The 121,896-nt window shown below is 41.6% G+C and overlaps 2 protein-coding genes across 3 annotated transcripts; one reads left to right on the forward strand and one right to left on the reverse strand.

The window, feature by feature from the left end:
• The first annotated feature begins 26,414 nt into the window (after nt 1-26,414).
• GYG2 (glycogenin 2) lies at nt 26,415-57,330 on the forward strand. 2 transcript variants are annotated; one of them, XM_073354157.1, is made up of 10 exons: nt 26,415-26,737; nt 37,700-37,804; nt 38,403-38,541; nt 40,339-40,513; nt 42,001-42,163; nt 45,075-45,201; nt 46,223-46,445; nt 47,916-48,053; nt 49,789-49,899; nt 52,450-57,330. In XM_073354157.1, the coding sequence occupies exons 3-10, from the start codon at nt 38,486-38,488 to the stop codon at nt 52,609-52,611; spliced, it is 1,155 nt and encodes a 384-aa protein (XP_073210258.1). In that variant the 5' UTR covers nt 26,415-26,737; nt 37,700-37,804; nt 38,403-38,485; the 3' UTR covers nt 52,612-57,330. The 2 variants fall into 2 exon arrangements, with proteins under 2 accessions (XP_073210258.1, XP_073210251.1); XM_073354150.1 differs by lacking the exon at nt 37,700-37,804.
• Nucleotides 57,331-66,278: 8,948 nt separating this feature from the next.
• LOC140898931 (arylsulfatase H-like) lies at nt 66,279-121,680 on the reverse strand. Its single transcript, XM_073313951.1, is given in 13 exon segments — nt 66,279-66,664; nt 79,317-79,421; nt 79,424-79,437; nt 80,693-80,855; nt 97,210-97,344; nt 101,241-101,377; nt 103,742-104,165; nt 105,872-105,994; nt 106,213-106,334; nt 107,957-108,091; nt 109,430-109,487; nt 120,281-120,490; nt 121,080-121,680. Coding segments are annotated over 13 exon segments (2,580 nt in total). The 5' UTR covers nt 121,663-121,680; the 3' UTR covers nt 66,279-66,293.
• Nucleotides 121,681-121,896: the final 216 nt, after the last annotated feature.

Below are 121,896 nucleotides of genomic sequence, written 5' to 3' on the forward strand. Positions count from 1 at the left end.
CACTTCCTTTTTGGTTGGTGGGTGTTGCCCCAGGCCCAAACAGTTAGCTAGTATTCAAGGTCTTGCCAGACTGTTTCTGTTAGGAGGAGAAATGGATGATAGAGTCAAGTATTTCATTGGTAAATAATCTTGTTTATTTACAAAAAATGTACACAAAGTCCTCTTTCTCTGAACACAATAGGAACAAACAGGAGGCAGTTTCCTTGTTCAGAAATCCAAGCCTGCTTCCCAGCCAGTCCTGTGCTTCAAGGAGCTCTGTCTCTGTGTCTTCTCCAGGCCATGCTATAGTGCTTCTCAGGCTTTCTGCTGGATTTCTGGTCCTGTCCACATTGGACGCGCACACACAGTTCCACCAATCAGTGCCTTAGCCTGTGTATTTGCAGTCAGTCCCAGGGAAACCCCTCTTATTTTCCCTGAGTTAGTTCTTGTTCATGTCATCCCATGCGGTGCTGGACTGATGGCTTGAATTGTTTCAGCTGTCTTACTCTATAAAAGTGTTTTAATTGCTTCATCCATTTAGCATGAATGAAAGATGGCTAGCACACCCGTGAGATTCAGCCAGGTGTGTAACTGCCCATTGATCAAAGACACACTTGCTGGCGGCCACTAGTACCCTCCAGCACAACAGTAGCATTGTTTTATACAGCCCATTTTCTCAGGCCTGGTCTACACCTTATGTTGACCTAGCTATACTGGTCAGGGATATGAAATATTCACACCCCTGCGAGACCTAGTTAAGCCAGCCTAAAGCCTAGTATAGATGCTGCTAGGTTGACTGAAGAATGCTTCCATCAACTTAACTACTGCCTCTCGAGGGGGTGGCTTTACATTACTACTACAATGGGGAAAAAAATCCTTCATTGCTATAGTAAGTGTCTACACTACAGCAGTGCGGCTGCAGCTGTCGTGTTGGTAGTGTAGATGTAGCTTCAGTAGCATGAAATAGAGAAGACATAAGCCTTGATCCTCTGCTGTTCTGCTCCTTCTGTAGTAATTTACTCCAGCAGAGAGTGAGGACTAGTCTACACTGAAAATTTACATCAGCATAGCTCCATCTCTCTGGGGTATGAAAAATCCATGCACCTGAGCAACATAGCTAGGCTGATCTAACCACCAGTGTAGACAGTGCTAGGTTGATGGAAGAATTCTTTTATTGACCTAGCTACAACCTGACAGGAAGGTAGATTACCTACAGTGATGAGAGAACCCCTCCCTAGCCATCTGTGCTGCTGTAGCATTTTAAATGTAGACATAGCCTGAGGGTAAAATGCCACCATGGTGCATTCTGATTTGGTAGCGTTATATGCCTACTTTGGACAGATATAAATGACTACACCCAGATAGGCTATTCCTTACCTGTATGACATCAAAAGGCCAGAACTGAAGTTGCACCATAGAACTTTATCCAGAGAATATAAAGAAAAGCTCTCGTTTTGTACACTATTTAAAAAAGCTGTTGCTGAAATTGTACTTACTTCCTGCTGGATCAAAATGATCTCTTTTGCAACAGTGCTGAGCTTACTTGAAGTTGTGGTATAAGTCTGGCTTGGCATTAGCTGAAGAGGTATATTACTCAACCATCCTACCTATCCCACAGCCAAAAATAATGTATATATTTTTCTATAGATTTCTTTGATGCATAGGCTATATTTAAAACATGTTAGTTCTTGTCTCACTCTTCTGTTTTCTTCAGACACAGATAGGATAAGGTCATATTTGCTCAAAGACCAGAGCTGCTTCAGTAGTAATATACCAATATGATTATCTGGCATATCCAGTTGTTTAGTGATTCTTTCAAGGCAAACTGTGGTAGCAATCCCTACTAGCAATTACTATTTCTTCACACCCTCCTTAAAAGCAGATGCCATAAAAATACTTGTTGATGGTAGTTTCTCATCTTAAGGCTTGATCCAAAGCATACCACACAGACACAGGAGATGGCTGTTATCTCGCCTGTCCTATTAGGCTCCCTTACTTGGTAGTTTTCAGTTATTTTTTTATTGTAAGTAATTTTTTCCATCCAAAACACTAGCAAAAGTACAGTAGTTCAAACTGATGCATTTTAATTGGTGTATCGGTGCTCTGCTCTTGACGGCAAAGAACTGATCTTAATTGATGTTTCCAAGGCACGCGAATTTTAAGTGCTACGTGAATTAATTTTGATAATTCGCCTTATTGGGGGGAAGCACAACACAATTTAGTTAGAATAGCCTTACCAGGAAATATAAACCATAGTAGCTTTACAACAAAAAAATCGCATTGACATTCTTCTCAAACTGTCCACTCTAGGCCTCCAATCCAGCAATCACTTATGTACATGCATAACTTCACTTATATGAGTAGTTTCAGAGTAACAGCCGTGTTAGTCTGTATTCGCAAAAAGAAAAGGAGGACTTGTGGCACCTTAGAGACTAACCAATTTATTTGAGCATAAGCTTTCGTGAGCTACAGCTCACTTCATCGGATGCATACCGTGGAAACTGCAGCAGACTTTATATATACACAGAGAATATGAAACAATACCTCCTCCCACCCCACTGTCCTGCTGGTAATAGCTTATCTAAAGTGATCATCAGGTGGGTCATTTCCAGCACAAATCCAAGTTTTCTCACCCTCCACCCCCCCACACAAATTCACTCTCCTGCTGGTAATAGCCCATCCAAAGTGACAACTCTTTACACAATGTGCATGACAATCAAGTTGGGCTATTTCCTGCACAAATCCAGGTTTTCTCACATCCCCCCCACCCCCATACGCACACAAACTCACTCTCCTGCTGGTAATAGCTCATCCAAACTGACCACTCTCCAAGTTTAAATCCACTTTGGATGGGCTATCACCAGCAGGAGAGTGAATTTGTGTGGGGGGGTGGAGGGTGAGAAAACCTGGATTTGTGCTGGAAATGGCCCACCTGATGATCACTTTAGATAAGCTATTACCAGCAGGACAGTGGGGTGGGAGGAGGTATTGTTTCATATTCTCTGTGTATATATAAAGTCTGCTGCAGTTTCCACGGTATGCATCCGATGAAGTGAGCTGTAGCTCACGAAAGCTTATGCTCAAATAAATTGGTTAGTCTCTAAGGTGCCACAAGTACTCCTTTTCTTTATATGAGTAGTGTTATTTAAGTGAATAGAATAACTCACTTGAATAAAATTATGCGGTATATAAGTTTTTGCTTGATCAAGACCTATTTTCCTCAAGGTATAACTATTTCTAGAAGTTGGTTTCAGAGGTAAAGCATTTTTAAAAAGTCCTTATCTGTCTTTTGAAAGAAGCAGCTTAACCAGTATTTTCCTTCATATTTTAGTCTGTCTCCATCCTCATCACAAGTCACTCAGTACTCTTTCTTCCTGGATCTTTGCCAGTTTCATAGCATTTTATGTTTGTGTAACTAACAGCTTCACAGGCAGGAACAAAAGAGTCCATCCACATGATATGCTCAGGAAATCCTTTTTTAAATATTTGCTAGTTCTGCTGCTTTTCCCTTGGGAGGAATAATAAGATTTTATCTCCCTCATACAGACTATCAGTTGCCTTTTTCTGCTTATCTGTAAAATCTTAACCCAGTCTGGGCATGAGTAAGTGGTCTCAAGTTTCAGAGTAGCAGCCATGTTAGGCTGTATCTGCAAAAAGAACAGAAGTACTTGTGGCATGTTAGAGACTAGCAAATTTATTTGAGCATAAGCTTTCGTGAGCTACAGCTCACTTCATTGGATGCATGCCATGGAAAAAACAGTGGGGAGATTTTATATACACAGAGAACATGAAACAATGGGTGTTACCATACACACTTTAACAAGAGTGATCAGGTAAGGTGAGCTATTACCAGAAGGAGAGCGGGGGGGAAGAGGGGGAGAGACCTTTTGAAGTGATAATCAAGGTGGGCCATTTCCAGCAGTTGACAAGAACGTGTGAGGAATGGTGGGGGTGGGGAATAAACGTGGGGAAATAGTTTTACTTTGTGTAATGACACATCCACTCCCAGCCTTTATTCAAGCGTAAATTAATTGTATCCAGTTTACAAATTAATTCCAATTCAGCAGTCTCTTGTTGGAGTCTGTTTTTGAAGTTTTTTTGTTGAAGAATTGCCACTTTTAGGTCAGCTTGGGAGCTGGGATCAGCTGAATCTGTGGACACAGCAGGTAAACAAACCGGCCTGGCGCGCCAGGGGGCTTACCCTAGTGGGCTGCGTGCCAAAGGTTGCTGATCCCTGACCTAGAGGATCACAGAATTATAAGTAATAGCCTACATGGATTTGTCAAGAACAAATCATGCCAAGCCAACCTAATTTCCTTCTTTGACAGGGTTACTAGCCTAGAGAATAGGGGAGAAGAAGTAGACATGATATATCTTGATTTTTATATGGCTTTTGACATAGTCCCACATGACTTTCTCATAAACAAACTAGGGAAATGTGGTCTAGATGAAATTACTACAAGGTGATTGCAAAACTGGTAAACAGACCATGCTCAGTAGTAATCAATAGTTTGTTGCCAAACTGAGGACGGGGGTATCCTGTGGCTTCCCACAAGGGTTAGTTCTGGGTTTGGTACTATTCAGTATTTTCATTAATGATGCAGATAATGGAATAGGGAGTATGCTTCTAAAACTTGCAGATGGAACCAGGCTGGGAAGGGTTGAAGTACTTTGGAGGACTGGATTAGAATTCAAAATGACCTTGACAAATTAGAGAATTGGTCTCAATTCAACAGGATAAAATGAAATAAAGACACATGTCAAATATTTCCCTTAGGAAGGAAAAATCAAATGCACAACTGCAAAATGCAGAATAATTGACTAGTTGTTAGTACTGCTGAAAAGAATCTAGGGATTCTAGTGGATCACAAATTGAACATGAGTCAATAATGTAATGCAGTTGTGAAAAAAGGCTAATATCATGATGGGGTATATTAAAAGGAGTGTTATATGCAAGACATGGGAGGTAATTGTCCTGCTCTACTTGGCACTGGTGCGGCCTCACCAAGAGTACTCTTTCAGAGTAGCAGCTGTGTTAGTCTGTATTCGCAAAAAAAGAAAAGGAGGACTTGTGGCACCTTAGAGACTAACCAATTTATTTGAGTATAAGCTTTCTACTTTATGCATCCAATGAAGTGAGCTGTAGCTCATGAAAGCTTATGCTCAAATAAATTGGTTAGTCTCTAAGGTTCCACTAGTACTCCTTTTCTTTTCAAGAGTACTGTCTCTCTTTAGGAAAGATGTGGACAAATTGGAGAGTATCCAGAGAAGAGCATTACAAACGATAAAAGGTTTAGAAAGGTTAAAAAAACTGGCTATGTTTAGTCTTCAGAAAAGAAGATGTGGGGAGGGGAGAGAATAACCTGATAACAGTCTTCAAAATCTGTTAAGGGCTGTTTTAAAGAGGACAGTGATCAGTTGTTCTGCAGGTCTACTGGAGGTAGGACAAGAAGTAATGGGCTCAATCTTCAGCAAGGGAGATTTAGGTTCAATATTAGGAAAAACTTTCTAACTATAGCTCTGGAATAGGCTTGCAAGGGATATTGTGAAATCCCCATCATTGGAAGTTTTTAAGAACAGGTTTCACAAACACCTGTCAGGGATGGTCTAGGTTTACTTGGTCCTGCCTGAGTACAGGGGGCTCAACTTGATGACTTGTCAAGGTTCCTGACAGCCCCACAGTTCTATGAAATTATGATGACTCTGATCTTTATCCAAGCAGCCAACTGTCCCGTTAAAGTTGGTGGATCTTTTGGACACAAGGTAAATCAAATTGGGCAACTAAATTAAACAATTGGTAAAAATATTGTTCTCTACACAAGGCTAGATTTGCAAATAATGGATATGAGCAAATCATTTTGTGGTCACCTGACTTAGGTACACAAATCCCTACTGTGCTTGAACTTCAAGTTCTTGGTGCGTGAACAACCATAACTAGTGCATATACATTGGTGGATTTGCATATCTAAAGTGGATGCCATCTGAATATTTTGGTCTAATTTATTTTCATTATATGACTCTTAGTCAGTGGTTGAGTTTGTTTAAGTCAGTCTGAGTCTTTGGAACAGTTCTATCTGCAAGTCTGAACAAGGATCACTGTGAGAATGTAGTTAAATAGGTGCAATGTCAAAGCCAGGGGAAACGGTCAGTAGAGACTTTCACAACAAAAATATGTATGGAAGCTTGTAAGAAAAATCACAGCAATTTCTAGGACAGAGCAACCATACTAAGCACAAATCTATAGCATTAGGCTTCCATAACTGAAGCAAGTGGGGTGAGTGGAGCTGTCTGGATATTACTGAAGGTAGAATTTGGCCCTAATTTCCCAATTGTCTACCTAGAAGATTAATATCTGCAAGTATAAAATGTAATTTTTATTAAACTTGAACTTAAAACTACTAGTATATTGTCAATTTGCTTTATAAAAGTAAATCCTATTTTAATTTTGAGTGCATGCCTAGCAATCTGACCTGAAAGGATGTGTTTTATTTGCTAAGGCTACAGGGGCAGACTAAAGCTAGTGATTTAGGCCCAATGTACATTTTCGAGTTTTGCCAGCAAAGCTGTATCAGTTAGGAACGTGAAAAAATTGTATGCCTGACCAACATATCTGTGCTGGCAAAAGTCTTAGAATAGATGCAGCTATACTAGGAAAAAGGCCTTTCGTTGAATAGTTTATTTTGTTCAGGAAACTGGTAATAACCATACCAGCAAAAGAACTCTGGCAGAAAGGGGAACTGAGCCAGGGTCTCCCACGTTCCATGTACGTGCTCTAATCACTAGGATAAAAGTTTATAAGGTATGGACCACCTCCTCCGGCCAGGTTTTGAATGGTGCCCTATCCAGTAGGTGCCCTCTGAACACACCTACCAGACTGGGTTTTGCACACAAGTTAGGTGTTCATCCACCTGTCTTCCCCCGTCCATGGGTCAGTCATGGGACTTAGGCAGGAGATAGGCATCCGGATGCCTAGATTGTGGTTTCAGAGCAAATGCTTGGAGGCAGAAACATAGGCACCTAAGGAACTTTTACCCTGAAAACTTAGGCACTGAGTGAGTTTGTGAGGTGACCTAGGGCAAATTATTTCTCTCCCTGTGCCTCAATTTCTCCATCTGTAAAATGGGGATAACGATACTCCCTTAGTAAAGCATTTGGCAGGAGTTGCGTGGACTGCAGTAGAGCCTAAAATTGGGATTTAGGCACCTAAATACCTTTGTGGGTTGAGGTTTTTGAGCATCTCTCAGAGACCATAAAAACTAGGGGTCAAAACAGAAGGTTTATACAGGCAAAACACTACGGACAATCCATCTTAGGTTTATGTTTTGCTGCTACTGCTGTTAAAGTTTATAATAAAGAAAAACTCCAGGAAGGGCATGTTTGGACCAGATCCAGTTTCTATATCGTGTGTGAGGAGCAAGAGGAGGAAAATGCTACCAGTTTACACTATGCTTAAGTGTGTGTGTGTGTGTGTGTGTGTGTTTGTGTGTGTGTGTATGTATGGGGTAACCCCTGCTTTTATTATGGATAGTAAAACAAACAGATTCCCCATACTCTCACACCTACTCCTTGCCATCATAAACTTTCATGGTAATTGCAGACTAAGGGGAATATTTTTGTGTGAGACCTTTGTTAAAATATTGGCAGCCCATGACTGAAAAACCTTAGGTCTTATTGCTTAGGACGAGAAACCTAAGAACCCATTGATTTCAGTCGGGGTTAGATCAGTCCCTAAGGCAGGGGAGGTAATAGTTGGATGGTGTGTAATGTTCTAAAATATCCAGCCAATTAAATAAGTGAAAATATTACTCAAGTTATGTTAACTGGATGGTCTGGTTTTGTGACCTACTTTCCCCTTCGTAGTATAGGTTTTCAGAAACAACACACTGTTGGACAAGGGTAGTCGTGTTTTATAGCTCATTCTTTGGAATTCCAACCATATATTATCATTCCTGTCAGAGTGTGTAGCTATGTAATTAAGTCCTTGAAACATGCACTTCAATTAAAGTATAATATAAGAATAAAAATGTTTTAAACTTGTATGCGTGATCCCTCTCATTTGAGGATCTCAGTATTTTACCAATATTTATTAAGTCTTCTAACAGCTTTGTGAGTTACAGAAGTGTCACTCTCCTATTATAGGAGGCAGTGTTGCCTATTCCTGGCTCTGCCATTGGTTTGTGGGGTGACCTTGGGCAAATTATTTCCCTCCCTGTGTCTCAATTTCTCCATCTGTAAAATGGGGATAATGATACTCCCTTAGTAAAGCATTTGGGCACCTACTGATGAAAAGTGCTATATAAGATCTAGGCATTATTATCCCCTTTATACAGACTGATAAACAGACAAAAATCAAGTGACTTGCCCAAGGTCACACTCACAAAGTCAGTGGCAGAGCTGAGAATAAAAACCATAATTTTGACTCCCAGAAACTTTTTTTTTTCACTTTGTGCCAGCTGTTCTTGTGTTCAGTCTACACAGATATTAAGGAGTGAATGAAGACAAACAGTGCTACATTCTGCACGAAAGTCAATGGCTGCTTATTTCATAAAGAGGTGATTTACAAAAGCTTTTCAGTTAAAACAAAAAACGCCAACCACAACAACACAAAGGAAATCCCAAATCACTAACAGATCAGTAGACTCAGTTACAAGCTGTTAGGATACAATATTTTAAATCTTTCCCAGCTTTATTTTCCTGCCAAGTCCTCATGTCAGGATGGTGTTTTTTCTCTTGTAACAATTAATGACATCACTAAGACCTAAAACAGAGCAGGAAGATGTTGTTTTTCTTTCAGATATTTCAGGGTGCAGTGGAGAGCAAATGGGTGTAGATAACAAACACACTTTGACAGTTGTAAATGCTGCCATATGTCAGAGGAAGAAGTTAAACTGTGCAGATTTAATTTACAAGTGATTTCAAGGCAGGTGTGTCAGTAAAACTTTTAACCAGATCTGTAAAGTTAAGCTGTTAAAACACTAATGAATTTATTAAAACCACTTTTTCTGATTGTGGTATAACATGCCACTGGTGACACTGATTCACCCAGAGTTGTTGGCAGGGGCTATCAAACCTGGGACCTCTGATCCTCTACTCCAGGAGCAAAAAGACACATCTCATTTAACCAAGCTTGTAGCAGACTTCTCAATCATTAGCTGGCCTAGCCACCACTCGGGGGAGACAGAGTGCCACTCTGAGAAAACAGTTTGAAAGAACAGTACTGTGCAAAATCTTGTTTCTGTTTCTTTGGACACACTGTGGACTTCTGGCTGCTGTACTTGCCTTCCATAACGAGCAAAGCAGGCTCTTCAAAGGGATTTGACATATTGATTGAATCTGGGGTGGTATTATGGGCCAAATCCTTCCAGTTCTATTGGAATGAGTATCCCCTTTGAATTCAATGGGCTAATTTGTGTGATCACACAAAGGCCCCCCTGACAGAGTGGAGCTCATGAATAGCTTCCTCTGGCATGTACCCCTTTACTGGACTTTCCACCACCAGGTGCCTGCATCCTATGCCCTGCCAGCAGAGCTCTGGTGGTGAATCACACACATAATAGTTAACACAACACTAACCGAAATAGGTATAAAATGTTCCTACACACACACATTAATGTGTCGTTTCTTTTGGTAGGTCAAGGTGATTTTGATTTATCTGATGCTCTTGATCATCCAGGTAAGTAAAATTGCCCCAAAAAAGGGGGGGGGAGGGGTTGGGTTGCCCTATTGTGTTTAATATTATTGCTACATCTTTAATACATTTTCCATTTTATGGGAACTGGACCACAACATAAATTAGTTCAATTTAAAGGACATGCATAAAAGTCAATGGAAATGCCGGATTTAGCACTTTTGATGATCAGGCTTTTTAGAAAAACTTGCTTAAGTTCAGGTTCTATTTTAAAAGAATTTTGGCCATAAGACCTTGGCACTTAATTTGTGGTCTAAGGGATGCTTAAGTTTTCTTTATCTAGAATATTTATCAAGATTTACAGATGCCTCCCTTTGATGTATTGAAAAGTGTTTCAGTTTGTATTGATTTTATGGTCTCACTGTGTCTCATAGGGGAAACAATTACTAAGAAGCCTCCACCGGCTACTAAAAGGCCAGTGTTTGGTGAGTAATAAATTTAAATTGGGAAATGGTTCATGACAATGATCTCAGATTTGTAGTTTCTACAAGATTCATTGTGATGTGTGCCAAGTGCAGGATCTGAGATCAAGGTTGTGCGATAACTAAGTATCAAGTATAGGTTAAAAATAAGTATTAAAGGAAATCTCTTGGACATTTACCACATAATAAGAGTTCCTTAATGGGTATAATATAGCTCAAGACAGTGACTGGACAACACTGAAGTTGTATTGCCTTATAATTGGTAATCTCTTACCTGCCCTGGAATCCCCAAGGAACATACAAATAGACAACTGTAGCTTTTGTTTGCCTTACAAAACATTTGTGCAGGGGAAAAGGCAAGTCCACAACAAATGACTTTTGAAAAATATTATTAGTATTGAAGACTAAAGTCTCATATGCATGGGACTTTTTAAAATTTGATGGACCCCCTCTTCTGGCATTCACTTGTTAGCGTGACTTTTAATAGTGCTACAACAGGCTATGCCAATGAAGAGAAATGAGCTGTCAATGGTAAAGGAGGACTAGAAAGGTTTAAAGCCATAAACCCTGGAGGAGATTGGATGTGACAAACTAATTTTAAAAGGGCAAACCAATTTTCTCATTCTCTCCGTTTAAAAATACTTTTTATTTGATTATGATACACTGAAAGAAAATTTAAGTTCTAAAATGAAGCATTCAGGAATCAGGAAATGGATAAGATTGCCATGCAATCTTAATTTAGCTCCCTTCTGACCATGCATTATGGTAGAGTCTTTCACTACACAATCAGTTTCCCCCCCACAGGAATCCTATCTCATTCAGTGCATAAGTTGGACATTGTTCTATGTATATGGCAGCTGTTAAATATTTGTATCATCACAATCCAGTGAATGGCTTCATGTTTTATACATTGCACAGTGTCCCAGCCCCCACATTGCATGAGGCCAAAAGTCCTTTCTTACCTCTGTCTCTTACACCATACACGGAACACGTAATATAGCACATGGAGCAGGACCCCTCATAAAAATCTAAATAGATCTATTCTCCCACTTTCCCTGCTTCATTACACTATGTCTATAGTGAATCGGGTGGGATTCTTCAAGATTAAGGAGCCCCTTCCTTATGTACCTCTACGTATTATTCAGAAGGAGTCACTGTCCTTTTAGAGCTCCGCCTCATTGCATACTCCCCCTCAAAGACCATATTTCACGCAGACCTGCAGACTCTAAATAAAATTCCACTCAACCTTTTTGTCCATGTGTAACTGCAATAGAAGTTGAGAGATTGTCTACTGAATGGAAAATTCCACTCAACTCGCATGCACACATGTGCAGTACCAATGGAATGTTGCCAGATCATTAGTCTATTGTATAACAAAAAACAATGCACATGCATGCAGCATGTTTTAAAATCTTTATAACTTGTCCAAAGCAAAAGTGATTTTCACCAGATCCCAGAAAGGCATATGAGCTACTTGGGGACTCTGTCCTCTGATTAAAGGTTCCCCCACTCCCGCACTATATTCCTACTCAAAGTAACTGGACAGTTTTTGCTCAAACATTCCAAAAACGTGCTTCTGGGCTGAGAACAAATGTGTCTAGTGTTTGCCCAAAAGGTAAAGGTTATTAAAATATCGACATCTTTATTGCTAATAGATGATCATCTAAAACCTCACCCACGTCCTCCTCACGAGCCGCAGCCGGGAAGCTATGGACGTGATGGTGGTAAGAATATTTTTGTGCATTAAAAATAATTGAGGCTGCAACTGGTTAATTTTGGTTTGCATTTTTTGTTGTACATTGTGCTATGATAATGAACATATTTATTTTTATTAGATGCTTATGGGATCAGTATGTTTATTTCTGATTTTTTAAATTTATTTTTCAACATATAAAATGTAGCTTGTGTATCTATTATAGATATGCTGGTCTGGACACCACATTGCACTGAGTTTTTTATTTACAGCACGGATTCAACCTCTTTGTTGTTTTATAAAGAATTTGGTGCAGGGTCCTGAATTTACAGCTCATAAATTCTGGATAAAGACAAAATTTTATAAGTATCTTCACGTAAATTTGTGAATTACTTTGAGTGAAAATCAATTTAAAATGAACTATTTAAAACGTGTCCCAGGATGTCTCACCTTTTTGTTCCTAATTAAAACACCACAGCTTTAAAAAAATGAGCTTTCCCCTTATTCATCGTCACTGTTACTTTCTCCGTCGTCCTGCTTGATGAGCAATATTTTGAAGATTGAATGGCTAGTCTGGAATCTAAACTTTTATTTTAAAAGATAAATGCTTTGCGCCTTTGTGGCTGTGAAGAAAAATTTGGAACTGTAAACTGAAATGCAGCTCACCCCTATATCCCAGCTGCCTTGAAATTTTGCTAGCAAGGCATTGGAGAATGATGCGGGCAATAATCCTTCTTTCCATGTAATGTGGTGGAGCTAAATGTCTAAAAATACTGAGTCACCTTCTGTGAGATGCTAAAGCACTTGCAGATGACCTGGGCCAACGTATTTCCACTTGTCTGAAACAATCGCTTTACATTTCCTATTTAAAAGTAACATTTCACTCCTTCCCCAAAGTGCCTTCTGTTTACTCTCTTCTTTGTCTTCTTTTAGATAAAGACCTTTATTTAAGAGATGCCCCTGGTGGTGGTACTCTCTAAAAGTTTTGTAGTATGTTAGACTACTTTTTATTAGGCTTTCACATTTCAGAAAATAATTCCCCCAGCATCATATTTCAGATGGTTAGACTACTAGAAATTGGAGACTGAAAACACTATTAAACCCTGGGTGAAATGATCAGAAGTACCTGAAGTCCCATTTTCTAGAGTGATACAGGTGTTTGGACTCCTAAGCACCTAATTGCTTTTGAAAACAGGATTTAGGATTGTAAATCACAGGCACATTTTAAAATATCAGCCCTTATCTTTACATGTTTATAAATATGTGCCCATTTAGTCATCTCTTAGCCAAACTCTTATTCTTTTCTCATAAATCAATCCCTTCATTCCTCCTATTACATCTGTAACTGTATTCAGTTTGTTTACATCTTCCTAGAAGTTAGGAGCCTGGAGCTGTGTGCAGTTAATCCAGCTGTGGTCTCATGAGTCTCAGTTCAGTAAGGTACTTAAGGATATTTGTAACTTCAAGCATAAGAGTAGTCCCAAATGCATGGGGACTAGTCACATACTTCTAATTACACACGTGCTTACACACCTTGTTGAATCGGGGCTATACGGAGAGATTATTACTTCCCAGTTCTGTTATACCAGGGATCAGCAACCTTTGGAACGTGGCCCGTCAGTGAAATCCGCTGGCGGGTCGGGATGGTTTGTTTACCTGCCGCGTCCGCAGGTTCGGCCGATCGCAGCTCCCACTGGCCATGGTTCGCTGTTCCAAGCCAATGGGGGCTGCGGGAAGTAGTGTGGGCCGAGGGATGTGCTGGCCGCCGCTTCCCGCAGCCCCCATTGGCCTGGAACAGCGAACTGCGGCCAGTGGGAGCTGTGATTGGCCGAACCTGTGGACGCTGCAGGTAAACAAACTGTCCCAGCCTGCCAGTGGATTTCCCTGACAGGCCACGTGCCAAAGGTTGACGATCCTTGTGTTATACTATGCCTTTGCATTTGCAGGCCAAAATTGCAATGGCTTGTTTGACTATCATATCACACACATTTCAAAATCAGGCATAATATACTATCCTCTCTCATCCCTACATCTTTCAGCATTTCCAGGTTTCTCACTTCCATTTGATACCTGTTTCCTCAGATGTTAGTCTATATTTTTCAAAATTGAAACTTATTTTGTCCCGTCCTCCACATATTTACTTTATTTAATCTTTTTAGGCCATTTTTTATTATTATTTTTTGCTCATAGTGGTGTTTGCAGCTCCTTCAAATTATTATTATTATTGGTTAATTTTATTAATGTGTTGCCTTAATATCTCTTTTAGATAAATAAGATACCTAATTCAATTCACTACAGTTTATTATTTTTCTTTACTTTTGGTTCCTTCAGCCAATTTTCCATCCACATTTTGGTCTCTGGTTCCTGCATGATACCCATAATATCCCACAATCCTTCCCTGATGTCAGTATCTGATGTGTTCATAATGGTGGAGCTGGCTTAAGAAACACAAAATATTTTTCTCAAAAATTGTCGTGGGTTCTTTTTTTTCTTCTTATTTTCACTGAAGATGGAAATTTTTTGACGAACATTTTGTAGTCAGTAGAAATTCTCTGGTGCCAAGAAAATCAGGGTCAGGATGTTTGGCCCTGCTTGCAATGGTTTTACCTACCGAGGAGGACATTTTCTGAATCTATTGGAAGAAAAATCAACAATGGACTATAAAAAAATCCCAAAGTTTTACACTTCTTGTTTACTTTTTTATGCACTTTTGAAACTTTGGCCTTCATTCTGCCAAAGTCAGATTCAGGACTCACATAATTTGTCAGACCACTCTGTTTATTAGCAAAGCGCTTTGCCAATGCACCCATGTGATTGTGAGCCTCCTGCAGATGCTCAAGCTAACTTATTTATACAGATAAGCCAAAGCCAATTTAACATAGGAGACAAAAGGAAGCAGAAACTGACAAATATACATACATATCTTATTTGCATACTAACGTTTACCAATCTCCTAGCTCAGTAGGAGCCCTAAGTTAATTAGTTTGAGGACCCATTGTCTCACAATCCTTAATGTTTCTCTTCCTGACAACTATATTTCAACAAACCCTTCAAGTAGCATTTCTTTAATGAATTATAATTTCATGCATCCGATGCATACGATGAAGTGAGCTGTAGCTCACGAAAGCTCATGCTCAAATAAATTGGTTATTCTCTAAGGTGCCACAAGTACTCCTTTTCTTTTTATAATATCGATATAATTCATTCTACTTTCACTCTTCCTTCTAACAAATTTATGATCAATAGAGGACTACCCAAAACCTCAGCCATATCCACCTGCTCACCTGCAACCAGGAAGGTATAGCAATTCTGTTAAGAATATTTTCTCCTAAGAATGTTAGATCCAAAAATTATTTCGGTCAGATTTTTATTTTGTTTGCTGGATGCACTCTGATGGTGCACTTATTTATTAACCACTGTAGGGAACTTTTGGTTTGCTACGTGCTTGTTTGTTCCTTTTTGATCAACCTTCCAGGTCTACTTTTTGAAAAAGGTTACTGGGTCTTTGTGTCTATTCAACAAAGTATATCTAGCCTGAAAAATTTACAAGATATTGGATCCTAAAATCATGTTGATAATCATCTTGTTTTCCCTTCAACTCCTGTTGACAAATTTAGCTGCACCTATCCTGGGAATGGATAGGAACCAAAAATTTTCTATTGACATGACTGGAATTCTAGCCTTCAAATAGATTCTAATGGTTGACCTTGAGGTGAAAGACAGAAAGTGGGCTCTATGCCCAAAAGGTCTGTCTCCACTTAAGGCTCCTGGGGGAATAATCCTCTCCTAGGACACCAAGAATAAACAGGTCATGGTAGTGTAAGGGAGGGGGAAAAGATGAAATTCCAGATAAATTTGAATAATGAATAACACTTTTATCTTACAGACCGCTTCAGTGACTTAGATCTCAATGATGGGAAACCTCTACCCCCAAGGCCTGCAGGTACTGTATGCCAGTTCTGTTGAATATTTCACAACCTTGGACATATAGTCACACAGCTGCCTGTTTTTGCTTTAGACTTGCATCTAGCTGGTATAGGGCCAGATTCTTCTCCTCTTACACATATTGAGCAATCTCTTGCTCCACAAACAGTGCTAAAAGATGTCGAGTGGTCAGTCCTCAAGAGAGAAATCACTTTAATCCACTTAAGCAGGGTGGATTTTATTTAAATCACTAGTCAGGAAGACTCAATTTAATCATTGTTTTCTACATAAAAGTGCATTCTTGTTGGTTGTTTTAACAATACATATTCTTCACAACTCAGAGATAGATGTAGGTTTCATTTTTAGAAGGTACACACTATACATTTTTAAACAGTGATTTATTTTGAAAGCTTTTCAGGTTAGTTTTACAGCTATATCAGAAAATGAATGATTGGTTATTTAATTTACCAAAGGCAATTGAAGCAAATATTTATGAAGTCATTGGGAGGTGAACTATCTCCAATTCAACAGGTTAATCATTAATATTTGGAGAATATTCCTGCCATGCTGTATTAAGAGGAAAACATCACCAGACAGACATTTAAATTGTTTTATTTAACTAAAACAACAATGTTAAGTATTCTGGATTTTTTTCTTCAACAGCAAACATATAATATTTTAACAAAACAAGCATATGTCCCTCGCATCTCACATTTATCTCCAGACTTATTCTCCTTGTCCAGATCTATTCCACCCCCAACAATCTTCTATTCATTGAACTTTTTGAAACTTTGCACTTTTAGAGAGAGGTAAGGGATTGACTCTGTGTACACAAATTTGCAGAGGGACAATAGAATTGAGGTCTGTTATTTTTCACCTCTCTATATTATTTATTTATTTAAAAACATTTTTGCTGTTGACAAGTATGTTACCTCTGGAGACACAAATCCACAGTTTGAGAACTGCAAAACTAAGCATCTCTGATGGTATCTTCTTGACTGAGCACTGAGTCCCATTGGGTAGATAGAAAGATTAACCTAAATAATCTATACAGAAGCCTGTGTAACCCCAGAAGACTGGGTCCTTAATCCATGAACTATTGGAACTCATTTACAAAACTTTTCTTAAACATTACATGAATATATTGTCTCATACTATAGAATTAGAATTTATAATCCCTATTCCATAATGAGATACCTTTGAGCTATAATGTATCTTAATTAAAACTATCTTTTTCTTAAAAAACATTTTATAAAAAATCTGATTTAAATAAAAAAAAATCGATTTTTTTTATTTAAAAAAAACACATTGATTTGTATCCACCCTGCGCTTAAGTGCTTTGCTGGGTTAGACAAGGTCTTCTGCACCTTGCAGGATTGGGCACATAGTCTGGTTGAATTCAGTGGGACTATTTACAGATTAAGGGGCTATTCAGAGAGTGTAAAGGTGGAAGCATTGGGCCTATAGTGAGTTAGTGAATGGCTCCCCGGGTGGTTGTCTGCCAGTGGAGAATAGCCAGAGTGTTGCAGTGCTCTGGCTACTCCCCTGTCTCACACCCCACGCTGGCAGCTGTCTTTTATTTGAAATTTACAACATTTTTTATGAAGTTGGGTAAGCAGTTTCAGCCCCATTTTATTGGGTGGGGGGTGATTAGTATTATCATTCTGAGGAAATTAAGACAGTGACACGATGTGCCTCCAAAAAGTTAAGGTCCAAATCAGGATTAGAACCCCCATTTCCTTATTCCCACTCCCCAGTTCTAACCAAATACCATTTTGCAGGCTGCCTCTGCATGGAATTTGTTGTTGTTTCGCTCTGTGTTAGCTGTGAGTTTTCTCCAAAAGGTTTCTTCCAACAATGAAGTTATTTCCTCTTTTCCAGGAGAAAAGGAGAGTAATGTCAATCATGGTGGAAACACTGGTCAGTAAATACATATATACATATTACCTTATGGTATATTTAGGACAGTTGTAACAATGCTGGTTCTGGTGGGACCCAACTGAGAGTCCAAATTCAGTGCTTAAAGCAGGGCAGTTACAGCCCAAGGCTGGGGTTTCTGTGCACACCAAGGCAAACCAAACCAGCCAAACAGTGAAAACTTCAGTTTTACCCCACTGGCTAACCATAAGTCACACAAGCAATTCCCTTAGACACTCCAGTTTCCCAGTATCACCACCAGTGCCACTCGTTATGGGGACAAATGGTTATGAAAACCAATACCCCAGTAAAAGAAGAAAGCTTCTCCCGATCCCAAAGGACCAAGCCCCAGAACCAGGCCAATATACAAATCAGATCTTACCCAAAAATCACGCTGTTGCCAATCTGTTAGAATCTAAAATCTAAAGGTTTATTCATAAAAGGAAAAAGATATAGATGAGAGCTAGAATTGATTAAATGGAATCAATTACATACAGTAATGGTAAAGTTCTTGGTTCAGGCTTGTAGCAGTGATGGAATAAACTGCAGGTTCAAATCAAGTCTCTGGAGTACATCCACAGCTGGGATGGGTCATTCAGTCCTTTGTTCAAAGCTTCAGTTTGTAGCAAAGTCCCTTCAGAGCAGTGGTTCCCAAACTTTAACAGGCTGCAAACCCCTTTCACTAAATTGTGAAATCTTGTGAACCCCCTCCTAAAAATGAATATTTCCAGGGATTTAAGTTTAAATTTCCTCCACACTCCACACTCCACACTCCATGGGGCTCCTGCTGCTGGACCCCGTTGACCGCCCCAGTCAGCTGAGCTCCACTGAGCTTGGGATGCAGGTCCCGCTGATCGCCGGGGCTTGGGCTGCCAGCCCAAACTGCCCAGCCCTGCTCTCCCTAGGGCTCAGGCTGCCAGCCCCGCGTAGAGCGCTGGGGTTCGGGCTGCCAGCTCCTCTGCTCACAGGGGCAGGGCTCGGGCTGCCAGCCCCAACTGCCCTGCCCTGCTCTCCGTGGGGCTCGGGCTGTCTGTCCTGCAACTGGGTCCCACCTGCTATCTCCAATGCCCAGGGTCCTCTGACCGCCATTAGTGAAATTTTTCTGGCGAACCCCCTGTAATGTTCTACGAACCCCCAGGGTTTCGCAAACCCCAGTTTGGGAATCACTGCTCCAGAGATACGAAGCAGGATTGAAGACAAGATGGAGATGAGTCATCAGCCTTTTGTAGTCTTTTCCAGGTGTAAGAACACCTCTTTGTTCTTACTGTGGAAAATTACAATACAGCGAAATGGAGTTTAGAGTCACATGGGCAAGTTCCTGCATACTTTGCTGAGTCACAAGGTGTATCTGCCTTCTCTCAATGGGTCAACTGTATAGCTGATGGTCCTTAATGGGCCATCAAGCAGGCTAGGCAGAGCTGACACCAACTTGTCTGGGGTGTCACCCAGAAGCATAGCATAAGTTTGAAATACAGACAGTATAGAGCCAATATTCATAACTTCAACTACAAAAATGATACACATATACAGATAGCATAATCATAACCAGCAAACCACAACCTTGTCTTAGACATGTCATTTGACGCCCTTTATACAAGATTTGGTGCTGCTACAGGACCTTGGTTGCAACAATGATCTATATGTTCCCAGTTCATGTCAATAACCTCACAACAGTCTTAGCTGAACCAAAAGAGTTTTAAAACATATATAAAACATATGTGTAGATAAGTCACTATTTTCTTGTCTGTAGTAATAATATGGTTTCTGGTCCTTATATTTTTTTTAAAAAATGTTTTATTTCATGCTGCAAATGAAATTCAAAAGTTGTATGAACCCTTTCTCATGTCAAACTGTGTTTGCAACGATTTACTTTATGTACTGTAAAATAAGGATGCTCTTTTGTTGCTTCTGAAGAAAATATATTTTTTCTGTCAATAGATTCTGGAGTAGTTGCTGGAGTTACGTCACCTGTGATTTCTGTGCTTGTGCTGTTAGTTGTTGGAACAGTTGCTGGTTACACAGCTTACAAGAAGAAGCAACTCTGTTTTAAAGCTAATGGTACGATTTACACTAGCTTTTTTGTTCTCTTTTTGGAACAGTGGCAGATCTTGATTGAAACAGCACTTTCTTATTTCTTGTAATATAAATTAAAACCATCTTGTACATTCTTATAGGTCTTGCAAATATTTAAGTGGAGTAAAATGAATTCTTTAAACCAGGTGCACTATATTTTATTATCCAAACTCAAAGACTGAAACAGATATATATCAGTCTTTGAGTTTGCAATACCTATAATGTTTCAAGTAGTAATTGCAACTTCATTGTTCATCTTTATTTTTTGTATTGCAGTTGCGCAATCAATATGCTATGTGCTTCCCAGAGTGGAAGACACTGTCTCTGCCCTGAAGAGTGTAGGGTCTTGAATATGAACTTATATTTAAAATATTTTTATTCCCAGACACAAACTTAATGAAATTGAAACTAAGGTTGAAAATTCATGCATGTGATGGTCAGTCAGTCAGATGCTGCCTGATAAGAACTGCGAATATAATAATGAATTAAATATTTAGGCGGGATATTCAAAAGTGCTCACAGCTGTCCTAACTTGGCTTCCATTGAAGTCAATGGGAGTTTTACTACTGACTTCCGTGAGGGCAGATTTTGCTTTTGAAAAAATCCCAATCTTAGCGTTGTTAACAGTTAGCATGCATACTCTTTTCAGATATTTGAAGTAAACCATTGAAATGATCAAATTCCTAGGTCCCCGGTGTCAGATAGTGTGATGGTGGGTGGGAGTGGAAGTTGCACTGGTACAAGGCAGCTGCAACTTTTCCTGCAGCAAGGCGGGGGGTGGGGCTATATAGGAGGGCATGGCCGACCCCAAAGAGGGGCATGATTATAGCATCAATGCATCCCCTGAACAGTCTCTGCCATCAAAGATCCGATAGAACCCACAGCAGGAGCAGTTAGAGAGGACAAGGGTTATCTGTCCTTCCATAGGGGCAGGGAGGAGCTATAGTAAAGGATAGAGATGCATTGATCTGAATAAGCACCCATATCAAAATTTTTAAATTTTCTTTACAATCTTCCATTTTAGGTGGGACAACTGTGTAAGCTGGCAAAAGAGGAACTGCCCAGTGATTATGAATATTTTCTGCACAACACTGGACTGCTTATTGTTAAGATGTACTTAAGTAATATATGAATGGATAATATAGTACAATCTGATGCATATTATACATGTGAATGTATATTTTGGTTCAAATGATAACTCCGTGATAATTCCTCAGTTATGTGCTATAATATTTTGCTAAGGTTAAAGGTTTGTGTCTGAGCATTGGGATCACAGAATATTCAGTGTTTTTTCTAGGCCTATTTTTTTTTTTTTTATAAATAGGTTAATATATTAGGTGATGAGAAAAAAGGAACTTCTGTATTATATTGGTGTTCTCTTGTACATTTGTATTTTTTGTAAAGTTTGAGGCAAATACTTGAAGTTTGGAAAAAAGTTTGTAAAGATTTTACTTTATTTTATACTTGATATCTGAATTCTGCTGAATAGAAAAATCTATAGTTGGAAAAGCATTTTCATCCTTCATTTTTCAAAAAATGACAAGGGAGATGTACGGTGCACTGCAAAACCACCGACAGAAAGGAAGCCCCAAACCATATGTGAGGGGCACACATTGATTTTTAAGAAAATGTGTTTAGCTCTACTTAAGTTCTGCAAATCTTGCTTGAACTCTGCTTCTTTTCTATGAAATTTCTTAATATAGAAAGGGCCAGTTCCAGAATCCATTAGAGTCAGTGGGTGCCCTCGCATTGTCTTTAATGGGCTGAATCAGCCCCATAGGTACTGGTTTTCAGGTAATTTGAAGACCCTGTAATAGAAACTAAATTGCAGTAGTTCTTTAAATCAGTCATCATAATCACTACATTACTGGCCTTTTTACAAAAACAGTCAGAATTTTCTTGTGGAGGAAGGAATCAATTTGATTCGGGGAAGGATAGCTCAGTGGTTTGAGCATTGGTCTGCTAAACCCAGGCGTATGAGTTCAATCCTTGAGGGGACCATTTGGGGATTGGTCCTGCTTTGAGCAGGGGGTTGGACTAGAAGACCTCCTGAGGTCCCTCCCAACCCTGATATTCGATGATTCTATGATGCAGATTACAGCTGTAGAATGCAAGGAGAATTTAAGGAGAGTGCTTGTGGGTAGGAAACATGATGCTTTGAATTCTAAGCCCCATCTTGAGTCACATATAACCAATCTGTCAAATTTGATCTTTTTGATGTATGTTGTACTTATGATTTTAATCATGTAGTCTCTATTCATCTCTAAACTGAGTGTTTTGACCTTTATTTTACAAATGAACTATGTTGTGCTTTCAATTACACATTAATGGGGGTAAGCCTGAAGAAGTGCAATCTGTGCTTGTTTAGTAAGAGGAAAGGAATAATTTAATGAAGAAATGAGCATGAAATTTTGTTTATAAAGGTGATGAAAAGAAGAGGTAATCTGAAAAGAGAGAGCTCTTTCCACAAAAACACACACACACGGGTGACCAGATGTCCCGATATTAGGGGCTGTCTTATATATACAACTATACCCCTCTTCTCCCCTATCCCCCCAAAGTGTCCTGATTCTTTACACTTGCTATCTGGTCACTCTCTCTCTCTCTCTCCCCCACCCCTCTCCACAACCCCCCTGAAAGATAGTTTATATCCACTGCAATCCTCTCAGTAAGTGAGGAAAGGAATTATTAAGGGAAGGACATTTTACTCATGTCAGGTGTTTTGAGCCTGTAATTTTGTGTATTCTCTTAATTCACTTCAAATATGAAGATGTTTTGACAACACACAAAGCAAATAACCTCTTTACAACTCTTTCACCTTTACATCGCAGGTGAGGTAAATTCTCTTTAACTTGATTTTAAGGAGACAAGATATTCCTTGAAAGGTGTCAGACTACCACGTTGATGGTTGAAGCTGCTCGACACATGCTGCATTAGAGCACAGACAGATTTGACCTGTTGAAGTATTAAGAGATTTCTGAAACAGGTGGTGCAACAGGTGAGCATCCAAATAATATATAACTCAGCACATCTAGAAGAAAATTGTTGTATCTTTTTCAGTTGTTTAATATTAAAAGATGTTTATTTCTGTTCTGTCCAGTGTAAACTTTCAATAAATACTTCCTTTGTTTTATCTAGGATGAATTGGTGTTGGTTGTTACTTTCTAGGAGACAACGATGGCTGATGCTTCTGAACAAAATAGATCTGTCATGTTAAAGGAGGCAGGGAACTATTCATGATACTTCATCTTTAAGGGTATTGGGGAGAAAGAGAGGGCTGCAGTCTTTCTTCAGGAGCATACGTGCCAACATTTCCCAGGGCCGGTGGGTGCTCAACCACCACCCCGCCCCCGGCCTGGACCCGACTCTACCCCTGCCCAGCCCCCTCCTGCCCCTGCCCCATCCCAACTCCACCCCCTCCCTGCCCCTATTGGACTCCTTCCCCAAATCCCGGCACCGCCTCTTCCCCGAGCGCACCGCGTTCCCACTCCTCCCCCTCCTTCCCAGCACTTGCGGCCGTGAAACAGCTGTTTCGCGGCGGCAAGTGCTGGTTGCTAGGGGGAGAAGCAGGAATGCAATGTGCTCGGGGGAGGAGGCAGAGCGGAGGCGGAGGTGAGTTGGAGCGGGGGTCTTGGCTGTCTGTGGGTGCAGAGAACCCACCAATTTTTCCCCCTGGGTGCTCCAGCCTATGTTGGCCCCTATGGTCAGGAGTAGTGCCAGAGAAGGGCCTCTGTATATCCTTAAGGGCACACAAGGACTAAACGGTGTTATGGTGTTGTCATAAATATAAAGGGAAGGGTAACCACCTTTCTGTATACAGTGCTATAAAATCCCTCCTGGCCAGAGGCAACAGCCTATTACCTGTAAAGGGTTAAGAAGCTCAGCTCACCTGGCTGGCACCTGACCCAAAGAACCAATAAGGGAACACGATACTTTCAAATCTTGGGGGGGGGGAGGGGAGTCTTTTGTTTGTGCTCTTTGTTTACGTTTTGTTCTCTCTTGGGACTGAGAGAGGCCAGACAGAAACCCATCTTCTCCAACCCATCCTAATCCAAGTCTCCAAAATTGGAACCACTATAGGTAAGCCAGGCAAGGCGGATTAGTTTATCTTTTGTTTTATGTGAATTTTCCCTGTGTTAAGAGGGAAGTTTATTCCTGTTTTCTGTAACTTTAAGGTTTTGCCCAGAGGGGGATCCTCTGTGTTTTGAATCTGAATACCCTGTAAAGTATTTTCCATCCTGATTTTACAGAGGTGATTCTTTTACCTTTTCTTTAATTAAAATTCTTCTTTTAAGAACCTGATTGATTTTTCATTGTTCTTAAGATCCAAGGGTTTGGGTCTGTGTTCACCTGTACAAATTGGTGAGGATTATTATCAAGCCTTCCCCAGGAAAGGGGGTGTAGGGGGGGATATTTTGCTTGGGGGGATATTTTGGGGAAAGATGTCTCCAAGTGGTCTCTTTCCCTGTTCTTTGTTTAAAACGCTTGGTGGTGGCAGCATACTGTTCAACGTCAAGGCAAAGTTTGTACCTTGGGGAAGTTTTTAACCAAAGCTGGTAAGAATAAGCTTAGGGGGTCTTTCATGCAGGTCCCCACATCTGTACCCTAGAGTTCAGAGTGGGGAAGGAACCCTGACAGGGGTGAACCACTGTTACACCCTACTTTTCATTTGTTTACAGTTTAAAAAAACAACAAGATAAACACATTCCTATGGAGTGGAAACTTCCCATGTTTATTTTCTCAACCAAAAGGTGGATTTTATTTTTGCAAGTTTATGCAAAATTGACTCAGCCACTTGATTTGGCTAAGCAAGAAAAACAATGTTTTAAAAAAATTCTCAGTAGTCTAATTGCATACACATAGTGGATGGTGGTCTTTTTTTTTTTTTTTTGGCTGCTATTGCTATAGTTTGCTATTGCCTGGTGATGTTTTGTTTTGTTTTTGGGTTTGGGCAGCTTTTAATTTATGAGAGTAGGAAAAGAAGACAGTCACTTGATCTGATCACAGGACTCAGAGGCAGGACTGCTAGACTGTATTCTTGGCTCTGCTACTGACTTACTGTGTGATCTTGGGTAAGCTTCTTTACTTCACTTTTCCTACGTGTGCAATGGGGATGATCAAAACTACCTTGCAGAGGTATTGTGAGGCATAATTGAATGTTTGTTAAGCACTTTGCGATCCTTGGATAAAACATGCTATGTACATTCAAAATGTTACTGTGGCCAAATATTAACTTGCATTTGGCTGTAAGGGATATAATAAATTCAGATTTCAGAGTAGCAGACGTCTTAGTCTGTATTCGCAAAAAGAAGAGGAATGCTTGTGGCACCTTAGAGACTAACAAATTTATTTGAGCATAAGCTTTCGTGAGTTACACGAAAGCTTATGCTCAGATAAATTTGTTAGTCTCTAAGGTGCCACAAGCACTCCTTTTCTTAATAGATTCAGAGAACCCCCAAAACAGAATTACACAGGAGTAAAACAGGAGTAATGCAGTAGTGAATCTCTGTCTTCTTGGTTACTACAAGTTGGATTAGATTCTATGTGAGCCACCAGGCTCTTTAATGGTGTTTTTTCTTTAAATCAAAACTCTATCTAAAACTTATCCTAAGATGAAAGAAAAAAAAAGACTCTTCTAAGGGGTGCATGTTGTGAACCCTTTCCTGGCTTTTTTTTGAGCATGCATGTGCATGTGTCAACCTATATGTGCGGACTCATGGGCTGATGATATGAAGTACCTCCCCTGAAGAGCAAGCCGAGGAACGTAGTAGCAAAGGTAGCTTTTGTTCAATTTTTGTACCACCTGAATTCTCAGCCAGTGTGGTCCCAAATAAGCAATAGCAGCCTCGGGGATGATGACTATGCTGCCTACAATCCTTCCCAAGTCATCCTACAGTCCAGAATAGCCCCAACAAAGCTCTCTGGCTATACTTGCTCCAGATCACTCACCACCAGTTTTGCCCTGATAAGATGCTGAGCAAGGGCATCACCCATCAAAGAGAGGTTATGTGAGCTTGACAAGTCTGGAAATTATTATTTGTATTGCGGCAGCACCGAGTAGCGTGGACCAAGACCTATTGTGCTAGGTACTGTACCAACACAGAACAGAGAGATGGTCCCTGCCCCAAAGCGCTTTCATTTAAGTCCCTGAACATGGCTTCAGGAACCTAATTTAAGGCACCCGGGCCTGGAAACGTGTGTGTGTCTTCTTTCTTGCCTGCTTTGTCTCCACAAACAATAACACCCCTCTCCTCCTCCACCTCCACCCAACAATGTCGAGATGGGGGAGGGGATTTCATGGCTTTTCCTCCCCAGAACCCTTCTGCCCCAGGCAGTGGGAGACAGAGTGGGGCTGAGACTGTAAAGGTCTCCGGGAAACACACAAGCCAAATGCTTTGGAGCCAGGTTAAATGGCCACAGACTGGGTCCCCCCCCGCACCAGCAGAGTGTGTGTGTGGAGGGGGGGGTGTCCCTGGAGCACGCCGGAGCAGGAGGCGGGAGCTCCCCTGGAGCGGGCACAGTCCCGCTGGCGCCCCAGAGGTTACCTGAGTGCAGGCGGACGGCGCTGGGGGGGCGGAGGCAGCCCCGCTGCCCAGCAAATGGCTGCGCGAGGGCAAAGCGGGAGGACTCGCGCGGGCCCCCGCCCCTCATAAAGGCATCTGGGCCGGGCCGGGCCGGGCGCGGGCTGCACCCGAGGCTTTGTCCGTGCACTGGGTTGGGAGGCGGCGGCGGCAGACGCGACCCCCGGCCAATGCAGTCGGTCCGGGCGCGTGTCTCGCAGGCACGCTAGAGCCTCCGGAGGGTCAGGCTTTGTTCCCTGCTAATGACCGCGCTGCTGCGGGGGGCTGAAGGGAGCGTGACTTTGTAATTCCCTTCCTGGGTCTCCAGCCGCGGGGAAGAGGCTAATTACCAGCCGGGGATTTGTCAGCTCAGCCCAGGCCTGCTGGGCGCCCGGGAGACGGGCTGGGGTTGTTGCTGCCACTGCCCTTATCCCACACACCAGCAATAATAGCCCAGCCTTCTGGCTTGAAAGGATGGCTGGTGAGTAGGTTTTCTTTCTCTCTTACTGGAGATCATGTTAATTAAGTAGGCTTTATTTGATTTTTAAGCCCCTTGTCTTGAATAGAGTACACCAGGTGTGGTAGAGCTGTGTAGGAGTACGATAGGGTTCCCCCTCCGCCCCCCTTTGGGTTTAGGGTGCATACGGATTTCCCAGTGTTTTTCTTGATAAAGACAATGTCATTTAGTGTATGTAGTGTTTGTTCACAATGGAATAATACTGTGCTGTAATTAGTAGGCCTGGATTAGGATTTGAACCATCTGGCTGGTAGGAGCTAAGCTCATTTATCTATTACATATGCAAATATAAAGCCCTTGACCTGGCTTATCATTGGAGATTTCAGATGTTCGCAAGGTTACGTTTGGTTTAAAAGTATACTTATGGACTTTCTTGATGTGGGTGAAGAAAAGCTCTCTGTTTTATGCTGCTAATAGTGACCCAGGTATTGTTTATGAATAACCCTCAGTTTAAGAAAAGCCTAGTGGTAGTTTGTTGTAATACAGGACATTTGGTTGGGTTTGATTTTCCTGCCTGCTTATTGCCCAGGATCATTTCCTAATTTGTACCAGGACTTTGCCAAAGCTGAGCCCTGGCACCTCTAGGCTTGGCAGTTCATCTTCTTCCCTGCCCCTTCCCCCCACCCCGCCACCTCTGGGCTTGCTGCATCAGTTATGAATGTGAAAAGATTGCTTGAGAGCCATCCCCTTTTTCATTACAAATTTAAGCATTGCCCAGGATTACTGTGGTATAGAAGTTGTGGGGGAAAAGGTTCCTCACATTGCTTAAAACTGACTCCTCTGACCAATTAAGGAGTATCACTGAGGGCTTGAAGAAAATTCCACTTGGTTCTGGACCACAAAGATAGTGGCCGTGGTTTGGAATTTTGAGTGTTGGGAATGATACATGGTAGGAATCCATAAATTAGAAAAGAAACCATTTTAGGCATCCTTATTTGTCAAGATTAAAAGTTATGCAGATGTCTTATTGAGTTGATTTTGGTAGCATGCTGAACTGTGATTTGTGGAAATCTAATGATGCATTGCATGGGCTCTTCTTACCTATCCCTCCAAAGTCAGAATTTCCAGCAGCTCCAGGGCCAAATTTAATAACTGATTTTTTTTAACTGATATGTTAAAATCCTGGGACTAATATGGATTGCAGTGAAATTATGGTTAACAGAGTGTCAAAACCATTTTCTCATGTTATTTATTTGGCTTTCACCATGATTATTGATTATATTAAAAATCATGAATTCTAAGCTGATATGTGATTAGACCATACCTCGCTTCTCAGTTGAAAATAAATACAATTCAATAGAAGTTACATGGTTTGAGATGCAATTACTACTGTTCCCTTGAAGGAACTATGCAAAGCATAACAATGTTGAATAATTTAAAAAAAAACCCCGAATAACTATATGGATTTCCCTCATGGTAAAATTTGATCCTTCTCTGATCAGACTGACCAGCGTGTCCAAGTTAGAGTTCAGGAGAGAGTCTGTTCAGTCATTGGACAATGTTAGGTCCTGATCCTGCCAACACTTGCCTAACTGTGTAACATTAAGCAGGTGATTGTTTGCAGTGTTGTAGCTGAAGAAGAGTTCTGTCTAAGCTCAAAAGCTTGTCTGTTTCGCCAATGGAAGTTGGTCCAGTAAAAAGGGATGAATCACCTGCTTAAAGTTAAGCAGTTAAATAAGTGTTTGCAGGTGTCAAACCTTAGTGGTTATTCTTAAGAACATAATCTGAGAATGGCCATACTGAATCAGACCAATTATCTATCTAGCCCAGTATCCTGTCTTCCAACAGTGGCCAATGCCAGGTGCTTTAGAAGGAATGAACAGAACGGGGCAATTATTGAGTGCTCCATCCCCTGTTGTCCAGTCTCAGCTTCTGGGGATGTCCAGAGCATGGGGTTGCACCCCTGACCATCTTGGTTAATAGCCATTGATTGAGCTATCCTCCATGAACTTACCTAATTCTTTTTGAACCCGGTTATGTGTTTGGCCTTCACAACATCCCCTGGCAGCAAGTTCCACAGGTTTCCTGTGTGTTGTGTGAAGAAGTACTTCCTTATGTTTGTTTTAAACCTCCTGCCTATCAATTTCATCAGTAAACCCTAGTTCTTGTGTTGTGTGAAGGGTAAATAACACTTCCCTATTCACTTTCTCCATACTGTTCATGATTTTATAGACCTCTGTAATATCCGTCTTAGCTGTTTCCTTTTCAAAACTGAACAGTTCCTCTTTTTAATCTTGCATTATAGGGGAGCTGTTCCATATCCCTAATAATTGTTGTTTGCCTGTCTCTGCTCCTTTTCCAATTCTAATATATCTTTCCTGAGATGACACATCCAAAACTGCACACAGTATTCAAGGTGTGTGCACACCATGGATTTATATAGTAGAATTATGATGTTTACTGTCTTATTGGTCCCTCTCCTTATGGTTCTTAACATTGTTAGCTTTTTTTGACTGCTGCTGCATGTCGAGTGGATGTTTCCAGAGAACTACCCACAATGACTCTAAGATCTTTCTTGAGTGGTAACAGCTAATTTAGACCCCATCTTTTTGTATGTATGGTTAGGATTATTTTTTCCAGATCACTTTGCACTTATTAATGTGGTGGGCTTCTTTGGTATTTTTCCCCCTATGGGTGTTAAATTTAATTATAGGTTTCAGAGTAACAGCCGTGTTAGTCTGTATTCGCAAAAAAAAAAAGGAGTACTTGTGGCACCTTAGAGACTAACCAATGCTCAAATAAATTGGTTAGTCTCTAAGGTGCCACAAGTACTCCTTTTTTTTTTGTAAATTTAATTATGGTTGGTATAACTGAGCGTTTCAACTATGTTCATCTCTTTGCCTAGATCCTGTATTCCACTTAGTTAATTCTTGATTTAGTCTTCTCTACTTATGAGTTCCAGGACAAGTTGCTCCCTGAAGCAGTCATTTAATGTGTTCAAAAATGTTATCTCTGCACCCTTCCTGAGGTGACATACCCAGTAAATATTAGGATAGTTGAAATCCCCCATTACTGTTGTGTTTTCTGCCTTTGTAGCCCTTCTAATCTCCCTGAGCATTTCACAGTCACCATTGCTATCCTGGTCAGTTGGTTGGTAATATATTCCTACTGCTAGACTCTTACTGTTGAAGCATGGAATTTCTATCCATATAGAGATTCCATAGTACAGTTTGCTTTATTTAAAATGTTTACCTTCTTTGACTCTAGGCTTTCTTTCACATGTAGTGCCATTCCCGCACCAGTGCAACCTATCTATCATTCCTATATATTTTGTACCCTGTTATTACCATGTCCCATTGATTATCCTCATTTCCATGATGCCTATTATAGCAATATCCTCACTTAATGCTAGTTCACCCATGTTAGTATTTAGACTTCTAGCCTGTGTATAATAAGCACTTGTACATTTGTCAATATTTAGTTGCTTGCCTTCATGTGTTCTATTTAAATGTGATTCTTTTATGTTTGACTATTTCTCGCTAGCTCCTACCTGTACTTTATCAACTACGTTCCTATCCCTTTATTAGGATATAGATTTCCTCCTTTAATAAGTTCATCCCTAATGGATGTATCCACCTGAACCATGTGCTCTTCCACACCTGTTCATTTTCCCTCAGCCCTTAGTTTAAAAAGTTCTCTGCAGTGAGATTCCATTTTGGTTTAAGTGGATCCCATCTTTTCTGTATCAGCTCCTCCATTCCAAAAAGGTTCTTCCGTTCCTAATAAACCTAAAACCCTCCTACTTACAGCATTGTTTCAGCCACCCATTGAGACCCTGCAGTTCTGTTTGTCTTCCTGGCCCTGCATGTAGAACTGGAAGCAGTTCAGAGAATGCTATCATGTAGGTCCTGGACTTTAATCTCTTCTGTAGCAGCCTAAATTTGGGCTCCAGGATCTCTCCTACCTTTCTCTGTTACTAGTACCTTCATGTACCACCAGTTCCGTCCCAGCACTGCACATAAATCTGTCTTAGATGACTCATGAGATCTGCAAGCTTTGCACCCAGCAGGCAATTTACAAGTTCTCCTGATCATCACAGACCCAGCTATAGGTTTCTAATAACCAAATCCCCCATTACTATTACCTGGCTCTTCCTAGAAACTGGAGTTGCCTCCCCAGGAGGAGTAACCTCAGTGTGAGCGAATATCCGGACATCATCTGGAAGCAGGGTCCCAACTATGGGATTGTGTCTCTACAGTCCAACTTGATGTTCTTTTTCCCTGAGACTTTCATCCATCTTTATTGTATCCCTGAAAGTCTCCACTATGTACATCTGTTTCCCTTAGCTCCTCCAGTTCAAACACTGTGGCCTCAAGAGCCTGTAATATTTTCCTGAAGGCCATGAACTGCTTGCGCCATATGCATACTTATACCACCTGCCCACAAGGAAGGTAACCATACATGCTGCATTCAGTGCAATACATAGGATAGTACCCACTCTGCTACTGGACTTCTGCCTGCATTATTTTTACTCTTGTAGGGATTTTGGTTGGGTGTGTTTTGTTTTTGGTTGTTGTGTTGTGGTGCTGGTGGTTTTTTTGTTTGTTTGTGGTTTTTTTTTTTTTTTGAGGAGGGGGGAGTTTTGTGAGTTTTGGAGTATTGGCCTAGGTTTAGGGAATCATAGAATATCAGAGTTGGAAGGGACTACTACTGAGCCATTCGGTCCCTAGTCTGTAGCGGTGCATGGGATTCTTCTGTCCTAAGTGCAGGACTCTGCACTTGTCCTTGTTGAACCTCATCAGATTTCTTTTGGCCCAATCCTCTAATTTGCCTAGGGCCCTCTGTATCCTATCCCTACCCTCCAGCACATCTACCTCTCCTCCCAGTTTAGTGTCATCTGCAAACTTGCTGAGGGTGCAATCCACACCACCCTCCAGATCATTAATGAAGATATTGAACAAAACCGGCCCCAAGACCGACCCTTGGGGCACTCCACTTGATACCAGCTGCCAACTAGACATGGAGCTATTGATCACTACCCGTTGAGCCCGACAATCTAGCTAACTTTCTATCCACCTTTATAGTCCATTCATCCAGCCCATACTTCTTTAACTTGCTGCAAGAATACTGTGGGAGACCGTGTCTAAAGCTTTGCTAAAGTCAAGGAACAACACGTCCACCGCTTTCCCCTCATCCACAGAGCCAGTTATCTCATCATAGAAGGCAATTAGATTAGTGAGGCATGACTTGCCCTTGGTGAATCCATGCTGACTGTTCCTGATCACTTTCCTCTCCTCTGAGTGCTTCAGAATTGATTCCTTGAGGACCTGCTCCATGATTTTCCCAGGGACTGAGGTGAGGCTCACTGGCCTGTAGTAATATGATTACAGCAGGGTTTTGCAAAAATGAAGGTTGCAGCAAGCTTTTACAAAATGAAGTGAGCATTTTAAAATGGACTTTGGGTCAAGTTAAAATGGAGTTTGTTACAATATAGACAAGTATAATGAATGACAAACAGTGAGCAGAAGTTACAATGTTGAAACAGGTTTCAGAGTAGCAGCCGTGCGCAAAAAGAAAAGGAGTACTTGTGGCACCTTAGAGACTAACCAATTTATTTGAGCATAAGCTTTCGTGAGCTACAGCTGTTTTTATTTGAGTATAAGCTCACGAAAGCTTATGCTCAAATAAATTGGTTAGTCTCTAAGGTGCCACAAGTACTCCTTTTCTTTTTGCGAATACAAACAGTGTAAGTTTCTGCGATTTAAGCAGCAATTGGATTGAAAGTGAAACTCAATTAGCCAGTTATTGGGGTAACTGGTTTTATGAATGAATGTTGTTTCATTCATAAAACTTTGCTTATGAAGTTATATTAATAAAGCGAACCATTAAAAACAATTTCATTGATCAGCTCTACATGAGTATCCCAGGATGATATCATTATTATTTGTATTGAAGTAGTGTTTAGGAACCCCAGTCATGACTTCTTGGCCTGACTGTACTAGGCACTGTGCAAGCATAAAGGAAAGAAGTGGTTCCTGCTCTACTGCCTATGTATGAGACAAGAGACAACGGGTAGGTGCAGCAAACCAGTGATGAAGCACAAAGTAACAAGAAGACAATACTGGTCAAAATGAAAAGCAGTAGTACAGTGCACCAAGTGTTTAAATGTGGTCCAGTTTTTGTAAGCATCACAGCAGAGTTTCCCAGGCCTATTAATTATTGCTTCCATTGTGAAGCTCAACATGGTCTACACCTCTGAGGAAACAGTGCCACCTCTTTATGTTGGCTTTATCTGAGAAGGGATGATGTAGGAGGCTGAGTGGTTGCTGATCCTCAGAAGAGGCTGTAGCAGAAGTTACAAGGAAACAAAATATCTCTAGATTGCAATGAATGGGCAAAATGGATAGAACACAAGTAAGAACATTGATCTAGGGAAATTCAGGATGAGTAGTTTGATATGAGTACCTTCCTTACTTGCTCTCTGGTTATGAGCTGGTGCAAGAGGAGCACCAGCCTAGGAAGACCCATGAGGAGCTGGAGAACTTCTGAATGGGTCAGGACACCTGCAGAGAGATAATAGCAGAGCTTGACCCTGTGATACTGTGGAAGTACGCTTGGATGCGAGCTGTAGTGTACAGGTACAATTTACTAGCACATATTTGGAGTAGGCTAGTTGACAATTTGACCTGTTGTTCTAGAAGTATCTGTACAGCAATAAATGAAGACTGGCAGAGGAGTGTGTTTGCCATTAAAATATCCAAGAAGCAACAGGTGAGTTTGAATGCAACTAGGCCTTCTCCCAACTTTGTGGTGCTGTTGATGGAATGCCCTAGTCCTTTCTCTGCCCACCACAGCCAGCACAGAAATATGTTAGCCAAAAATGCAGCTACTCTAGAAGCCAGCACTTAGACATGTACCTTGGCTGGCTGAACAAAGTGCATGATTCATGAAATTCTAAGCACAATCTGGCAATTCATTCCCACCATGCCACTCTCAAGTTCATGCCTGCTAATTTTTGACCACAGAAAAGAGCACCATCTTGATTGCCCTGTTGCTCCAGATTCTGAACAGGGCCCTGCATGGGCTTACAGGTCTATGAAAGATTTTTTTTTTCTTGAGTTGGTTTTGTGGGAAGCAAAAGCCTTGGGTAAGTAGCACAAGAACTTGGTGATCTTGCAGAACTATATTGTTACCAGGTCCCACACAGTATTACCATGACCTCTCCAATACTTCAGTTCATTTTAACTGTATTTAAAATGATCATCTATCCTGGTACAGAATTTATAAGTCATTCTCTGAAGTTGTCTAAATGGACAGGAAACATTCTTTGGTTTGTTTCAGCATGCTTTTCTTCAGGTAATGTGGTAAATTTTGATTAAAACCAATGAACAAATGTTGGCCATTGTTTGTTTATTTCGTATCCATAGAACACTTTTTTTTGCATCTCCTCACTTTGACCTTGTACATACAGTTAGTTTTCTTTTGCTTTTCCAGATAAAGTTTCTTACAATATGTACATCTGTATATTTATCTGATGACATGGAGTTACATTAAAACTGAAGCTGACTGTAAATCTTGTCTCTATCTCATTTGACCTAACTCCAAGTATATTATCTTTTAGGATTCCACAGCTTGAAAACCATTATTTAGTGTGAACATGCTTTGTTTGTGCTTTACTTTATAGAAAAGCCTATGTTTAGTTGAATGCACAGTTCTTTAAAAATATTTCATTATCATTACAATGTATAATGGTAGAACACTTCAAAATACCCAATTAAAGTGAATCATACATGCCATCAGCCCTGGATTCCAAAACTGAAGGCCAAACTCTGCTTGCTTTGCTATCCTGACAAGTCCATAGGAGTCAATGAGTGAAACATGGTTCCATTGAATGTAACGGCAAAACTGACTTCATTTGGACCAGGAGGATTTTACTCAATAAGACTACGTGCATGGGTAAATATGCAGAAACTGGCTCTTAATTTTAAAGATAATAATTGAATACAGTTTGAAAGGCCTTATGTTATAAAAAAAGTCATGTTAATTATAAGTGAATACAAATTTCTAAATTAGAAGACTATCAAGCTGTGTTTCCTGTATGAAAAGCATCTTGCTACGTTGAAGAATTTCTTGTTTCTTTTATTTTTAAACCTGTTACCCCATATGGACCATTCATAGATTAGTGATGCTCAAATGTGACTTTTATAGTAGAAACTGTTTCTTGTTTGCATCAACAATATTCTAAAGTGGTACGATTTTAATTGGTAATTTAATTGCTTCTGTAGCTATATACTATATTTAAATAGTCATAACAGATGTGCTCTATAATAAATTATCCAAAAAAAAATAGGCCTCTTATTTGAGAAGTGTCAATGTTAGAGATGTTACCGTTTATAATGTAGTTCGGGGGTTCTCCAACTTCATTGCACCGCGACCCCTTTTTGACAACAAAAATTACTACTTGATCCCAGGAGGGGGAACCGAAGCCTGAGTCCTCCCAAGCCCCACTGCCCCAGGTAGGGGAAGGGGGCAAAGCTGAAGTCCAAGGGCTTCAGCCCCAGGTAGGGGGTCTGCAACCTGAGCCCTGCTGCCCAGGGCTGAAGCCCTCAGGCTTTGACTTCGGCCTTGAGCAGTGGGGCTTGGGCTTTAGCCCTGGGTCCCAGCAAGTCTAAGCCAGCCCTGGTGATCCCATTGAAAGTGGGTCGTGACTTACTTTGGGATCCTGATCCACAGTTTTTGAGAACCGCTGATGTAGCTGATTCCATTGTAGCTCTTATTACAATTCTGGTTTGGAATATACAGAGCATGAAAATGTCTGGAGTATAATAACTTGCCATCCCAACTTGCTGAGTTATTTGATGAGTAACTCATCTGTTTTTAGATGCATTGTGTAAATATTTAGGTCTGGTAACTAGTAGCATTTTAAAAAGCCATAAGAAAATTATATATTTTAGCTTTGTTTCTTATTTTAAATAGTATTTTAATATTTAAACTCCCACTCGTTTCAGGGTTAGTTTCTATGTTAATATAAGTACATTTCAGTTTGGTTTTAGTTCCTCCCAGTATTTGTTTTGATGTATATATTTTTGGTCAACAGTGCTCTTGGCATATATTTACTATAATATAAGAAATGTCTCCATCTTTTTTCCTTTTGAAAGCTTCACTTGTTACTCATTGCTAAAGCAGCCTTCTCAGCCATTACTGCTTTTGTTTTTTTTATAAATGCCCGACCTATTTGAGAGTCATCTTTACTTAGTGATTTTTCCAAAAAATCTTTACAAGAGTAAAATCAGAGAAGATTAGGGTTGGAAGAGACCTCAGGAGGTCATGTAGTCCAACTCCCTGCTCAAATCAGGACCAACCCCAACTAAATCATCCCAGCCAGGGCTTTCTCAAGCCGGGCCTTAAAAACCTCTAAGGATGGAGATTCCACCACCTCCTTAGGTAACCCATTCCAGTGCTTCTCCACCCTCCTAGTGAAATAGTTTTTCCTAATATCCAACCTAGACCTCCCCCACTGCAACTTGAGACCATTGTTCCCTGTTCTGTCATCTGCCACCACTGGGAACAGCCTAGCTCCATCCTCTTTGGAATCCCCCTTTAGGTAGTTGAAGGCTGCTATCAAATCCCCCCTCACTCTTCTCTTCTACAGACTAAATAAGCCCAGTTCTTTCAGCTTCTCCTCGTAAGACCTGTTCTCCAGCCCCCTAATCGTTTTTGTTGCCCTCCACTGGACTCTCTCCAATTTGTCCACATCCTTTCTGTAGTGGGGGGACCAAAACTGGACACACTACTACAGATGTGGCCTCACCAGTGCTGAATAGAGGGAAATAATCTCGTCCCTCAATCTGCTGACAATGATCCTACTAATACAGCCCAATATGCCGTTGTCCTTCTTGGCAACAAGGACACACTATTGACTCATATCCAGTTTCTCATCCACTATAATCCACAGGTCCTTTTCGACAGAGCTGCTGCTTAGCCAGTTTAGTTTAGGTTTCGACTAAACTCATGTCTAGTCGGTCCCCAGCCTGTAGCAGGGACTACAAGTGGCGGTAGCTATGTCCGGTGGGAGAGTGTCTCTTGCCAACAGCACTGGCCACACTGGTGCTTCTGTTGGTGTAACTTACATCTCTCCAGAGGGGTGTTTTTTTAATCACACCCCTGAGTGACATAAGTTATACCGACAAATGTGCTAGTGTAGAAATAGCCCTATACGGAGAAAATAGTCCTCTGCCAACTTCTGTTTGTTTAGCAATTTTCAGTACACCTATCAGTTTTAGTTTTAAAGTGTTACATCTTTAGATTATCTTGCTGAAATTGGACAGAAATAATACATTCATTTAATTAAAAAATAAACACACTTTGATATCAAAACCTTTTTTACCATTTAATTAGTATGTATGTACTATGTTCCTCTGGAACAGTTTGCTTCACCCAGTGATGCTGGTTTTGCCCAGAACTGTTGATAATAGTACCATGCTTCAGAGAAATTCCCCTTGAGACAATCTCCTTGATAAAATCTTATGCTATTGCCGGTATAATTTGCTTCTGCATAATTTCCAGCACTTTTAAGTAGTGGGGTTGATTTAATAATGCTTCCAAAACAAATACTGACTGAAGATATCCAACAATTTGGAGGAGTCGGTGGCATCCACCCAACATCATCTCCTGGTCAATTGTGTGGCCTAATGAGCCCAGATGTGGTGGGTGGGCTCACTCTGAGAGATGCTGTTCACCTGTTGGCTGTGCTATTCTAGCTTTTCCCCTGGACAACCCGGTAATGGCATTCCTGTTAGAAAGTAAAAATATATTGTTACGCAACCAAGTTTAGTAATAGGTTTACACCAGCAGGCAGAGACTCTGGAATAATGATGCAGATGTGAGCCCAGTAAATAAAATAACCAGCTGTTCCTGCAAGAATGTGTAGAGACTGCTTGCCGTCGCCTCCTCCTATTGGTGCTGTGACAGTTTCATTTTCCTCAGAGGCAAGAAGCACAGGCATGCCCCTGAACATCTTCTGAGAGTTACTTCGTGATTTGGGGTCCTTGTCATCTGAGAAGAGCTACTCCTGCTAGGGACTATATGCAGGTATGCCAGGGTACACCTACCTACCCAGCCTGCTTAGTAACTCTTACATTATTCTTCTCTGTATCCTTTTTGAATATTGGTTTGATTCAGGGAGGTCACAAAAAGATGGATGGATGGATTTAGCAATTTCTTGTCCTCCTGCCTTAACAATATGCAGCAATGTGTTTTTTCTGTGATAGTGACATGTGAGTGAATTTACCTAATCAGTTGGATTATATTGTATACAATATTATTTGAATGAAAAAATCTAAAGTTTATTACAGGTAAGCTGTCATGCATTGGCAGTTGGATTATGCAACACCCTGTGGGAAATGATTTTTTTTATAAATCAATTTAAGGTTAGCCCACAAACTCGTAGCAGATACTCCAAACATAACAGGACACGTTCTGCAAGTGTGTCCCTGGAATTCTGTGTTCAGTTTTCTGTCTTTTGGCAGGGTTTGGGAAGGGAAGGAGCCTGTGCTTATCGTAGAGAGAGCAGGCTCTTATAAGCTATAGCCTGTTTGTTAGCTGGAGGAGAAGATGGATGGTGCGATGCTGCCAAGAACGTTTATTTTACATAAATAAAATAACCATTCTAAATATTTGTTCACGGTAGCGGATCAGGCATTTGTGACCCTTGGAACTGATGATGATTATTGCCGAGGAGCTCTGGTTCTTGGGCAGTCCTTGAGGAATCACATGACCTCTAGAAAGCTGGCTGTACTAATTACACCACAGGTCTCCAGTGCGATGAGGTAAGAATTCACAAATTCTCATTTGTAGTTAATGTGAAAAATAATCAGTTGCAAACAGGACTAAACCCAAGGTTTTCAACAGTGACTAGTGATTTTTGGGTTTCTCAATTTTGTATTTCCACCAAAAAAGGGCAGCATACCCTCCTAAAAATTAGGCTTCTTTAAGATGTCCCAGGTTCGGCACCTAAAATTACTAATCACTTGAAAATATTGCCCTAAGTCTCTGGTGGTGGAACATGTAAATATTTTTTTTTTTTTTTGTTTAAAAACAAAAACACATTACCGCTTACAGTCTGATTCCACAGCCATCCCATGTGCAGAACTCTCATTCGATCGCTTCACATCTAATAAATTAGTTGTATCAGGCCTGGACAACAATATGCTGGGAGACTCAGTTACTGCAGGACATGATGCATGTAAATCAGTAGATGGTAATCTTCCCTCTTACCACTGAACCAGTGCTGCAATATACTGCTGAAGGTGCTATCTTTTGAACGGGATGTAAAACAGAACACCACAGACTTCAATTGTTACATCTACTTATACTGGGTCTGAGTTTGGCTTTGTGTGCAGTGTGGGAACTGTGTACGTTGCTGATTCTGGATGCTGTGTGGTGGTGATCATAAAGCCGGGGGCAATTTTTCCTTCCTCCTCCCCCCCTTCCTCCCCCGCCCCCCAGGTTAGATGTACTGGTAAATCCATGCTTCCTGGATTTTAAGCGCAGGTCAAATCTGAATAGTATACTATCCCTGAATAAGGCTCTAAGATCTTGATAGTATGAATTTTAGAGCTGGATGGAATTATTTTATCTAATGAAGGTTTTTTGATGACCGTTTTCAAAAAATGTCCATTTTTTCCCAATTGAGAATAATATTTTCAAAAGCACCTAAAATGACTTGGGAGCCTAAATCTCAGTGAAAGTTATAGGACTTTTTGAAAACTTTACCCCACATAAAAAAACCCCAAGCAAACCAAATCTTAACCCCTTTCCCCCGCCATCATATTTTTGTGACTAATGACTGATTCTGAGAGCCAGTTAGTCCTTATTATATAAGCTTCAGAGTGCAGGGCTTTGGACAAAACCTAGGATATTGTAGGTGATACCATAACACAAATAAATTACCTTAAAAAGATTTTTTTCCTGTTCTAGGCTTGTAAATGTTGATGATCATCAATTTCAGTATTGTCTAGGAACGTTCTGTGAGTGATTATGAAGACACACCTTACTGAAATTCTTTTGAGAGGGTTTGAAGCAATAGTTATATATCTATATCTCACAAATTTTAAACATGTATAACTGTGAGGATAAATTTACTCTGAGTGGCACAGGGAGGTGCAAATAGCTGTACCAGCAAGGCCTTCTACACCATGGGGAGGGACCATGCACTGCAGAAGTGGCCTGTGGTGGTGGTTCTGCATGGCTACGCAATGAGAGGACAGCTTTACTGTCCACTTGGCAAATGCTATAATAGGGATGCACTGAAAATGTGAGAGTCCTAGTTACACGATCTCCCCAGCCAGAGCCAATCGCTTCTTGAAATGCACTGGCCCTTAGAAGAATGGAGGTTGTAATTTGTCCCTCTATAGTTACCTGTAGGGCAGATTTCTTGTTTACAGAGACCGTGCATCTTGGTTTACACTCTAGTTTGTGTGTGTTCGTGGGTTTTGTTTTTTTTTAAAACTGGACCCAGAATGACAGTCAGTTCTGATATCTGCATGCCAGAATTTTTGCACTATGTTTTAACTGAAGAAATGTTTCTAAATTCTGTTGTTCCTGTATGTTGCTTGCTTTATCAGGACTGCCCTCTGCAGTGTGTTTGATGAAGTGATTGAAGTGGATGCAATTGACAGTGCTGACTCAATGCACTTGGCTCTGCTGGAGAGGCCAGAGCTGGGTGTAACCTTCACCAAACTTCACTGTTGGACTCTCACTCAATATAGCAAATGTGTCTTTATGGATGCAGACACTTTGGTGAGTAGAGTGGTAATCATGTTGCTAGGATTCTGAGAGATGTTAAAGATAGCTGGGTAGGTTCTGCTAGACCAGGCTAGCCGCGTCCACAGGTTTGGCTGATTGCAGCTCCCACTGGCCATGGTTTGCCGCTCTGGGCCAATGGGCGCTGCGGGAAGCGGCGTGGGCCAAGGGATGTGCTGGCTGCCGCTTCCCGGAGCGGCCAACTGTGGCCAGTGGGAGCTGTGATTGGCTGAACCTGCGGATGTGGCAAGTAAACAAACTGGCCCGGCCTGCCGGGGGGCTTACCCTGGCAGGCCGCATGCCAAAGGTTGCCGATCCCTGTGCTAGACAAATCCAGACTGGTACCCATCAGAGTAAGGTGGCCCAAAGATCAAAAGAGTTTGTGCTGAAATAAAGCTGTCCAGTACAAATTATGGCCATGATCCCATGGGCCATCCTCTACACATAAACCGTTCATTTTTCAGGATTAGTTGGGCCATTTTATTGTTTATAATAGAAATAAAGTTAAATAGTTGAACATTTGTCTCTGGGTCTGAAAAACATTTCTATGAGCTGTGATCCTGTACTGTGTGTTGTATTTACCAAAAAAGAGAGAGATTCAGGGGAAATGTTTTTTATTAAATCTTTCCTTTTTGGGGTAAAGAAATGTATTTATTCACTATTTTATATATCTAATTTATAATTTTATATAAAAGAGCACCTATCCCATGCAATAGGCTTCTCTTAACCATTCAAATTTCAGGCCAGATCCTCAGTTAACGTAATATAGCATCTCTCCATTGAAGGAGCAATACAGAATTTCATCAGCAGAGGCTCTGGTCCTCAATGTTATAGTATAAACTGAGCAATCTTTCCTGCTCCCTTCAAAGCTTAAAAGAAGGAAACCTGCAAACAAACATACCAGGCAAACAATTCCAAAAATAAAGCCAAACAATTTTATAAAAACAAACTAGTGCTCCACTCAGCCGTCTCCAGAGTCGGTGCCAACCCAGTTCTTTCAGACACACAGCTTTCACCAGCCCTTATTACACTTGTTCAAACAGATGGGCTCTGCAGCATGCCCAGAAGGACCCGTTCTGTCTCTGTCTCTAGATATCTATATCTATAAAAATGTACCAGCAAGGCCTGGTTATATGCTGGGGTGTAAAAGTGTTGTTCTCCTTGTTGCACTAGAATATTTTGAGGGACTTGCCGTTTAAACCTGGTGATCGTGTTGTAATGTTATTAGGGTCACTGTTTTACCTTAGAACTTAAGGAAAGCGAGAAATATTATCTTATCAACTAACAAATGAAAGTTCTGATCTCCAGCCTCCTTTGTACTATCCCTGTTTAAAGTGCTCTAAATACTTAGAACTTCCCTGACAAGGATAGTAATTTAATCCATCAGTTTTGATTTAGCTGTCCAGATGTTAAAGGCAACACAATGTTCGTAAACTGTTACTTTAAAATTGTAAATTTGAGTTGTTTTTTTTTTTCCCCCCAAGGTGTTATGTAATGTTGATGAACTGTTTGATCGGGAAGAGCTTTCAGCAGCTCCTGATTCTGGATGGCCAGATTGCTTTAATAGTGGTGTATTTGTCTTTCGACCTTCTGTAGAAACTTATAACCATCTGCTGCAATTTGCTACTGAACATGGCAGCTTTGATGGTAAGTCTTTGAGAGAACATAGAGCAAGAAATTACCCTTACCCTCAACAAGACAATTCTCCACAACTGTAAAGGGCCGAGCGTACTACTTAGCAGAGCAGAGGGAGGAAATGACAATACTCAAGGTTTAATCTCTCAAAAAACCTCAGCTGACGTAAATTGTCATAGCTCCAGTTTACACTAGTTGAGGATCTAACCCTAGAACTATTGATCAGATAAGCTGGACAGGGGTTACCTGAATATTTCTGCCTCACTACTCATTATTTCATTTAAAACTTACATTAAAAAAAAAAAAATTCTTTCCTTTGTCTATATCCTATAAATAGAAACAGACAAATTGCTAACAGGGACAAAATCAGAAAGGCTAAGGGACACAATGAGTTGCACCTAGCAAGGGACATTAAAGGCAATAAGAAGAGGGTCTATAAATACATCAGGAGCAAGAGAAAGATGAAGGAAAGTGTAGGCTCTCTGCTTATTGGGGAAGGAGATCTAATAACAGATGACATCAAGATGACTGAGGTGTTTGTCTATTTTACTTCAGTCTTCTCTAAAAAGGTAAGTTGTTACTAGATACTTAACACAGTTAATATTAACAAGAATGGGGAAGGAACACAAGCCAAAATTGGGCTGGGGGGAACAAGCTGAAGAATATTTAGATAGGTTAGATGTATTCAAGTCAGCAGGGCCTGATGAAATTCACCCTAGAGTACGTAAGGATGTGATTGAAGCAATTTTGGAACCATTGATGATTATCTTTGAGAACTCCTAGAGGATGGTTTAAGCACCCGTGGACTGGAGAAGGGCAAATATAGTACCTATCTTTAAAAAGGGGAACAAAGAGAATCCAGGAATTATAGATCAGTCATCCTAACTTGGGTACCTGAAAAGATACTGGAACAGACTATTCCACAACCAATTTGTAAGCACCTAAAGATTCATCGGGCTAATAGGGTTCATAGGAATAGCAGGCATGGATTTGTCAGCATGGATTATGCCAAATCAACGTAATTTCCTTTTCTGACATTGTTACTGGCATCGTGGGTAAGGGGAAAGCTGTAGACATGATATAGCTTGATTTTTTTGTTAGGCTTTTGAGGCTGTTCCACATGTTGTTCACAAAAGCAAACTAGGAAAATGTAGTCTCTGATATGGCCTATAAGAAGAGTGGAAAACTGGTTAAAGACTGTACTTGGAGTAATTATCAATGGTTTGCTGTTAAACTGGGAGTAGGTATCTAGTAGGGTCCCACAGGGGTACTAGTCAATATTTTCAGTAATGACTTGGATTATGGAATGGAGAGCATACTTAAAAAATTTGCAGATGACCCCAAACTGGGAAGGATTGCAAACCTGGAGGTCAGGATTAGAATTCAACTTGACCTTGACAAACTGGAGAACAGGTCTGAAGTCAACAAGATGAATTTCAATGAAGACCAGTGCAAAGTGCTATGCTTGGAGAGGCATGATCAAATGCACATTGATTATGAATCAGCAGTGTCATGCAATAGTGAAAAAGACTAATATCTTTATGGGATGTATTAACAGGAGTGTCCTATATAAAACATGGGAGGTAATTGTCCAATTCTGCACTGGTGAGGTCTCAGCTGAAGTACTCTGTCCAGTTTGGGTGACTACACTTTAAGAAAGATGTGAACAATTTGGAGAGAGTCCAGAGGAGAAGGAAACAAATGATAAAATGTTCAGAAAACCTGGGCAATGAGGAAGAGATTTTTTTTTTAACCAAAAAAAAAAAAAACCCTGGACATACTTAGTCTTGAGAGAAAAAGACTGAGGGTGGATCTGATAAGTCTTCAAATATGTGAAGGGTTGTTACAAAGACTATGGTGAGCAAATGCTGAAGGTAGAAGAAGCACCAATTGACTTAATCTGCAGAAGGGGAGATTTATGTTGGATATTAAGGAAAATTTTCAAGGATAGGTAAACTCTGGAATAGACTTCCAGAGGAGGTTGTGGAATCCCCATCACTGGCAGTTTTTAAGAATAGGCTTGACAAACACCTGTCAGGGATGGGCTAGGTTTACTTTGTCTTGCCTGCATGCTCAGGGGTGGACTAGGTAACCTCTCAAGGTCCCTTCCAGTCCAGCATTGCTAGGATTCTGTGATTCTATGAACTTTTAATTTCTGTTTCCTTCCATTCTTTATTATTTGATGATTTAGTAAGTGTATGTATTTCTCATCCTATGAAATTCATGCTGTATAATTATATTTTGTATTTATATTAACTTTCAGTATATTAGCCAGTAGGCTAATTCTGCAAACAGTTACACACTGGCATCAAGCTGTTGCTTTTGTTACCTCATCTTCCCACCCACCATCACCTCGGTTGTCTCTTTTGTCTACTTGCTGCTGCTTACGGGCAATTTTTACCCAATTTGAAGATTTTTTGCAGTTTCTTCTCATACACATACTGGCTTTTGAAAGCAAGACAGCACTGAATAGTCATATAACTTCCTCTTTGGAGCCTAAAGGATTAAGCTAAAATACAGTGGGGGACACAGATTTACCTCATGACTCTGGGCTAGATTGTGCTTTCGTTGTGCAGCTGCAGGAACAGAACAGGGAAGGAGCATTGGCTCGTGCTCCACTGGCTGGCTTGTGAAGGAGGTGGAGCCCAGGCTCCAACCATGTGTTCGGGGGGAGCAGGAAATGGGTGCACAGCACCCACTTATCCTGCATGCCCAGGCTCAAGGTCCAGGGAGACTGCACAGGATTATAAAGCCGTGTGGGTATGTAGCCCAAATCACTCAAGTTTTAGACCAAAGAGTCTCACTTGCACTCATTTTTTCTTTTTTCAGCACTGAATTTTCTCTTCGCTATTAAATCTTCAAACAAATTGTAGCTTACATGAACATTTTGTTGATGCTGTTTGTAATTTTATTTATTCTCTAGGTGGTGATCAAGGCTTATTAAATAGTTTCTTCAGTAACTGGGCAACAACAGATATTGGCAAACATTTACCGTTTATCTACAATTTAAGCAGTAGTGTTATCTACACATATGTTCCTGCTTTCAAACAGTAAGTAGTATTACTGGTGGATGATTGCAATTCTATACAACCCTTTAATATATTTTGCCCATTTATAAGAGAAAAGGCTAGTGACCCATTCTGAAACTTGTTGAGTAGGAGTTAGTCTAACACAATAGTCCACAATGTGAAGTCGTGTGACAAGAAATTGGAATACAGTAATGCAGAGCCTTTATTATCTGCTCTGATACAGAATACCAAGATTTCTCAACGCTTAGTATTGTTAAATAGCTCTTACAATAGAGAACAAAAGTAAAAGTTGGAATAGTATTACTTGAATTGATATATCTTGGTTGATATGTCACTTCAGTGACACTTTCCTTATATTTTGCAGACCACAGATTACCTAATGGCACAGTTCCGATATTCTTACTGCAAAAGTAGCCCCATTGATTTTCATTAGTTTCTCACAGTGTAAGGGTATTGAAATCTGTCCATAAGATTCTTCCTTGAAGCAAAATCGGTCTAGCAATTATTATATGATTTCAAATGCTCTTCTTTTTTTCTCTTTTAATAAACTTTTATGGTACACTGTTATAGGTATGGCTATATGAAATTCTTTCAAAAATGGGTCATGAATTCGATGATCCATTAGTGTGAATTACGATGAACTTCTTTTGAAGCTTTCACTGGATAATTTAAATACTGGAACCACAATAATCAATAATTTTTACTGCTTTGATATTCAGTAAAGTGATTTTTATTAGTTTGGAGGGGAACATGCAAGAAGAGATGAACTATTTCCATTGGAATCAGCAGTAGGAAACAAGTGACAATGCAGTCTTTTATTTTCTTTCTTTCAAGCAAAGCAATTCAGATTAATAAAATAATTTAATTCAATAGCTTTCAATTATTCTGCATAACTGAGATCACATCTGGTGATATTTCATTGACCTCTTATTAATGTATTGTCACGAGTAGCTGTTGCAAGATGTCATGCCTGCCACTTATGAAATGCCAGTCAGGATGTATTCATTCCTATCCCGCAACCTTGTATTTCTCTCCTCTACAGTTTTGGCAGAGATGCAAAGGTAGTTCATTTTTTGGGGCCAGCAAAGCCCTGGCACTACAAGTACAACTCTCAAACAAGAACAGTTATGCAGGATGACTCCACCTCAGGATCTCAGCACCAGTTCTCATTTCTTGTACTCTGGTGGAAGATATACTATGCTAACATATTGCCTTTGTTAGAAAAACTTCCAGAGGTGGAAGACACAGAATCCCAGGGACAAAAGGTAAAGTGCTATCTTGGAAAAGAGACTAGCGGGAATATGCCAAAATCAAAACACCAACAAAAATTCCATAAATAAAAATAAATTACTATCTTGACTTCTTTTTGGCCTGGGGAGTTGAGTGAGATGGGAAGGCATGATGGCTTTTGAACGGCAATAAACCTGCAGTGACTTTTTAGTGCAGATGTTGTCTAGAGATGGATGTGATAACTGAACCTCTGTGTAAAGTATTAGCTGCTTATTATTAGTGCTCCAAAGATTTTTCCTTTGTATCAAAAGTAAACATAATTGATGAATAATGTTTGTAAACTGACACTTAAACCTCCCAAAACCTCTCTCCAAAAGCGTGGCAGCCAGATTTTCGGCTGGTGTAAATCAGCATTGCTACACTGTCTTTGATAGAGCTAAGATGATTACCGTCAGCTGAAGACCTGGTGTGGGAATGCAGTCACTTTACCTTTTTTCAGAACTGCATTGTAACTGTTCGTATGAGGGTCATAGCTTCTCAGCTTATTGAATAAAGTTGCCCTGAAAAAGGTCTGAATATTTATGCTGAGGAAATAGTTTGCTATAGCTTTACAGCTGAAAGCATGCTGCTGTAAAGCATGCAGTTTGGCACTTCAATTTTAATTTAAAGGTAAAACTTAAAAATTAGTTCTCTCATTAAGAAATATACTCTTAATTTGCATATTTAAAGTGGCTAGAGTAGACTAGTTGCTGATAAATAGATTAGATTGTGGTTTCAAAAGAGAGAAAGCAGCAACTAGAAGTAGTGGGGACAGAGAATACTTTGATTTTGATTGATACGCATTATAAATTTCATCTCCTTGATACATGCAAATGAATTTTCACAACTGTGTTTAGAATTGGATGATGATAATCATAAAAACTTCAACAGGCCCATAAAATCAGTTGGAGTATTGCCACTGATGTGAAGAGAATCGGTTTGTAAAACCTTTCTTATGCCTAGCAAACTGGGAAGGAGGAGAGAGGAAGGGGAACTGCAGGTTATAGATATTTGCAATTTTTGTTTGCCTAACTTTTGTCCCTCCTATACTTGGTAGAATAAAGAAACAATAGAGGTAAGCTAGCATGGAAATTGAATAATTTCTTCTCAGTGGACGGGGGTGGCTTTAAGGTTTGTATTAAGGGCTTGATCCATCTCCTACTGAAGTCTATGGGAGTCTTTCCATTGACTTTAATGGGTGTTGGATTGGCTACGAAGTTTAGGTAGGAGACTCTCACTGAAACCTGTGCCCCAGTCTGGGGATAAAAGAAACCCCTTCAGATTCTGTAGCTCTTTATTCCTTAACTTCTATAGGGCCTGTGGCAATCAACAAGAAAATACCACAGTAGAACCTTGTGTCATGAAGAAAGTGTAAATATTTTTTATAATTTGTTAAATCACACATCATAAAACAATTTTTTGCAAAATTCTTCTTTTAGTGATGTGATGTAATTTGTTTTTTCTAGCACATTTTCAGTGGAGATGAAATTAGACCAAAAAATGAGAATCCTCTGATCAATTCTCTGCAAATCCCTGTGTTTCCAGAACAGACATCTGAAATGGACATCACTACTTGTCCACTGGAAGAGTTTGATACTAAAACAGTAAGTACAAACTGTATATTTCTTGTGAATATCTATGTATATTTTTACATATTGGGCACTACCAGTGATGGACATTTTTATGATGACACATGTAAGCCTCTAAACAAAATTTAATTTAAGCATTTGATCTTGATGATAACATCCTCCTCAATTTAGTTCTAGTGTTTTAATTCTCTCACTGGATTCAGAAGTAAATTCAAGTCTCATCATGAAAATTTATGGTCTTTGATCTTCAGTCAAGAATGGCTCTGATGTATCTGGAGGTTAAAAAAATTTGTATTGAACATTGCCAAGAGAATATTTGACAAGTTAGTGGGTGCTAAATAAATCCTAGGGAAATTCTACTGCCAAAGTAACCTCATTGAATTACAGTATTCTGATCATTGTATAAATTTAAAGCTGGAATCTTCTTTTATCCATAATATCTACAGAGATTTCTGTTTAAAACTTAAGTGTATTCCTCAAAGACTGTTTCCTAGTCTGCATTCCTCTGATATAGATGTACCGTTCACTTCTGCAAGGCAGTTTAAGTTCCCCTTTGAGTACTTGTTTTACACTTGTGTATGTCAATTTACTTAATTGGAATAGCTTATATGCTTACTGGAGTGAGGTCACTTGGATGCACATTATTCTGTTCATCCTGGCTCCTTAGAGCCTTGTCCATAATAGCACTTTCATACCATGCAGGGCTACTAACCATAAAAGTTTTTGTTTTGTAATACTTGCTATATTATGGTAGATTGGGAGAAAGTAAATCAAATTGTAGCTTCAGTGTCACCTGCTGTTTGTTTTTACTGATTACACTCCCAATGCATCCGATGAAGTGAGCTGTAGCTCACGAAAGCTTATGCTCAAATAAATTGTTTAGCCTCAAAGGTGCCACAAGTACTCCTTTTCTTTTTACTCCCAATACAGTGGCCAAATGAAATATAATTTTCCTCATTTTTAATGGCAAAATCTGTGTCAAGGCTTCATAACGGTACTGTGTTCGTGTGTTGTAAATATATCACTATTTTAGTGTTTCTTGACCATTATTGTAGAGAAGTGTAGTGGTTAGAGTTTTTAGAGGGAAACTGCAAATGAACTATTTGCAAGAATCCCTTTTTTAAAAACTGAATTTATTTAAAGGATTTTAATTTTTGTTGAACCTTTCTGATGGTGTTGGAATGTTGTTAGACCCAGACTATTACCATATACCATATACACTACTGCGTGGTAATTCTAAAACACGTTGCTTAACAACGTAGTTCTTTGGGTTTTTAAAAATATCTTTAAATTGCTAGTTTTATACAAGCTACTCATTTAATTTTTCATTAAAATAAAATATGAATGCTTCATCAAGAGATTATGTAAACTAGGATTAAGGGCCTCCCACTTAAAATGGCCTAACTCCATTGACCTCATGGAGTTGTTTCTGTTTTACTTTGGTGTAAGTGAAAAGACACTCACGCTTAAGGGCTCTATGTTCTGATTGCCAGAAGAAGTGAATGTGTATTTCTGTTAACCTATGTAGACCTGAATACAGTTTCTCTACTTCATCTCTATTATGGATCACCTTGATCTGCTCTCATTCTGTAGATAGAAATTGCTTGCCTAGCCATAGAGCAAACTGAACTTCTAGCATCTCTTTTCCATCCTTCATTCCTCCAGCTGAAATTATTTTCTACTGTACAAATTCTGTTGGTGTAAAAACTGTGAGGAAAAAGCAAGAATTAATAAAAACTTTACATTTCAGCCACCTGTACCTCAAGTTGAACAACCCAGTTCTGAAATCAGTCTCCCTGAGCCAGACCAGCCATTAGAACAGCTTGCCTTTCATCCTGCCCCTCAGCAAATCTTGGAACTGGTACATACAACTTTGTGTTCCATCCTTGTTGCAAGTCTTTGTGCATTTACTTCATTCTTTGCCAGCACAATTTTGGGAGAGATCAGCTAATTATGATTTAATTTAACATAAGTATGTCTTAGCTAATCAGGCAGATATAGAAATGATTTCTCTGTATAATTTCTTAGCCATTTCCAGTCCTTTTTTATGAAGCTCTCTTTAATATTTGTGAATTTTCTATCTGAATGTACACCCCCCTCCAAAAAAGAAAAAAGTGGTAAATTTGTGAAATTAGTCTTGGTTATCTTGTAATAAATAGTTGTTTCAATTATAATTGGTGTTCAAAGCTCAAATGTACTATCTGCTGAAATAATTTAAGATAAATATAATAGGTTAAATCTTGGTTCCATGGAAGTCAATGGGAGTTTTGCTACTGACTTGGACAGAGTCAGGATTTCACCCATAATATTTAATCTTCTGTCAATAATAATATCCAAAGGTTAGCTTTAATCCATGTAATAAAGGTAAGTACATGGGTTAGCATGTATTAGTAGGGATTATATATTTACTTAAGAAATCCGTGCCAGATTTTGTCACATGTGCATATCTCCAGGGAGTAAGTATACTCTGTAAAATGTTTTGTTCCTTGGTTGTTGGGCCTCAAGTAAACGTACTGGGAGCTGAGCAGAAAGATCTGCTGAGTTTTATTTTGAAACTGCCTTATTATGAATTTCTTACAAGTGTTCAAAGGATTATGTGGACCCTTCTGAATGAGATAAGTCAGTTCTTCTTTGCTCATAACATCAGAGGAGCTGCTTCTCGGCGTGCCTTTCTGAGCAGAGTATTCGGATGGAGCAAACTTTCAACTACTACTTTATCAGCTGCCATAGTATTTAGATAGTTGGTATTAAATCCACAATATTTTAAATTTGGTAGGTACTATATGAAAAGGCTTGAAATATTAGACAGTTTTAGGAGTGCAAAATTTCTGATGAAACATTATCTGTAATGTACTTTACAAACATGACCAATAGTCTAACAGTCAAACAAGTCAGACAAAATAAATGCCAGATAAGTGTCCTGTGGATTTTTTTTTTAAATATAAATCTGATTTAGGAACTCATTAACACAAGGATTTCTACTGAAATCTTCCTATGGTTCTTCAGTTTCCATCAGTAGTCACATGTCGGGCATATGCCATTAATACTACAGTAATATTGCTGTCTGCCCCTCATGGTTTGGAGAGGCACTACAGTAAATAGCTTCACGCTTTTTCTTCTAATTATTACTTAAGAGTTTTGTCATGCTATAAGGAAAATTAAGATTGAAGTCATTTAGCAGGCAGCACTCTCAAACTGAACGAACTGTTCCATCCTTTTCTGCTTGTCAGATGGTCTATTCTTTTACTTGAATTCTCACTTTATCCTTTGAATGACTTGATAGATGATATACTGTAAAGTAAAATCTCTCTCTGTTAACCTGCGTGCGCATTGGGCGTCATATCTACGTATAGATTTTATTTAAGCAGATGTTAGGAATTTTTACATTCTGCCCTTCGCTATATATTCATCTGATCCTTGGTTTTTGTTATGGACTACTTTGTCAGGTCAATTAATAATTTTTCTTCCCTACATTATACTTGATTTTATAGAAATGATCCTTAATTGACATGTCCAGAAAGGAAGATCTCTTAGATCTTCATCTGGAGTCAAACAGAACAGTTTGTTACAGATAGCATATATCAAAGATAAAATGTATGAAAATTGGTGGTTGCATTCTGGATCGTCATACTTGCCTGAGTAAGGGCTATTTGTATGAGTAGTGGAATACAGGGTGAGGTCCTAGGTCAGTCTGGAATATTGATTTTGTTTAAGTCATGCATGTGAAACAGGGTGGGTATATCATAGGTATTACAGAAATGAAATTCCTTTCACAGTATATTAATTTCCCTCTAATTGATTAAATTATCAGTACTTGTTCATTATCTTTTATTCACATAATAACCTTTGCTAATAGAGTCTCCAAACCAAAATTAGCAAATTTGAAATATCCCTCAGAGGAGCAAACTATCTGTGCATTGAATGGTCGTTGTTTTAATTAAAATTTACAAGAGCTTCAGGATGGTTAGTGAGACTGGTGTCTGACAAATGCTGTTTCTAGCCTGAGTTCTTACTGCCTTGTCCATTAACTCTTTGGAGACCAGACAAAACTATGATCCCAGCCTGGCACTGGGATCTGCTAATGTAGATACCTCTGTCCATGTGGAGTCCTGCTAAAGTTATTCAGACTCTGCACAGGTATAGAGCGTTATTCATATGTATCTTCATTAAAAACCTCCTTTTTTTGTTCGCATTTCTGAATTTGCCAGATTGTGAGTTAAGACGAGGAAATCTGTTTGACTCTTTCAAAGATACTTTGCCAAGTGATACAGCTGCGAAAATGTGACCACATCATGGAAATCATAATGAACAATGTCTTCAAGATAATTTTGGTTTGGATAATTACAATTTAGAAACTGATTTTTAAGGCTAATGAAGTGACTGCTTTGCTCTGTCCTGCCTCCTTTCCTAGGATGAGCCTACCCATCATATTTCTGAGCTATCCACTCCGCTCAAACCAGGAGAGCCAAATGCAGAAGATGAACGGAAGAAGTGGGAGGAAGGCCGCATGGACTACATGGGGAAGGATGCTTTTGAACATATTAAAAAGAAATTGGATACATTTTTAAAGTAGACTTAATTGTAATGCAATATATTGACCAGCCACTGTTTGCGTTTATGGTGTACATGCAACCCCGGGATGTTTTGTTATCTTCCTTTGATACTGAAGTTAAAATGGACCTCCTCTATTTTAAGAAAAAAATTGCAAACATAGCACCACTAACTTTTTAACTCTGGTGTGTGCCTCATATTGATTGTTGACCAATAGTGCCTCATGAAGTAGTAGTGCAGAAATTGTGACATCTCCACTTGACATCCCTGCATTAAGGAAAAAGTCCTATAGTATTCTGCAGTAATATCCAAAATATTAGAACTGGTAACATTAAACTTCCAGAGGAGATTAGATTAATCTAGAGGATTTCCACCTTTAGAAAATGCTGCAAATCCTTTTTTATGAAAGCTTTTCCACCGGAACCAAAGTGACTTTCACACCATCAACGATTATACATAAGCTGACAAAGAGAAAATCCAAAGGAGAAAACTGTGGCTCCACTGAAATCAATGCCAAAACTCCCGTTGACTTCAGTGGTGCTAGGCTTTCACCTGGATACTCCAAGAAGTCCACTGGGGGCTCTGTTCTTGCTATTCTACTTTAGGTGGAAGGTGCCCAGGTTCAAAGCTAATGGGCAACAGTACAACTCTAAAATAGATGGTAATGGTGTTACTAGTTTCTTTTGGATCATTGCGATAAACTGCTACAGGATTTTTATATGTTACCTTAATCTGTATATTCAGGGTTTCTCATGTTTTATTATGTATTTTATTAGCTAAATGGTTGAGAGAGAAAAAAAAAACACTATATAGGCCTATAGGCCTTCATAACGAACAGCTGTTCTGCCTCATTCTGGTGCTTTAAATGAATTTGTTTACCAGTGCTCCAGACTGCATTTCACAAAGGCACTAAATCCATTAGATGGTACTTTTCTATATTGAAGGCAGTTTGTGTGCATCTGAGACAGATAACTGACACCTATTTAATAAAACAGCTATTTATTAGCTACAAACTAAGGACCTATTTCCAGAAACCGATACAACTGTGTGTATAGTTATTGTCAGTGGGACTCTGCTGTATTAACTATACTTGTGAGGGTACTGCTTTGCAGATTTGGGCCTTCAGATTTAACTTTAATCACGTTGTTGAATAAAAATAAATACATTTCAGAAGACCGAGAAACTTGACAGATTTTTCTAATTTGGTAACTCTTGCATTGCATCTTGAAACTTCAGCTCTGGTATTACCAGAGCTGGAAATTAGAGTTATACAACACTTGATGCAGGACTTCTTTAAACATTTTGGGTCATATTGTCACTAGTTTTTAAGTTGCAGAACTACCTAATAAAATCATTTGGGAACTCTGCTTAAAAAAAAATCAATGGCATAATTTATCGCTTCTTGGTAAGAGGAATGTACACAGAATTCTACTGAGGAAAAGAAAAGATAGCTTCTTCCCCCCCAGAATCCTGCACAAATTAATCCACTAGGAAAGCAGCAAGAGAATCCAAAGGAGTGGAAGAAAGAAAACATTTGAAACCTTTTTTTTTTTTTTTTTTTTTTTTTGAATGTGTCTGTAAGGAATTATTGTCACTTTCATGAGTCTAACTACCTCCACTTTTACCCATCTTGTCTCTTATTTACTTTTAGGGAAGTGATTTGGGTGTTTAAGAGAATTCTCAGTTTTATGAGGAATATTGCCAATGCGACCTAAACAGTTTGAAGATTGTTTAAATGGAAAGACTTTTTTTTTTTTAAAAAAAAAAGTGAACTCATGTTTTGTGCAGCTACATTTTGTGCAGTTACTACTGCATCTTACTGGGCATGTTAATTAGATTATGGGGGAAATTACTGACTTAAAGGGAAAATCAGTAATTCTAAAAGATTTTCAGAGTAGGTTTATTACCGTAAAGTATTAAAGTGAAAGGAGGGATCAGGGAGCATATCTGAAGGGAGCTAGGATGTGAATTTGCACCCTGTGGTGGTTATACAGTATTTTTCCAAGAAAACTAGATTTAAGGAATGTCTGATGTACCACAATAACATGTACTTAATGAGAAATTCATCTTTAATATTTAGAAAGAAATCTTTGACATCTTTTTCGGCTGGTGTTTAGAAAGGATTTGGTCCAGTTGTTGATGCTTTTCCCCCCCCCAAAGTATTGGAATACTGAGGAGGATGAGCTCAGGAAGAATAGTGCACAGGGAAGAAATTTGAGTCACTTGTGCTTGGCCTCCTTAGACTAGTTGTGTTCTTTTGAAACATGTACAATATGATTTTCAAAAGTGCTCCTACATCCTTATATAGGACAGGAATAGCTTAATAGTTGCTTTTGAAAATCACACCCATATTGTACTAATGCACCTGGCAGTGGCAAATTCTGCTCATGTTAGCTTAATGGTTCAAGGTAATTTCTGTGGTTACATACCAACTACAGAGGAAGAATGAAGTGATGTTGATCTGGGAACCAAATATTCAATGGCAGACTGCAACTATTGTGAATTTGAAAGATGCTGGACGCACATCATGGGGCAAGAGTTGAACAATACCTTTTTAGAGCAAGTTTGACTGTAGGAATGTAGTGTGAATTTGTTTTGTAGCTGTGGTCTGAATCTCCACCAAGTCTTGTGAATTTGAACTGATCTATGGAAGTGACGTTTGTTAGGCTCTGCTTATTATATTAACAACTTCATGATATTTTGTATGGTCACTTGTTACCAATGTTGCTGAAGTTCTACACTGCCATCTAAATAAGGATCAGGACTCCTACCCGTAAGTACAGAATCAAACAGTGAAACTTCCTGCAGAGCAGAAGGCTCAGCCAAGTCTGTAAACACCACTTAAGTTCCTAATGTGTTTAAGTGATGAATAGTCTTTGTACTAAAGTGAATGTCGCACAGAGAAATCAGAAAGGGAAAAGGCTTGAAGTAATCATGTCCATTATAGGGCTGGTGCAGGATTACAGTTCAAATTTCCATTGTGGCTGGGGAGTATCCTTCTTGAGTGATTGGTTACTTTTAAATATGTTTGTTATTAAATTGGTATTCTGGTGTCAGTAGTATGGTGAACAGTATTTGCAAACATAAGCTATGCTTGTCTGCTTAGTGATAGCTAGTAGGCGTAAAGTTTTTCAATCACTGTTCGTGGACTGATTGAGTTTCCACTCATTGTTTTGACTTCATTTTTTTCTATAAAATGAAATTGCGACTTGTTTCCCTTTTTGTTTGTATTTTTTTCCCCACGGTGACTGAATATATTCTTTTCACATGAGACTGTTGTTTAGTTGCAAGTTTTCATCTCATTTTGTTTCAAGAAAAACTCAAGAGAGTGGTTATTTGTTAGAGAGCTGAGTACATATTTACTAAATGTGTAGACAATGAATTTTCAAAAAGTGTGTTGAAATATAGTTGCCAGTGTCCAGTGGGAATCTACTGAGGTGAATCAATAAAGTGGTAGAGTGTGCACTTTGATGTGGGAAATTCAAGTAGGGTTTTTCTGTAAGAAGCATTGGTGTAGTCACAGAGTAAGCTTTGGGGGTGGATTTTCCCCTGAACAACACATCTTTTCTCAGTGTCAATTAGGAAGGGCTGGTAGGTAGAGACCTACCTCTTGTCTCTACTGGACACACTGTAATAATGATAAGGATATAGAGGTAAATGACTGGCATAAAGAGCTCCTGCTGTCCAATCTGTGTCAAGAATGGATGAGCAATTTATGGGGTTTTGAAAGGCTATATTAAAATAAAGCTCTCAAGGAGCTATTGATGTGAGAGAGTCCCTCTTTCACTTAAAGGGGACATCTTTATTTAATTAAAACCTGCTCATCGGTCTCTCCCCTCACATGTTTATGATCAAAAAGAATTAATCCCAGCTAGAATCAGAGTAATTCTCACTTGCAGTGTAACCATCAATTGTGTGGCTTAATAATTTGGATCTGGTGTGGGTGGGCCGCAAGCGGAGAACACTTCAGGTCATTTCCCCAGTACCATAGTAATAGGAGTGTGTAGATCTATCCCTGAAATATCTCTTGCATCCATTTCCTAACATCATGCTTGAGGCCTTTCAATTTGGATATTCTTGGAAAGTAGCAAGACTGTTTAACTTCATGCCAGGGCAGTCCGTCCTGTATTTTGCTGTGAATTTTACATCTATTTTTGTTTTGCAAAGCTGGAACATAAAAATACCTAATTCTTATTTCCACTGTATTCTGTTAAGTAATAGGAACTTGTATTGTTAACAGTGGTTGGTATTATTTGCAAGCCTCAGGCAGGGCTGCTGTTAGGGTGTAGCAAGCAAGGCAATTGCTCTGGGGCCCCACTCCACCGGGGACCCTGTGTGGCAGGGCTTGGGCTTCAACCCTCTGGGGCTTGGGCTTCAGCTTCAGCCCTGTGCGGCAGGGCTCAGGCTTTGGCTTCAGAAATGTTGCAGAAATCCAATGTGTGAGCAGATAAGGGAGGTGGGGTAGGGGCCCACTCCTTAGTTTCTCCCAGGGCCCCAGTGAGTCTAACATCTTTCCTGAGGCCAGGGATGGTATTGGTTCAGTAGAAAAATGTCTGCAATGTGCCTGTGTTTTTTTTAACAGATCTGATTATCTGGTCAATTCCTCTACTGGGGATAAATTATAACTTCAGCTATCTCGAATTCTTGTGATATTTTTTTTTGGCCAATAACATCAATGAGAAGATGGTCAGCAAATAGAAAAATCTTCTCATTGATTTTTAACTTTTTTGTTTTGCATTTGTGTGAAAGTATTTTACCTCAGTTTTATCAAATAAATACATAAAACATTTTGCTTGGGTCTGTTTTTTTTTTTCTTCTGTGGTGTATCTGGGGTATTATAAATGGCAGTCATTTTTAAAATATCCCTCCAAAACTAGTCATTTTCTTATGTCTTCTGAATTTTCAGTGCATTAGAAATTCAGACTGCTTCATGTGAACTTTTTTTCCCCACCTGTCTTTGCTGACCAATAAATGGGTAACTTTCTTAAAGGTTTTAATTGAAAATGGTGACACAAGCATTTCATCACATCATCTCTGATCCACTCCAACATCAACTTTTAATTGGGTTGTATAACATGGCCATAAATTTAGCCACTTTGTGCCAAGGTCATTAATAAAAATGTTGAATAAGACCGGTCCCAAGACTGATCCCTGAGGAACTCCACTGGTCACTTCCCTCTAGCTTTACAGTTCACCTTTCAGTATGACCTGTTGTAATGCCCCTTTAACCAGTTCCTTATCCACCTTTCAATTCTCATATTAATTCCCATCTTCTCCAGTTTAATAATTTCCCATGTGGAAGTGTATCAAATGTCTTAGTGAAATCCAGGTAGATTAGATCCTTTGTCTAAAAAAATCAGTTAAAATTAGACTAAAATTTCCATGCTTTGTCTCTTCCTGAAAGTGACTCTTTTTTTGGGTGAGCAAAATCCTTTCAGTTGTTACGAAGTTCAATAAATGTTAAAGATATACTTGCTTCGCTAACAAAAATTCTAATACTCCTTTGGGGGGGGGGGGGGAAGCAGTTTTTTGCACATTTTGAAATTGGGCATAAATGCAAGCCTCAATGAGGATAAATGCTCTTGGTTGGTTTGGAAAAAAGAAATCATATTGTATACAGAGAAACAGTACTAACTTTCCTTAAGACTACAGCTAACCTAGATCCACTGTGCCACCTAGTCAGTTGTTTCAAGGAAGTTATGTGTTCATCAGTTCCAAGCCTTTGCTGCTTTTCCTTTTAAAATGTTTTTTCTTAAAATCTAAGACATATGCAGTTTGGTCTTTGCAATTTGGCAAAGACTTTGCAATTTGGTCTTTTTTAAAAATAAAGGAAAAAACCCTCCCATAAACCAACCACATACTCCATTGTTAGGAAATTCCCAAAATTAAAATGCTCTGGCAGTTTACCAACATTGCAACTGTGTAGCGCTTTCTAATCCACTTGCCTTATTAAATGTAAATATTAACTGGGTACTCATTACTAATGTGCCCTAGAAAATCATAGAATATTAGGGCTGGATGGGACCTCAGGAGATCATCTAGTCCAACCTCCAAGCAGGACCAATCCAATTTTTGGCCCAGATCCCTAAATGGCCCCCTCAAGGATTGAACTCAAAACGCTGGGTTTAGCAGGCCAATGCTCAAACCACTGAGCTATCCCTCCTCTCACCCCCAAATATGTACATAGAATGATTGTTACCCAGGAGCAACTTTGATGTTAGCGTTCTTGCAAACTTAACGCTGCATTAGAAGAGAGGTTTTGGGGTTTTTTTGTATTTTGTTTATAGTTGACTGATATTTTTCATAGATATTAAGGTCAGAAGGGACCATTATGATCATCTAATCTGACCTGCACAATGCAGGCCACAGTATCTCACCCACCCACTCCTGCAATAAACCTCTCACTTATGTCTGAGCTACTGAAGTCCTCAAATCATGGTTTAAAGACTTCAAGGTGCAGAGAATCCTCCAGCAAGTATCCATGCCACAGAAGAAAATGAAAAACCCCCAGGCCTCTTCCAGTCTGCCTTGGGGGGAAATTCCTTCCCAACCCCAAATATGGCAATCAGCTGAACCCTGAGCCTGTGGGTAAGATTCACCAGCCAGATACCCAGGAAAGAATTCTCTGTAGTAACTCAGATCCCACCCCATCTAACATCCCATCACAGGCCATTGGGCCTATTTACCATGAATATTTAAAGATCAATTAATTGCCAAAATCATGTTATCCCATCATACCGTCTCCTCCATAAACGTATCGAGTTTAATCTTGAAGCCAGATAGGTCTTTTGCCCCCACTGCTTCCCTTGGAAGGCTATTCCAGAACTTCGCTCCTTTGATGGTTAGAAACCTTCAAGTCTAAACTTCCCGATGGCCAGTTTATATCCATTTATTCTTGTGTCCACATTGGTACTGAGCTTAAATAATTCCTCTCCCTCTCCGGTATTTATCCCTCTGATATATTTATAGAGAGCAATCATATCTCCCCTCAACCTTTTTTTTGGTTAGGCTAAAGGAGCCAAGCTCCTTGAGTCTCTCTTCATAAGACAGGTTTTCCATTCCTCGGATCATCCTAGTAGCCCTTCTCTGTACCTGTTCCAGTTTGAATTCATCCTTCTTAAACATGGGAGACCAGAACTGCACACAGTATTCCAAGTGAGGTCTTACCAGTGCCTTGTATAACGGAACTAACACCTCCTGATCTCTACTGGAAATACCTTGCCTGATGCATCCCAAGACCGCATTAGCTTTTTTCAAGGCCATATCACATTGGTGGCTCATAGTCATCCTGTGGTCAACCAATACTCCAAGGTCCTTCTCCTCCTCCGTTACTTCTAATTGATATGTCCCCAGCTTATAACTAAAATTCTTATTATTAATTCCTAAATGCATGACCTTGCACTTTTCACTATTAAATTTCATCCTACTACTATTACTCCAGTTTACAAGGTCATCCAGATCCTCATGTATGATATCCTGGTCCTTCTCTAAATTGGCAATACATCCCAGCTTTGTGTCATCCGCAAACTTTATTAGCACACACCCACTTTTTGTGCCGAGGTCAGTAATAAAAAGATTGGTCCCAAAACCGATCCCTGAAGAACTCCACTGGTAACCTCCCTCCAGCCTGACAGTTCACCTTTCAGTGTAACCCACTGTAGTCTCCCTGTTAACCAATTCCTTATCCACCTTTCAATTTTCATATTGATCCCCATCTTTTCCAATTTAACTAATAATTCCCCATGGGGCACCGTATCAAACGCCTTACTGAAATCGAGGTAAATTGGATCCACTGTGTTTCCTTGGTCTAAAAAATGTTACTTTCTCAAAGAAGGAGATCAGGTTGGTTTGGCATGATTTACCTTTTGTAAAACCATGTTGTATTTTGTCCCATTTACCATTGACCTCAATGTCCTTAACTACTTTCTCCTTCAAAAATTTTTCCAAGACCTTGCATACTACAGATGTCAAACTAACAGGCCTGTATTTACCCGGATCAATTTTTTCCTTTCTAACATAGTTCCTATTTTTAAGAAATTCTCCAGTCATATAGTACAACCCCTGAGTTTACAGATTCATTAAAAATTCTTGCCAATAGGCTGGCAATTTCATGTGCCAACCTTCCTTTTGTTTCAAAGTCTTACACTTCCCATTTTTATACAAAAGGTAATATTTAAGCCTCAGCAATGCAGAAACTTCAGTACCCACAGATCAGAAATGTAAAAACACAGCTTTCCCCCCCCATACTGCTGAGCGACAGGGTTACGTTTTCTGTGCTGGAACCTAGTTTTCTATGGTACTTGGCTTCTACAAAATTGTTTAGATGTAAAATTACTATCCATGGCTGCAGCACAGACATTTTCTTCAGTTCTTTAACACATTAGACAAATGTTAATTTTAAGAATGGACATTAAAAAGAAGTCTTTAAAATGTGGCTTTCAGCAAATGGTTTCATTCTTAATCCCTTAGAACACACACTGGCAGAAAAGCGCCTTGTTTTGGTAACCTAGGTGAATGGTTCTCAAATGTGAGGGGAATTCAAGGGAAATGCAGGCTGGATAACTCTAAAATGGCTCAAACTATATCTCTCACTTTGTCCATTATATATGTATTGCTTTACTGATTAGATGTGGCCTTGTGTTCAGCGCCCCGACTTTCCATTGGATCTAAAAGGAGCAAACAACATTTCAATAATATTTGAACATGTTGAAATATTGTGGTAGAAGCTTATTGTCTCACCATAGATGGGAACTTTGAGTCAGTCCAAATGCAGCGATTCTAAATGTCATGGAATAATGATTCAAGCATTCAGCTGGAAACCCGCGTCAAAAAACCTGAATGTCAAATATTTCCACAATTCACCCACCGCTTTATCCAATAAAAACAAACTCTAGTTGTTACAATGCATCCATTCCATCTGTAAGGTATCTATTTTTAACCATACATAGGCACATTCTCCTGTGGTCAGAAAGTTGGCTAATTCCAACACCCATGTTGGACTTTTGTCATCATTTGTCATTCTATATGGGGTATGCCCCCATCACACCCCTTTCAGAGAGAGAGAATGCATAAAAAAGACCAATGGATGGAGCTGGTAAAAAGTTTGAAATAGTGAATACTTTTTTGGAAAAAATATTCAGCTTTTTCAAACAACTCTACCAGTGAATAACTGCCCTGGGAGTTCTCCTGTGGTATACAATACTTAAAATCAAACACACACCGAAGGCTTTTGCAATAGCCTTTTAATTGCTGTAGTGCAAAGGTACGCAGTGTAACCATTTTATTTGTGAAGCAAAGAGCATGCCCACTCTTCATAATAACTGTAAGTGCAACCCAGGGTAAGATGGGGATTGAGATCTTACTGGAACCAGTTTATGTAGCGCTATGTAGTATATAATCCCCGGAAAACCATGTAAACTGGCTGTGCAATGAGCCAACTATCTTGGCTTGAATGCATAAATAAGGGGGATGAGACCTGCAGGGAACTCCATGTAAACAAGCTAGCCTACCTCAAGTTGGCCCTACATACTACCTTTGACCCTTACTCTCCTCCAACCCCTGTCGTCTTACCACTGGAGTAGAGTAGGGTTTATGAGCTCCAGGGAGGGAGGGAGAATTGACTGAAAATAGGTTGCTTGTTTTTTGTTTCCCCTCTTTGAAATTTAAATTGTGGGTCTGTCTTTGGTCACCAGGTTAAATTCTACTTTGCACTCACAGGAATCAGTGGGTGGAATTTGCTCTCTCTGTATGTGGGCAGACCCTGTTTTCTCTGCCTGGCTGAGCAGTTTCAGAGTTGTCAGCCATGGAGCAATCACTGTAGCCTCTCTGGCCTGTTCGTGTGCGCGCACTCTTTCTTTCTCGAAACAGATGTCAGCCCTGGAGAAATCATCCTTCCTAGGATGTCATCAGGAAGATTCTGTATATGCTCAGCGCCTCCCTAAGGTAAGTCCTTAGCACTTGACTGTGTCCTGCTGTTAGCCAACATATGTAACATGTAGTGCACACCATATTTGTAAGTATTACACATTAACATATTCTTTGCACTGCTTATGGGAGTTATGTGCTAACCAGCTCATTAGGGGATATTGAAAAATTGCCTGACCTTATCAGTGATGAGCAATTAGCTAAATACTATTAAACCTCAGTATACAACGAAGGTTGTTATAAATTAGCAATGTATTAAATCCATGTAAACAAATTTCATTTAGCCCAATTCATAATTTGGGGTCTGTGATTGTAATCGCGGTACTTGCTCTTCAGAACACTTATGCTCCGTGTTAGGTTCCACGTGTATTTCAGTTACAGTATCTATCTCTACTGATTTTGGCTCCTGACACTGCAATATTTGATACGTTGGCTACTGCCTGCTCAGAAGGTTACCTGGAAGACAGCATCCACAAGGAATGCATGGATCTACCTCAGCTACTGGTACATTCAGCAACGCAAACCTGGAGAGCACCTCAAATGGCTTGTTCTGTTAAAGGAGATCAATGTGTGTGTAAATAGGATGTTTTTTGACATTGTGACTCCAGTTTGTGGCCAAAACAGCCAGGATCAGTACAATGAGAAAGCGGCAAGGATAACCTGATAATATGGATGGGCAATACGGTATAGTAAATAATCATGTATGGAGGCCTTGTTTGTACTGCCACTACTCCAAATTTCAGTTTTGCGCCTTGTGTATGCACTATAGTAATGTCTATTCCAGTTTTTCAAAAGCTGCAGTACCAAGATAAGATTAAAAAAAAAAAAAAAAACCTCCTAGTTTTGAATGTACATATCGATCCACTAATCTTAAACGTATAAACATTACAAACTAGAAAAGACGTGTCAGTCAGATATGCACAAAACAGAACAAGCCCTGAATGACCTTTATCCATAATGGTGACCTTGAACTAATGGTTTTCCACATTTGGATAGAAGTTGCTTTTAAAGCTTTGCTTGCATTACAAGGAGTGTTCGTTTTAATTGTATCAATCACGTACTGCTGCTTAGACAGTTTGCTAAAATAGTATAGATTTCACATTAAATGCTCTCACTTCTGCTTCATATATCAACTTAGCAAAGGTGTCATCCTGATCTATTTATCAAAGCAACAAGTGGGGGAACTGTTAACGCATATTGCACACCATATTAATATGCATGACCCATCACATTAACATTATATACATATGAATATTGCGTTCAATTATGCTAATTTGTATGTTTCACTCTTACTTATGTCAAGAAATATATATCCCCCAATCCCCTGCAGGCTCAACAGAACAGCTGGCATTCGCAAATATAAACCCTGTCAAAATCAAGACACAGAAATGTTTTACCCTGGTACAAGCCCAACTAATTTGTAATGCGGTGTTCAAAAACAAGAGAAGTTGGGGGGGGGAGGCAGAGAAAAACAAGCTAAAAAGCAAATTGGTGAATTTCAGTCTTTGGTGATGTATAAAGTGCTTTTTAACTTGTAAACAAGTATGCTATAAATATAGTATCTATAAAGCTAGTTTTGGGGGCATATTGCCTTGACCTGTCAGCTGCCTTTAACACAGTGGCTGGCTTTTCTTGTAATGCTGTCCTTTCTTGGTTTCTGTGACTTTGTCCTCTCCTGATTCTCTGATCGCTCTTTCAGCCTGGCCTTTTGGAGGATCCTCCTAACCTACCCTCCAACTTTGTCATTCCCACCCCCCCAAACCTGTGCTAGGAGCTCTGGGCAGGAACGGGGCGAACAGAAAACTCTTTCAGCTACTCTTCTCCATCATGGCTGCAAGTATACCATCTCCTACAGCCTCTCCTACACTGGGGCATGAGCACCCTGCTCTGTACCCTTAGTCCAGCAGTAGCTTGGGCAGCCCATGCATTCAGGACTCATGAGCAGTTGGGCAGGGCAAATAAACCCCAGGATGCCTTCCTTCTTCAACCTCTCTTGGGTGGAAACTTCTTCTCCCATTCCCCACCACCAAGTGAGAGGAAAACATGGAAAGGAGTATTATGTTGGGTATTGAACATTTTTGTGTGGGTGGTTTTGTAATTTGAGTGTTGCACTATTTTAAGACATGTTTACAAATAAAGCATGTTCAGTTTTCAAGAATGTTTGTTATTGCATCATATCAAACAATTATGATTTGAGACAATAAAGCTTAAAAACCTGTTCAGGAGCAACTAAGTGTTCGTAAGCAAACAGTACTCCTGGATTTGGTGAGGTACAGAAATTCACATCAATAAATTCCATCTGTAAAACCCCTCACCCCACCCTACATTCATTATTCATCATGTCATTCAGACTTACACACTGCATGGCAATCAAGCCCATGCCCCTCTCAAGCACTGTTCCTGAGCCTAACATGAGCCAATTTCCGGCTCCCCAAGGCCATTAATAGCAGTACTATTCCCCCTCATCCATTGGGCTGTGTGAGACCACAAAACATCTCTGACTTCTGCTGCCCGGGCACAACCAGCTCTCTCAGTGGTAGCTGTACTTTCTGGCTGAGGGTACCAATCCAGTCAGGGGGAAATGGCTCATCTCTGGCTTCACAAAGGTTGTGAAGGGCACAGCAAGCCAAGCAAGGTGGACAACATTGATGACAATGGCATCCAAACAATTTCTAATGGGCCTTCAATCTGCCTAAAGCACACTCAACAACCATTCTACACCTGCGCAGGGTGTGATTAAACCATCTGTTGTCAAGGCCTCTGAAATCAGGATACAGTTTTATAAGCCAAAGCAAAAGGGGTATGCAGGCTTCCCCAGGATGACAGTGCAGACAGTAATACCATTTATGTCAATGTCATTTGGTGGGACTAGTGTCCCACCTTGTCCATGAATGTAGAGTCCTGATTGGCAAAAAACTAGCTTGTGAATTTTTCCTGTGCAGCCCACACTGACATTTCTAAATCTGGCTCTGTGGTCCACTGGCACCTGCAGAGCAATGGAGTAGTACCCTTTGCAGTGTATGTACTCAGGTGCTCCTCCAGGAGGGCAAATGAGGCCCAATAATGGCCCCGGCACAGTTAGGCAACCCCACTCTCTTAAAGCCAGCAGTTACTGCTAGAATATCTTTAATGCCCACTACTTTGAGGTTGGAAAGTTGACTGAAGTGACGGCAGAGGTATCTAAGGCAATCAGGCATGTAGTTTACCCCAAACTGGTTGGCAACGGACCTGTATTTAAAAACAAATGTGCATTCAGTTTGGTAACATGTTCACCTCAGTGATTATACCCCTCCATTAAGACTTTTCTAACCTCCGCTTGAACCTGGGGCTCTGGCAGCCCTACGGCAGCGCACAGAGCCGAGTCAAACTAACCAGATCCCAGAGGCACTAGTGCCCCCCTGGACGCGGGTCTGCGAGAGACCATATAGATGCTCAAGCCCAAGGATACTGAACACAGGTAGAAAAAGAAATCCCAGCTCATTTATCTGGGACAAAAGCCTGAGCTCACTGTTTAGGGCCAAATTGCAACTGAGACAGAATTTGGTCCAGAGATTATGTTCAGGACTTAATCAGGCAGACTCCAGGTCTACTGAACAGAGCTCAGTGATAGGGGTGGGTGAGTGTAGGTGGGTCAGAAGTGAAAGGAATGTCTGATTCAAATAGTCCAGTGTAATTTTGCCCTGCCTATGGATGTCAGTATTTAGCTCAAAGTCATTTAAGTTCTATTCTCTTTTTTTTCAGGTTACTAGCTGTTTGACTGCCTCCCTGTTCTTTCTTTGGTTAAAGAATTTCCTGCTCACTGTCACCTTCTTTGTCACACCAGCAAAATGGGAATGTCCCACAGCACAGCTGCAGCCAAGGCTTCCATATGTTGTTGTACCCAGAGAGCTGCTGAGGGACCAGAGTCAGTGTCTGGCGATGCTCCTGAACAGCTCTTTCTAGTCTGCTTATTACTGTGTCAAACAGGAGCTCAGTGGCAGGAGACAGAGGTTTGGTCTCAGCTGGGTCACTGGAGAGATCAAAGAGCAAAGGAGGGTCATGATGGGTTACGTCTTCCCCAAAGCAATGGCACATTCCACATCTATAACAGGCTCCAGCACCGTCTGGATGGAATATTGGAGTCACATAATGAGCCGTCCACAGTGCCCCACCTGCCAGGAGAGAAACCACTTTAAGTAACAAAGATGGACATGAACTAGACCGAGCTCTCCTAAGTGCAGTATTTTCCCTGCAAAGGCTTTTATTCCGTCCCTGTCATAGGAAATAAGCGGCAAGCCAAGATGACCATGCAACTATTTATCTACTGGGAACTAACTGAATTCCAAAATAGTCCTTTCCAAAAGCTGCTGAACCGGTTCTTTTTGTTCTTCTAAGGTGGTGATCTATAGAACCATTCTTAAAAGCATTTCTTTTTACAGCAACTGGTGCCCTCATTTATCCCTGCTAGAGATGACTAACTTAGTTCTACAAGACAAGGGCCAGATCTTCCTATGTGTGTGGACTGTACCTAGTGCATTGTAAGTGCCAACTACTGCTCTATAAATTGCTGTGCAAGACCAATGGTCCTCTACAAGCTGGACTGCATTTCCTCTCTCTGCTTTGCAGAAGTCTATCAGCTCAAAAGACTGTCCCTAAGAATTGTCCAGTGGGCCTCAGATAGCTAGGGGGCAAGTCTTATTCCCAATATAGTCACAAGGGTGTTGGGAGTCAGTGAGAGAGTCGTGTGTGGATGGACCACCTATTTAAAATGACTACTTGGGTATAGCTTTCAAAGAACATTCTCATCAGCATGGGGGCTCCCAGCTCACGGTAAGGAGGGAGATGAAGCTGCTCCAGGACAAGACTGTGATGTGTTCCCTCAGGGACTCAAATGCTTCTAGAGTTTGCAGGCCCACATGTACTGCACACTTTCTGCTATTCCCCTTTGTAGGGTGTAGCAAGGGATGCTGGAACAATTTTCATAGTGGGAGAGCTGAGAGCCATTGAACCAAACTGTAACCCTGTAGATAATGGAAACCACTTGAAGCCAGTAGGTGCTGGAACTGCAGCACCTATGGGTGTACATAATAATGTAGTGATAGCTAGCTCTGGTGGTTGGTGCCTTATGTGGGGGGAGGTCCCCATCTCTTCCCCCTGCCCCGGTGGAGCTGTGTGTGCCCTCAAGGGTGCAGTCCTTGCAGTCTTAGTGCAGGGACTGGAATTGTACCTGGCCCTTACGTGGTCTGCCTAAGGGAAAATTCTTCATGGTCTCTCTCTGCACTTTGCACTCATGGAAGGACTAGACAGAATCTGGCCCCAGCTTATTTCCAGTCTCAGAATGTAGCTTAGTCGTGAAAGCAGGGCAGCTTACTGGATATCAACTGTAAGCAAATAATACAATAGAAACAGAAACTCGTTTTCAGCACAGTGTGAGGAACACTAGATCGCAGCGCCACAGCAGCCCGTGGCATCGGGCAGTTGCGCAGACCCGTGGCTCCCCAGCCTCTGAGCGACAGTCGGAACAGAACTATATAAACAAAAGTAGCAGCATCACGGTAGGAGGTTGGCTAATCATGAAAAATGACAAGACACTAAGAGTGCAACTGAATGCAGTTTGATGGGAGATTTGCCTCCCCCCTGTATCCCACGGTCTGATAGGAGATGATACCATTGATGTGAGCAAAGCTTTGTGAGTGACATTATTAACTGAGACAAGGTGGGTGGGGTAATATCATTTATTAGACCAACTTCTGTTGGAGAGACAGACAAGCTTTCAAACTACACAGAGCTCTTCCATAGGTCTGGGAAACGTACTCCAAGATTACCTCACCCACCTTGTCTTTCTCTTATATCCTGGCAACGACGTGGCTACAGCTACACTGCACACATTATTATCTTATCATTAGTATTATTTTTATTTTCTATAAACAATCAGGGCCATGGAAGCCCAAGGTCCACATAAAAAATGTTCATGCTCCCAGTTGTTAGCAGCCATCTGATGGTGACACATTTAGGCCCTGATCCCCTGTAACTGAAATCCCATTCCAGGAGGAGGAGGTGGTCGTGTCCAGCACAAGAGAGAGATTAGACATGATGCCTAACTGACGGAAGGGTAGGTTCAACACTCTGAGCCATTTCTGTAATGCATGCAGCACAAAAGCCAACATTTGCATTTTGTATATATGACGTTTTCTTTTTGGTTCAGTGGAATCTGCTGAACTCTCCCGCCTTCTGTTTTGCCCTGAGCTGTTCTCCATGACTGGGAGGCTGCAGCTTTACCCCGCGGTCTGAGTGTTGCTGCAGCCAGGATGTCTTTTGCTAATCAAAAACTATTATGAGAAAGGTGGTGGAAACAATAATGCATCTCAAACTCTAGCAAATACTCCAGTTTGAACACCTTCCATGGGTATATTTCTTAATTTAGTTGTAAATTACAACTATACTTTTCAGGCTGAATCTCAGAACTTCTTTGGTGTGATCACTTCTGGCTGAATTCCTCGGTTGTTTTGGATTAAAATAATGTATTTGGAAATATGGTAGACACAGATGTTTCCCCCCTCAGACATTAGCAGAAATTATTAAAAAAAAAATGATGGATTGATAAATAAAGGTCACAGCCATTAATTGTAGCTGAAGTTTAAGATTAACAATTTCTCAGTATGTGTTTTTTCTTGGCTGTATGTAAGTATGTGAACTCATACTTACATACTTACATATACTGTGGTATATCTAGATACATTTTCAATATATAGATATGTATCTCATAATCTATTTTATATATAATCTATATACCGATTATGTCATTGATATGTGTTCAGAAAAATTAATTTGTCTATGCATTTCATTAAATATTTTAGGCCATATTAGCCCAGTTACCTGGCTGTCTATTTAGCTCACTTATACTGGCTAGTTATGACTGATTCTCCACTACCCTGCACCTTGTGTAGTTATTTACATCTGTGCAAAATGGGTATAAAATATTAAATAACTACACAAGGTGCAGGGCAATGAAGAATCTGTCTCCCTGTTAGTTAGTGTTGAAGGGTGCGCTGAGAATGTGGCCACAACAACAACTGGAGTGTCCAGAAAAGAAAAAAAAAACCCAGAAAACAATGGAGAAAAACAACATTGAAAGCTGAGTAGAACTCGGCATTGGAGAAGCCAGCAGGGGTTCCAGCCAGCACAGACAGACAAAGAGGAACACATAATCGGAGTTAAAGCAACCCTGACTGAACTTGAGGGAAGTGTGTTAATTTTGGGGTACCATGTTAATGTAATATGTGCAAGGAAAAACTGTTTCTTGAATCTAAATAACTCTCAATTCCATCTGGTAATAATCAATTTAACAAGCAGAAAGTGTCACTAATAAGCCCTATTGTGTCAGGATAGATGAAAGGACTCTTTAACATATAGACAAAAGACTCTCCCAGCCTAGATGAAGGGCCTAATTGATGAGTCCTCACTAGAAGACAGAAAGATACAATGGCTTCACATCCAGACAGCCCAATATACATACATGAAAGGACAATAAGTAGAACAGGAACGTGATGTATTTTAAAATGAGCAGAACAATAAGGAGAAATCAATTGGACTCCAAAGATTTCTCCTGCCTTGTAAGAAAGGAATGGATCTGAGCAAGGAACAGATTTTTGTTTCAGATTAAATTACATGGAATATTACAATTTTTGGTTTAACTATGGTTCATTTAACCAAGTTTCACCTGCCTGAATTTCAGACCTACCCACATTTTGAATATATCTGATCTGCATGTCTGTAATGGACATACACGTATAAGTTATGCAGCCAGATGAGCAAATTATTTTTGCTCTCTAAATTTGTGGGGGAAAAGATTGCTTGAGTAGCTATGAGATTCCTCCCAAAAATGATATCTTGCATTCTCTCTTATGTGACTAAAGTGGGAGCGGATATACATGTGCAGAATGGTTCATTTTTTATAGAACCATCTCCTTGTGTTTCAATGGGATAACTAGGAAGGTACACAACTCTATGCAGTTAAGTAAATCAAATATACATAAGGTTAGACAGGTAAAAGATAAGAGCAAGAGAGAGAGAGATATTAACAATCCATTGTTACATTATTGGTAGTGGGGAGCAAAGATATGTGGTGCATTAGATCAATTTGAAACCAAGTAGCAGACAACAACACACATAAACCAGTCTAAACACAAAGCTTAGTAGGGCATCAATATACACGACCATCATTATTTTTATATTACTATAGCAGCTAGAGGCCCAAGTCAAGCTCAGAGATCCATCGTAAAAAAACATAGTAACAGACAACTCCTATCCTGGAGAGCTTTTAGTCTAGAGATAGACAATACACAGGTTTCAGAGTAACAGCCGTGTTAGTCTGTATTCTCAAAAAGAAAAGGAGTACTTGTGGCACCTTAGAGACTAACCAATTTATTTGAGCATAAGCTTTCGTGAGCTACAGCTCACTTCATCGGATGGAAACTGCAGAAGACATTATATACACAGAGACCATGAAACAATACCTCCTCCCACCCCACTCTCCTGCTGGTAATAGCTTATCTAAAGTGAAAAGAAAAGGAGGACTAGTGGCACCTTAGAGACTAACCAATTTATTTGAGCATGAGCTTTCGTGAGCTACAGCTCACTTCATCAGATGTTTACCGTGGAAACTGCAGCAGACTTTATATACACACAGAAATCATGAAACAATACCTCCTCCCACCCCACTGTCCTGCTGGTAATAGCTTATCTAAAGTGATCAACAGGTGGGCCATTTCCAGCACAAATCCAGGTTTTCTCACCCTCCACCCCCCCACACAAATTCACTCTCCTGCTGGTGCTAGCCCATCCAAAGTGACAACTCTAAAGTTGTCACTTTGGATGGGCTAGCACCAGCAGGAGAGTGAATTTGTGTGGGGGGGTGGAGGGTGAGAAAACCTGGATTTGTGCTGGAAATGGCCCACCTGTTGATCACTTTAGATAAGCTATTACCAGCAGGACAGTGGGGTGGGAGGAGGTATTGTTTCATGATTTCTGTGTGTATATAAAGTCTGCTGCAGTTTCCACGGTAAACATCTGATGAAGTGAGCTGTAGCTCACGAAAGCTCATGCTCAAATAAATTGGTTAGTCTCTAAGGTGCCACTAGTCCTCCTTTTCTTTTTGCGAATACAGACTAACACGGCTGTTCCTCTGAAACTTATCTAAAGTGATCATTCTCCTTACAATGTGTATGATAATCAAGTTGGGCCATTTCCAGCACAAATCCAGGTTTTCTCACCCTCCAGGCCCCCCCCCCCCCACATAAACTCACTCTCCTGCTGTTGCTCCTCCAATACACTGGATGAGAGGGGGAAACTGAGGTAAGTGAACTAAGGGAAGTGACTTGCTCAGGGTCACAGAAGTTTAGTGGCAGAGCTAGGAATAAAAACACAGGTCTCCTGACTTCCAGTTTAGTGCCCTATCCATTGCTAGACCACTCTGCCTCTCAATAGGGTTAGATGATTAAAAGCTTGGTGTGTTCACATATTTTCCTACACAGGCAGATTAATTTTATGATCTCACGTCCACATTTTGGTTTGGGCCAAAGGCCCCATTGGTTTCTATACTAAGTTCTCCCCTAAGGCCCATCCTTTCTTGAACCTGGCCCAGAATGGTCAGATTTGGGCTGTGATTTCTCCTATTTCTTATACTTTGTATTGCCCCATCTTAAATGTAGGATTCTCTTTTGTGAGCCACACTACACTGACCCATTTCCTAAACACTACTCTCAAACTTGTGGCTAAGTGACATTTTGTATTGTTTCACAGGTGCTGCATGGGGATATTAGCCAGAATATAGTTAGTTGCATTTTTATCTGTCTGGGTCTTGGAAACAGTTTCAGGCCATTGTGTGTGCAAGATCAGAAATTTCTAATCTGTGGGGAGTCCCAGAAAATGTGTGTGCAGGGACCTATTTGACTACAACATCTCTCTGAGAGATTGAGGGGTTGGGAAGAGTGTTGGATTCATGTTGTTAGAAAAACTGGTGTGTAGAAGAAATGTCCGTTGCTTTTATTCCATTGAATTTCTCTCCCAGAAGATGAAGAGGTGGGGCCCCCAGTTGTCAGGATATCTGCCCAAGTGTCCTCATCTAAGGGACATACCTATTTTCTTTTTATATGTAGTCACTTGTAGTCTGTTTCTGTATCTCGTGCAGGGCTGTGGTGGGTTGGCTCACTAGTCCTTTAGTACTTATTGTTAAAAGCTCCATTAGTTAAATTTCAAATTTGGAAGACAGTTAAAGCATGGCCAGTCAGAACTTGTCTGAAAAGGAAACAGGGATTTAAATGGCGTACAAGTTGGAGATTGATGAAACACTCATTGGGAGGGGGTCCGAGGGAGGGGGAAATCTCTTTGTTTGAAGCACTTTGAGGCTAGGCACATCTCTATGGATTCAAATTCAAAGCAAAGCAATATTGATGGACCCCCGGCCTCCTTGGGTGCATTAGAATTTATCAGGTTTCAGAGTAGCAGCCGTGTCAGTCTGTATTCGCAAAAAGAACAGGAGGACTTGTGGCACCTTAGAGACTAACCAATTTATTTGAGCATGAGCTTTCGTGAGCTACAGCTCACTTCATCGGATGCATGCAGAATTGAGCTGTAGCTCACAAAAGCTTATGCTCAAATAAATTTAAAGGAGTACTTGTGGCACCTTAGAGACTAACAAGTCCTCCTTTTCTTTTTACGGATACAGACTAACACGGCTGCTACGCTGAAACCTGTCAAATAAATTTGTCAGTCTCTAAGGTGCCACAAGCACGCCTTTTCTTTTTGTAGAATTTATCAGTGTACCACTGCCCTCTAATGGAATGTTTCATAATATACCTGCTTGATTATCAGTTTTCTTGGAAGTTGCTCATTTAAGTCACCAGGCAGATAAGATACAGAGCCAGACTTTAACTCCAGCTGATGGTGTATGTTTGGAGAATGATTCATTCTGAAATCTAAACCAATCCAGCCTCCCTCTCTTGAAAACACACTTTCATATTCAGAGAAACTTTCAAACTTAAGCCAATAAGCTTCCTTGCCACATTTGCTAATAATAGAAGATATCTGATTCTTTAAACTTGGGGCTACTACATTCCAGACCATCTTTCTCTTCCCTCAACCCCATTTAATCCTACAATGATTCATTAATCGGTCATTTTCTTTAGCAATGTGCGTTCATCTGAGAGATGGGAGACCTGGGTTCAAGGCCCTGTTCTAAATCAGGCAGAGTGGGGATTTGAACCTGGTTCTCCTATAGTTTGAGGGAGTGCTCTTACTGCCAGGCAGAGATAAGAGCCTCCCTTCCGCCCACCAATTAGGCACCTAGAGGCCCAGATTAATGAGAGATTTGTGCCTAAGTCCCTTTGTTAACCTAGGCCTTAAATTCTGCCCAATTTCATTCCTGGATAGCTTAGGTGGCTCCCCTCTCAATTGATGGTTCTACGAATCTTTTTTAAGCACCTAACTCTCCCCCATGCATTGTACAGGAAGCCTGTGAACATAACTCCGGGTTTAGGGCCTAGATTCACAAAGGTCCTTAGGCGCCGAACTCTGTTGATCTGAGCCTATAGGCACCTGACTGATGGGCTGGAGGGAGACACCCATCTCTGCTTGAGACTCTCAGCTGTGACTCCTCTCCTGCAGTTCTGTGTCTAGGCCAGGTCAGCCCTTTCTCATGAGAAAAGAGAGACAGAGAAGTGAACCTATCTGATCATAGCCAATAGCCCAGTGGTTAGGGCACTCACCTGCGATGTGGGACACCTACATTCAAATCCCTTCTCTGTCTGGTTCAGAGCAGGGACTTAAAGCCAGGTCTCCCACCTCTCAAATGAATATTCTAGCCTCTGGGCTGTGGAGTATTTGAGGGGATCAAAATCTCACGTAAGGTCCTATTTGAGCCTTTAGGTGCCTAATTTTATCTTTAAAAATCCAACCCTTAGTAATAGCTATGCACACCCACCCGAGCACCAAAAATTGCTGACCTGTTCGTCCACGACTGTCATTTGTGTGAAACCCACTCTGGTAAGTGTGCTCTGAGAAAGCCTCCCACATCCAGCCTCACTGCAGAGAGAGGCAGGAAAACTCCTAGTCTGAGAATCCCTTTGGGCTACGGAGTGAGCAAGGGTTCAGAACAGCTTGTTATCTGTGGGGTAACATCAGGATTTAGGCAGCTTTGCTCACAACAACTGGTGGAAACAGAGGCACCTAGGGGGACTTCAAGTGCCTACACAATTAGGCGGCTGCTGAGCAGTGGTTTTGAGAACATCAGCGATACCTTAATGTGGGATTTAGGTGCCTAAGAACCTTTGTGGATCTGGCCCTAAATTCTTATGAAAAGGAGCCTCAGAAGCTGGCAAGCTCAGCAGGGAGCTTGTCTAAGCTAGACAGGATCAAAATGCAGAGGAGAAGGGCATAGACGCCTAAGCAGCTGACCTAGTGCACCAGGCTGACAGGCGCCTCCCTACACTCAGGATGTGTTGGCATGAACCCTCTCATGCAGTTAGGTACCAAAGCCAGGATAGCCCCTGTAGCGAGCCCACACCCTAGCAACCAAACTGTCGCTCTTTCTTGCACACTCAATACCTCTCTCATGCTTTGTCCTATTTTCTCTTTGTCCCTGGCTGTCTGCTGTGTGGGTGCTGCGCTGCCCCACTCCATCAGTGACCTGCATCTCGCCCTCCTGCAGCAGGACCTGACAGGTATCAAGATTTCAGTGTGCTCAGAGCACAACTACAAGGATTGGACCTCACTGACGATATAGACAATTCTCCCTACCTTCGTGACCTTCAGGGCTTTGGCTTGAGTGAGGGATCTGAGCAGCTTACTAGCTGTAACATGGTGTCAGGCCTTAGGCGGCTTTTGCAAATGCTGACTGGTGGAAATTTTAGGTGCTTGGGGGATTTAGACACCTCTGGGGGTAGGTAGCAGCTAAGGAGCAGCTTTGAAAATGTCAGTGGCATCCAAGTCGTGGGCTTGGGCACCTAAAGAGGCAGATAGGCACCTAAATACCTTTCAGGATCTGGCCCATAGGCTTCGCAACAATGAACAAACAACATCTTAATATCTTTAAAAAAATTTGTCCCTAGTCACCCTCTGTGACTCAGTTTTCCATCTGTGCAATGGGAATAATAGCACTTCCCTACCTCACAAAGGTGTAGTGAGGATAAATACCTTAAAGACCGTAAGGTGCTCAGATACTACAGTGATGTGGCTATACATGTACAGAATATGATAGATACAATAGCTGATATATTCCACTCAAAATGTATTAAGGATTTATGAGAAATGTTTAGAGGCATAAATCAACTTTTTGGCTTTACCAGCAGTAACTAATTAAGCCTCACAACACAACACAACGAGATGCAGTGAAGAACTTAAAAATTATTACCGCCATTTCAGAGACAGGGAAACCAAGGCAGAAATGTTAAGTGACTTGCTCAAGGTCTTAGAGACAGTGCTTAAATGAGGAGAAAGGGATAGTCTCCTCCATCACCTTCCGCCTTACCTCAGCCTTCAGGAGTGAGAAACATGGATTTCTTATAACCACGCATTCATGGTTCCTGACACTACACCATATGCAGGTAGGGGAATCTGTGTCAGCACAGGACTTAGAACTCTGGAATTCCTAGCTCCCAGCTCTCCTTTTCTTAGGGGAACTTGACATCTTTAAGAATATATCAGCAAGGAAGTTTGTTTGTTTGTTTGAAGGTTTTGGAGTTAAGTCATAATTAAGAAATGCATTACAGCTGCTGTCAATTAGCCTAATTGAAGAAAGATGTTTCACAGCTGAGCTTTATAAAGGGAAAACCCAGTTTAACAGAGAAAATGGAACTCTTGAAAATAAGCAAACAAATTCTTAAGCTTAAAAAAATAGGCTGTATCCATGATCACTCTGTTGGTAGCTCTCCTGATGCTTTTGCAGCTGGAGCAATGAAAGCACTGGCTATCATGAGGCAGCAGCACCTTCTATTATTGTAGGCTGAGCGCCAGATTTTTAAAGGTATTTAGGCATCTAAAGATGCAGATAGATACCTAGTGGGATTTTCAAAATCTCACGTAAGGTCCTAGTTGAGCCTTTAGGTGCCTAAATTTACCTTTAAAAATCCAACCCTTAGTAATCATAGAATATCAGGGTTGGAAGGGACCTCAGGAGGTCATCTCGTCCAACCCCCTGCTCAAAGCAGGACCAACCCCCAACTAAATCATCCAGGCCAGGGCTTTGTCAAGCCTGACCTTAAAAATATCTAAGGAAGGAGATTCCACCACCTCCCTAGGTAACGCATTCCAGTGTTTCACCATCCTCCTAGTGAAAAAGATTTTCCTAATATCCAACCTAAACCTCCTCCACTGCAACTTGAGACCACTGCTTCTTGTTCTGACATCTGCTACCACTGAGAACAGTCTACATCCATCCTCTTTGGAACCCCCTTTCAGGTAGTTGAAAGCAGCTATCAAATCCCCCCTCAGTCTTCTCTTTCGCAGACTAAACAATCCCAGTTCCCTCAGCCTCTCCTCATAACTCATGTGTTCCAGTCCCCTAATCATTTTTGTTGCCCTCTGCTGGACCCTTTCCAATTTTTCCACATCCTTCTTGTAGTGTGGGGCCCAAAACTGGACACAGTACTCCAGATGAGGCCTCACCAATGTCGAATAGAGGGGAACAAACACGTCCCTTGATCTGCTGGCAATGCCCCTACTTCTGAAGCCCAAAATGTCATTGGCCTTCTTGGCAACAAGGGCACACTGTTGACTCATATCCAGCTTCTCGTCCACTGTAACCCCTAGGTCCTTTTCTGCAGAACTGCTGCTGAGCCATTCGGTCCCTAGTCTGTAGCGGTGCATGGGATTCTTCCGTCCTAAGTGCAGGACTCTGCACTTGTCCTTGTTGAACCTCATCAGATTTCTTTTGGCCCAATCCTCCAATTTGTCTAGGGCCCCCTGTATCCTATCCCTACTCTCCAGCATATCTACCTCTCCTCCCAGTTTAGCATCATCTGCAATCTTGCTGAGGGTGCAATCCACACCATCCTCCAGATCATTAATGAAGATATTGAACAAAACCGGCCCCAGGACCAACCCTTGGGGCACTCCACTTGATACCGGCTGCCAACTAGACATGGAGCCATTGATCACTACCCGTTGAGCCCAAAAATCTAGCCAGCTTTCTATCCACCTTATAGTCCATTCATCCAGCCCATACTTCTTTAATTTACTGGCAAGAATACTGTGGGAGACAGTGTCAAAAGCTTTGCTAAAGTCAAGGAACAACACATTCATTGCTTTCCCCTCATCCACAGAGCCAGTTATCTTGTCATAGAAGGCAATTAGATTAATCAGGCATGACTTGCACTTGGTGAATCCATGCTGACTGTTCCTGATCACTTTCCTCTCCTCTAAGTGCTTCAGAATTGATTTCTTGAGGACCTGCTCCATGGTTTTTCCAGGGACTGAGATGAGGCTCACTGGCCTGTAGTTTCCAGGACTCTCCTTCTTCCCTTTTTTAAAGATGGGCACTACATCAGCCTTTTTCCAGTCATCCGATCGCCATGAGTTTTCAAAGATAATGGCCAATGGCTCTGCAATCACATCCGCCAACTCCTTTAGCACTCTCAGATGCAGCGCATCCAGCTCCCTGGACTTGTGCTCATCCAGATTTTTTAAATAGTCTCGAACCACTTTTTTCTTCACAGAGGGCCGGTCACCTCCTCCCCATGCTGTGCTGCCCAGTGCAGCAGTCTGGGAGCTGACCTTGTTTGTGAAGACAGAAGCAAAAAAAGCATTGAGTACATTAGCTTTTTCCACATCCTGTCACTAGGTTGCTTCCCTCTTTCACTTTCCTTGACTTTCTTCTTGTTGCTAACATACCTGAAGAAACCCTTCTTGTTACTCTTAACATCTCTTGCTTGCTGCACCTGCAGGTGTGATTTGGACTTCCTGATTTCACTCCTGCATGCCCGAGCAATATATTTATACTCTTCCCTGGTCATTTATCCAATCTTCCACTTCTTGTAAGCTTCTTTTTTGAGTTTAAGATCAGCAAGGATTTCACTGTTAAGTCAAGCTGGTCGCCTGCCATATTGACTATTCTTTCTACACATAGGGATAGTTTGTCCCTGTAACTTCAATAAGGATTCTTTAAAATACAGCCAGCTCTCCTGGACTCCTTTCCTCCTCATGTTATTCTCCCAGGGGATCCTGCCGATCAGTTCCCTGAGGGAGTCAAAGTCTGCTTTTCTGAAGTCCAGGGTCCATATTCTGCTGCTCTCCTTTCTTCCCTGTGTCAGGATCCTGAACTCGACCATCTCATGGTCACTGCCTCCCAGGTTCCCATCCAGTTTTGCTTCCCCTACTAATTCTTCCCGGTTTGCGAGGAGCAGGTCAAGAAGAGCTCTGCCCCTAGTTGGTTCCAGGAGGGCGAGTGGCGCAATCCCAGCCCAAACCAGGGCCACCACACAGGGGGCTGGAGGAGCCTCACTGCTGCATGCCAAGCGGGCGGGAAGCAGGAAGGGTGCCTGGGGACAGAGTGTGGGTGGGGCCACGGCTGGTTTTTTGGGGAGGCACAGCTTCCCCCAGCCTATGGTACCTGCTGCCAATATCTGTCATGTGTTTGTCCTCTTGTCCTCTCCCCAGGGACTCAAGCATGTGCAGTAGGGCATATTGTTTTGGATATTTTTTTTTTATAATGTATACACACACTGCTATATGTTTACTTACCCGTTGTTTCATAGTTTCATAGATCTGAAGGCCAAGAAGAACAATTAATCATCTAATCTGACCTGTTGTGGGGAAAATATTTATACTCACTGTCCTTTTGGTGCCACCGTACTGCATGTAAATATAGCCCACAGTAGTGAAACAGGAACTCGTGCTCCGAAAGGTGAACTTTTCCCTGCAGTAAAGGCATCAGGTTTCGCCATCGATCACCCTAATGTGAGGGAGAGAATGGAAGTCACCAAACTAGGGTGAGTACATTCTGTAGTCAGCACTCTCATTGCAAATGGCAATTCTTAAACAAGCTACCATTTGAATCAGGAAATACGAACATTTAAAATTACATATTATTCCACAGCTATAGAGACTTGAGCAACTGATTTTTCAGTTCAGTGGTAGTTCTGAAAAAAAATATTGGACTTTTCAGGGAATTGAAAAATGCTATTTTTGGTCTGTTCCAGACCAAGGATTTGAACCTGGGTCTCCCACCTTTTGGGTGAATACCCAACCACTGGGGCTAAAAGTGACAAGATGGTGACCAAAGGGCAGCATCACCTCCTCCAGCTATTTTATTAATGGCTGAAACTATTCATGTCAGGTTAACAAATCATTTCAAGTCACTCAAAAGTGCATTTTCCGTCAAATACACTATTTGTCTGAAAAATGTCAGCCAGCTCTAATTGGGTCAGTGGAACACTTAATATCTCACACCTCCTTAGCGCCTTTGCTCCAAGGGTCTCAAAACACAAGTACATTACAAAAACATCACCATGGTGATGTATGTTAGCACGATCATTTTACAGAAGCGTAAACTGTAGCCACAGGGAAATCCATTCTTTCTAACTTTGGTGACTAAGGCTGAAGTCGATGGGAGCTGCCGGCGCTCAGAACTCCTGAAACATCAGGTCACATGTTGATGATTAAATATGGATTTAGGAGCCTAACTTTAAGTACCAAAGCTTTATAATTTTGGTCTAAGTGGTGAGCCGTTTGGTTACACACTGAATTAGTGACAAAGCCAGAAATAGGACCCAGGTGTCCAGTCTCCCAGTCCTTTGGTTTATGCTCTAACAAAACATTTCTGCCTCCCAAATTCCTATGCACCCTTCTAATACAAGAGGGCTTTTTTCTTTAAAGAAAACCAGAATCATCCCAGGGAATCACACATATACATTTGTTTCCATCGTTTGTTTATGAAAGAAAATGGAATTTAACTATAATTAATCCTATTTTTATATTAAGAAGTAAACTTATAATAGATAAAAAATATTTGTATTTTCCTTAAAATCATACAGAATGGGTAGAACTAAGCAGGAGGAAAGACAAAGACATTTGTTTTTAAAAACTGTATGACTTCTAACCTGACAATGTCCCTTTAAAACAAGCAACTGTATATTAGGTTGCGCAATATCAATCTTTTCATTACAACTGAAATACAGCAAATATGGTTTATGAAACAGTCTCAATACCTGTCCTGAGGCATTATCCCTGCAGCCAGGTGAGCCACTGTGGGGTAAATGTCCATATGACTTGTAGGTTCATCAATAACTGTATCCGCAGGCAATACTCCTGGCCATCTAAATATCCCTGGCACACGGATCCCTCCTTCCCAGCCTCCCATGCCTTTTCCACCTGTTGTAAGAGAAATGGCACCAGAAGTGATGAGTCATTAGGACAGGGACTCAAGTTATTGTGAATTTACAGATTAGAATACAATATTCAAATACTCTTTAAATGAAAATAAATCTCACTAAATCTAGGAGAGCAAGGAAAGCCAGGGTTAAAGACAGTGCTGACTTTGCTCTTCCCAGCTGCTTATTACTACCATCTTTAAATTAGACCATTTTCTCCTATGGCATCTAAGGCAATTCATGATTGTGAGGTACTTTGGACAGAGGGGAGCAGTTCTATTCTTAAAACCTCCAAAATAAACAAAATTCAGATCTGTAACATTAATGTGGAATTTTGTGATTTAAATATAAATTAATTAGGGGGCTCCTTGATTGTCAAGATCTGACAGAACAAACACAAAGTCAATGGAAGAGAGATTGAAATCCTGTATGACTCTCAGGAAAGCAACCTTGGGATACAAAGGGCTCATCAGGCAGTTCCAACCAGAAGTAGACGGAGCATAGCAAAGTAGTTCATAGACGCAGAAGAAGACTCTGGGAGATGGCTGACAGTCTTCAAGGACTCCACGAAATAATCTACAACTGCAGGGATGCTCTGAGACAATTCTAGAAGGAAGTATGCTATGTAGGAATATGAAGTATTGCAGAGCTCCAAAGAGGACCCTATAAATACTCTACAACAAAGGAGACTCTGAGGCTATCTATAGCCCTTGAATATAGTCTGTACGGCATCTCTTTGAGCTCTCTCTCTATTCTTCTAATTATCTCTCAATTCCATCCCAATCCCTAGGCATCATAATGAACTGGCTCTCTTTTAACCCAAAATATTCACTACTTTGAATGGCATTTCAAAGTGAAAACCAAAGAGAATGCTAAATAATTCCCAGAGAGGAAAAAAACATTGTTGAGCTACACATAAGATTATAAATATGTATTAAATAACTGCAGCGGAGGACCTTAATAAACAATGTAATTTAATACCAAAACCCTGGTACTCAGGAAATTCTAAGTTAAGTTAAAAAACAAACATTATAAAGTATGAAAATATGGAGTTCAGGTACCCAAATAACCTTAGTTCTGCTCTTTTATGTTTGCCACCCTGTGGCGAGTCAGACAGGCACTTATGAAAAGTATCACAGGAAACTGACATGTGGAACCAAAGTTAACATGCTAGTTTGGCCAGTAAACCAGTGGGCTGAGGATAGTGGCCAGAATTTTATGCTTGGCAAATTGACAGGAAGGTAGAAGAACCTTTTAGTGGACAATGATAGAATAACCGGTCCATAGCAGAAGTATCTTTGACTGTGCTTTGAAGCATTAAGGTTCATATCTGTTCTAATTTTTAAAAATCTCATCTAATTGTGACGGGGCAAGGCCAGATGGCTATAGAAAAGTAGTGGGAGATAGATATATTAGCTCCAGGCTAAACAAATCCCTGGTACCAGGATAAGTGAAATGGCAGCTGCTCCAGGTCAATTAAGAACTTTCCGGAAGACAGGGAGAACGCTAGGTTGATTGGGACACCTGAAGCCAGCTGAAACTAGTTAAAAGCCTCCCAGTTAGTCAGGTCAGGATGGATGTCAGGAGCTGTGGGAGGAAGCTGTGCCGTTGGAGAGACTGAGCAGTACACACCATATCAGGCACAAGGAAGGAGGCCCTGAGGTAAGGATGAAGTGGAGCCTGAGGAAGTGGGAGCTGCATTGGGGAAGTAGCCCAGGGAATTGTACATGTCATGTTTCTAAAAGGTCAGCTACCATAGCTGATACTATTAGGGTCCCTGGGCTGGAGCCTGGAGGAGGGGGTGGGCCTTGGCTTCCCCCGATTAATCACTGAGACTGGGAGACAACAAAGACTGTGCAAGGGAGGATAGCTTCTCCTCACCTCCCTTGCTGGTTTATGATGAAAATGGCTCAGTAGACTGTGACCCTTGTCTCCAGAGAGAGAAGGGTTATGTGGAGGGTCACAGTGAGCCTTTGAGGCTAGCAAAATCCGCCAGGAAACGTGGAACCCACAGAGACAAGAACAGAGCTTTGTCACATAATGTAATAGTAGATGTTTTCCTTGTCCATAAAAGTGTTTTATACTTTTTTTTTTAAAACTATACAAAGCTCTTAGCCATAATGATGACTTGTAATGATGACAATGAGTTCCACAGCTTGTTTATGCATTGGGCTAAAAACTTTGTCTTTGAATCTGCTGTCAATTTGTTGTCTTTCAGTTTCACTGGAAGTTCCATTGTTGTTCTGTTATGAGAGAGGATAAATAGGAACACCCAATGTATATTCTCCCAACCATTTATTATTTTTATATCTATATCATGGTCCCCCTGACTCATTATTTTTTAAACTTAATGGCCCTAATTTTTTTCTTTTTTTTTTCTTATACAAAAATCTCTTCATTCTTCTAGTCATTGTCATTGCCTCTCTCTGAACCCCTTCTGTTTCTGCTGTATCTTTCTTGTAATAACATGGTACAAAAACAACACTATGGACCAGATGTTAGTTGTGAAAGCTCGCCAAATGGTATCTCTATGTACACAGAATCATAGAAATGTAGGGCTAGAAAGGTCCTTGAGCGGTCATCAAGTCCAGCCTCCTGCACTGAGGCAGGACCAAGTATACTTAGACCATTCTGATGGCAGAGAACTAGAGTTACTCCATTTTGAAAACTTGCTGCCATTTTGTGATAGGCAAGCACATCACTAAGGTATCATCCCACCATTAGCTGAAGGTAGAGAAACAAGAACTGGCAGGAAAAATAACAAACACTGGTGAGACAGTTGGTCAGAAGGTTGGGTGCATTAGATCCTATGTTGCAATGCTGGCATATGCACCAAGAGTTCTGACAGAAAAAAACATAAGCAAAAGTGAGAAAAACAAGCATGATATAAAAATCTGAGAAAGTCAGTCAGGCAGTCAGTGTTGAAGAGTAAGAGGAGAGTGTGTGTGGGTGAGCGAGCAGTCAGTGAGTGTCAGAGAGAAAGTAAGTGTCAGACAGTGTATGTGAGGAGAAGGTGCAGGAAAGAAGCAGAATGGAGCAGTGTAAATGTATGTGTGGCAGATCGAGAAGAAAGAGAACAGAGAGCGGATGAGAGCAGAAAGCAGAGGGAGAGAGAGAGACAGAGACCAGAGAGAAGGACCTGAGAGGGAGATGAAACTTTATTCAAGAGATCCGTAAAGACTGTTAGAAAGTCTGCTGTTGACGACCCAGTGAAGACAGTCCATCAGAAGCGGGGCGATGCCACTTCAGCATCACTTCTAACTGTATGTTATTGCAGTTTGGGATGCTCTTAGCCCAGGAGTAGTCAATTATTTTTTGTCAAGATCCACATTTCTTGATCAAGGTATAGTCAAGGTCGGACTCCAGAGAAACATTTTTCACACCACAAGTGCCCCTGTTCAACAAACACATACAATGCTGTGTAATGTATCCAGGGCCTATTGCTTATATTTGTAGTGCATTAAATGAAAAATAAAGTCAAACCACTGTATAACCTAAAAATAACCTCCAAGAAAGATGCAATACATTACACCTGAGACTTTGAGAAAGTACATTGATAAAATATCAAATAGATGCAAATATTAGCATTAAAACACTTTTAGACAACTGCTTAAGTTTTGAATGTGTTTTGTCAATCAAATTATTGTAGGTATATATGTTTATAGATAGATAAACATATTTGAAACTTTCAAGCCTTTCGTGGTTCATTTATTCTAAGTATCAAAGTTTGAAAGAAAATAACTTAGTACATATGAATTCTTTATCTTTTATGATTCGAGTCTTTCCAGTAAGAAATACACACCCACCTATACCAGTATTAAGAAAAAGAATCATGAATAATTACTGTGAAGTACCTGTTAAAACTGTAGAATCACTACTGAAAATGTAATTTTCTACAGCACTACAAATTTAAATTAAACTATGCGTGAATAATGTATAGTTAGTTTTACTACTCACCACCAGTGGGAAAAGTGACAGGTCCTCTGATGGACAAGGGCCTTGAAGTTTGGAGTGAGTTCAGTCAAGGCCAGATGGAAGCAATTGCACAGATGATTATTAGTCAGAAAGGAGCGATGACAAGTTTTAAAGTTGTTCACTGTTGAGAATGCTGACTCACACATGTATGTTGAGCCAAATATAGTCAATGTTAAATGCCACCTTCCTCAAGTGTGGATACATAGAGTGCAGCACAAGGATCTTTCAGAAAGTTTCAGATATAGGGTGTGCTGCACCTTAAGCACTCCCATGTGCTTGTAAATCAGCAAGCTCCAGTTGTAATTCTGCTTTTTCCACATCTGGAAAGGATGTTTTTGCTTGATCAAACCAAGTGCCATTTCCTTGTACCACAAATGGGTTCCTTACAAACAGGAAGATACCTTTAACATTTTCATAATTCTTGGAACCTCTTCTGGGTGGTTTGAAGAAGCCTGTCTAGAGATCATGCCGTCTGATTCACATCTGCAGTGTTCCGGCAGTTTAGCAGCATCAGGAAATGCCGCAATTCCCCAGTTTCCAAATCTCTTTTGAAGAGACTCAGTTTGTTTTGAAATGAAGTGACACAGCTGTGGAGATCCATTACATTGAAATTTTGCCCCTGTAGCTTTAAGTTGAACTCATCTAAGTGTCCTGTCAAATCAACAAGGAAGGACAGGATGCTCATGCTTGTGCCATCCCTCAAAAATGCATGTCGCTCTTCTGCCTCTTTCCCTGGAATGTTATGTAGACATTCTTCCATATGAACTCAAATTTCCCACAGCCTTCTGTTCAGCCAGAGGATGCCATTATGAACTAACAGGTCATTGGCAGATACTTCTGAAAGAAAGCTTTTGAACAGTATGTGTGCCAGTGATGACTTGGACCAAAGGAAGTTGAAAAGTTTAATCACCATTGACACTAGCATACTTATTGCTAAGCTTTGCACAAAGTGTGGTTAGGTGAATACACAGTGATAGGAAATCAAATTGGGGTTCAGATCTTGCAGATGTTTCACAAGCATTCAGTGAGTACGGATCACGGCAGGAGAGCCATCTGTTGTAATTGACAATCCAAGTCATGTGAAAACCTTCATTAGACAAAATAATCTGAACAGAATTAAACAAATCCTCACCACTTGTGCGATTGTTATGTGGTATATAAAGGACAGCAAATCCTCCATAAATTTCTCTCCATCAAAAAATCAGACATACAGTGCTACCTGTGCTGTGTACCTGATATCACAGGATTCGTCCACTGCCATGGAAAATTTTCCAATTTTCAGTTTCTCACACAACTGCTTGAAAATGTCTTGTGCCATCATCTCATTGTGTCTAAGAGCTGTTCTGTCTGACAATGGCAGTTGTCTGAAGGTGCCAGTGTGATTCTCCTCCACAAAAAGGGTTTCAGCTGTAGTAACCATACATTGCTTAATAATGTCCTCATTTGTAAAAGCTTTCCTGAGTCTTCCTATTACCCATCTGCACCTCAGTGAAGCTTCAGCTGCCTTTTCCTGAGCACAAGTAGCCTTTGATATAATATTGGTGCTCTGAAAATTTGCATCCTTTAACGAAGTGATCTTGCCTGATCTTAAATGGGAGCCTAGTGGATATTTGTGGTCAAAATCCACATGCTTCCTTTGGTAGTGCCATTTGATGTTCCCACTTTTAACAATAGCCACAATCCCTGTAAAAATTAAACATACTGAGCCATCCTTTGGATGTTGTGGCAAAATAAATCAGTAAGCGTCAGTCCACTCTTCTTTAAATTAATGGTTTTCGGTGTCAACTTTCCTTTTTTTTGCTGCCATGTTTAAACACGGTGCCATTAAACGTCAAAAATGCCATAGGTAGGACTACCTTTGCTAAACCTTCAGTTCCTGTGACTCTTCACGCCCCCATACAGAGGCAAGGGAGAGGAGAGGGAGCGGCACAAGAGCCCTCCCCTTGTCACAGGAGTAGAGGGAAGGAAGGGAAGAGCAGAGCTGCTACCAGCCACTGAACTCTTCTCCTTCCTGTCTCCTATAAGAATGGCGCCTGCTGAGGGGCAGGGGCAGAGAGCATCACCTGCTTCCTGCAGCAACCCTGATTAGCTACTTTTTCCCTTGCTGCCAATCAGAGGAGGTTTCTCCAGGATAAGAAAAGAAATGTGCACCCCTCATCAGCTTAGGTGGAATTGTGAACATTTTAATTGCAAGGTCTGTGACTCAGGGGCACAATTTCAGATTTTGATTGGGGTGAGGGGTGGCGACTTTAATTGTGGTTCCAGGGGCTACTTGGCTGTCAGGCCAAGGCAGCAGGGCTCCTGCTGACAGTCCCACACAGGGCTTAAACTCAATCAGAGCGCACTGGAGAAGAGCTCTGGTAAATATTTTTAAACCTACAGGAATCGCAGGGCCTCCAACTCCAACTTGCAGAAGCCACGAGTGCCTCGCAGGGGAGAAGCCCTGAGCCCCGACACCTCTCACAGGGGCTGAAGCCCCGAATCCCAGTGTGCCCCCCAGACCGGTCAAAACATAGGCGCTGACTTCCCCTTTGCCTGGTGGGTGCTCGACCCCCCCGCCTCCTGTCTCTGTCCCCGCCTCTTCCCACCCCTGCACCGCCCTCGTCTCGCCCCCATTCCACCCCCTTCCCACACGTCCCCGCCCCTGCCCCACCTCTTCCCCTGAGTGTGTCATGTCCCTGCTCCTCCCCTTCCCTCGCAGAAAGTCCTAAGTGCTGCCAAACAGCTGTTAGATGGCGGTGGGGGTACGGGGGTGGAAAGTGCTGGGAGAGAGTGGAGACGCAGCATGCTCGATGGGGTGAGGAGGAGGGGGGAGCTTGGCTGTCAGTGGCTGTGGAGCACCTGCTAATTTTTCCCTGTGGGTGCTCCAGCCCCGGAGCACTCACGGAGTCAGCGCCTATGGGTCAAAAGCCTCTGGCAGTCCGGATTTGGACTGTGTTTTGCCTATTGACTACCCCGTCCTAGCCTATTGACAGGGATTGTTGTGTTAATGAAGGGTTACTTGTTTTAGAGATATACTGCTTGTGTCAGTCATTTATCAGACAGATGTGCTGTTTCCTCTAGGTATTCCTGAGACCACCCTAGCAGATAGAAAACCCTTGGGGTAATAAATCCATGAGCTAGCCAGAAGTGGTTGAGAGAAAGAGGACAATTGACACAAGCAAGAGTAGTCGAGTGGTATGATTGACACAACCAGGAATACAGTAGTAGACAGGAGGGTAGGAACTAGGGTAGCAGCAGTCTGTGAATTACTTAAGGGAATTTAGGACTCAGGCATATTACCTGGCTGAGTGTGCAATATAAGCATAACATCAGAAATGATAGCAAAGAAGGAAGAGTCAAGTGATAATTGGGAGAGATAATCAGCCCTTTAATTCAATTTTGGGTGGGAGTGAAACAGGGAATGGGGCAATTTGGTTTAATAAATTTAGATGGTAATGGTATTGTAGGAATGGATATATTGAAAGATTTCCAATTAGTAGTTGATCTAGTAAATAAAGCATTGTGGCAAATTCCCCCGGACCAACCAAATACCTTATATGGCAACCAGTTATTATTTAAGGGCAGCTAGCCAGTATCCTGCTTCAAGTTGCTGAAAGGATAAAATGGACCAAATGGCCTTCAGAGATATGAGAAACAGCCCAGGAACATAAGGAAGTTTGGGCTACTAGCAAAATTGAGTGTGGAAAAATTGGAGAGGAGATCCTTATTACCAGACCTGATAGCCCCACCTCAAAAAGAGTACAAATACCCTAGAGAAGCAAAAAGTAGTCTACTTGTAACAATACAGAGACTCTTAGACCAGTGAGTCATAGTAGAACAGCAAAGTACGAACAATTGGGCTATTTGGCCTGTTTTAAAAGCAAATGGGAAACTTGGAGATTGACAATTGATTTTCAGCCACTCAATAAAGTGACACCCATGACTGCCCCAGTAGAGGCAATGTAACCAGAGGTAATGGCATCCCTAGCAGGAAGAGCTCAATGGTTTACAGTCCTGGACTTGTCAAACGCTTTCTTTGTCATTCACTTACATAGTGATTACTGGTATAAATTAGCATGTATGTTCTAGGGACAACAATTTGGGTTTACCGGAGTCCTGCAAGGTTTTCATAGCACCCTAACTATTTGCCATACACATATGGTGAAGATGTGGCATGGAATGTCCAATAAGGATAGCATTATCTCCTATATGGCTGATATCCTTATCAGTATTAAAACTAAGGAGAAAAACATGGAAATATTAAATCAGGTTCTGCAAAATATAAGAGACTGGGTTTAAGGTTAGCCCCTGGAAGGCTCAAATGTGTCAGCAACAGGTAAATTACCTGGGAGTTACATTAGGGCAGGAAGGGAGGTCACCAGATAAACAAAGGGTAGAATTATCACAAGTATTACCAGTTCCCACAGATATATCTACCCTAGGGTCCTTTTTGGGTATGGCTAACTTCTCTCAGGACTTTATTGAGAGAATGAAGAAAAGGCTGCTCTGTTGTATAAGTTGCTTAAGGATAGTGAATGGGAATGGGGATTAGAGCAGTGGGAAGCATTTACATAATTAGAACAAGCCCTAGCACAGGTCCCAGCATTAGCCTATCCAAAAGTGGGACAGCCCTTTGTTCTCCAGTTGGCTACTACTGATACATGTATATGTGTGGGGCTCAGTCAGGATCAGGGAACAGGGCTCCAACCAGTGGCATATGCCTCTAAGATTCTGAATAGGGGAGAACAGGGATATATTTTTTTGCCTCTGTCTTCACGAACAAGGTCAGCTCCCAGACTGCTGTGCTGGGCATCACAACATGGGGAAGAGATGGCCAGCCCTCTGTGGAGAAAGAGGTGGTTAGGGACTATTTAGAAAAGCTGGACGTGCACAAGTCCATGGGGCCGGACGAGTTGCATCCGAGAGTGCTAAAGGAATTGGCGGCTGTGATTGCAGAGCCATTGGCCATTATCTTTGAAAACTCGTGGCGAAAGGGGGAAGTCCCGGATGACTGGAAAAAGGCTAATGTAGTGCCAATCTTTAAAAAAGGGAAGAAGAAGGATCCTGGAAACTACAGGCCAGTCAGCCTCACCTCAGTCCCTGGAAAAATCATGGAGCAGGTCCTCAAAGAATCAATCCTGAAGCACTTACATGAGAGGAAAGTGATCAGGAACAGTCAGCATGGATTCCCCAAGGGAAGGTCATGCCTGACTAATCTAATCGCCTTCTATGATGAGATTACTGGTTCTGTGGATGAAGGGAAAGCAGTGGATGTATTGTTTCTTGACTTTAGCAAAGCTTTTGACACGGTCTCCCACAGTATTCTTGTCAGCAAGTTAAAGAAGTATGGGCTGGATGAATGCACTATAAGGTGGGTAGAAAGTTGGCTAGATTGTCAGGCTCAACGGGTAGTGATCAATGGCTCCATGTCTAGTTGGCAGCCGGTGTCAAGTGGAGTGCCCCAGGGGTCGGTCCTGGGGCCGGTTTTGTTCAATATCTTCATAAATGATCTGGAGGATGGTGTGGATTGCACTCTCAGCAAATTTGCGGATGATACTAAACTGGGAGGAGTGGTAGATATGCTGGAGGGCAGGGATAGGATACAGAGGGACCTAGACAAATTGGAGGATTGGGCCAAAAGAAATCTGATGAGGTTCAATAAGGATAAGTGCAGAGTCCTGCACTTAGGATGGAAGAACCCAATGCACAGCTACAGACTAGGGACTGAATGGCTTGGCAGCAGTTCTGTGGAAAAGGACCTAGGGGTGACAGTGGATGAGAAGCTGCATATGAGTCAGCAGTGTGCCCTTGTTGCCAAGAAGGCCAATGGCATTTTGGGATGTATAAGTAGGGCCATAGTGAGGGATGTGATTGTCCCCCTCTATTCGACATTGGTGAGGCCTCATCTGGAGTACTGTGTCTAGTTTTGGGCCCCACACTACAAGAAGGATGTGGAGAAATTGGAGAGAGTCCAGGGAAGGGCAACAAAAATGATTAGGGGTCTGGAACACATGACTTATGAGGAGAGGCTGAGGGAACTGGGCTTGTTTAGTCTGCAGAAGAGAAGAATGGGGGGGGGGGGGATTTGATAGCTGCTTTCAACTACCTGAGAGGTGGTTCCAGAGAGGATGGTTCTAGACTATTCTCAGTGGTAGAAGAGGACAGGACAAGGAGTAATGGTCTCAAGTTGCAGTGGGGGAGGTTTAGGTTGGATATTAGGAAAAACTTTTTCACTAGGAGGGTGGTGAAACACTGGAATGCGTTACCTAGGGAGGTGGTAGAATCTCCTTCCTTAGAAGTTTTTAAGGTCAGGCTTGACAAAGCCCTGGCTGGGATGATTTAATTGGGGATTGGTCCTGCTTTGAGCAGGGGGTTGGACTAGATGACCTCCTGAGGTCCCTTCCAACCCTGATATTCTATGATTCTATGATTCTATATCCCATTTGAAAAAGAAGTGTTAGCACTGATCTGGGCTCTACAACATTGGGACTATCTGGTAAGACTGTCCCCGATGCTCCTTAACACATTTCACTCCCTGGTAAAATATGCGCTGATAGGAAAAATTAATGATGGTCATGTATCTAGTCCCCGGTTAGCCAAATTAACACTGACATTATTGAATAAAAATGTAAATATGGAAAAATTACAACTCTTGTCCCCAGTCCCATATTGACTTTATAATTTAAGTGGAACAGCATGAGTACCTCCTGCCTGAAGTCCCTCCAGAAGGAGCCTTATTGGAGCAATGTTAGGGGACATAGTAGAAAAAGTAGATATAATCCGGTGTGTGGATGGTCCAGTTATTATGAAGAAGGTAAACCAAACACTGGAGCTGCTACGGTAAGGGTATCTGATGGAATTGTTTTTAGGGGACAGCGTGTGCCCCACTGAGTGCAAGCAGATGAAATTGTGGCAATAGCAGTAGCTATTTGCACAGACTCTGAGCGGGTAATGAGAGCTGTGGTGGACCCAATGGAAGAAAAGGGGAATGAGGTCCGCATATTATAAGCCTATTGCACACGCTAAAAAGGATGCTTCCGATGAAGTGAGCTGAGCTCACAAAAGCTTATGCTCAAATAAATTTATTAGTCTCTAAGGTGCCACAAGTCCTCCTTTTCTTTTCATGTATATAATTGTTGATCTAGCGTTTACACTCCCGCTATTAAGGGAGAAAAGGTTTTTCTGTCATTTTTTTAAAGATAATAAGGAAGACGTGACTTAGATGATACGAGATGAAGCTCCGTTTGTTCTGGCTCTTTTGGGCATTGGTGCTTGCTGGATCCTGTGTGGTGGTGTGAGTTTGGAAGCTGTGGTACCAGCGAGGAATGCTCAAGCAGCAGAAGGAAAGAACAACATCACAATGTCGTGCTAATGGTCTGTGGGGTTAGACAGGAAAGGGTGGGAAATAACCAAACAGTCTGAAGTATTAAATGTAATGGGAAATCAAACACTAAATATCCAATGGATAATGCCAACCAATCCTTGGGATGAAGAAGAGAGTGTTAATGTGTCTGTGATTTTAAGTGGGCATCTATGTGAGTGGGTTTGGATAAAAGAAGGACAAATGTGGGCATACATAGCTAATATAATGTCAATGGGGCAGAAGATTATAAATAGAGACCCAGGAAAAAATAAATCTATATTATGGTTTCAAGGGAGAGAAACTTGTGCCTGGAGGTATAGAGCAATAAGTAATTGCATACAGGTTCTGAGGAAGAATCCTTCATGTGTATTTGTAGCATGGCATGCTTCTAAGTGGGTAAAAGAAGAAAATGAAATGATATTATTGGAATGGGCCCACAATGTTAATCAGAGTTCTGTTATGCTAAACATTACTGACTCACTGGGTGGAATAAATAGTGTAGTGATTTATTGTGCTGCCCAGCAAAAATCTATAGCTAAGGACTAATCAAGACTGCAAGTGCCTTGGTATAGTCAGTTGTTGGAACAAGATGGGGGAATCCGGGAAAAATAACAAAAATTGGACCACATTCCAGCACTGCTGTAAATGTACCCTAATAATAAGATGAAACAAAGGGGGACATGGATTATGGAAAATTGTTGGTTCTAATAGCATGCATGGAACCTTTACTGTATTGTGGGTGTCCAAAGCTGATCAAATTAAGGTCGGCCCTTACGTAATAAAAGCAGACATTAAAAGACATTTAGTGCTGGACCTCAGTTATTCTCTGAAGAAGGTAATACTTGAGACTTAACCCTCATGAACATGTCAAACATACAGCCACAATGTATTAAGTATGTGGAGCCTTTGCTTAAAGAATGGCAAAGGTATGTGGCAATACAGCTGCTGTCAAAACCTCTCACTAAAAAGGAAAAATGAGATCTGCTAGGTAAAGATCTAGGAGCAGGGACAAGTCTTCGCATAGGCACTGACTTTTATTTTTTTCCAGTGGGTGCTCTAGCCCAACTCCGCCCCAAGGCTGCGCCCCACCCCACCCCCTCCCTTGAGGCCCCGCCCTTGCTCCACCTCTTCCTGTTCATGCTCTGCCCTCTCCCCCGAGGCCCCATGCCAGCTGCCAAACAGCTGAATGGTGGCCCAGCTGAACAGCTGTGGCTAGTGGGTGATGACCACCCCCACTATATTTTTCCATGGGTGCTTGAGCCCTGGAGCAACCGATGAAGTGAGCTGTAGCTCACGAAAGCTCATGCTCAAATAAATTGGTTAGTCTCTAAGGTGCCACAAGTCCTCCTTTTCTTTTTGCGAATACAGACTAACACGGCTGTTACTCTGAAACCTATATATGTGTGTGTGTTTTTAATTTATTGGGGGGGGGTCACACTCAGAGGCTTGCTCTGTGAAAGGGGTCACCAATACAAAAGTTTGAGAACCGCTGCACTAGCTCCCTGAAGTATATACAAAGGAAGGGGCTCTGCACAGCCCTCTGCAGTACAAAGGAGTGGCCCATTCACCTCAGTAGGGTATGATGAGATGAATTAGGATGCTCTAAAGAGATGAATAATCTAACACAATAGCTCTGGGTGGTGTGAAATGATCCATTCATCTCAATGGGAGTTCCCTTCCACCTCAGTTTCAGTTGTGGAATACCATTGTTCAAGGTAATCTCACAAGGCATGTCAGTTTTAGAGCAACTACAATATTAAAATATTCTTTTGGGGAGGGGGGGCAGTATCTGAGGAATGCCTGAACCAAATTATTCCAAACGTGCGCTATTGCCCCTGTTGTGGCATACCAATATCACAGACAATCTCATTATGCATGTGGATTTTACAGTACTTTGAAAATTAAAAAAAGAAAAGGAGTACTAGTGGCACCTTAGAGACTAACCAATTTATTTGAACATAAGCTTTCGTGAGCTACAGCTCACTTCATCACTTCACTGTAGCTCACGAAAGCTTATGCTCAAATAAATTGGTTAGTCTCTAAGGTGCCACTAGTACTCCTTTTCTTTTTGCGAATATAGACTAACATGGCTGCTACTCTGAAACCTGAAAATTAAAAAAAGCTCATAATGCAGGGGGAGAACATATATTGGGAACCTCTTGATCAAATGACCTAAATTTGCATCATAAATTCGACCCCAGCCCCTGAATAGCTTTTTAATTATTGCTTCCCCAAAAGGGAAGTGGGTGATGGAAATTATCCATGATTGATCCCGAGAGAGCAATATCAGGATCAGAGCCATAGTTTGAGCCCCAAGTATGTGTAAAAAAAAAGTTATAAGAAGTGTAAAATTTGGATGTTACATGATTATTTTAGTGGGACTGTATCTCACTTAAACAACCTCAAAAATCTTGACTACTAACCTAACCCTGTAGCTATTTTCAAGGCAAGATTTTTTTGAGGGTCTCTTTCCCCTATCAGTTTTCTCTTACCCTAACCTATTCTGTTGTGCTCCCAGCATTCTGTTCTATATGTACTTGCAATGGTGGAAAGGAACAAAATTTTTACATCCAGATCCAATCTTTCAGCCCCAGAGTCAGCAGTTACATTCCTAATTCCCTAAAATCAGGGTAACAGATAATTTCATTTTTTAAAGGGGCAATAACTGAGACCGTGCCTTTGTTTGATTTTCTTCTGATGTGTAAAGGTGGCATGAAGGTTTGGGGGCCTATGCATTTTTTTATTTGTATGTTTGTTTTTGGGAGGGAAGACATATTTATGTTTCCTCTTTTTATATTAAAAATCCAGGTCCTGTCTAGCCTGGGGGACTCATGCTTTGTCTTTGTCTAGACTAGAGTTGGTGGTCCTGTTATAATTTGAGCTAATTGATCGTAAATGCTAATTGTGTTGATAAGGCTCTCCACAGATGTTTGTTCTCAGGCACAAAGTTTTGTGGTTTGCCTGAGGCTGAGCCACCATGTCCTGATACTTTGCAAATGTTTGTGTCTAGATTAGCATTTAGTCACTTAACAAGCAATTGGCAATCAATTACAACAGCAGGACAAATGCTAGTACAGACAAAGCCTAGGATATCAGGAGAACTAGTGAAATGATAACATCACAAGACAAGAGTCAAGAGACAGAAAATTGAGAACGGAACACCACTGGCCATCAGGTTCAGCCCCCAGCTAAAACCTCTCCAGCACATCATCAATAATCTACAACCTATCCTGGAAAACAATCCCTCAGTCTCACAGACCTTGGGAGACAGGCCAGTTCTCACTTACAGACAGCCCCCCCAACCTGAAGCAAATACTCACCAGCAACTACACACCACACCACAGAAACACTAACCCAGGAACCAACTCCTGTAACAAACCCTGTTGCCTACTCTGTCCCCATATCTACTCTAGCGACACCAGCAGAGGACCTGACCGCAAGAGCCACACCATCAGGGGCTCATTCACCTGCACATCTACTAATGTGATATATGCCATCATGTGCCAGCAATGCCCCTCTGCCATGTACATTGGCCAAACTGGACAGTCTCTATGTAAAAGAATAAATGGACACAAATTAGACATCAGGAATGGTAACATACAAAAGCCAGTAGGAGAACACTTCAGTCTCCCTGGACATTCTATAACAGATTTAAAAGTAGCCATCCTTCAACAAAAAACTTCAAAAACAGACTTCAAAGAGAAACTGCAGAGCTACAATTCATTTGCAAATTTAACACCATTAATTTGGCCTTGAATAGGGACTGGGAGTGGCTGGCTCACTACAAAAGCAATTTTCCCTCTCTTGGGATTGACATCTCCTCATCAATCATTGGGAGTGGGCCACATCCACCCTGATTGAATTGGCCTTGTCAACACTGGTTCTCCACTTGTGAGGTAACTCCCTTCTCTTCATGTGTCAGTATATTTATGCCTGCATCTGTATTTTTCACTCCATGTGTCTGAAGAAGTGGGTTTTTTACCCAAGAAAGCTTATGCCCAAATAAATTTGTTAGTCTTTAAGGTGCTACCGGACTCCTCGTTAAAACTGAGCAATGGAGAGAGAAAGGGATTTTAAATCACACTTTGAAAAACACTGTTTTTTTCTGATTTTGTTAACACCTATTTAACTTCAGTGCCAAATGAGTATTTTGGATAAAGGATGCATGGGTGCAAGGGTGGGATGAAAGAGACAAATTTGCCCCCAGATTTTTACTATCCTGGGGGGGCCATCCCATGACCCCTCCCTGGTGGCTGCAACCCCCAGGTTGAGAAACACTGATCTAGATAAGTTGATCCCCCCCGGAAGACCTCTGAGTACCCCCAGGGGTATACATACCCCTGCTTGAGAAGCACTGCTCTTTAACCCCCAGATCCTCCTCAGTAGTACTAACCAATTACTGCCCATTTTGTATTTGTGAATTTAATTTTTCCTTCCTAAGTGAAGTACTTTTCACATCTCTTTATTGAATTTCATCTTGTTGATTTCAGACCAATTCTCTAATTTGTCAAGATTACCGTGAATTCTAATTCTGTCCTCCAAAGCACTTGCAACCCCTCCCAGCTTGATGTCATCTGCAAATTTTATAAACATACGCTCCATACCATTATCCAGCTGCATTTATTGGTATAGAATCATTGGTATGGAAGAGAGGCAGGATTGTCTAGTAGTTAGGGCACTGCCCCAGGGCCTTGGAGATCGGGGTTCAAGTCCCTACTCTGCCAAGACTTCCTATGTCAGTAGGCACACCAGCCTCTCTGTGCCTTAGTTCCCCATCCATATGTGGGGATGATAGTACTTCCTTAACTCATAGGGGTATTGCAGATAAATACATTAAAGACTGGTGCTCAGATACCACAGTATTGTTATATAAGTATAGATGCTGGTAAATCTGGAGATTGGGTTTTAGTTGCCTTTCTGAGCTCCAAGAGAAAGCAGAATATAACTTTTTATAAATATATTCAACCTGGACCTATTTATAGCATCTTCTTTCTTAAATAAGGTCCCACAGACAGATAGTCTACAGAGTTCTCACCTTTGTATATTCCATTCCAACCACCCAACTGGGCATTTTGTCTTTGAGCCTCCAAGGATCCTCCATGGTCAGATGTGAAATAAGTGAATGTGTTATTCTTCAAGCCTTCTTTGTCAATAGCATCCAGAATTCTGCCTGTAAATGAAGAAAAATAGTGCTATTCAGTATTGAGAAACAGGGTTACAAATATGTCATTAAGGACCTGATCCAAAGACCAGTGAAGTCAGTGGGGGTTAGATCCACAAAGGAACTTAGGTGTGGTGATGCTGAGGGTCCCCACACCTTTTAGGCATGTAGAAAATCACTGGGATTCATCATGTCTGAGTTGGGCACTGAGGCTCCATATACAATGAACAGGGAGAGAGAGCACCTCAGAATGGGAACTACAAAAGCCAATATGCTAGTGGTTCTCCGCCTAAACTAGTCAATGGGAGATACTAAGGTGAGAGGGGTGTTCTAAACCCTGCCCCTCTCAGCGAGTGGGGCACCTAAGTCTGGGCTGCAGGGGGGCTTCTCCCTCTGCTTGGAAGCTGCAAACCCTCTCATGCGATTAGGCACTGTGATGATTTGGGAATATGTCTGTACAATTTATGAATTCTGTGTGAGATTATGAACCCTAGTATCTGTGTCAGGCTGCAAACTCCACTTTCAGTGTTCAAATGTTTGCCTTTTCTATGGTCTGTTTGTCTCCATGTTGGGTTGAAAATTCCAAAAACTGGTGGCATAAGACTAACAGTAGAGGGCAATTGACTCATAAGTATCCAATTGCTGGAAATGTATTCCCTTTGGACAAAAGACTGGTTTTTAAAAAGGGCTGAAGTTGGTCTGCTCAGGGCAGCAGTCCATTTTCTCCTGGCCAGGAAAGCGAGGTCACATAGCAAGTAGCAGCCCCATGGGGAGGGCAAGCACTGCCCACTTTCCTGAACCCAGGTAGCCCCAAGAGCTCTGGACCATTGCAGAGACTCAGATACCAGCTCAAAGCACGCCCTGGCTTGGTAAGGGAATTAAATATGGGTTTAGTGTTTATTGTTTTAAATGCTCTGTGCTCTCCTGTGCTTTGCACAATTAAGTATAGAAGAACATAAAGGTTTTAGACTGTACATAGCATGTGTGTGTATGTTGAATGCTTCACCACAACTGCCTGCCCCTGAGAGAGTTTCAGAAGCTTCACACCTTTCGGGTGGAGTTTTAGGAGAGGTGTGTTTAAGTAAGGGGGTATCTTGGGGGGAAGTGCTGGTTCTGAGGGAGCTCTTCAGCCCACCTGTCCTAGGGCCCATTTCCAAGAAGGGGTAGCAGACTGGGAGTCAGTACCCTGACCAAGGGAGGAACAGTGCAGCAGCTTGCTGAGGCTCCAGAAGCTTAACACCCTGTGGATCCAGAGCACAGAGGCTTGGACTCTCCTCACAGCAGTCCTAGTGGATGCCCAGCGGGGACCACTTGCTAGGATCTGAGACAGAAACCTATGCTGTTTTTGCAAAAAGCTGGGGAGCAGGTCTGACCTCATAACTTTTAGCCTAGTATTTAAGAAACTCATCAAGTTCCCCCTCAACCTGAGAGGGAGAAGGGATTTGAACAGGACTCTGCCATTTATTACCTGTCAGGTGAGGTGCTCGAACCACCAGACATTCTCAGGCTGGCGTGCTGTCTTTCTCTCTCACCCAGTGATTCTTTCATTATTTATTAAGAGTGGAACAGCTTCAACAGCAAAGATGGAGGGAGCCTCACAGCACAGTCTCCTCTAGTCCAGCAGTTAGAGCACTCACCTGAGAGATGGTAGATCCCTGTTCAGAGCTCTTCTCCCCACTCATGCAGAGCAGGGACGTGAACATGGGTGTGTGTGTGTCTCCTACATCTCAGGTGAGTATCATAACCACTAAGCTAAAAGTTATGAGGATGGTCCTCCTCCCTCCACCCCATGTTTTGTGTAGGTTCACCTGTAGGAGCCCGATCCAGTAAGTGAGCTCTAAGCCATCTTATCTGATCAGGCCCCACAGGCAAATTGGGCAGAGAGAAGCCTGCTTATCTTTCCCCAGTTTGTACATCGCACTTGGGCTGAGTCATATCTGGATGTCTGGCATGGGGCTGCAGTGTTCATGTGCACAGGCAGAAATTTTGGCTCCTAGGGAACTTTAACTGCAAACATTTAGGCATCAAGTGACTTTAGACACCTACAGGGTTAGGGGGCAGCTGAGTGGGGGTTTTGTGAATCCCTCTGGGGCCTGATTCTGGGATTTAGGTGGCAGTTAGGTGCCTACATCCTTTCATGATTCCAGCCCTGGAATCTTTCAATTCCTTCAATGGACACTGACATTTTTTGCCCCCCTCCTTGTAACAACCTTTTATGTACAATAAAGTGTTATCATGTCCCCCTCCCCTTAGTCTTCTTTTTTCCAGACTAAACAAGCCTAATTATTTCAATCTTTCAATCAGGCACTATATGAAGAATTCTGGGCCAAATTCTTGCCAAGAATCAGCTTTCTACTATCATCACATCTTTGTTATTGCCCCTCTATCATAAAAGGAAAGTTCACACATTTTAGGGAAAACAAGGATCCAAAGGAAAGTTATTATAGAGTTTTCAATGCTCTGCAATGATGCCAACAAAATATTATAATTACAAATAAAAATCAGTCACTGAATAATTCAATGTGTAATCCTTCATCCAGGCCTCTCAGTGTACTTTGTCACTGTCATTTGTTCTTTTAAACTGTGAACTCTGGGGCCAGGATTGTCTTCATTCTCTAGCTTGTGCAACCTGCTGGTGCTTAAATAATAATAATAATAATTAATAATAATGCTGCAGACTTTCTCATCCATATTAAAGTGCTCTGCCTCTTCATGAGCAAAGACAAATTGAGATCCAGCTGTGCACTAGTGGTCAGAACCTGTTCACAATGCTGAAGTTAATGATAAAAATCCCATTACCTTCAATGGTGCAGATTCAAATCCTATTTCCTAATGAACTTTTTTGATACTACTGACAGCAGTAGGCTATGCAGATCAAGATTTATCTGTGATTTTCCTGACCTCAGCATATACTGCGTCAAAATAGCTTCATCACTGGCAGTAGGTGCCTCCTGTGGCTACAGACGAAGGAGCAACAGCTGAAGGGTATCAAAAGGAAGGATGGTCTAGTGGTTAGGCTACTAACCTAGTCTATGCTCCTCCACAAACTTCCAGTGTGACCTTGATTATTTAGCCTTTCGGCATCTTAGTTCCCCAGCTGTAAAATTGTGATAATAATTATAATAATGATTATTATTAATATGTAGGTCGAATATAGCACTTTTCATCTGTAGATATCAAGGCTTCTTGCAGTAAGTGTAATTAATTTTACAGATGGGTAAACTGAGGCACAGGGAGGGGAAGTGATTTGCTGAAGGGTACCCAGTCGGCTAGTGGCAGAGACGGGAACTGTACCCAAGTCACTGAGTCCCAATCCAGTGCCTTAGCCACTAGATCAAAATTCCCTACCTCACAGGGGTATTGTGGGGATAAATACATTAAAGACTAAGAGAGGTGCTCAAATACTTAGTGACGACAGCCATATAGGTACCTAAGACAGATAGGCACAACAAGAAATAAACTACAGGAAAGTGAGTACACTGTGCAAGTTCAACTTTACACTGACAACTGTCATGTTTGAACCATGCTGAATTAAATGTATGTTAAAGGCATTCTTTGAGGCCAGATGTAGTAAAGTGTATTTTACAATTTGATTACATTATACTTCTCTGTAACTATCACAGCACTGCACAGTTTTAATTAAAAGACGTTTTAATTAAAAGAAAGAGATACTCCAAAACAACTGCTTGTATTTGCATCCTAAGAATGACATGTACATATTTAAAGCAAGGGGCAGTGTAACAGAGTGCTGGTCCTTGGGCACGTATGTATATTGTAGAGACCTGTTTCAGGCAGTTTAAATCTATTTGTTATTATAAATTATAATGGGGATCTACCATGCCTTTTAAATTTTTTTAGACAAATTTAAATAAATAAAGCCAATCTCATTCAAAAAGACCACTTACCCACCATCCGGTCCAGCTCCTCTACGTTATCTCCATATAAACCATGTCTACTCTTCCCACGAAACTTCTCTGTGGTGACGAGGGGTGCGTGGACATGTAAAAAGGAAACAAAGAGGAGGAATGGACCGTGCTTGTTTCTAAAAACAAAACAAAAAATAAATTGTCACCTTCTCAGAAAAAGAGAGTTTTAGTTGAAAAACAACTCCCCCACCCCCCAAAAAAAAAAACAAAAAAAAAAAACCCAAATGGCCTTGAAATATATTGCTCGGTGTTTATTCAATGTCACATTTTAGGCTACATCTGCACTATGAGCTGGGGTGTGATTTCCCTGGTTTTGTACACGTACTAACTCTCATCAAGCTAGTGTGAGTATAAATAGAAGTGTAGACACGGTTGCACAGGCAGCAGCAGTAGAAGCACAGCTGAGCCGTGCCAAGTACAAATCCACTTGAAACTGCCTCTGTTGCCGCTCCCCATGCTACCGGGGCTACACTGTATTGATATGTGCGCTCGCTCTATGAGAACTCGTGTGACTATGTGCATATGAGCAGAAGAATCATGCCTCTAGCTCGGAGTGTAGACATAGTCTTTGTGGTCAGCTCCAGTTAACCGGTCTTGTTAGGGAGGGGCTACAATAAGAATTTTAGATTCAATCTTCTTTGAGGTTTGGGCTTCTTGTGGGGAAAGATCTACTTTAATGGCTCAGATCCTGAGTTGGATTCGAAGCAGGAATGGAGCTTTTTTTCTGGCTCTAGGTTAGATGCAGGTGGAATCTTACACAACTTTGCTTGTGAGGTGTCAGCCAAGCAAAGTTGAAGAAAAACAAATTCCAGGTGCATGGAAGAATGGAACATTTTTCATACGAAATAGTTAATTTATAAACAAATATTTGTGTTAGCAGGAATGTGTAAACACAGCCAAAAGGCTGATGTTTTCTCTGCCAAAGAGAAAGGGATTTCTGTTTGGGGGGTTGAGCACAGTCAAGATGTTGCACACAGGGGAGAATTTTGCCATTTTTACTGCAAAAGCCCAGTGCACTAGTGGAAGGGATACTCATTCATTGTGGATACTCATTCATTAGCTCAGATTTCATACATGAATACTTGTAAGGTGAAAATTAAGGCTCTCTCTATTACAAAGAACTAATACAGTTGGAAAATCCAGTTATTGCTTTTGATAAACTGTTCAGCCTATGGACTATTTTCTTGAGAGATGTTAATCTACAGGCATCAAGCTAAAATTGTTGTTATTATTTGTAATGTGGTACTGTCTGTGTAAGAGCCCCAGTCATGGACCAAGACCCTATTGTGCAGGTGTTGGATCATATTAAAGAAATTCTGTATTAAAAATCACAAATGAGTTTGATTCCCCAGAGTTTAAATTCCAGGGTATTACTAATTAAGAGGTCTCTTGGTTTTTGGGACTGTTTCTCTTCCTCTCTGTGTGAAACTTGCAAGCTGCTAATTGTGTTAGTACATTCTAAGACAGAGTCTGTTCTCAAAGCAATTCACAAGAGAGAGACTCAAAGCAATACTCTAACAACAGAAACAGCACCCAGAGACTCCCCGCCCTTTTGTTGTATTAACCATTGTGATTAAAATAGAGATAGAGGATGTATGTGAATGGATGCTTGGTGTGGATAATAACTGAATGATCAGGGAGGTGCCAGCCTAAGAATCCAGTGTCCATCGGCTGAAGAAGGCGTCAAGTGGAAATAACCAGAGGACCCCCCTTCCCCCCCCCCCGGAGGGCAGACTGGAATCCACCCAACAGCCTCAAGAATGGGAGAACCAAAGAACAAGATAACATCTTGGAGCCGTCAGGAATGTGCTATCTGCTGATTGATTCAGCAACAGCATGATGAAGCAATTCCCATAGACTGGCATAGGAAGAAATTCCTATAAAAATAGACTCTAAAAAGTGAGAACTTTGGGGTCTGATTCTGCAAACCAACTTCCAGGAGCATCAGATGAGCATCTGACAAGGCCCTGCTCCCTCCTCATGTCCAGGCCACCTGGCCAGTGGCTTGGCATGAGCAACTCTAAGGCTGGTAACTATGATAACAACCTTGCAGAACCTGTGTGTGTGTTTGTATGAATGAATGTGAGAATAAATTTGAGATTGAATGGAATGTTATAACTATAACTAACTGCTTACTATGATTCTTTCTGTATTCACAGTAAATGTGGTATTTTGCCTTTTTCCCTTTAATAAGATCCTGCTGGTTTTTATTTTATTGGTACAACACAGGGTGGTGTAAAAACAGAACAAAGAGTTGGTCCCTGCCCCAAGGAGTTCACAGTCTAAGTATTAGAGGCAAGAAGTGGAGCCAGTCAGCCAGGGGAACACAAGGAAACAATGAAACAATACTGGTCAGCATGATAGGCAGTTGTCTTAGCACATTAGCTGCCTAACCCAATGGTGACCTGTATTATTAGAGACATTTACAGTAACAATTTAGTTAAGAAACTTTAAAGGATAATATGATATTTATTGGTTACCGTTCAATAAATGAAACAGCCTCCTTAAGTACGTTGGAAGTGGCTTTCTCTAGCTTCACTGGTATTTCAGTAATGTCATGGTTTCTCATGAGGATACAGTTCCAATACTTTACAAATCCATAACTGAAGAACCAGGAGATGAAAAACAGGAAACCACACAGGGCAAAGCAGATGATTGCTTTCCATTTTACCAAGAATAAGCTGGTCAGTTTTCCAATCAATAGTGTGAGCACTGTAAGGGCAATTATCTGACTGTAAAGCCAATATTTAGCTTGCACCAATGTGTTAAGGCAACGATTTTCTGTACCTTGACACTCATTCACAAGGGTAAAAGGCATCCCATAAAAATAGTCAAAACCGTGGTTTAAAGGGTGGTGGCAGTGATCACTGTGGGATTCACAGTTCATACCCTGATGCCACTTTCCTGAAAATATAAATGAAAGATTTAAAATCATATACCATTGACACCGGGTGCCCCTGCCTACATTCCCAAAAGTTTGGCTCTCCTCCTAAATGAAAATATAAAACAGACCAGCCAAGTCTAGGTCAGGGATGGAAGAGGTTAAATTTATATGTGGAAGCATAAGAACATAAGAATGGTCCTATTGGGTCAGACCAAAGGTCCATCTAGCCCAGTATCCTGTCTTCCGACAGTGGCCAGTGCCAGGTGCCCCAGAGGGAATGAATAGAACAGGTAATCATCAAGTGATCCATCCCTTGTTGCTCATTCCCAGCTTTGGCAAACAGAGGCTAGGGTCACCATCCCTGCCCATCCTGGCTAATAGCCATTGATGGACCTACCCTCCATGAATTTATCTAGTTCTGTTTTGAACCCTGTTATGATCTATAATAAATAGAAAACCCAATTTACCCTCATCTAACTCATTTAACAGAATTCCAGTTAGGATGAAAGCCCCGATGAGGGGAGAGACATACTGAATGAGATCAAGAATGGGATTTTTTTTTTATGATGGCTATCTTAAATTATAAGATAGCCCTTTACTCTAAAGGAGGATCCTTTGGGATCCAAGTACATCAGATAGCCCATAAGTTTAGTGTGACATCCACTCCTGGGAGGGAATTCCTCTGTAACAGGATCTACACGCGCTCAGCCCCCGCACTTCAATTTTATTTGGCTAAATTTATTTTAAAATTATCCCCAATAAATGGTGTTCTAATTCTACAGAACGTAGAGCACACTAATAATTGTTATTTACGTAGACCATAATTAGGTTGTATTATAGCACAATAGGAATATATTGTAACACAGAAAAGTGCATGGTTACAGAAGCGCCTACGACTAGGGTCTCAGGGGCTACAAGAATGGCAAAGGACCCTCTGAGGACTACTAGCTGTTGGCCGTGTTTTACAGCATAACATGAGAACCAGTCTGCACTGTCCCAAGTCAAGTCCATCCCTTTGCAGAGGGCTAGCACAAGAGTTATATATTACTAAGTCCCTCTTAAACCACAAACTAAGAGCTAAGCAAAACGGAAATGGTTTTGCTGGTCATCCAACAAAAGATTAATTTTCACCCTCGGTATACTTAACCACAATAAGTACGCAACAAGTGTCTTTCACTTTTTAGAACAATATTTTTCTGAAAAAAAAAAGTGTGGTTTAAAGGACAAATCCTGCTATCCTTACTCAGGCACAATTCCTAGCGACTTCAGTGGGATTTTTTCCCACTGTGTGGGGCCTGATCCATCACTAAAGTCAATGAGTGTCTTTCCACTTTGTGCCTCAACTAATATAGGTACAGCTCATGAAGGTAAGTGGCTTGGCTCTGGTAATATACAGGATGCACAAACATAGCAAGTTCACCCAGCAGGTGAGTAACTGAGCTGTAATTGTTTAAGACCACTGTAGTGTCTGGCAAGCATCTGCTCTCATAAGTCAATGCATATTTCTGTGGGTGTTTCCTAAAACATTATGTACTGAATTCACCAGATCCTTTTTTCTGAACTGCTTTCAGTTTACTGTGTACATCCATATTTACTCATTTTGGGCTGATCAGATATGTAAATTATGTTTTTTTGTAACCAAATGGACTATAGTTCAAAATGTTACAATGCTTAAGAAGTTATGCAGACTGGAAACTGCAGTCTAGCTAATTTCTACATACTGTACCTATAAGTGCTGTGGTATGACCTTGCTGCTGCAGTATTCTGGAAAAAGTTGTTTCATTTGGAGGGAGCCCTCCTGAGCCACCAATCCAATAAAGAATACACTGTTTAGTGCTGGATGCCATTCCTAAAGCATAGTACAAAATAATAAATTACTTATTTCTTTTCCTATTGTTCTCTCCAATGAATGGAAGGTCATGTTTTATTTAAAACCAAAATGCAATGATACACTGTCAAAAACTATAGAACTCGATACAAGGTCTATTAATCAAGATCTATTTAAAGGAATTGCAATAGAAAATTGTACTGTTTAGGCAGCAGTAAACCATTAAAGAGAGGTCCAACCTGATCTGATGGGGTACCTGCCAGTCAGGAAAGCTGCTCTGCTTGGCGTGCAAAGTGGAGCCGCAGCGATGTGCTGAGTAAGTTTCACTCCTTCCTTTGCCAGACGGTCAATATTAGGGGTCCTAAAAAGAAAAACAAACCTTGATCAAATTTGACACACGCACAAAATAAAGCAGCATGTTCAAGATCATCATGGATGAATCTACAATTGTCTGCCTTATATACAACTAAATAATGAGAAAATGTTTATATTAGTCCTATTACTATTACCTATAACCACTGTCTATTTGGGAGAGGTATTGATTCAAATAAGAAATCAGTTACACTGGATAAATAATGTGTAATAAAGAAAAACAAGAACCAAAGAGTACATCCCAGATGAAGAAAGCATATACTGTATTGGCATATGGAACCAGATATGGATATATGACAATACAGGGATTTATTTTCCCTGCCCCCAGAAAGGGACCAACTATGTTCACTGCAGAAATAAAAGTGAAGATAAGAGAATGGCCCTTTTCTGTTTTATCACTTTTTAGTATGTGACTTGAGTAACATTTTGTTGATTTAAAGCTGTTTTTATATATTGTATATGACTGAGGTTGCAAACACATAGTACAGTTAAATCTTTTTTAAAAAAACAAACCAATCCAATTGTCTCTTGTGCCTGCCACTCAGTTCTTCAGAAACAATTCTTACACTTTTAAATTATATTTTCCTTTTAACAGACATCTCAATTTTGCAATTAAAATGATTACCATCTATTGGAAAACTCCTCAAAGGGAAGGAGAACAATAGCTGCATGGACTGTGCCTGGTCGAAAGCTAGCCTGTCTTATTAAAGTGAACACACGTTGTTACCAGCCGTGAGACCCCATTCAAGAAAGAGAAACATAAGATTTGACATACTGAAACAGACAAATGCCACATCAGGTCCAGCATCAATTCTTTGGCAGCTGCTAAAGCTGGACAGAGGAAGATATGAAATACCCAGAATACACATAATAGTGACTATAATAACAAGAAATTTCTCGCTCATCCAAGAACTTTCTTTATGCTTTCTCTCTCTCACACACACACACGCAGTATTAATATGTCTAAATAAAGATGGATAAGTCCATCTTGGGATAACTATATCATGAACATGGAAACATCATTCAATGCACATATTACATTTAAACCTGTGCTGGTTGGAGCTGGCATATGGTGTCAAACCCCAATTTCAAATGTAACCTTGGAGTACATGCATGAGTCTGTGTGTAAGCACCCACACACGCGCATGCGTGTCTGTCTGGGCAAATGAATCGACAACTATCCCAAGAAAGTCCCTCGCAATGTACACTTACTGTTGCCCATTTATTTTATATATACTGCACACTGAAAAGAACATATTTAAACTGATCATCTAAGATGACAGGCAGCTACCGAAATAAGTAAGCCCAGGATTACTTTAATTAATATGTTGTTTTTCTAATGTTAAGTAGTTTTGAACCTGATCTCATATCTATTGTAAGCCACAGACTACTGTGCTATCATTAGGACACTCCAAAGGAAAATGAAGAGCACTTTTCATATACAGTGAGCTGGTGGGATACTGGTTGACTCAAGTATGCCTATCCTTTTTCTTGACTCTGTATTTCCACCAGGCCAGAGGACAACACTACACAGCAAGATGAAAATTCTGGGGCCATTTTGATGGATTTCTGCTCCTCGATCCATGCCACCGTGACCATGTAGTCTATGACCTTACCTTATCATTGCCATAGCAGCCTACATCCCCCAAACCAAGATCATCAGCCATCATCAGTAAAATATTGGGTTTAGAGGCCCTTGATGCATATGTCCTTAAGCATGAAACTAGCAAAATGACTAGCCAGCTCCTGAAATTCAAGAATTAAAAGAAAAGATTTATTGAATGGAGACATTTGTAACTTTCCGACTCATTTTAAAGTAAGTGCAGACTGAGGTGGTTCTTCAACGGTTCCAATTAATTGTAAACGCTTCCCACACCTCGTAAGCGCAACGTTATGCGATATCTGTGTGTGTATATATGTAAATAGTTATCTAAGGTGCCAGAAGGTGATGCTCATGAATATATAGACTATTCTGTGGGTTTTGTAGGATTAATACAACTTCTTGTTGCGCGTTGCTAATAGCTTCTTGTGTGCAGTTCTTCACACAGAGATCTTCACACAGTAGAACCACTGCAGTTTCATTCACTATATTAGGGTGGGAAAATACAAAGAATGCTGTCAGGGGTGTGGACCCCAGCATGTCCTGAACATGTTTCTGGTAGGGTTCCCTTGAGCCACAACACTAGGATTTGGAGGTGGTATGGAGGCAAGTTGGGCCTGGGGTGGGAGAGAAGGACTTTTCTGCTGGATCCATTACTACACAAATCCACTGGCCCCTCCTTCTGCAAAGAAACAGTACACCAGCTCCAGGGGCAACTGTAAAATTAAGCAAAAAGAAAAGGAGTACTTGTGGCACCTTAGAGACTAACCAATTTATTTGAGCATAAGCTTTTGTGAGCTACAGCTCACTTTATTGGATAAATTGGTTAGTCGCTAAGGTGCCACAAGTACTCCTTTTCTTTTTGCGAATACGACTAACACGGCTGCTACTCTGAAATCTGTAAAATTAAGGTTGCAGTTACTGTTCAGTGGCTCCACTTTTGTTCCTTGACCTGAGGGAGGATGGTTCTTCCCCTCCAGGTCTTACCAGGCCAAGACAGTAGTTTTAAATGGGCATCAATTTTGAGCCCACGTTAAATATTTTTAAAACTTCAAAAGATTAAAAAAAGATGATGTTATATTTTCTTATAGACAAAATTTCAAAAGCCAAAAAGGGCCATTAATTAATTTCCTCTCTTACCATTGCAGTTGCAGGTGTCTCATGGCTTCTTTTGATACACACCAGCTGACTACATCAAAATTCTGTAAAAATAAATTTAAAAAATATTATATATATAATGCTTTTATGCCTGCTTATTAACCATGATACATCACAGCAGTCACACAACCACTGTTCTCAGCTAAAATGTAGATGTGCTGAACAGTTAGGGCCAGGCTTTGCAACCCCTAAATTCATGAGCACTTATAGACATAGTCCCATTAAACTAAGACACTACTTGTGTGAAGGAACGCTCATAATTACAATTAAAGATTATGCAGTACAGGGCTCAATCCTGCAAGCTGTTGACTGTTCGCAACTCTTACTGACTTCCATGGGAGTTGTAGGTGCTCATGACTTTGCAACAATGAGCCCACAAGCACCCTAATGAACAACAACAACAAAAAGAATAAAAAATGTCGAATGCAGAATTTATACAAGGAAATGTTACTTGTTGGATTTCACTGAATGGGTTTTTTGAGTTAAATGATAAACAATACATCACTATAAGTAACGCTAAATTTTATTTTGTTTGGGAGGGAGCGAATAACATTCATCTTTCAGGTGCAGAATTTGAGCCTTACTGTTTGATTACAAACTGCTAAGCATGGTATGCACATCTTCAAATAAAGCCTAAGGCAGGGGTTCTCAAACTGGGGGTCGGGACCCTTCAGGGGATCACGAGATTAGTACATGGAGGGTCGCAAGCTGTCAGCCTCCACCCCAAACCCCGCCTTGCCTCCAGCATTTATAATGGTGTTAAATATACTAAAAAGTGTTCTTAATTTATAAGGGGGGGGGTGGCACTCAGAGGCTTGCTATGTGAAAGGGGTCACCAGTACAAAAGTTTGGGAGCCACTGGCCTAAGAGCTACATCCACAAAAGGGACTTAGACTCAGTGTTCCAGTGCTTAACTTGGAGCCCGCCCCCTAGTAGAGTCCACAGCCCTGAGTTAGGATCCCAAGCTCTCTGTACAACGCATATAGAGGTAAGTGCCTAAGAATAGGATCCACAAAAGCCCGCACACTAGGTAGGGAATCACCTAAGCTAGCCAATAGGAAATGTTGAGGACGAGGTGGGGAGTCAATGCCCTTCCCCTCAAAAATAGCTAAGCACCAAAGTCTGAGTCAGAGGAAGGAGTCTCCATTTACCTCAGCTTCTCAGCTGTGAGTCCTCTCCTGGAGTTAAGCACCTATCCCATGTTGGGAAAGAGAGAGAGCCCGATGCCAGAGAACCAAAGTTACTCCATTTTGTTACTTTGCTGCCATTTTGTGTTAGGCAAGCACTGAGGTACCAGTCCATCTTTAGCATGTAGCACCAAGAATTGGTGGGGAAAATAACAAGCAATGGTAAGGCAGTTAATGAGAAGGTTGGGTGCATTTAGATACTATGTTGCAATATTGGCACATGCACCAAGGGCTCTGAGATGATACTAAGCAAAAGTGAGATAAAAAAGGTGTGGTATAAGAGTCAGAGTGTTTTAGTGAGAGAGTCGGAGAGGAGCCAGAGCTGTCAATCTGTCAAGGAGTTTGTGAGTAAGCCAGTGAGAGAGTGTCAGAGAGTGAGGGTCAGTGTATGTGAGGAGAGCAGAGAGCAGTGTAAGACATGAGAGGGGAGCTGTGTGAGCAAAAGGGAAAAGAGCCTGTGTGTGTAGGAAGGAGAGAGGGATAGAGAAGGTGAGGGAAGGCAAGAAAAAGAGATAAAAGTGACAATAAGAAACTTGAAGGAGACCTGAGAGGAACCTGAGAAAAGAAGAATGAAGAGAAACCTGAGGAACTTGAACTGAGAGGTGCTTAAGTACTGCAAGAAGGCTGCTGTCAATGACCTGTGGAAGACCTGCCATGAGAAGCAGGGTGCCTCCACTTCAACATCACTTCCACCTGTATGTTGTTGTGGTTTGGGACGCTATTAGCCTACTGACAGGGATTGGTGTATTAGAGGGATTGTTGTGTTACTAAAGCGTTGTTTTAGAAATACTACTTGTGTCAATAACATATTGGACAGATGTGCTGTGTCCTCTAGGTATTCCTGAGACAACTCTAGCACAGAGAAAATGCTTGGGGTAACAAGCTCACCCTGTTATAGCCAATAGCCTAGAGGTTAGGGCACTTACCTGGGATGGAGAAGACCTGCTTTCAATCCCCTGCGCTGCCTGATTCAGAGCAGGGACTTGAACCCGAGGCTCCTACATCCTGGGCGAGTGCCCTAACCACTGACTTAAAGGATATCAACAGCACTGGCATCTCCACCGTTTTTTTTTTTTTTTTTTTTTGTCAGAAAGGGACTAGACAGCTAACTTCAACAGAGGGTTTATACCGTGAATCCCAACTGAAGAGGCACCTCCCTCCTGCCTAGATTTAGGGCCCTAACTGTATCTGTGGGACAGGGCTTAGACTCCATCCTTCTCCTCAGCATTTGCTATTGAATACCTTAAGCAGCTCCCTACTCATGTTGCTGGCTTCTGAGAATCCAATTCTTAGGTGTCTAATTCTCCCCATACACTGTAGAGGGAGCCTGGGCACCTAACTTGTGGTTGTGAATTCCACTGGGCAGCAAGGCACCTAATAGTTAGGCACTGCAATGCCCAAACCCTTTGAGGAGCTAGGCTTAAGTTACCAAATGCAGAATTTGCACGCCAACTGCTTATACAAACACAATACTTTTTTCTTTTACACGCTGAATCCCCAGCTCCTTCTGAAGGCTGGACTCTCACTGAAATCAATGGGAACTTTTCCTGTGCATGAAGAATATAGAATTGGGCCCTAAGGCTTGTTTAATGTCTTCAGGCATCATCAGGAAAAACTAATTCCATTCAATAAAATCACCACGTTTACTTACATAAATTTAACACAAACCAGAGGCTCATTCCCCCAACAGCCAACAAGACACAGAAAACAATCAGCAAGACTCAGCATCAAATTAAAAAATCCCAATCCCTTTTTAATAATATGAAAATTATTATTATTTTATATTATTATATTATATAATATTATATTATATTATTATTAATATATAAATTATTATTCCCCTGAGATTCTTCTCACTCCTTGATTTGTTAAGTAGCCCTGATCCATTAGGATGTGTCTATCAGAAAGTTGCACAGCTAGACCAGTCTTGCTGCTTTTCCCCAGGCCATCTCTCCTCCCCCTTACCTAGGTCTTTGCACAGTGGGTCAAGGGTAACATTGCCAGGATTAGCAAACATAACTGCTGTTAAAGTTTTACACAAATTCCTGGTTAGCTGAGTATTATGACTATTTTCTTAAAATGCTGGAGAGATATTTTACTGGACATCCTATCTAGGCTATTCTGATGAAATTCATTTAACACCACTCATCACTGTTTGTCTGAGTAACTAAAAACAGCCTTTGTAAAAATACAGATCACAACAGGACAGTCATGGTCTCAATCTTCCTTCTACTTCTCTTGAATCAGAGCTCTGGAGTGAGAGGAAGGGCTTTCAGGAGGTGAAGGGCCTGGTGTCTGCTTTTATTTCTTTTTTCTCTCTTTTCTCCTCTCCCTCTCTCTTTTTCCTCCTCCCTTTCTTAGCCTTTCCAGAGCTGCAACTAACTAAACCTCACAATGTTGAAGAAATGATTCTTACCCTTCATTCTGAAGATAGTGAGCGTTGCAGTCATTCCCCCTTCTTACTTCCTGTAATGGAGTTCCAAAGTCTTGGACCTATTTCAGAAACAATGCCCCATCTCCTGCTCTCACATGCTTCATCCTTACAACGCACATAGCTCATAGCTCCAGAGGAATTTGGCTGACAAGGGAGGTTGTTGTCCTGAAGAAACAAGCATTGTCCAAATTTTCTTCCATGGAAAACCTTGAATATTATCATCGAGACCTTGACTTTAACCCTATATTCTAATGGAAGCCAATGTAGTGAACAGGACACCAAGGCTATGTCTGAAGTGCATAGCCTATTCTGACTTAGCCTCCAGTGTAGATGCAGGATACACCCACAGAAGGAATTTTCTGCTGACATAGGAACCCCACCTCCCCAAATGGCATTAAATATGCAATCGCCATAACTGCATCTAGAATGGGGGCTTTGCTGGCATAAGTATGTCGCTAGGGTGTGTGCTGTTTTCACATCACTCACCAAGCTAGCTGTGCTCATATAAATTTTAAGTGTACTCCAGACATGACCCTAGGCACTCTTATATTCACAGCCTTCACGCTACTGCAATAATATCTGTATAAAATATGCCTTGTGAGGGATCATATCAAAGCTAATAACATGCTGATTATTAATATATAATACATAATTTTACAATGATGGGAAGTTATGAATTCCCTCTGTATGATGCATCTAGAACACGTTTTAGACCAGACGGCCTGGCTTAGGTAAAGGAGATAAACAGTCTGTTGTAGACAAAGTAGTTGTGGGTTTAACCACAATTTACATATTAGCAGTAAACAAAGCCACTGAGTTAAACCAGCAGGGGTAATTCTGGTCTTGCACTCAGAGAATTAACATGCCTTCTGCATCCCAGAAAGACACAGGAGACTGAATGCCCAGGAGGCCTTCCTGATTTGTAAGACAAAGACATCCCTTTGGGGATATAAGGAACAGAGAGGGGCTCCATCTTTATGCTTCATCTTAGGAGAAAAAGGAACCAAGCAATTTGATCTCTGTGATGGGTCCTGGCCAGGCTGACCAGTAAAAAGCAGGAAAGGAGACTGTGCATAAAAAAGAAGAAATTACTCAACCTGTGCAGTAACGATAGTTCTTTGAGATTGTGTGTTCCTGGGTCCTCCACTGTAGGTGTGTCTGCGTCCCTGCGCTGCTGATTGCAGAACTTCAGTAGCAGTGTCCATTGAGCCCGCACATGCGCCGTCTCTCGTTGTGCTGCACCATGAAGCTAGCCAGTGCATGCAGTCTAACCGTCCTCTGTTCCTTCTCTACTGCAGAGTCATAGTGGGAACTCCGAAGTAGAGGGGAGGAGGGCAGGTTGTGGAGCACCCATCGGGACACACATCTCAAAGAACCATCGTCACAAGGTGAGCAACTTCTTTTTTGAGTAGGGTCCCTGTGGGTACTCCACTGAGGCCGACTCCCGGGCAGTACCCTCCTTGGAGGGCTGGGACTTTGGAGTGGGGTTAGTCATATATGACAGTACGGTGGAGCCAAAGATGGCATCAGAGGCAGCATTCCCAGATCGCATAATGTTCTGTGAAGGTGTAGACTGATGCCCACATCACTACTCTGCAGATCTCTAAGATGGGGACATTCTTAAAGAAGGCGACAGATGAGATCAATCTCAAGGAAAGTGTACAGATCAAGTCCAGAGGGGTCATGTTATGAATTTGGGAGCACTGTCTGATGCAATTTGAGACTCACTTGGAGAATCTTTGGGCTGATATCGCTGAGCCCTTAGACCTTTCCGCCATAGAGAGGAATAGTCATGGGGACTTCCTGAGGCCTTTGTCCTAGCGAGGTGGAATGTAAGGACTCTCCTGATGTCTAGGGTGTGCAGTATGGCCGCCCTATTGTCTCGGTGAGGCTTAGGGTATAAGGCAGGAAGGTAAATAGATGGATTCATGTGAAATGAGGAGGTCACTTTAGAGATGAACCTTGGATGTGGCCTGAGTGTAACCTTATCTGGGAAGAACACTGTGTATGGGGGATGCACCATCAGAGCTGCTATTTCCCCTATTCTTCTAGTTGAGGTAACTGCAATAAAAAACCCCTGTTTTAATCAATATGTATGCTAGCAAACAGGTAGCCATAGGTTCGAAGGGGGACCTGGTCAGCCCTTTCATCACTAGATTTTAGGTTCCACAAGGGGGTAGGAAGTCAAGGTTGAGGAAAGAGGTTTGTTATTCCCTTAAGGAACCATTGAGTGGCTGGGTGCGATTGTACGGAGTATCCCTCTATGGGTTAGTGAAATGTGTAATAGCTGCTAGGTGGATCCCAAGAGAGCTCAGAGGTAACCCCAATTTTTTAAGTGTCAGGGCATATTCCAGAATATGTGGAAGAGTTGCTGACACTGGAGAGATTTGTTGGGATGTGCACCAAATCTGGAACCTGGACAATTCCTGCAGGTAAGTGTGTTGTGTGGAGGATTTTCTACTGTATGGTAGAACCTCTTGCACTTCCTTTGAGCATAAGCTTTCTATGTGCTGGAACCACACAGGAGCCATGCTTTGAGGCAGAAGATCCCCAAGTTGGGACATATGATACACCTTTGCCGTGATCTCAGTATCAATGGGCAGAGAGTCAGGTGTGTGAAAGTAGAATGAATTATATTGAAATTATAATTCATTAAAGAAATGCGACTTGAAGGGTTTGTTGAAATATAGTTGTCAGGAAGAGAAACGTTAAGGAGTGTGAGACAATGGGTCCTCAAACTAATTAACTTAGAGCTCCTATTGAGCTAGGAGATTGGTAAACGTTAGTATGCAAATAAGATATATATGTTTATTTGTCAGTTTCTGCTTTCTTTTGTCTCTTATGTTAAATTGGCTTTGGCTTAGCTGTATAAATAGGTTATCTTGGGCCTCAGAGAGGGGCTCACATCTGGGTGCATTAGCAAGGCACTTTGCTAATAAACAGAGTGGTCTGACAAATTATGTGAGTCCTGAATCTGACTTTGACAATTTGGAGGGTCCACCGAGATGGCAACCATCTCTTCTGGGGCTGTGTGACTCCTGACTGTTCTTAGGACGGCCGTGGCAAGCCAGCACCTGGGCATTTGGCTCGAGTGGTCCTCCACCAGAATGGAAGGGTGCATGACCACAGTGAAGTCTACGCCATCAAACCTGTTGGTTCCCACTCTGTTCTGGTAGGGATCCCGGGGTCTGACATCAGGAATCTGATCAGGTAATTATTTCTGTGTTTTGTCCGGACTGAGGACTGTCTTGTCTCTGTGTCTATCCGTCCTCCCTGTGGTGTGTTTGAGTCTGGCGCCGTCTCCGTCCGGGGATCAGCTGACCACTGACCACTGATCACTCTCCCCACAGTCTGAGTGAGTGAAAGCTGCACAATTGCAGCCGCACTGCGCCTTGGGTAAAACCCTTAGTGTGAAAGCAAGGGCAATTGACGCAGTAGCCTGTGGGCTCCTTTTGTGTGTTGCACCGGGCATCGCTCTGATGAACCTGACTTTCCTTCTTGTGTGATTGGTGTTTAAAGTCCTCCTGTATGGGTAACCAGACGTCTAAGTCGGGACAGTTCCCTAAAGGAATGCCGGCTCAGTTTATGTATTTTAGGAAGAGTCCGGACTCCTGTAAATTTCTGGAAAAATGGTCTAGGCTAAGGGGATCAGGTAGAGTGACTACTACCAGCACTACGCTTCTGTCCCCAGAAGCCTTTACAGCTATTCTGAGGGAAAATGGGCCCTTTTCCCACAGAAATTGTCTATAAGGGACTGCTGCAGGCAGCTGGCAGAGAGAGAATCTGATCAAAATTGTTTGACTATTGGGTAATGTAATCAAAATCACTAAAGGATGTAAGGGTGTTCTATTGGAACTTAACTGCCTCAAATATATAAAGGGAATGTAAGATGTAAAAAAAAACAACAAAAAAAAAACAGAGCAGTGTGGAAGGGATGTTAAGGGAAAGAAAATGTGTATGTATCTGTCTGTGTGTGTGTGAATATGTAAAGTTCTAAGGACCAGTTGGTTTTGTTTTTGTTTTAAATAATGCCACTAAAAATCCATTTGACTCTTTAATTCAAAGTTGCAAAACTGACAGACCTTTTTGCTAGACACAGGTAATTAGTGTTGTTTGGCTTTGGAATTTGGCATTTAACCATTAAAAGGTAACTCAATGCTTTACAAAATTTAAAATGTTTTTAAGTTGTGGCTGCAGCAGGGCAGTCAAAATCAGGAGAATAGAAAAAAAATTGTGGATTCTTTTTGTTTGTTTGTTTGTTTTTTGTTTATTTGTTTTTGTAACAAAATAGCAGATGAGAGTTGTAGTAAAAAAAAATAATTAAAAAAAGACAGTGCCCTTCTGAAGCAACAGCAGGGGTGAAGTGCACAAAACAAAAAGAAGCAATGTTAGGGTATGTCTACACTACGAAATTAGGTCGAATTTATAGAAGTCGGTTTTTTAGAAATCGGTTTTATATATTCGAGTGTGTGTGTCCCCACAGAAAATGCTCTAAGTGCATTAAGTGCATTAACTCGGCGGAGCGCTTCCACAGTACCGAGGCAAGCATCGACTTCCGGAGCGTTGCACTGTGGGTAGCTATCCCACAGTTCCCGCAGTCTCCGCTGCCCATTGGAATTCTGGGTTGAGATCCCAATGCCTGATGGGGCTAAAACATTGTCGCGGGTGGTTCTGGGTACGTGTCGTCAGGCCCCCGTTCCCTCCCTCCCTCCGTGAAAGCAAGGGCAGACAATCATTTCGCGCCTTTTTTCATGAGTTACTTGTGCAGACGCCATACCACGGCAAGCATGGAGCCAGCTCAGGTAACCGTCACCCTATGTCTCCTGGGTGCTGGCAGACGCGGTACGGCTTTGCTGCACAGTAGCAGCAACCCATTGCCTTCTGGCAGCAGACGGTGCAATACGATTGGTAGTCGTCCTCGTCGTGTCCGAGGTGCTCCTGGCCACGTCGGCTGGGAGGGCCTGGGCAGACATGGGCGCAGGGACTAAATTTGGAGTGACTTGACCAGGTCATTCTCTTTAGTCCTGCAGTCCTATTGAACCGTCTTATGGTGAGCGGGCAGGCGATACGGACTGCTAGCAGTCGTACTGTACCATCTTCTGCCAGGCAGGCAAGAGATGAGGATTGCTAGCAGTCGTATTGTACCATCTTATGCCAGGCAGGCAAGAGATGAAGATGGCTAGCAGTCGTACTGTACCATCTTCTGCCGAGCAGCCATGAGATGTGGATGGCATGCAGTCCTTCTGCACCGTCTGCTGCCAGCCAAAGATGTAAAAATTGATGGAGTGGGTCAGAACAAGAAATAGACCAGATTTGTTTTGTACTCATTTGCCTCCTCCCCTGTCTAGATCACACTGCAGTCACTCACAGAGAAGGTGCAGAGAGGTAAATCTAGCCATGTATCAATCAGAGGCCAGGCTAACCTCCTTGTTCCAATAACAACGATAACTTAGGTGCACCATTTCTTATTGGAACCCTCCGTGCAGTCCTGCCTGAAATACTCCTTGATGTACAGGCACACCCTTTGTTGATTTTAGCTCCCTGAAGCCAACCCTGTAAGCCGTGTCATCAGTCGCCCCTCCCTCTGTCAGAGCAACAGCAGACAATCGTTCCGCACCTTTTTTCTGTGCAGACGCCATACCAAGGCAAGCATGGAGGCCGCTCAGCTCACTTTGGCAATTAGGAGCACATTAATCGCCACACGCATTATCCAGCAGTATATGCAGCACCAGAACATGGCAACGCGATACCGGGCGAGGAGGCGACGTCAGCGCGGTCCCGTGAGTGATCAGGACATGGACACAGATTTCTCTGAAAGCATGGGCCCTGACAATGCATGCATCATGGTGCTAATGGGGCAGGTTCATGCTGTGGAACGCCGATTCTGGGCTCGGGAAACAAGCACAGACTGGTGGGACCGCATAGTGTTGCAGGTCTGGGACGATTCCCAGTGGCTGCGAAACTTTCACATGCATAGGGGCACTTTCATGGAACTTTGTGACTTGCTTTCCCCTGCCCTGAAGCGCATGAATACCAAGATGAGAGCAGCCCTCACAGTTGAGAAGCGAGTGGCGATAGCTCTGTGGAAGCTTGCAATGCCAGACAGCTACCGGTCAGTTGGGAATCAATTTGGAGTGGGCAAATCTACTGTGGGGGCTGCTGTGATGCAAGTAGCTCACGCAATCAAAGATCTGCTGATATCAAGGGTAGTGACCCTGGGAAATGTGCAGGTCATAGTGGATGGCTTTGCTGCAATGGGATTCCCTAACTGTGGTGGGGCTATAGACGGAACCCATATCCCTATCTTGGCACCGGAGCACCAAGCCGCCAAGTACATAAACCGCAAGGGGTACTTTTCAATAGTGCTGCAAGCTCTGGTGGATCACAAGGGACGTTTCACCAACATCAACGTGGGATGGCCGGGAAAGGTGCATGATGCTCGCATCTTCAGGAACTCTGGTCTGTTTCAAAAGCTGCAGGAAGGGACTTTATTCCCAGACCAGAAAATAACTGTTGGGGATGTTGAAATGCCTATATGTATCCTTGGGGACCCAGCCTACCCCTTAATGCCATGGCTCATGAAGCTGTACACAGGCAGCCTGGACAGTAGTCAGGAGCTGTTCAACTACAGGCTGAGCAAGTGCAGAATGGTGGTAGAATGTGCATTTGGACGTTTAAAGGCGCGCTGGCGCAGTTTACTGACTCGCTTAGACCTCAGCGAAACCAATATTCCCACTGTTATTACTGCTTGCTGTGTGCTCCACAATATCTGTGAGAGTAAGGGGGAGACGTTTATGGCAGGGTGGGAGGTTGAGGCAAATCGCCTAGCTGCTGGTTACGCGCAGCCAGACACCAGGGCGGTCAGAAGAGCACAGGAGGGCGCGGTACGCATCAGAGAAGCTTTGAAAACCAGTTTCATGACTGGCCAGGCTACGGTGTGAAAGTTCTGTTTGTTTCTCCTTCATGAAACCCCCCGCCCCTTGGTTCACTCTACTTCCCTGTAAGCTAACCACCCTCCCCTCCTCCCTTTAATCATTGCTTGCAGAGGCAATAAAGTCATTGCTGCTTCACAGTCATGCATTCGTTATTCATTCATCACACAAATAGAGAGATGACTACCAAGGTATCCCAGGAGGAGTGGTGGAGGAGGGAAGGAAAATGCCACACAGCACTTTAAGCACAGCACTTTAAAAGTTTACAACTTTAAAATTTATTGAATGACAGCCTTCTTTTTTTTGGGCAATCCTCTGTGGTGGAGTGGCTGGTTGGCCGGAGGCCCCCCCACCGCATTCTTGGGCGTCTGGGTGTGGAGGCTATGGAACTTGGGGAGGAGGGCGGTTGGTTACAGAGGGGCAGCAGTGGCAGTCTGTGCTCCAGCTGCCTTTGCTGCAGCTCAACCATACACTGGAGCATACTGGTTTGGTCCTGCAGCAGCCTCAGCATTGAATCCTGCCTCCTCTCATCACGCTGCCGCCACATTTGAGCTTCAGCCCTGTCTTCAGCCCGCCACTTACTCTCTTCAGCCCGCCACTTACTCTCTTCAGCCCGCCACTTACTCTCTTCAGCCCTCCACCTCTCCTCCCGGTCATTTTGTGCTTTCCTGCACTTTGACATTATTTGCCTCCATGCATTCGTCTGTGCTCTGTCAGTGTGGGAGGACAGCATGAGCTCGGAGAACATTTCATCGCGAGTGCGTTTTTTTTTCTTTCTAAGCTTCACTAGCCTCTGGGAAGGAGAAGATCCTGTGATCATTGAAACACATGCAGCTGGTGGAGAAAAAAAAAGGGACAGCGGTATTTAAAAAGACACATTTTATAAAACAGTCGCTACACTCTTTCAGGGTAAACCTTGCTGTTAACATTACATACATAGCACATGTGCTTTCGTTACAAGGTCGCATTTTGCCTCCTCCCACCGCGTGACTACCCCCTCAACCTTCCCCCCTCCCTGTGGCTAACAGCGGGGAACATTTCTGTTTAGCTACAGGCAAACAGCCCAGCAGGAATGGGCTCCTCTGAGTGTCCCCTGAAGAAAAGCACTCTATTTCAACCAGGTGACCATGAATTATATCTCACTCTCCTGAGGATAACACAGAGAGATAAAGAACGGATTTTGGTTGAATGCCAGCAAAACATACACTGCAATGCTTTGTTTTACAGTGATTCCTGAGTACGTGTTACTGGCCTGGAGTGGTAAAGTGTCCTACCATGAAGGACGCAATAAGGCTGCCCTCCCCAGAAACCTTTTGCAAAGGCTTTAGGACTACATCTAGGAGAACCGCAAATGCCAGGGCAAAGTAATCCTTTCACATGCTTGCTTTTAAACCATGTATAGCATTTTAAAAGGTACACTCACCAGAGGTCCCTTCTCCGCCTGCTGGGTCCAGGAGGCAGCCTTGGGTGGGTTCGGGGGGTACTGGCTCCAGGTCTAGGGTGAGAAACAGTTCCTGGCTGTCGGGAAAACCGGTTTCTCCGCTTGCTTGCTGTGAGCTATCTACAACCTCCTCCTCATCATCATCTTCTTCGTCCCCAAAACCTACTTCTGTATTGCCTCCATCTCCATTGAAGGAGTCAAACAACACGGCTGGGGTAGTGGTGGCTGAACCCCCTAAAATGGCATGCAGCTCATCATAGAAGCGGCATGTTTGGGGCTCTGACCCAGAGCGGCTGTTCGCCTCTCTGGTTTTCTGGTAGGCTTGCCTCAGCTCCTTCAGTTTCACGCGGCACTGCTTCGGGTCCCTGTTGTGGCCTCTGTCCTTCATGCCCTGGGAGATTTTGACAAAGGTTTTGGCATTTCGAAAACTGGAACGGAGTTCTGATAGCACGGATTCCTCTCCCCAAACAGCGATCAGATCCCGTACCTCCCGTTCGGTCCATGCTGGAGCTCTTTTGCGATTCTGGGACTCCATCATGGTCACCTGTGCTGATGAGCTCTGCATGGTCACCTGCAGCTTGCCATGCTGGCCAAACAGGAAATGAGATTCAAAAGTTCGTGATCTTTTCCTGTCTACCTGGCCAGTGCATCTGAGTTGAGAGTGCTGTCCAGAGCGGTCACAATGGAGCACTCTGGGATAGCTCCCGGAGGCCAATACCATCGAATTGTGTCCACAGTACCCCAAATTCGAGCCGGCAACGTTGATTTAAGCGCTAATCCACTTGTCAGGGGTGGAGTA

Source organism: Lepidochelys kempii, chromosome 1 (genome assembly GCF_965140265.1).
Source record: "Lepidochelys kempii isolate rLepKem1 chromosome 1, rLepKem1.hap2, whole genome shotgun sequence".
Taxonomy (NCBI): domain Eukaryota; kingdom Metazoa; phylum Chordata; order Testudines; family Cheloniidae; genus Lepidochelys; species Lepidochelys kempii.

Coding starts and splice junctions, on each gene's coding strand:
- GYG2 (XM_073354150.1), top strand. Junction 48,054..49,788: donor AAGAGTTTGATACTAAAACA/GTAAGTACAAAC, acceptor TTTACATTTCAG/CCACCTGTACCTCAAGTTGA. Junction 49,900..52,449: donor CTCAGCAAATCTTGGAACTG/GTACATACAACT, acceptor CTCCTTTCCTAG/GATGAGCCTACCCATCATAT.